General features: G+C 43.4%; 3 protein-coding genes across 3 annotated transcripts in view; all 3 read left to right on the top strand.

Annotated features, from left to right (window-relative positions):
- rbpjl (recombination signal binding protein for immunoglobulin kappa J region-like) overlaps nucleotides 1–7,317 on the top strand; it is a 27,788-nt gene extending 20,471 nt beyond the window's left edge. Inside the window, exons 9-12 of the mRNA XM_069677428.1 lie at nucleotides 851–991; nucleotides 1,074–1,229; nucleotides 1,440–1,543; nucleotides 7,017–7,317. Coding sequence (XP_069533529.1) covers nucleotides 851–991; nucleotides 1,074–1,229; nucleotides 1,440–1,543; nucleotides 7,017–7,317 — 702 coding nt within the window. The remainder of the gene's footprint in view (nucleotides 1–850; nucleotides 992–1,073; nucleotides 1,230–1,439; nucleotides 1,544–7,016) is intronic.
- Nucleotides 7,318–45,211: 37,894 nt separating this feature from the next.
- Nucleotides 45,212–99,847, top strand: LOC138605318 (CD276 antigen-like). The gene is made up of 8 exons (XM_069677479.1): nucleotides 45,212–45,284; nucleotides 49,162–49,470; nucleotides 51,314–51,592; nucleotides 70,346–70,624; nucleotides 78,467–78,745; nucleotides 95,110–95,376; nucleotides 96,862–96,972; nucleotides 97,162–99,847. The coding sequence occupies exons 1-8, from the start codon at nucleotides 45,215–45,217 to the stop codon at nucleotides 97,191–97,193; spliced, it is 1,626 nt and encodes a 541-aa protein (XP_069533580.1). The 5' UTR covers nucleotides 45,212–45,214; the 3' UTR covers nucleotides 97,194–99,847.
- A 410-nt stretch (nucleotides 99,848–100,257) lies between these two features.
- LOC138605281 (CD276 antigen homolog) lies at nucleotides 100,258–118,650 on the top strand. Its single transcript, XM_069677427.1, has 5 exons — nucleotides 100,258–100,384; nucleotides 101,025–101,348; nucleotides 102,495–102,773; nucleotides 117,235–117,513; nucleotides 118,643–118,650. The coding sequence occupies exons 1-5, from the start codon at nucleotides 100,285–100,287 to the stop codon at nucleotides 118,648–118,650; spliced, it is 990 nt and encodes a 329-aa protein (XP_069533528.1). The 5' UTR covers nucleotides 100,258–100,284.
- The last annotated feature ends 2,500 nt before the right edge of the window (nucleotides 118,651–121,150 follow it).

Raw genomic sequence — 121,150 nt, 5'->3', positions numbered from 1 at the left:
CTCACAGATGTGTGTCTGTGCAGGTGTTACATAACCTGCTCTTGTTGTTGAGCCGATCCTTCACTTTAAGTTGTATTTAGAGAAACCTCTCAGCAGAGTCCTTCACTATTCGCTGAGCAGACTCTTTCTCCGTCCCTCCTAAACTGCTGTCATAACAAGCTCAGCTGCAGGAGCGGGTGGACGGCGAAGGTAAATCTGCACACTTCACGTCTATATGTTTTTGCAGCCGAGGCCTTTTCCCGCTCGGTTTGTTTAAAGACTCAGAAATTCTTCCTGCTAAAGCGTTTGCGTGTCGAGTAGCTCGGCTCGGTCGTTGGGTTGCGGTCGCCGTTCAGGGACTGAAGCAGAGGTTCAGCTGGATCAGCAGCCGTGGAAAGATCTTTAAATATTCTGTGTGGAGCAGTGAGGGGTCTGTCTCACTGTGTTCATATGTAGGATTAGAGCTCAAGGCCTGAAGGTACCGGGCGGCGTTCAGAGGCAGACCTCCAGCGATGCACAGGGAACCTTTCGCTGCCTCTGTCAGCTGCTTGTCTAAAGTGTGGAGCTGCCTCACGTCTGATTCACACAGTGTTAGATGTGAAGACTGGGTATCCTGCAGGGTCACTACTGACAAGACTACAACCAGATTCCTGTTGAGATTATTTCCCATCAGAAGAAAGAAAGAAGAAAAACTGCCTGATGGACCGGAACCAACGCTTTGGCCACTCCGGTCCGGACTGAACGTTTTGTGCCTTTACACGATTCTATAGAAATCAAAACAATAATTTCATGATAGAAAATATCATCTTGATTATTCAGAAGAAATTATTTTTGGAGATCTGAAAGTCTAGGATTTAACTTTCCCCTCCAGGTGATCCGCAAAGTCAACAAGCAGCACGCCATCTTGGACGTGGACGAGCCGGTGTCTCAGCTTCACAAGTGCGCCTTCCAGTTCAGAGACAATCCACACGCTTACCTGTGTTTGTCCAACGACGCCATCATACAGTACCAGGTGAGAGTCCCTCCCCCTCTCCATCCCCCCCCTCCTCTCCTCTTTCTTTTACATATCTCCTCCATCCTTCCCGTCCCTCCAGGCTCCGTCCAGCCTCAGAGACCCAAGCAGAGTGGTTCTGAACGATGGATCCTGTTGGACCATCATTGGAGTGGAAGCAGTGGAATACACCTTTAATCAGGGCCTGGCCTGCATCCAGACGCCAGTGACTCCTTTTCCTGTTATCACTGGGTTAGAGGTGAGTTACACCTACAGACAGATACTGACACACACACACACACACACACACACACACACACACACACACACACACTCTCTCACAGAGACTCTCTCAGTTTGCTTCTTGTATGTTTTCTGATTAGTTATAAATCAGAAAACAAAAACATCCCTGCAAAGAGGCCCGAGCCGTGAAAAGCCACCGTACTGTTCCTGCTGTGTGTTCCTGCAGGTGAATGGTGGAGGACACGTTGCCATGCTGGAGATCCATGGAGAGAACTTCAGCCCTCATCTCAAAGTCTGGTTCGGCAACAGCGAGGCTGAGACCATGTTCAAGTGAGTTCAGAGGAGACGGAAAGAAAGCTTGAGAGAGGAGAGAACAGAGATTTATTAAAGGCATTATTTAAGTTTATAGTGCGAGAAATGTCCGCACAATTTCAGGACAACTTCAGGACATTCAGATCCAACCATTTCCCGGACTTTCCTCTCACATGTCCCACACAGCCGGAGATCGTCAGTGTCAGACACGTTCTAGAAACTCAGGTGAGGGGGGCGTCGGTGTAGAGCGCGCAGGAGGAGAAGGAGACTTTAATAATGGCGACTGTGCGATTATTCCCTCTAAAAAAACACAGAGGTTTGAACTATTCCTATATCTATTTTTGCGCAATATTTCCACAAGAGGACAAACCAAGACGAGAGACAAACTTATGTGCAAAGATACATTTATTTAACAGAAACGTGCCTTTTAAAACGTAATTTTCCTACACCTGCAAAATAAACAAATAAAAGGTAACAGCAGAACGGACATGCAGCGCTCCGAGCGAGCTGTGCTGTGCAGGTACATTTATTAAAACATAAACATACCTGCACCTGTCTGTTGTGCTGGAGGTGAGAATCTCTCTCTCTCCGGCCGGGCCGAGATTTCAACGTATAAAGTGACGTGTGCATTCAAAGATGCTCCGTAATCAAGAGAGTGCCCGCGAGAGACAGCCGCGGTCGTGCATCGAGTATTCATTTGAATAATCGGATATATATATTCAGACAGCCCTGTCTGTGAGTATAGCATGCACTGAGGGGCTTTAACTGACTACATTTACCATCAAAACTGATTGGACATGCACATAAAAGGTTGCAGAATTCCCTTTAAGCTGAACCAACAATTAAAAGTGACCGACAGACAAAAGATGGATGAGCAGAGAGGAGATTCAGAGGGATGTGAAGAAGAGACTGTAGAGGAGACGAGTGGGAGACAAAGGGACTCAGGAGCTAAAAGAGCTTTAAGGTAACGTACAACAATAAACCTGTAGCTGCCAGCGAGAGTTATAAAGCTAATCAAAAATCTAATCGACCCGCGCCTGATTGTTTTCGGAGCACATGTATCCGTGTTTCTAGTTTTCATGCAATCATCTGTCACGACTTTTTTCCTGCAAATATTTGACCCAGAAACCAAAAAGGAGGGAAGAAACATAAACACAGGTCTATTCAGGAGCGTACAGTCGAATATTACCTGCAGACACTCACACAACAGTTGTATTTATACTTTTACTGGCTGCTGCTCTGCTGTCTGGAGGCCTGTAATAGCTGCTGCAGAGCCGGGGGGCGACGTGGGAAAAATACTCAGTCACACTTTTTAACGTGTTGTTCACGTCTCGATAAACATCTGAGGAGAGGGAGCACATATTCTAGATTTAGTACTAATGAACGAAAACGTTTCTTTATTATCTGTCGTCGGTTTACAGAGTCAGAGCTGTCATCGTTCTGTACGTTTGCCTGGATCCTGTTTTAAGGTCTATTTCAAAGATCAGTTCAGGAGGCCTTATTCTTTTATTCATGTCTGTTTCGTGTCGGCCGCTCTCTCGCTGTTCCTCCTCAGAGGCACCAGGTGCAGAGCCGAGCAGCACAGGGGCCAAATTAAAGTTCTAGTCTTGTTAAGGTGAGACTGTTTCAGGTCTGTGAAGCCGGCTGCTCATAAAAGTTGGCCTAAATATGAACGTTTTTATGGCACATGAAGTGGCACTTCCACACTGAGTGTTATGCAACAAAGCAGGTTTAAAGTTATATTTCAGTTGACCCAGAATGTTAAAAGCCGTTATTTTGCTGTTTGTGGAGGAATTTTAATAAAAGACAACAGACGTGCGGACGCGTCCGTCCAGCTGAAGTGTGTTTTAGGAAAGATGTCGGATCTTCTGTGGGGACGGATCCAACTTGAAATGAAATGCAGCTCATGTCAAAGAACGTTACGAGGCAGTGTGTCGTTCCTGAGGGAAGCTTAGCTGGGACTGTGAGCCTGGCGCTGTCTGAAGGCAACACAATCTGTGTCCCAGAACCGGAAGGAAAACCCGTCCAACACTCAGAACAAGCCCCGACAGAACCAACAGGTCCAACAGCATCTCTGTCCAAACTGTTGCAAACATTAAAGTTCAGCAGATTCCTCTCTAACAGTTCTGTGATAACGTTTCTGACACGCTTGTAAACCGCTCACCCTCTGATGTTCTGAAACAGAGTTTTGATCTCTACTGACGGGCAGGTCGGCGCTGTGTCGGCGAGGTTGTTGACTGGTTAGCATGAATTGTTTGGTTTGTGTGTCGGGTTAGCTGGCTCCATCACCGCAGATGTCATCACTAAGGGTCTGTGTCCTCGAACGCCCCTGACCTCAGTTTCAGAGCACTTCTCAGCGGTGATCACTGTTGCTAAGTTACGAAAGTTGTCTGCCGGCCCTTCCGTTTCCCTAGTGATCGTTAGGTCTGTTTTAAATCGCTCTGTATGCTTCATATGAGCTTTTATTCAAGGAGATTTTACAACAAAACAAACAATGTAAAGAGTCGTGTCCTGGCGTTAGCAGCAGCTCTACACCTGGAAATTGTGCCCTCAAAAAAACAAAAGGATTAGCTCTCCTCCGCCATTGTTGTTGTTGACAAAGTTGATATCGGGAGTCCCACCCCCACTTGATTTTGATTGGTCGGTGAGGGAGAGGTGACATTGACGAGCGTGGCGGTGTTCAAAAGTTTAACTATTTTCAACTGAGAGCGCAGCGACAAAAAAAAGCTGACGCTGAGTTTTACGCTGAAAACGCTGAACTGCATTGATTTGTATAAAACTAGCTGCCAGCGCAAAAAGCACCGTTAGTGGACACAGGCCCGAAGTCAATCAATTCTTATCTATACAGCAAATCATAGCAAAAAGACACCAACATGGTGAGACTCAACATGAATCCACCACGAGCAACAAAAACTTCCTCTAACAGGCGGAAACCTCGAGCAGAACCAGACTCATGGTGAGCACACATCTGCTGCCATTTGACAGATATTATTTGTGTAATTTACAGGCAAACTAGTTCTTCCAGGGGCTGCACGGCGGTGTAGTGGTTGACACTGTACCCTCACAGCTACAAGGTTCCTGGTTTGAATCCCGGTTCAGACGTAGTGTGGAGTCTGCATGTTCTCCCCATGCATGAGTGGGTTCTCTCCGGGTACTCCGGCTTCCTCCCACAATCCAAAGACATGCTCGTTACGTTCATTCGTGATTCAGGTGTGAATGTGAGTGTGAAAGGTTGTCTGTCAGCCCTGTGATTGAGGTGATCAGTCCAGGGTGTAACCCCGCCTCTCGCCCAGTGACAGCTGGGATAGGCAACAGGATACGCGGTAATGCAAACCGCAAACCTGGTGACGAGAATCTTTCGAGATCACTAATTCATGTTGTATCTTGTTTTTTTATTTTCTTGAGCAATAGATAAATCACTTGGTCTATTCAGGATAAGCATTTCAATCAGGACGTCTTTATGTATTTAAGAGGGGCAGTGAGGCAGAGAGCAGGATAGGATACCCCCCACTGGTGGTGGCGGTGAAGGATGGAGCAGGATGTGATGAGGACGTCTGAAGAGCTGAACATGGACACTGAAGAGATGGACTGGAGGGTAATGGGCTGGAGGAGGGTCGCAAAGATCCAGGGAGGAGCTCAGCTTTACTCACAGCGAACAGCCCTCTCTCTAACTCTCGTGTGGGAGTCTTCATGTTACAGAGAGACTTCAGGCGTCTCCTCTCAGAATCTCCTCTGACGCACCCCGAAGCCTCTCTGACGTCAGAGCCCACCTCAGAGCCCACACCTGAAGTGCCGAGGCATCGTACGTTGGGCTCTCTGGCTCCGGCACATTTTCCTCCCATCACCAGCAGCTCAGCGAGGAGGAAAGACGTATTTATGTAACACAGTGGTCCACAATGTGCTGTTTGTGCGAGGAGCTGCTGGAGTTAGACACATGATCGCACACCGCCATGAGAGCCGGAGGTGTGGAGCCGGCTCGGGTGAAATGAAGAGCTCTGACAGTCTCTGCTGCTGTGAGGGTTTCATATCAGCCACAGATTCATGTTTAGTCTGGCACTTAACCATCTAATTATCTACTTCCACTGTGTATTTTCTCTCGCTTCACTGTTGTTGCTTTTGTTGCTGCTCACATTTCCGTTCTGTGAAGTCTTAAAACAAAACCAACAAACGGCAGATTCTTCTAAATAATCTGCTAACTCTTTTCTTTGGCTGTTTCTGTGTTTCTCTTTGCACGTTTCATGTCCGTGTTGACTCGGCCTCGCCTGCCTGATTTACTTTGGAGCATTTTGTAGACTTTAAAAGTTTAATGAGGGATTCTTCACTTAATTCAGGGCATTCTGAATCTTTTAGATTTGTTTTCTCTTGAGCAGCTTCGTTTGAACTGGTTTGTCATTTTAATTCAAGGTGGAAGTTAGGCTGGAGATAAACTTGCTTTACAACCTTGTGTTCACGTACACAACCGCCTGCATCATGAACGTAACTGTTCACGTACTTGTCTCTGCACTGCGCGTGTTACTAGAGGATACCTCTAGAGGGCGCAGCAGAGAGCTCAGGCTGTATGCAACTACCGTATGTGCGGGATGTAAACAACAGATATGGCGACTCTCAAGGAGGTCACTGTGATGTTCATTCTGAGATCACAGCAGAAACAGCTTCTGTGTGTTCGGTGGACAGAACTCACTGTCTGCACCTTCTCTGCTCCGTCTCTCCAACATGTTCCTCCGTGCACGGACTTAACACTCCCGGACTTGTTCCCATTTAGTTTTACAGGTTTCCACGTCGACTTCTCAAACAGAACTTATCTGTCTGCAGCTGTTTGACAGGCATGTTTGTCTCTGTGCAGCGGCAATGACACATCGTACAGATGTGGATCATTGAGGACTTGGTCTATCAGCTTGTCTTCAGGACTTGTCCCTGCTGCTGTGTTGACCCTGTTACACCCCCTCTACCTCTACACTGCCCCCTACTGTTCATGTGCAGACTGCATCTCACGCAAAAGTAGTTAATTGTTGAGGACGTGCACAGCCGACGCTCCAAACAGACACAGGGAATGTGGGGCAGCCATCATGCGTACGCGAAGTAAATCTCCGGCTTAAGTCACACAAGTTTCAAGTCTTAACCTTCAGGTCACAAGCGAGCTACTGTGGTTAAAATCAAGCAAGTCAAGTTGTGTCCCTGCTATAAATTGGGCAAATCACAAGTCAAGTCATACAAGAAAGTGGTCTGTAAGAGTTGAGTCATTTCTTTTTACATTAATGTAAACTGTAGCTGTCTAGCTAGCCCGCGTACACGTTGTATAACTTGAGCCTTGGACCACAGGACTTCAGGGGCATTTAAACCTCAGTTTAATGGTTTCAGTGTCGAGGTTAAACTCAGATGATCGGGTTATGGGAGGAGGTTATAGATGCAGTATTGATGTGTAGTATTGTTCACTGAGAAGATAAAAGATGTTTTCCAGGTGTAACTTTCTCCTCCTCGTTTCTCCTCTCAGGTCTCCTAAATCTCTGCTCTGCGTCGTTCCTGACGTCTCCGTGTTCTCCGAGGGCTGGCGCTGCCTGCGGCGCGTCATCACCGTCCCGCTGTCCCTCATCCGATTGGACGGCCTGATTTACCGCACGCACTTCAGTTTCACCTACACCCCCGAGCTGCAGCCGCCGGCGTCCGTCCGAGGAGCAGCGGGAGGAGGGAAGAGAGAGGGAGGGATGGAGGGAGAGCAGGGGGACGACGTCCTGTTGGAGACCATCCACCAGGAGTTCACCAGAGCCAACTTCCACCTGTTCATGCAGACTTAGCTCACATGCTGACAGAGTGACGTTATCACTGATCACTGCGAGAAACTGATTGATTCTAGATCAATGCTTGTCCCATGTCAATGTGTAAAATATGATCCATTCTAGGCCGCAATATTTAAAATGTGATCATGTTTAATGCACAAGAACAGTCCTTCAATATGCTGAAAAGTTTGACCAAACAGAAAAGCTGTTACAAAAATAAAAGTGTGTTTTTAGCACAATCTACCGAACACAGAGAGAATTCTGGATGATTCTTTGATGCCTTTTATCAGGTGAAGTTCAGAGCTGACGGAAAGTGAAGGTACGAGATGCAGCAAAGGTCCACAGCTGCAGCAGTCCATCTTAAGCCTGTTAAACTACACTGTAACTGCCGACCCCACAGAGGACACTGTGCTTGATGCTAGCACGTAGCTAACAGCTGCAGCATGTTGGCTTTGACGTTAATCAGAATCAGAAATACTTAGTTTATCCCCGGGGGGACGACTGCCACTACACTATTTCACACACAGCACAGTGCTGGCTCTGCTCGCCTTAATTCGTTTGGAAATGGTACAAGAACTTTCTCAGCGCGACACAAACACAGAGCTTCACGTAGCGTAGTGTACTCACTGAACTTTACACACGTACTTTAAGCTAAGTGTTAAAATGTTTATGGGTTTCACTGGAGGCTCAACGGGGCGAGCGTACGCCTTATTTAACCCTAACCCAGGCCTTTGTTGCATATCCTGTTTGTTCCTGTCACCTTCACGTATCAGCTCAGTGTGCTTTAAATCGTCATGTTGGTGATACCAATAAAAAACAGATCCTATGTTCGGTATTTGTTCCACGTGAGGCGAGTCGAGACCTTAGAGAGTCAATGAAATAACAGGCTGAGTTACACTGCCCTGATCTCTGAGGCTGCCAGAGAGACTTCTATACGACGTGTTCAGTGTCACTGAGAGGTAATAAAACAGCAAAGAGTGGAAATTAACTGTGAAGGCCTTATAGAAAAAACACAGGAGCTATAGAGTGAGCGGAGGATGTTGTTCCTGGAGGATGGACACGCGAGCCGAGGGCAGAGTGTTGTGAGAGAAAGCAGCAGGGGAACACGCTCTGCTTCCCGTTTGATCCTCCGAGAGGCAACTTACAACTCAGTGCTCGGAGAACAGCCCGACGCCGGGCGTAATCTGAGTGTTATTCCTCTGTGGGTGTGCTGTGTGTGTGTGAATGGCACTTTGTTGCTCGACTGTAACTGTAATAACTCACGAGGGTTTAGCAGTGAAACAGAAGCACGGGGTACTCCCCGGGGACGTTTTCAATCACTTCAAACCTGAGTGAGACGTCGGAGCTTCAGCTGGGGTCAGGTAAGGTAAGCTGATAAAAACGTTCACCACATGAAAACCTGACTTTATCATTATTGTTGTTCATCATAGTGGTGACTTTGAAATGCACATAAGCAGTTAAGAGTTGATTCCCTCTTTTATTCCATTTTTGCTGTGATGATAATAATTATAACAATAATAAGAAGAAGAACTATTTATAAGTTCTTTGACCAACAAAGCACAAACAGGCAACAGAACACAAACAACATGGCCGACACAGCAACAAGAAGGTGCAGTCAATATGAAGTTAAACAACAAACAGATGTGAAAACGCAGCAGAGAGACAACAGAGTAAAAAAAGCAACAAAGCAAAATCAAAGTAAATAAATGAAGTATGGAAGCCCGTAGCGGACATGCTTCCATACATTTGATTTACTCCGTTCTTGGACTCGAGTCACTGTTTTGATGACTTGTGACTTGACAAAAAAGAAATGACTTGAGACACTGGAAAATGGAAACGTAGAGAAGTTAAAACAAACTTTTACGCCGACTGACATTAAAAAAAGATGAGATAAAGCTTTATTAACGCCAAAGCAAACTATAGTGCCAGATACAGTGGCTCCAAAAATACAGTACAAATCAGAGAAATGCAAAAACAAGAGAAAATATAAAATACAAAGTGTAGGGTCACGTTGGTTTGTAAATGAACCGATTCTTGGCGGCCATTTTTTTTGTTGCTATTACTTCTCTTTTGTTGAAGCACAGATCCTCTACAGTTTGAACCCAGCCCATGGTGCTGATTGGCCAACCGTTAGTCTCCAATCATTGCTTATTGGATTGGTTGTTCATCGATGCCAGATGGAAAGGTCATCTCTGCGGTCGAGTTGGACATGTTTCCAAAAGTCCCTGTAAAAAACCTCCTGTCTGCCTTCTGTGTTCAGGCATAAGCGGGTTGACTGTAGACTGCTCTGCGTTGTGGCTTGGCTGAGCTCATTTGAGGAAGCAGTAGACTCCAGACGTCATTACAGAAATCCTTTGGTTCTCGTCCTCGCCTGCCTCACAGTTTGTCCCTTTGTCCCTGGAAGCTCTCATCCCTTTAATGTTAATCCAATTAATTAAAGCGTCTGGTAGCAGCGGGCCTGAACAAACCAACAAAGCCCGTATCAGCCAACTCTGTTCCTCCCTCCGCACTGTGTGTTTGATCTCTGTAAGTGAAGTTATGAGTTATTAGCTTTGTGGTGGAAAGCACAACCAAAAGGCTCTTTTTGTTCCGACTAAGTGAAGCGGGAGATAATCACACGAGCGTGACGGGACCTCCCACACGGCCGTATCGCTCTGTAAACCAGAATGTCTCACTTTCATCCCCAGCATGCTTCTCATTCTTAACATGGCTGCTCCTCATCAGACGGGAGGAGGGGAGGGTCTCCTCTTTTACACAGCAGCTACTTTCATTTATTCTTTGAGTGCGTGAGACAAAAGATCTTTGATTTTGTGATGTTGCATCATTTGAAGTCACAGGTTTCTTTCTGCAGACCTGACTGTGTTTTTAATCAGAGATGAAAACTGTCTTCACCTGCACAGAGGAGCAGCAGGCACATGCTCATTTAATGACCTGACATGAACTCAGTCTGAGCCTATAGCAGCGCTGCTGCCGGGGGACCTGACACACCGAGCTCCTGCCTCCGCCTCTCTCTCTTTCTGTATGCATTCATGTTATCTTTATGCTGGTGTGTCTCATTAATGCATGGTACTAACTTCATATCTTCCTGAGACTTTTGACAGCCCAAACGGTTTCGATTAAACAGGCTGCAAATTTGTGCCGCGAATATAAAAACCTGCAGCAAAAAGCCAAACAAATGAATTAACATCAAACGTGTTGCAAAAATGGAAACGATGCAAAAGAAAAAAACACACAAACACAGAAAACAAAAGAAAAACACTGCAAAGCCTGTAGAGGGCGCTCAGTGTAACAGGTGTGTTATTAACAAGAGGGAGAGAAAGAGCGAGAGAGAGAGAGAGAGAGAGAGAGAGAGGGAGAGAGAGAGAGAGAGGGAGACAACACAGTGAATTCACTATCAGACTTTGTAACGTTAGACGCGGCTGGAGCAGAGCGTCTCTGTAACACTCACTGCTGTGCTAAAACAACTTTATAACATGAGCAAAGCAGCTTTTGCTCCTGATCGACAGATTTACAAAAGTAACCACTGCTGAGTGTAGCTTCTGTTAGCTCCCTGGCACCTGTACAGTCTCTCAGTTAGCCACTCAGCTAGCGCTAGGCTACAGCACAGAGGCTCTGGGAGTTTGTGGTTATCTGGCCTGCAGGGGAAGACAAGGCCGGGCCGCTACCATACAGTCAGAGATCAACAGAGCCCAGTCTGAGGACAGGGAGGAGCTTGGTGGTTTTCTTGGCCGGTTTGGCTCCTGGCATCCCCAGGCTTCCCCAAGCAAACCCCCGCTCAGGCCTCAGGAGAAGCCCAACATTCCTCTCACTCATCTCCCCCCCGTGTGTTAATCGCTCCTGGTGTCAAGAGTCCAGTTCAGCCACACTGTAAGTATCCTGGCGACTATAACGCTAAGTTACACCCTGTTAAACTCCACCATCATTCCCCAGTGAGTGTTGTGCCAACCCCCCCCCGCACTTCTGTTGTGTTGACTGGATCTGCAGCGTTTTTCTTTTGCATGTCTTTCTGTATCTGCAGTGCGTCTGATGTTAGCGCATTTGTTTCGTCCTTTTGCAACATGTTTATTTCATTTGCAGCACGTTTCCATCGTTTGTTTTGGACTTCTGCTTGTGTTTCTGAATTTGCAGCCTGATTCTTCCGATGGAAACCGTCTGGGACGTTGCAGCACGATTGGCCTTGTCGGCCACCGTATGTTTCGGCCTATTAAAGAAAGTTTCTCTTGCTCAAGGTGGATTCATGTCGGGCCTCTGTAAATAATATGACAAAGAGTTCGGTCTAGACCTGCTGTATTTAGAGTCCTGAGATAACTTTTCTCAGTATTTGGCTGTATATAAATAATGATTGATTGATTGATTGATTGATTGGGAATATTTCTCTATGTTCTTCACATTTACTGGACAGAAGATGTGACATCAAAAAATCTCCAGCTCGGCTCAGAAAAGAAACGGAGACGACGGCGTTGGTGAGACCACAGTTGCTCACGTTAAAAGCGGCATCATTGTTGTCTGCAGTGTCCTCACTGAAGCTCCACCTGTACCTGCTCCTGCTGGTCAGTCTGCGACAGAGTGGTCCTATCAATGAACCTGCCGGGCTAAAGGAAGCTGATCGCAGGCATCTGCAGCCTCTTACACCAGCTGTGTGTATCTGCAAACGTACCCTGATTATAACGTGAATTATTCACAGGTTGTGATGTATGCATCATTCAAATGAAAGCAGGTGTACCATCGAGATGAGGTACAAGTACAGGTATAGTTTTTACAAGTATAAAACTGTAAGTAAATACGTGTCTCTAAGGTTGGTGTAAATCAGGAGGTTTGACAGAAGCTTTTCTGCCACACAGCATCACTTTACATTACTCACAGGTCATTCTGCATCACAGTAATCTGATTCAACCAAATTAATCAGTTGGATTGATCCGCCACGATGCCAACACAACATCCACACAGCAACATTTCCTCTGTCGTCACGCTCAGGGTGGGAAGTTCTGGTGCTTTAAATTTCCTGCTGCTGTGTATAACTTTGTCAGTCCTGTAGAGGTAGACTATCTGACAATCAGTTACCCTTATCTATGAGCTCACCTGCTCCCAGTAATTTCCCTCTCACCACAGCTCTGCTCGACTCTGCTGCCGGCCAATCCCACCTGTGTGCTCTGCTGCTTTCCGTCTCCGATCCAGCCAGGAGAAACCCTTCTCATGGAAGACTCTCCAGCACTCCTCTTTGAACTGATTCCCTGTTGCCGACCCTGCCTGAACCTTTTGTCCTAGACCTTTGAGTTCTTCCTCAGCGTTCCCGATGCCTGTCTGCCTCTTCCCCTCAGCTGCTTGGTATTCCCCTGTGACGACACTACAGAGTGAGCTTCTACCTGTAGAGTCTCCTCCTGGCCCTGACTCACCTTCCTGCCTGCTCCCTACTGGTTAGTCAGTTTGCTAACCTGGTTCTGGACTCGCTGCTTCCTCGACCATGCCTCCTGGCTGCTCCTTCACGGTACCGTTACCCTCCCATGAGCTGTTGTATGAGTGTGTGTGAGTCACCTCACCACACTCACCAGACTCACCTGTCTCCTGTTTCGGCTCACTCAGCCTGAGCCTCTGGTCCGTAGACTCTGACGGCTATCAGCCTTCTCATACTGAGCTGTTTTTTCCTGATATAAGTAAAGTTTATTACCTACGATCCCTGCTCTCAAGTGTGCGGCATGTGGGTCAGAACCCGACCTGTTACACTCTGTAGTCTCCGCAGAAACCTTTAAGCGTTGTTGCCTTTCTGTGCAACATTCACAGCTTCTTCCTCGTCCAGCCGACTCACCACCCGGACAGCAGGCGGCCACGGAGGAGGCCTCCACCTTCCCTCCGTACCTCACGTGTCCGATCCTCTGAGGGGAACTGAGCGGCATGTGTCTCTCTTCCTGCATTCTCTCTCCCTTCCTCTCCTCCTCCTCCTCCTCTTCCTCATCATTAGCAAGACAAACATGTGTGAGAGAAGAGGAAGGAGACGGGAAGAAACACAAGACCGTGCGCCTCCGAGCTCCTAATCTCTATCATGTGGGAGAAACTTCAAACTGAGAGATTCACGTGCCCCGAACACCGACGCCTGCCACGTTTTCCCTCCATCCCTCCATCCTGCTGATGAATGAGGAGCCGTATGAAAGGGCCCATTCTTAGGCTCCCATCTATAGGAACACACCTTCATTCTTCATTCAAACCTCGACCTCCTCTGCTCTGTCACACGATGAGTTCACTGACTGTAAGGCTTCTGTGGTATAAGGTCATATCTGTTGTTCAGCTTCACACAGAGGCACATGGACACAGCCTTCTTTCTTCCACATGATACTTGATTACAGAACTGATTTCTTACGGGTCTCTTAAACATAATTAATGCCATGAAAAGTCCCTTTAATTGTCCACACATGAGCATGCTCTACCTCACACAGAGTCCACACTGCAGCAGCACATGTGCTTCAGGGAGCGTCGTGTTGGTGTGCATCTTTATTCACCTTATTCCTCACCCCCATGATCCTTTGCATGAATTATGGGAGCAACTTCCGCCTCTGCGCCCGTCTCTGAACTGGAACCGGCGTTTTCCATGGTAACGGCTAACGCTAATGCTCTTTTCTGAAGCGATCAGAAGATAAAACATACAGGAACACGATCTTTTACACCTCAAACGGGATAATATTATCATACCGCTGCCTTCTACTATCGAGGGACGGGAGGACGACCTTAAGAAGTGGCCTCAGATAATGTACACTAGCATATTTAGCTACTTTATTGAGTCCATTGCTAAGGATGGTGAAGCTATGAACAATCTGGAAAGCTCTGAGGCGTACCTGTACTTCCACAGCAACAAGGTGGGTCGCGTTTTGTTAAAGGAGGTGGGACACGACGTCATGTATCTAAAAGCAGACATAGAGCCTCAAAGTCCCACATCACCGGGCCTGGGTTTTAGTTTCATCGTCAGGTGAAATACAAACATCTGGATACTCATGTGTTGCAGGACCAGGCCAATCCTGCAGCCAAACAGCTGCAATACTGTGGAAGGTAAAAACGTTGTTTCCTGATTTATTACTGTAATGCCTTTTGTAATGACTTGCTTTTGTAGCCCAGCCAAAATGTAGGATGCTGGTTACACATAAAACATTTTCGGTGGTCTCTTTAAGTTCAGGTTTTTCAGCCACATTCTTTTGGCACCCTCATCTGTAGGTAGGCGATGGAAACAGTACCACTGGTCACAGGAACAATCCCTTTTTTGTGCTGGATGCATGCTCAAAACACTGTTGAACACGCCACAAATTTAGCTTCGTCTGGTTGTTAGTACAGCCATGAACCGTGCAACAGGTGCCAGGGCGCTGCAAGGACATTTGACCAAAGCCAGTTCATTTGTTGAAAGAAAAACAAAGATTTGTAATCTCTTATTTTGAAAGAACCGCCTTTGTCGATGAGCTGGCAGTAACTAGCTTACTACTACTTCCGCTATTGCACAGGAAGTTGTACACATCATTTTATCTACAGCAGCGCCCCTAAGAATAAGGTGGATAGGTAAAATCAGCTTAGTGAAATACATCTAAAGCATACCACTGCAGCGTCACTCATGTAGAGAGGAGTCGTCTCTTTCTGTTGCACCGCTCTCTGCACAAACTGACAGGGGAAATGATCTCTGTGATTCTTGTGCAACTTTTATAACGGCAACAAAGAAGAAGAAGCAGAACTGGACCTTCTGACAGGAGCTGTGGATCAGAGTGATTGAGCAGAAACCTGTTCAGGGTCGTGGGGGGCTGGAGCCTATCTGTTGCTGGACACAGAGACAGACAACCTTTCACGCTCACATTCACACCTACGGGCAATTCAGAGTCACCAGTGAATCTAACGAGCATGTCTTTGGACTGTGGGAGGAAGCCGGAGTACCCGGAGGGAACCCACGCATGCACGAGGAGAACATGCAGACTCCACACAGAAAGGCTCACTGTGTCTGAACCGGGATTCAAACCAGGAACCTTCTAGCTGTGAGGTGGCAGCGCTAACCACTGCACCACCGTGCAGCCAGCTGAGTCATGTCAGCTCCTCCTTCTCCCTCACTGATCTGCACAGGCCTCGCCCACTATGCACATTTCCAACCGCCCCCTCCGTCGCGAAAACAAAATACGTCTCTGCCATCGTTTAGTGGCGACTTGTTGAAACGTAGCAGCTTGAAATGTAGTGATCAGCAGTAGTAACGTTAACGTTAGCAGTCAGCAGTGAGTTTGCAAACAGTACGATGGCGGTTACAGCTGGCACATCGCTGAAGTGGTTGCCATAGGTTACACATAATGATATGCATAGCGTCACCCCGTCCATTAACGGGATTGGCTCCTTAGGTTTGGGACGCCTCAAACCTGCCAATCTGAACACGTGTTGTTCAGCCTGTCCTTGGTACACTGCAGGTTAGAAGCAGACAGGCCCAGCCATGGAGATGACTGCTGATGTTGTCCCTGATGTGTCTCGTAGCACATGAAGAACACCACATGGAGAACTCTGGATTTTACCTGGAGGGGGGCTTTAATATTTGCTCAGCCTGAGATTTAGTGAAAGCATTCCCACATATCCCATGGAACACATCAACTCAACACTCTGAAGCACGGGAAGGGAAATGACTTAATATACGCATGAAGAGATGTTTCAACACTAACATGCTGATGTGCAAAATGTGCAATTAGATCTGCAGAGTTTTGGTAATAAACGAATGTGAAAAGTGCCTTTTAACCTCACGCTGGCTACTGAATGTAGTTGTAATTTCACTACAGTGGTGGACCAACCAAAAATCTGCACAATGTTCAACCTCATTTTGTGTGGGCCACAGCTTAGCTGCAGTCTGGATAGTTTTCCGTTGCTGTAGTTGGGACTCTCCAAACCTCCAAAGCCCTTTTCACGCATGCACTCCTGACAATTTCCAGATCATCTTTCCAGAGTTGCCCTTTCGCACACGTCCCTGAAGGCTGCGGGCTCTCATGAGGCAGGACATGACGTAAAAGTACGCTCCGTTCCTCGCAACTTGCAAACAGTTTCAGCGTCGGCCCTCACAGCCAGAAGCTCCTGAATCTCTTCCTCTCTCCAGTCTGCAGACATCTTTGCCGTCGCCTTGGAAACGATCCTTCTTCTTCAACCTCGGATGTTTTAACCATCCTGTCATGTGTCGCTCTTCACACCGGTCTCATGATATTAAAGTCATCACTACGCCCACTCGCTCGCCATGAATGCTCCTGACTGTTACCTGCTGCGTTCACACATCGGCTCACCTCCACTTCTTGCGGACATTTTACCAGGAGGCTGCAGGGAAAGGTCTGCGTAAAGTCGGGGGTTTGCATTTACACATGCAGCCCACCTGAACGATGTGGGGACATTTACAGGATGGCAGTGCACGTGTGAAAGGAGCCTAAAATGCTGAGATTTAGAGTAGAGGTGAAGGGTTAAAGTCAGAATTAGGTTTACTACGAAGGGTTAAGTTTAGAAAGGTTAAACTCTCTATCAATTTAAGGGTTAATGGTCAGGGAAACTGGATTAAAATAAAGGTTTGAATCCTCAGAGGGGAAACACACGTGTACCTCTCAGTGTGTGTAAAGGAGCAGTGTTACAGCGGGGCCTCGACCTTCTCCTGCAGCACCACATTCAGCCCCTCACAGTGGGGTCGAGGGGCCCCGGTCCCTCCGGGTCCTCTTTGTGTACTACAGTGGGATAAAGGAGCCCACTGTCCAACTCTGCTCTGCTTTACCGCAATCCTCCTCCTGTACATCATCACCTCAACATCACTGTGATGGACAGGCAGCGGGGAGCGAGGAGAGAAAACAGGAGAAAATGCAGAGTGGCTGAAAAAGGAGAGGACGGACAGAGGAGAAGGAAAGGGCAGAAAAGATGAGGGGAAAAGGAAAAGAAGATATTTAACGGAGCGGAAAAGGTTAGGCAAGATGAAGAAGATATGAAATGAAAGGGTAAGGTCAAAGAAAAGACTTAAAGAAAGGAGAAGCTCACCCAGGACAGAAGTTAAAAGACAAGCGGAGAGGTAGCTCTCGTCGTCCATCCAAAGTTATCTCTGAATTGGAGAAGACGCGAGGGTTCATCGTCTTCATCCTCTTCCAGCTGTCGAGCGGCCGGCGGCGACAGCAGCCGTCGGCGTGGACTCCACCTGTAAGAGCAATTGTAGAAATATGAGCAGAATGCTAATTGTCATGAGCTAGAGGAGCATGGGAAGTATGGGAGGAATGCTAATGATGCTTAATGGAGATTATACCCAGGTGGAAGAGGGGCCGTGTCCTGGAACAAACCAGGGTCTGGGGAAGATGACTGAGGGGGGCTGTGTGGACACTGAGCGGAGACGCTCATCAAACGACCTGATGCTATCATGATGAAGTCTCTGTGACTGACAGGGTCTGTAAATCCAGGTGAAAGCTGTTTCCACTTTTGAGATAAGGTCTGATTCTGTGTTTCAATCATCCTGAACCTCTCAGCCTGTCGGACCATTACTGGTTTTCTGGGGTCACTTGAAGGCAGCAGAACGAGCTCATATATCATCAAGGGACGTCCTGATCTGATCTCAAAGACCGGTATCAGGCCTATCAAGGTATCCTTTACCTGTACCCTATTGGCTGTGAAAGCACAGTTAAGTCCCTTGTGTAAAATACGGCTCACACACACACACACACACACACACACACACCGTGGTTTGTAAGCAGTGGTGTAGTGCAGGGTATACGCGGGTATACGGCGTATACCCACTTCTCAATCCCCTCTGATGCGCAACATTCATGTATGCAAGCCAAATTGCCCAATTATCTTTCATAGGATGGTGGCATGCATGACCCATCCTACGCTGCCTCTCATTGGCCAGTGATCATTATGCAGGACTGATGAGCCAATCAGAGGCAGAGTAGGGCGGGTGATACCTGCGAGAAGAATTATTGCCTAACGGTAATTTTGTCATTTTGTCAGTTCACTTTTAAACTATTCGCCATTAGAACACGCTGTGTAACGTTTATGAGCAGTCAGGTAAGATGAAGCGAGCTATTCAAACTAAAATCTTTCTCAATTGCAAATGTCCTCGTGAATCGACACCAGCCAGCAGCTCAGCTGATCTTAGCGATGCACTGTTTGTAAAACAGGGCGTCTTTGCTGAATGGGCTGCTCAAAAACAGGGCATGAATCAAGAGTATACCCACTGCTCCAGGGACCACTACACCACTGTTTGTAAGTGACACTTGTCTCTCCACCACGCTGTGCTCTATTTACAGATTCTGCATGAAAAAGTTTCCCCGTGTCCGAAGGAAACTCCAATGAAACTGTGGCCCTGAACACACCTGGTATCAACACGGGGTTTTAGTGATCGGATCACAAGAGGACAGCCTTCACTACAGGTGTGAACGCTCCCAGGACGGATCGAAGACGCATTCAGATCCGATCGTTCATCACTGGGACGCATTCATCCACATACGTCTGGCAGTGTTTCCTGGGCCACATTAAGCACCACCCACTCTCTTCGTATCCACGGCAACGATCACGTCTGATTTAGCATTTCTCTCCTGTGTCTCCTTAAAATCTTATTTGTATTTATGTCTCATGTCACTCCAGCTGTGTAAACGTAGTTTATGCATTAGAGCGGAGTGTGCACGGAAACACAGACAGATCGCGTCTGTGTTGATTCAGTGAGGAGGCTGCGTCTGAGGTTTTAATACGGGACGATCCAGAAATCGACGAGGTGGAGAGACGGCGCGGGTCGGAGACATGATCCACATGCAGTTATCAGATCACCGATCTGTGTGTTTCTCATGCTCTGTACCTGACTCAGTAAGGTCGCGACCTGTCCGTATATCCACGCACAGTTAAGTAGTCGGTCTGCATGCTGTCATATGTCCATATGCTGTGTAGTTCATATATTTCACTGAGCTGTTAGAGGAGCATCAGGCTTCATGATCAAACACAGTTTCACATCACTTCAGTCCGTACTCGCTCCCTCCCTCTGAGCGCCTGCACAGCAGCTCTCTGTGCTGTGAGTCTGCATCACAGTGATATGATGTTTTTAAAGTCTTATTAAGGTGAATGAGGCTCCGTGTTTGTTTACATACAGAGCGGGAAAGTGAGATCCGATCACAAGTGGCAGGAGAGCAGCAGCAGCTTCGTGCTGTAATTATCAAAGTAAAATTAATTTCTTTTTTAAACATCTGCCTTCACCATAAAATTAAATTCATTAGATTAGATTATTGTCCAGCTCGAGCAAATGGAAACCAAACATACAAAATAAATCTATCAACTTCTGCACACATAAAGTCTGTCCCTCACTGAAAGATGAGAGAGCCACACATGACGACAGATAATCACAGATTGAACAGTTTTGTTCCTGTAGTGTGTGGGGGGCAACTATACGACCCAAACAGCACACCACACACTAACAGAGTCCGACTCTCACAGCTGGAGATCTCACTAAATCTCTGGCGCTCAAACGAGACTTCAGAGTAAACAAACATGGCGGACGACGGGCAGGAAGAATTGGCGATGATGAGGACAAACTGTGGATGAAGTGTTGGAGACGGCGTGAACACGGGCTGTACGTGTTACTTTATGCTGCATGTTTGCTCTTGTCATCATGGCTACGGTTGTTGTGCTTCCTGCTTCAGTCAGCTCGCTTCCTGATTGGCTATCGTTTGGCTCCACGTGACGATCCATAGAGAGCGTGCTGGGCTGTCCTCGAGGTTCCCCAAACACAACAGGATATCGGATCGTATCAGATCGAAATTCTTCCAAGCAGATCGGAGGAAGTAAAATCAGTCTAACATCCCTCACACCACAGGAGCATCTGGAGAGATCATCTTTAGAACCATCAGAACATCACGACTTTGATTACTCAAAATCAGCCTGATTATCTCGTAGTGTGAACTCATCTTACAAGTCTATTTAAAGAGAGTCACAGTGGATTCTCAGGATGAAGGATGTTATATTTCTTCGGGGACCCAGGCAGAGTAACACCCCCTGGTTACTTGTCTCCTCCTCCTTCTATTGAATCTTTCTTCCAGACTGTTTGCGTCCTTCCAGTCCTGACAGGAACAAATACAGATGTACATTCCTCCTGTTCTCTGCCACACGGGGAAGTGTGTGTGTGTGTGTGTGTGTGTGTGTGTGTTGTCCTGGTTATATAATGACAGGGTTTATTTGATTTTCAAAGACGCTCTCACCCTTCAGCTGTGGTATGTGTGTGTGTTTGTCTAACGGCTGCATCAGAGGATGATATCTTATGCATCTGTGTGTGTGAGCGGATGTTACCCCGACTATCCAGGACATCATCCTGTGTGTGTGCGTACAGTATATGTGTGTGTCTGTTTTATGAGTTTGAGTGACTGTGCACCTCACAGGAAGTTACCCCAGATACCCGGAGAGTGCGGGGTCAGACGTGGAGCAGGCCTGTGAGCAGGAAGAATTTACGAGCCTCCACAGACACCACAACGCCTCGAATCGTGGTGTGAAGAGTGTTTTACGGGCTAACAGCGAATATCATCCATCATCATCAAATAGTCAAACAAGTCTGAAGCGGCCTGATTCGGAAAATCACCTGGATGTGGAAATCCCGCCGAGGTGTGTTAGCAAAGCGTACAACTGAGTCGACAGGTTGGTGGACGACGAGATGTGCTGCTGGCAGCGTTGTGTAAGGTTTCTTTTAGGTCAGCGGGGGAGGAAGAGAAGTTAGAGGAGCTGCAGCTCATAAAGAAGAATTTTAACAGCTTCTTTTAGGTCTGAAAATGTTTCAGTCAAACGCTTTTATGTTCGGCAGTCAACTTTACTTTAATAGATCAGAGTGTAAATTCACAGCTGAGTCTCATGTTTCGTGTTCCAGTCCTGCAGAGTTTGACAGATGTTGTCCTGCAAACAGATGTTTCAGAGCAACAGGTGTTTCTGACATTTACATTACCCAGAGTGCAACATGTTGATGGTTGCGTAACATAAACTTTACTTTCCATATTTGTAGATGATTTAAGGTTGAAAGAGTAAAAGAGTTCGTCTCATCCTGCTGAACAAAGCTGTCTGCTCTAATCTGCACGTGGGTTCAAACTACTAGATGGCCGACATGACAGCTCCCTAAAAGTGAAGCCAAACCCTCTCTATCGCCCCCTGCTGACTGGCTGCAGTATAGGTCATAAAGCCGGCCTCCTCCATGTTAACAGATGGGACATGGGTCAAACTATAAAATCAAAATACACGTCAGTCATTGAACTTTCCGTAAGCGTGAATATCTGCTTCAGACCGACACAAGAAGCTGTTCTGCTGCAGACTGAGCCCACCTGAGGGCTCCAACACGCCAAGGACACCTGAGGCTCCAACACGCCAAGGACACCTGAGGGCTCCAACACGCCAAAGACACCTGAGGGCTCCAACACGCCAAGGACACCTGAGGGCTCCAACACGCCAAGGACACCTGAGGGCTCCAACACGCCAAGGACACAAGGTAAAGGTGTGTGTTGGGGAGAGGAAGGGGCGGGATCTCTACTGCACACTCTCAAGACAAAAGCAAGAGGACTTTTTCTCTTTGGTTCTCTACATGAGCAGAATCACTGACAGTTAATTTAACCCTGAACACACACACAGGATATTAAGTGTGCTCATGATGTGAGAAACGTTTCTAATATACCGACCACTGCGAGAGGAAACTGGAAACGTACCTCTGTGTGTGTCTGTGTGTGTGTGTGTGTGTGTGTGTGTGTCTGTGTGTGTGTGTGTCTGTGTGTGTGTATGTGTGTGTGTCTGTGTGTGTGTGTGCCTGTGTGTGTGTTGTAACATGTGTGCTTTAATGACTGTTGACCTGCAGAGGAGCTTACTGACCTTCACATCCTCCTGCCAACCTGTGAACTGAATGCCACTGGACCCCTGGGAGGACACACACACACACAGGCACACAGGCACGCACACACACACACACACACACACACACACACACACACGCCCGCACACACACACACACACACTGAAAAACAAAAGAAAAACACACAGGCGCAGGCACCCGCAAGTGGACAAACAGCTTAAACACAAAACAGATTTGTTTATTGTACACACAGATGCAGAAATGGTGGAAAGCTGCACAATAACACACACACACACACACACACACACACGCACACACACAGAAGAGCTGGACAGGTCAGAATACACTGAGTTAACCACTTCATTATGTGCACATGTAGCTAAAGTGAACCAGTTGACAGATATACCTTGACCAGCTAGCGTTAGCTTATAACTAACCCTGGTTCCTGTCCAGCTCCTCACTTTTACCCAAATATGGTCACTTCCTACGGTGGCCAACAAGGGCAATCATGCTGCAACGGCCTAAACGTTTTCCTAATGAAGAAACAGGCTGCAAATTCAAAGACACATGCTACGACAGACACACGCTTCAAATGAAATAAACGTGCTGCAAAAGGACCAAACAAATGCGTTGACATCAAACGTGCAGCAAATACAGAAACGAGCAAAACGACACAAACCCAGAAAAACACATGCAAAAGAAAAACACTGCGAATACAGTCACAGCAGATGTGCTCCGGCCTGCAGGGGGCGCTCTGTGTAACAGGTTTATTATTGACAGCAGAGAGAGAGACAGTGAGCCTTAAAGTCACCAGTTAACATGGTCACTCGTTGAACCAAAACACCATCTCGTCCGCAAGCTAGGCGCTCATCACATGACACGTCAGCTCCCCCAGAAGTGAAGCCCAAACCTCTCCATCGCCCCCTGGGGGGAGGGGCTGTTACTTCAGAGAGCTTGATTTGGTGTGCAGCATTTTAAACATCAATATCACCATCACTCATGTTTATTAAATCAAGGGAAGACTAAATCGTGATGGGTATTAATATTCCATCAATTATGCAGCTCTACTTTCATGTACCAGAATGCACTGGGGCGAGCAGCAGAAGCTTCAGCAGGAGAGAGGAGTCGAGGTTACAGACATTTAACATGAGACGTCGTTTGAAACCACAGAACTGCTACATGACGTGTGGCACAGCTAACATCTGTCCATTGTGTTGTTTAAACCTATTTTATAATCTCTGTCATGAGTTCTTTACCATTTATAATCTTGAATATGTACGGAGTAGATATTTTAGCTGTGTTACACATCTTCAGGAGCCGTAAAGATTTATGCTGTGGAAACACCTGTGCATCCTCAATCATCGAGACATCCTTCAAGACGGCGTGCTGCAACACACCAGGAACAATCCACATTAGGAGCAGGCAGCAGAAAGTTTAACAAAGACGAACAAGAACAGAAGGAAAGGAGCACAGAGGCTAACTACACATCAGACACAGGTGAGACTAACAAGACACAGGTGAGAGCGGGGTGCATTATCAGACAGGAAGTGAAGCAACACGAGGGAAGAGTGACAAAATAAAAGAGGAAATGACAAAAAACAACTGAATATAAATAAAATACATAACAGAGAGCAGTATCAGAGGGCTGATGGTGGTGAAACACTGGTGACCTGAGTGGTGGGTTGGAGGAGGAGGAGAAGGCTGGCTGGTGTTAGACAGGAGGAGGGGAGGAGTTAGAGGCAGGGTGGGCTTGGCCGAGGAGGACGGACGGAGGGAGGGTGGGCGTTAGGGAGGGGGTGAGGGTGGGAGGTTTGAGGCCAGCAGAGGGCTCAGAGGAGTCCGAGAGGCCTGCCAGGAGGTGCCTGTGTGGAGGGTACGACCTCTCTCCAGTTTGTGGAGCCGGCTGAGCCTGTGAGCTCCCTCTCTGACACAAACCCACCGCCGCTGGAGACTCTTCTTCCTTCTTTGAGTTGTTAATAAATGTGTTAATGGAGGAGAAGAAACACTCACTGCATGCCATAAAGACTTTTAATTATTACACTTTGACACCACTTAAAAAAAAAAACATAAAACAACATCCATGCAGGCTGACAAGCTCTTTGACTGCAGCTGTGGTTAACTGTCTACAACATTCAGATAAACAATCAATCATTTTATTAAAAAAACAAAATAATAGTGTTATACAATTGTGTCACAGAAATCCATCCAGAAACACGAACAGCATCCACTTCCACTACGTGCAGGAAATAAAAAGATTAGAGGGAAAATAAACAAAAAACTTTCTGAACAGTTTAAATACACAAAGAATATTGAGAGCAAATCAGATGTGTGATATTTTCAAAATAAGACTTATTAATATATTTTGATGCATTGATGTATTTTATGTATATTATATATGTTAATGCTGTTTTCTGTTTCTCCTTCAACACAGTCGTGCAGAACTGCCGCAGGTCGCCCCCCTCTTTGCCTTCCTCAATTCACACCAACTTCACACATCTGACTTTAGTCGTTCCACCAGCACCGAGTGCACCAGCTGGGCATTAAAAGAAAAAAGGTCTTTTCTGACGCCCGACTTAGCTACGATTGACTTCTTGATTCTGAGTCACACCGCGTGCACAAAGCCTGACTGACACCTGCGCTCCGGTCTCATGAAGCGCGTCCACGTGAACACTCGAAATGCTGTGAATGTTGCCGAGCAACACACGTCTCCACTCTCAAACTTCTCCCATCAAATTCTCTTCAGAAGATGGAAATCACAAAACAAAGGAAGAGAAAATATATTTTACGGACAGTGAAAGAAAGAAACTCAAAGAGCTGTTTGCAGAACATGAACATCACAGCAAAACTGAACACACACACAAACACGAAGGCCATCGACTTGGACATTGATCAGCGCTGCAGTCAATAAGGGATTGCGGCATGCGTTTTTCTGATGTACATTTATCATAACTCCCACGGTGATTTGAAAGCTCCCACTGACATCAAATCTGAGCCAATCAGCACCTGCAGGGCGGGGACAGTGCCGCGTTCCTGTCTGACACATGCTGCAGCTGAGGGGCTCTTTCATTAATTCAACAGGACTTGTCAGCAAAAGTGAAACCTTTCCATCTCTGTCTCTTGTCTTACAGCCCTTTCCTTATTTATCCTGCAAACAAGACACGCTGCTGTTGTTTTTCTTTTAAGTTTAGTGACCGTTACTTTTGTTTGTTTTACCGTGGATTTCAGTCTGATTTTATAAACTTACGCCTGCCCCATCGTGGGCGTAAAAGATACTCCCGTGTGCAACACAAACAGGACTTAAGTCTACCTGGTGCACAGGGCGTAACTTAAAGTCTGTCCTGACTTTCAGCTCGAGGTCAGACGTAACATTACACCCAGGTGCACGCCCAGCTGGTGCACTCGGCTCCTGGGCCATGACAGATGAGCTCAGTTCTGTAGCAGAGCGTTCAGGATGGTCAATACGCTCTGCGAGCTAGCAGACTTTAGCGAGCTAACGGTAGTGTGTCGCTCTTGGTGGATGGAGGCTTTTTCCTGACGCAGAGCAGCTGTTTGAGTATCCATCTTCATGCTCAACGTTTCAATCGCAGTCATAATCTCCTCCACCGAACTCGGGGACAGTGTAACAACTTCATCCCCTCTTCGCTTGTAGTAACGTTAGCTGTTGCGCTAGCTTGGCTTTCCCTCGGGCTTTTGTTTTTTTTCATAGTAAGCCATTATTAAAAGACGAATACTGTGCATTAATGTTCTCTATTACTATATAATTAGTTCACCAGGGTTTACAAAAGGTTATACTAAGAGTATGTGAAGATGTTTGAGTATTACATGCTGGAATAACAGGATTTAGATTAGCAGTATGTTTACTCACAACTTAAGGTACGAACTTGTTAGCAAACAGTTTTTATTTACACATTAAAGCAGTTATGGAGCAACAAGTTTATTCTTCTGGAGTCACGTCTCTTCTGTCTGCTGTCCAATAAAGCTGCACTCGTGCAGCATTGTGCTGTGCATCATGTGTGTAACACGTCACATGTGTTGTATAAGATGTGTTGAACATATAGTAAAGGCCTCTCTGGTGCAGATCACTCTGACCATTGAATGTGTGAAGTGGTTGAAGTGTTGGGTAAATAAGACTGAGAGTGTAAGTCATTAAACTCCACCCTCAGAAGGAGCTCTTTTACATCTGGTCCTGGCAGTGACGGAGGCTTTGAGGTGGTCTGTGTCGTAGTTCAGTCCAAAAGACCAGACCGTGTTTGGCCTCAAATATTTAAACAAGTCGAGGTGGGTTTGATTTATTAAAGAGCATTAAATACTTTAAAACAGTTCTGTGTGAGGTGATTAAAATAAAACACTGATAGCTGATTAATTTGTGCAAAAAAACAATTATTTTAAAAGATTTATTGATTGTAAATAACAAGCTTAAAACAACGCAGGAGTACCAGAAGCTGCAGTTCCTCTGGTGTCCACTTGAGGCTGTCTCCAGCAGTGAGTCAGTCCCCATAGAGCCCCATGTTAAACTTTACAGCAGAAATAAACATGTTTACTGCCAGACAAAAAGCAATTTGGTTCTCCGTAGCTCATTTCTCTCTTCATGACAACTGTACGGGGAGAATCTTTATACAGCTCACCTGTTTACATTATATTAAGGCTTACAGTGATGCAGCATTAGGGGCGTGGCCTCTTTGAGTGACAGCTGGGAGCTGCTAGCTGTCTTGCTGTGCGCTTTGTTGGACTTACAGACGGTCCAACAAGTCTGACACAGTTTTTACACTCAGTCACATTATACTATTATTTTATTTATATGTTAGCACTAATTAGCAGCTATCTGTGTCTGTGCTCGTCATGGCTCGTTAGCTCGTTCAGTGTTTCTCATGCATCGATTTATTTCTGCCTGTGTACGGGAGTCAGGATTGTTGGCGGCTTCTCCCTGTCGGCAGGAGATTTAGCTCACATGACCACCCTGATGCGGCTCTTTCTGACCGGACTAAAGGGCCAAATAAATTTATTTGACCGAGCTAAAGGGCCAACGGATCAGTAGTCTCGCCCCCGGGGTGTGTGTGAGTGTGTGTGCATGTGTGGGTGCATGTGTGTGAGGGGATCACCTGCTGCTCCTCTTCACAGATCGTCTCCTCTTTTAACACTTTGAGCAGCTCGTGGTGTTTCCACAACTCAAGAGTTTATTGTTCTGCAGGAAACAGAAACCTGTGACGTGTGTTTGTTTTTTTGAGCACTGAAACATCAAACTCATTTTTTAATCATTTTAGATTTTGAGCCCAAAAAGCAAAAAGGATTCAAGTGTTTGGTGCATTTATATCAGTGAAACTCTGAAAACTGATTTAATCAACATTCAGCAACTTCATGACTTCTTTTTTTCCACCTCAAATTTATAATCAGGCATATCAATACGACCACTGACAGGTGAAGTGAAACACTTTGATTATCTCGTTACAGTGGCCCCTGTCAGTGTGTGGGACATGTTCGGCAGCAAGTGAACATTTTGTCCTCAAAGGTGACGTGTTGGAAGCAGGAGAAATGTGTGTGTCAACTGTAAGGATGTGAGAGCATCTCCGAACCTGCAGCTCTTGTGGGGCGTTCCCGGTCTGCAGCGGTCAGTTGGTCCAACAGATCCAACAGAAGAGCTGCTGAAGCTCAAACTGCTGAAAGAGTTAAAGCTGGTTCTGATAGAAAGGTGTCAGAACACACAGAGCATCACAGTTTGTTGTGTATGAGGCTGTGTAGCTGCAGACCGCTCAGGGTGCCCATGCTGACCCCTGTCCACCACTGAAAGCTCCTACAATGGACACGTGAGCATCAGAACTGGACCACAGAGCGATGGAAGAAGGCGGCCTGGTCTGATGAATCACGTTTTCTTTGGGAAGAAGAAGGCGAGCCGGCGGAGGCAGTGTGATGCTTTCAGCAATGTTCTGCTGGGAAACCTTGGGTCCTGATTCATGTGGATGTTACTTTGACACGTACCACCTACCGAAACATTGCTGCAGACCTTCATGGAAACAGTATTCCCTAATGGCAGTGGCCTCTCTCAGCAGGATAATGCGCCCTGCCACACTGCAGACATGGTTCAGGAATGATTTGAGGAGCACGACGAGTTCAAGGTGTTGACTTGGCCTCCAGATTCTCCAGATCTCAATCCAATGGAGCGTCTGTGGGATGTGCTGGACAAACAAGTCCGATCCATGGAGGCCCCACCTCGCAGGTTACAGGACTTAAAGGATCTGCTGCTCATGTCTTGGTGCCAGATACCTCAGCACACCTTCAGAGGTCTGGTGGAGTCCATGCCTCGACGGCTCAGGGCTGTTTTGGTGGCTAAAGGGGAGCTACACAATATTAGGCAGGTGGTCATAATGTTATGGCTGATGGGTGTGTATTAAGGTGTCAAGTTTGAAAGATGTTTGACAGTTTTCTTTCCGATTGTTCGGCATTGTATTGAAAACTGTCGTCAATGCGATCTGTGCATGAACCCAGTAAAGCAGGACGTCGTCTCTGAAAGTTTTATTGCTGTTAAATATTTTAAAGCCATTGTTTAATTCTCAGAGCAGCACAAACAAATTCCCATGCTAATCTGAGGTCTCAAAACCTCAGCAGATGAAACCCACATGGCTCCTGACCACAGGAGCTATGTGTGTGTCGTTTCAGTGAACTTTCACAGTTGGGTTTGTTCCTGCACAATAAAATAAGAGAGACCGCAACCGATCATTCAGGTGAGCAGCAGAACTTTCTGATCCAGTCTCCCCGCTGAGCTGTTATTTCTATATCACATAATCTCATTAACAATAACGTATGGTCCACTTGTGCTTGTTCCCGTAACGATCTAACCGCCTCCACCGCAGCGTCCCGCTGTGATCCCGGCAGCGTGGCCTTTCCACAGCTGCAGTCAAAGGGTTAGGAAATATTTCAGTGAACTCTCCAACAGCGAAGGCCTCAATTAACCACCGAGTTCAAAGACAGTGTGAGCAGGTTAGTTTAGGAAAGCAGAACGGGCATGAAAACACAATCCGGAGGAAAACGCAGGGTAAAAGTTCACGTCCCAGATCTTTGGTCTCACAAGAGTCTTTACGCTGCGGTGAGTCACATTTACATTCCTGTTTCTCTTTTGTCTTACTTCAAGGCTGATGTTGAACTACTTCTACTTATGCAGAGAGAGATGTCAACATTTATTTCCATGTGTGTTTGTAAGAGAAATTAAAGGTCTTAAATGCAACTGCTGACAAAAACCTGACATGCATTTGTTGCAGATTAGTAGAAATAAAAGTCTGTTAAAGTTTGTTACCAAATATTTTATCACTTTATTAACGTGCAACAATCATTAACGTGTGGTCAATGTTGCCAAAAGGTCACACTGGTTTACACACTCAGATCACCTGCTTAGGTTTATGGGAAACTTCATGGCTTGGGTTTAAATAAGAACCAACTTATGCTTGCTAGTTACGTAACTTATCTTTATTATATACCCGACACACCGTGTAGGGAGTAACTTGCATACGTACGCTGTGTAATCACCATATGTTAAGCCTGAGATTTATTTGCTTGTCAACACAGCAGCAGGGACAACAACGGCAGAAAGTTCTGAAGACAAGCTGATAGACCGAGTCCACAATGATCCACATCTGTGCGATGTGTCGTAGCCTCCGCACAGAGACAAACATGCCTGTCAAACAGCTGCAGACAGATAAGTTCTGTCTGAGAAGTCGACGTGGAAACCTGCAAAACTAAAGGGGAACAAGTCCGGGACCGTTACATCCGTGCACGGAGGAACATGTTGGAAAGACGGAGCGGGGACGGAGCAGACGGTGAGTTCTGTCCACTGAACACACAGAAGCTGTGTCCCAATCCACCGGCTGCAGCCTTCGAAGGAGGCGGTCCACGGAGAATGCGTCATTCATAGCCTGCGTAGACGTTAAAGCTGAACTGAAATGAGACCGAGGATTTCTTGTTTGCGTCACCAGTTGTTCCCGCCAAAAGCCACTCCTGTCACCTGGCAACAGGGAGCTAGCCGGCTAACTAGCTAGCATAACGAACGTCGAGTAAGTTGACCTATTCATTTAAAGATAATTGGTTTCTAGGCCCCTTCCATTTTTTTTTGTCCATTGAGATGAAACCAAAAACATTTAAATTACATTTAAAGTGTATTTCTCGGCATCTTCTCGGGATGCGTTATGCCTGGGAAGACGCATTTGTCAGCCGCATCTGAAAAAGTCTTCGAATTGAGACAGCCTTCGCAATCAGACGCAATCAGCCTTCAAATATGGCCTTCGAAGGCTGCAGTCCTCAAGTGTCGCCATGTCTGTTGTTCACATCCCGCACATACAGCAGTTGCATACAGCCTGAGCTCTCTGCTGCGCCCTCTAGAGGTATCCTCCAGTAACACGCGTAGTGCAGAGACAAGTATGTGAACAGTTACATTCATGATGCAGACGGTTGTGTACGCGGACACAAGGTTATAAAGTGAGTTTATGTCCAGACTTTTTTAAGAAGTCAACAATTGTTTCAAACAGGAATCAAACTGTTGTCGTCTCTGGATGAAAGTCCTACGTTTGTTCGATCCATGACCATCACTAAAAGTGGACTTTATCGCTCCTCATACTACATCAACTGATTACGACGCCACATCTTAACACTAAACCAGAGGACAGACCAGAGATGGTGATAGAGGGGGACCGACAGCATCATACTTTGACACCATCACTGACCAGGCTGCTGGAGTTGACGAGTTGGGAGTGAGAACAGCTTGTAGATGTTACACAGTGAAAACTAAAAGGGTCATATTTAGGAAACCTGTAATAAACATGTCAAATAAGCATTTAATTTATTATTAAGGAACATTTTTAGAAGCATGAAGGTTTTTCCACGTCCGGCTCTAAAGAGAGTTCATGCATGAAAACAGTTTCGGTGTTTTTCCACTTCATCAACACCGACTCTGTCCGAGGTTGAGGACTTCACATGTGTGTTTTTCAGTCCATAACGTTCTCCGTCACTAATCAAAAGCATAATAAGGGCGTCAGGAGATACACCTTAGTCTGTGCAGACTCTGAGATTATAAAGGAAATGAAAGCCAAACGCTGGAGGGCTGGAGTCAGATGACATTTCAGCTAATGAGAGTGCAGTGACAGACAGTTCAGAGACCTTTTATATGACCTTAACTGACTTTAAACTGAAGTTATGAGAGAATGACTCGAATATTTTTACGTAAAATGTTTTTTGTGGTTTTAACCTTTGAGTAACGTCCTGACAGAACAGGGAGAACAAAAACACCTGTATCTCGTATGCTGCATATGTTTAACTGCCTCCACAGGATCTTTTGCAGAGCTGTTGTATTAGACAGCATTATGTATTAAATACAAAGCAATTTACTATTTATTAACATGGTTTCTGTCATTATAGTTAGTTCTTATCATGCTGATTTATGCCTCATGATTGACAGCTCTGTGGACAAATGGGGCTCCTGCAGCGTTCTGTTCCCGAGTAGCAGAGTAGAGGAGGAACGGCGAGAGGAGACATAACTAACACTAACACTACAGTCATTGAACTTTACATCAGCGTGAATATCTGCTTCAGACCGACACAAGAAGCTGTTCTGCTGCAGACTGAGCCCACCTGAGGGCTCCAACACGCCAAGGACACCTGAGGGCTCCGACACGCCAAGGACACCTGAGGGCTCCGACACGCCAAGGACACCTGAGGGCTCCGACACGTCAAGGACACCTGAGGGCTCCAACACATCAAGGACACCTGAGGGCTCCAACACGTCAAGGACACCTGAGGGCTCCAACACGTCAAGGACACCTGAGGGCTCCAACACATCAAGGACACCTGAGGGCTCCAACACATCAAGGACACCTGAGGGCTCCAACACGTCAAGGACACCTGAGGGCTCCAACACGTCAAGGACACCTGAGGGCTCCGACACGCCAAGGACACCTGAGGGCTCCGACACGCCAAGGACACCTGAGGGCTCCGACACATCAAGGACACAAGGTAAAGGTGTGTTTTGGAGAGAGGAAGGGGCGGGACGTCGATACTGCAGCTCCACCAGCCAATCTCTACTGTACACACTCTGGATACAGATGAGCAGGATGGCAGCGCCCGCTCCAGGAGGGTTTGAGCTTCACTTTTGTAGAACAAGAGGACGAGGAGACGCGTCGTCCATCTTTATGTACGGTGAATGTAGTGAACAAAGCTACTCATTTATCTCTCTTTCTCGAGATAACGGAGCTGGTTTTCTTGTGATAACAGGATCACTTCCTGTCGATCACACAGAACAACAGGCTGCTCACTGTGATGTTACAGAGCTGGACATGCCATGCTGCCGTCGTCCACACTAATGAGGTCAGTTAAGCCTGTTTCTATGTTTGTGGGGATACGAGTTATGATCATCTGAGGTTACGGTGGTGCAGCGCTGTTATAGGTCGAGATCTGAAGAAAACAACTGGAAATGAGTCGTTATCACAGGGAAACGGAGCAAACACAATGTATGGACGCATGTCCCAAAAAGGCTTCCGTATTTTCCTATGATGGTTGTGGCATAAAGATTTAGTGGAAGAAAAGGCCGTGCTGCTTTCACTCTTCATTCTGTGCTCTTGTTTTAGATCGTGTCTGTCACAGAGTGTTATTCCTGACATCACCACCAGGTGGCACCAAAGTCTGACAAAAGGAGTTCAGAGTACGTAATCGCTTCACCACACTTATTTTAAACTTTCGCTCCATTTACAGGTGTGATTACTAACTGATGATACGTCTGTGCTGACTGATGGCTCTGAAGAAGAAAAAAACAAACATTGAGCATGAAATGATGTTGAATATTTTTTGGATTTACACCCTGAAAAAAACAAATGTATCTTTGTCCGACTCTGGTGCGGCTGCTAATTCAGATAAGCTCTTCACGGCTTGTGATTATTATCTGCACAGTGCACGGCCTCTCTCCGCACAGTATGTTCCTTTCTACAATAACAAGTGATGTGAGTCCCTGGTAGAGGAAAGAGTTTATTATATTAGAATCAGGCGTAAATCTCTTATATAAAAATGTCAGGTTGAAATGAGTAGCAGTATATCACTTGGTTATTCGCCATGGAGCTGCAACAAATCATTTTCTCACCAGGAGCTCCCCCCCCACACAGCATCATTTATAGTTCTCAGGACAAATGAGATATATTAGAGTCTTTTCTTCACTCAAGTCGGAGCCTTAAAGATCCAGTAAACACCTTTAAGTGTGGTCAGAAGGGTGCAGCAGTAGTTGAGAAAGAGTCAGAGTGTTAGCAGTCACGTACACGTCTCTGCAGCTCTTGTTTGTTGTCTTTGGCTCTGCAGCTTCTCTCCCTGCAGATACGAGCAGAGGCTCTGGGAGAGCGAGCTGCTGACAATGCAGTAAGTGTCCCGACCGACGTATGGGGGCAGAGGATGTTATGTAAGACACTCACAATCACACATATGAAGAACATATAGCGGCTGTAAGCTTTAGCCTTTAATTCAATCTGCCTGCTGGCTCGTTAGCGTGCTAGCAGAGCCAAAACCAACTGTTCATGTTTAAGGCCCATTGAGTCGTTTCTGACTATATTATATACACAGTATTTATACCCTCAAATATAGAGGAGTAACTTGACTCTTATTAAAGACAAGTACAATGCCTTATGAAAGATATTATATATATTGTTTTATATCGCGTTAGATGCTCTCTAACGAGACGTTTTAGATGCACTATCTCTCCATTTACTCTTCATACTTGTTTTTTTCCAGCTAATATAGTAAATATATGAATTCTATGGTAGCCCTAAGTGGACATGCGTGATATGTGTGTTTTGATGCTCTGTAGCCTACCTGTCTCAATACAGCCGCGATCTGTCCGTATTTCTGCGTACAGTTAGAATGTAAACTTCTTCTCCACAGGCTGTCATGTGTCCGTATGCTGTGTACTTCTTATATTTCACTGATAACGCAGAGCTGTAGAGGAGCATCAGGCTTCATGATCAAACAAAGTTTCATATTACGTGATGGGAGACGAAGCCAGGGTTGCCAGGTCTGTGCTTTTCTGGATGAATTGGGCGACTTTTGAAGTGTTGCCTATTGGGTTTCGCGGGCCGGTACTAAACAACCCAAGCCCCTTACAGGTCTGCGGCCCGGGGGTTGGGAACCCCTGCATTGGCAAACATAAGGTCAATGTATCTGTTCACGTTCCCTGTTGACCTTCCCTCTGTTTGAGAAACCTTACCTCGGTCTAAATGCACTCTGTAAGTTCAGTCTGGCTGTGAGTAGTGAGTAGAAATGAATGTGACGGCTGAGTAAAACATGTTTAGTGCTGACCTTAACTTATTCTATAGTTCCACCTGAAGGACATGATGTTATAAATTAGTAACTTGAATCAGAGATGGATTTGTTTGTTACGTTCTCATTGGTTAAAGTATGTGCTATGTGTTCTATAAGAAGCAAAGTGTAACCTACTCTCAGGCAGAGAGACGGGACATCATTTGTATTCAGGTGTTCTGTCTCATCATATATTTTATACAATATATTGATTTTGAAATCCATCTAATGCTTTGTGTGTTTATTTGTGCGTTTTGAGTGTTATGTGCAGAATTCCCCAACAATCCACACTTCTTCCACATCTGTGTTAAATACTTGATTCTGATTGGTTAATTACAGCATTCCGTTATTTCTTGATAACAGACCGTTGCTATGAAGAGCAGATGTGGGCCTAATCACACAATCCAGAGGACAAACTGTAATCATATCTATCCGCAAATTTGACGCCGGTCTATTTACAGAGGGAAAAAAGATGTGACAAAACAGCGGAGGACAGCAATAAAGGTTAAACAATGCAAAAACAGAACGACAGAGAGATCTACAAAACTGAAGACGGCACATGACGTAAACATTAAACAGAACACAGCACGGGATACGCCGGTGTTTAAAGACGGTGAATGGAAAAGAAAATGTCAACAGACTCTGACAGAGAAGAGACCAAAAACTTCCATCAGGTGCTGCGCTGATTCCTGCGGTCCTGTTCACTGTGTCTTACTCCACCATCAGAGGGAATGTTTCCATTTAATGTGAGTAATTACAGCTAGCTTAGCACATTTTAATGTGAGTAATAACAGCTAGCTTAGCTCTTTATAATGTAAGTAATAACAGCTAGCTTAGCTAGGTCCGAGTCAGTTGCAGCCCATCAGACGATCATTCCTTCTGTTATTACCCTTCCAAAGCAAAAGCACCATATCTACTAAATCCTCGCACAAGCCGCGCTCGCGCAGAGATGCAAGTGAAACACGCATCGCTGAACTGTTATCGTTGTTTTCTTTGAAAGGGCAAAATGATCGTACATTCTGCCTTTTTTTGGCATCATTTATCGTATATCGTACAGAGGGCAAAAATATCGTACAATAGTTATCGTACATCTGGCAACACTGCCAGTCAGACAGGCCTGCTTGGTTCACAGTTTAGACCGATCACAAATGCAAATCTTTGTGAAAACTTGACATTTTCAGCGTGTTGTTTGTCAATTCAGAGGTTGTAGTTTTACGTATCAACAAGGACTTTTAAAACTTTCACTCGCAGATCGAAGGGGAGGACGACTCCAGTCAAAAGATTCCAATGTCACGCTTATATGCAAAGTCCATATTCTGTAAATCAGACAAGGTGAACTGTTGTTATCACCTGTCAATACTGCCAGATCAAGTAATGTAGAAATAACTCCTGAAGTTCAGTGAGACCGATTCATTTTCACTTTCTCCACATCTTAAAAAGTGAAACAAACGTTCTGTCTTTGTTTGTTTGTTTGTGTTTATAATGTTTGTTCTTAAGAAGGACCCTCGGGTGTTCCTGGACCCGAGTTAGAAAACTAAAGCGTCATACCACACTGCTGCTGCACACCTGTGTGACTTCTGGGGTCCGTTTCACAAAGCAGGTTCAACAAACTCTGAGTCTAACAATGAACTCTGAGTCGATCTACTCTGAGGTAGGAAACTCTGAGTTTTCGGTTCCAGAACAGCTGATCAGAGTTAGTTCAATCAACTCTGAGTAGGTTCACCCGGAGTTAAGTGCGTGCACGCTGACTGTAAAAAGCCAGCATTAATGGAGCCCCGACACCACGATTCACCATGGCAACGGTACACAAAAAGAGGTCCTCCTACGTCACACCAGTGGAGCTCGAAATCCTCACGCGGACGTTCAGCGAATACGAGCATGTTTTTAGAAACATAAAGTAACACGGCTGCAGCTGCAAAAGAGAGAGAAGCGGCGTGGGAAGAAACTGCTGCTCGAGTTAATGCGCAAGTTTGAACTGGTCTATTTATTTAATACTTAATCACGACCGGAAGCTAAAATGTATCTTAATTTAGGAGCAATGCAGCGGGAGAAAAAACATACATGGAAGCATTTCAATCATATTTTAAATATCAAACAGATTAAATATCATTCAGTGGCTGTTTTAATGTGCATCAGCTTTATCCCTAACATGATGCTGACTTCACATACATTATAATTCATGTTGATTAAACTGAATGTGTTAGTTTAAATAAATAAAAAAAATCCAATAACTTACGGTGTCTTATTTGAGTGCTCTCGGCAGTGGTGGTGGAAAATCTAAAAATGATGACTTTGACACAGATTTGTCTTTTGATTTTTTTTATCATAATTATAAAAGACTTTTGCAAAGCGGTCAGAGCAGCACAGAGACGCAACGTTTCTTCTTTTAATCCGGTAACCGCTTAAACACACGCGTGAGACGGGCTGAATGAATGAGGAAGTCGAATTGATAGAATATAACAGAATATAAGAGAATATAAAACCGAATCGGTTTTATATTCTAGAGGGAGGAGACAGAGCGAAACTCTGAGTTTCCTGAAGAAAACCTGCTCGCGACCAGGTTAGGTTCATAGAGTCTGTTACTACGGTAACTGACCGAGAGCTTAAGTTACCTCCCTTTGTGAAACGGAAAACTCAGAGTTTCCCTCATTTCAGGGTTAACAGACTCAGAGTTTTCAATAAACCTGCTTTGTGAAACGGACCCCTGGAGGGGAGAGGTTTGTCTCAGCCCCTTTAGTATGTGGCGCCCACTGCTGTCCTAAAACTAACATTGCACTTTATTTTGTAAAACCTTTTCACAGGACTTACTGTCATTGGAAAATACAGCATTGCACCATATTATTGATCTTAAATTGGTAAATAACTGAAACCATAAAAAGGAAATCATATAAAAGAAAATTTGAGATAATAATGATAATAATAATAATATCTTAAATGTGCTTTCAACAAAACAAATGCAATGATAAATAATAAAGGGTAGGCTGTGTGAACGTTGTCAGCTCACTTGCGCACCTGAGGGCAAGAGCAGGTAATTACTTGACCTAGATATGGGAGTCACAGGTGATCAGCTGGGGGGAATAGGTGAGAGGAAGCCACACAGTTATTCAACCGTGTGTGTGTGTGTGTGTAGGTGTGTGTGTTTGAATCGTGTCATTTAAATTTAAATTAGTGCACCTGACCTTTTGTAGGTGTTTTTGATCTTTATGAAAATAAATAAAATGTTAAACATTACGTCATGGCAGACCTGGTTTTTGGTTACACCACGCATCGGAAATGACTTCTGATTCCCACCAATGGTTTTTCTGTGGTTCGAGTGCCATTACACTCTGTATAAAAAGATGGCCGACATGACAGCTCCCCAAAAGTGAAGCCAAACCCTCTCTATCGCCCCCTGCTGACTGGCTGCAGTGTAGCTCATAAAGCCCGCCTCCTCCATGTTAACAGATGGGACATGAGTCAAACTATAAAATCAAATACACGTCAAATACATTTTTCTCAAACATGGTTTCTGTCATTATAGTTAGTTCTTATCCTGCTGATTTATGTCCAAGTGTTTATTTTTCTGACAAGTTTACTTTTAATGAGTTATTTGATGCTATAAAAAGGGGGCGTGGCCTCATGATTGACAGCTCTGTGGACAAATGGGGCTCCTGCAGCGTTCTGTTCCCGAGTAGCAGAGTAGAGGAGGAACAGCGAGAGGAGGCATAACTAACACTAACACTACAGTCAGTGAACTTTCCAGAAGCGTGAATATCTGCTTCCAAGGGCGTCTAACTGGGTTGGGAGGGTAGGAACACATCCCCAACAATATACAGAACTGTTCCTCCCATTAATTTTGTCCAAAAATGTATATATGATTCGTGCATATGAGACTCTGTGTGTCACTGTAAACAAGGACTCCAGTCTACAGTTCAGTTCACACACTTCACTAAACTGATGAAATGTATACAGCGGCACGTCTCATTAAATGACCACTTTCTGCGCCGCGCCCGTGCTGTCCATATGCATGCGCACTCTCTCTCTCTCCCTGAGCGAGTGCAGTTTCTGTAAATATTATGCTAATATTAATTCATATCGCTCCCCAGATGTCTTTGATAACAGTGGGACATTTGAAAAGAAAACGCCTCATCAAAGCGTGTGGTATCAAACTTAAGTTTATCCATTATAATTAATGCATAAAATAAAGGATAAAAGTTACTGCTACAAATACCAGTTACTGAGGGGGAGATAAAGACACAGAGATTGGAGTTGACATACTAAAGTTATTTCTTCTTTTCAGTTTCAAGAGATGAAACAATAATAATAATAATAAGTTTGTGAATTCATAATTCCTTCACAAGGCAGGGAGAGTGTCCTCACTGTCAACTAAACTACTCTGAGACTACGAGGGGACAAAATGACTGAGACGAAATGAATTATATTTTAAATAATGCTAGACATGGCAATGGCTACGGTGGCTACGGTGGCTCCACCCCCGATCTCTACTGTGCAGCTGTGGCTCCAAATGACGTTCTCGCGGCGAAAAAGGTCCTGACCTAAAAGGCCAGAATGAGGCCTGGACCCCTCGCCAACATTTCAATCAAAACATTCTTAATGATAGTTGAAGTCTTTGAAGGCAGGCAATGGGGACTGGCAGAATCTGATGCAAAGACAGTTTATTCCTGCACAGACATTCAACAATACGCTCTGACTTACTCCAGAATGTAACTGTAGCAATGGAGGAGAAACCAGACTGGCACACAGGGTTTGTTTAACAAAAAAAGTCACAGGTGTTTATTAATCCAAGGGAAAGGGCAGGGGAGCAAACACACTTAGGTTCTTCCCTAATCGGGGTAGTCACTTCCTGTCTTTGTCGGGCGGTGGTCCTTCTGTAGAGAAGGGGAGGTCACAAGAGAAGGGTCAACAGCATTTCACCTTCAGGGTTTCTTCTCCTTACTTTCTTGCAGTCCTTTCAGCTCACCTGCTTCTGTCTGCTCCTCCTCTCCTCTTCTCCCAGCAGCCTCTAATCACTGATTGTCTTCAGCTGGGCCACCTCCAGGTTTGGGTGAGCTGGCAGTGTAGGTAGGTCTGATTACAAACCGTGCCCAGCTGGTGCCGGCTCCGCCCTGCTCTCTGGTGGCCTCTGCTGGTGGTGAAGCAACAGTGGTGGGGAGAGACACCACAGTAACTAACTACGCAGTTTAAACTTTTTATTCTCTGTGAAGCTCAGCCTATCTTGACTCGGTCCTCTGCCCCTTTTAGAAATCTTACCAATCTGAAACCTGGAATCATTGGTGTCACACAAACATGGGATTGTATTTGTCTCAAGTTTCAGTACTTTTCCGCTATTTCAGTTTTGATTCTGCAGAAGACAGGAAGCAGCTTGCTTATGTGCTTGCACAAGCAGGATGTAAGAAAAGCATCCATTTATTAACATGTTGCAATTGTAACCCCCCCGCACTCAACACAGCCATCTCCGAATGTGAGTCAGGGTGGATTTTATTTCTGAAGATATCAGAGAAAGCCTCGGAAACTATAAAGTATGAAAGTATATGTTCTTAAAAACACACCGATCCCAGAATATAGAGATTAGATACTTTTCACACAGATCGCATAGAGAATAGTTTCACTCAGATTACAGTTTTCTTCACACATCAAATTAATACGTTTGTTTTTTTCACAAAATTACTTCAACAATGTCACCAGCACAAGATGGCAGTGACCGTCTCAGGGGGTATTTTGTCTTTAATTGCGTACAATGAGAGTAGACTCGTCACCAGTCTATACACATGCCTGCTGGAGGATCTTAAACTGTGAGCTGGCTCATTAAAAGCTAAAAGGTCAGAAATATAGCCAGGGGCCAGGCCTTTCTGTGCCTTAATCAGGAACATCTTTAAATCCATTCTCAAACCTGCTGGTAGCCAGTGCAGGTGTGCCGAAACAGGTGTGAGATGGTCGCTATGTTTTGTGCCAGTTAAAGTCTTGCTGCTGCTCTTTGGACGAGCTGAAGGCCTTTGATGTATTTTGGCTGAGGCAGGTGTAAAGAGAGTTGCAGTAGTCTAAAGAAGATGAAAGAAAAGCTTGAATAACATCCTCTCAATCAGCGTGACATAAAAAGGACTTCATGTTTTATGCCATTGTCTGCCATCAGCCAGACTGACCTGCTGTCCCCTTGGACTGGGACTGGTGGCTCCTGTGGAGGCACCACCAAAAGACGCAGCCAACAGTAGAGTTCCTACAGGGTGGCTGTGGCTCAGTGGTAGAGTTGGTCATCACTCAATCAGAAGGTTGGAGGTTCAATCCCCAGCTCCCTCAGTCTACATGTCGAAGTGTCCTTGACACTGAACCCCAAATTATTCCCGGGGGCATGGCCTATGATTATTATGATATTTAACGTGAAAAGGCCATTAAGAAAAAGTAACAACCCCCCCAAACAATGTACTGATAACAAAGTTGGTTAAAATGGCTTATCCAGTTTAACAAGTTTATCTCTCTGGAGTTTGTCATCCTGTGGTGTTCTTTGGCTCTTTTGTTCTTTATCTCTTCGTGTCATGTAAGCTAGCCCTGCTCAAAGCATCAGCTACTATTATTTGTTTGCCTGTTCAACTCAAATGTCAGGTCGTACTTTTGTAGTCACAACATTAGTCGTTGTATGCGTGGTGGTGCATCTCCTAGTGGTTTTTGTGAGATTGCAATAAGCAGCTTGTGATCCGTCTCGAGTATTGCTGACCCGCCACAGACATACTCATGGAACTGTTCCCAGCCAAACACTGCTCCTAATGTCTCCTTCTCGATTTGTGCAGTTTCTTTCTGCAGCTGTCACGGTGCGCGGAGCGCATGCTACTGGATACCAATCTTTGTCATGTTTTTGGAGTAAAACTGCTCCTAGAATCTGTGGACACTTTTAGTGGCTTATCTTGTTCATAAAACTTCAGAACTGGCTCTTTAATTGAGCTGTTCTTTTACCATTCCCACTCTTTTGCATGCTCTGGCTGCCACTGCCACATTGTGTCTGTTTCCAACAGGTACTGCATTTTCTTTTAGCTTCACCTTATGTTCTCCTAGTAAGCGACCTATTCCTTTGAATACCTCTTTGTCTTCTTTAACCCAGTCACTGTGTTTAGTCTCCAGTGCTTTCTGTGTTTTACATGTCACTTCCTCTTCATCTATGACATTAACTCTTTCGATTAGACCTAGCTGTAAACAGGCTTTCAACCCCCAAATGGCTGCTCTGTCCCCTTCAACAAGTACAAAAAGAGCATTCACCTTTTTATTACCTGTTAAAACAACCCTACAGTTTCCTTTATGAGGTATAGGTGTGTTATCATAAGCTGTCAGGTTTAACTTCTTGTATTTACCTTGGGCTTTTGTCTGTTAAAGTCTTTCAAAGGCAGGATGTTGCCTGCGCCCCACACTGTTAGACTGCTCCCTGCTTTTTTACAGTAACACACTGGAAACACTGTTACCAGCTAATGTTACTGTAACTTGAGCTTCACAGTATTACTGTAACTAACCCATACAGTATCCTTACTGCAACACTGTTGCCAGCATATTACTGTAGCTCAGCCTTTACAGTGTCCTTGCTGTAACTGTTTTTACGATGCTTTCACAGTTTTTAACAGTATTTTGTTGCCAGTGTGTCACTGTAATTCATCCTTTACAATATCTTTGTTGTAATTCTGCTTTACAGTATTGCCTTTATATAACAGGCAACATAAAAGCTAATCTTATAGCTGAGCTGGTGTATTGGATTACATTCGATTTTTCAGCTGTACCTAATGAAGTGGCCGGTAAGTGTATATGTATTATGCAAGTGGATTGATGAAGCATAATGACAGTCTTGACTGTTTATCTTTTACAGTCACTTCAACGGTTAGAGTAACATTAAGATTTGAGCTCATGCTGGTTATTGGCTGTAATTCAGTCCAGATTCAACATTTGAACCAGGGTTATTTTCAATCGTTGGATCAGAAGTGCTGAAGAAGATTTGCTTTTCTGCAACGTACTGCTTCTTCAAATGGTGTTTTTTCTCAAACTAGTATAAAGAGTTTGCTTGATGACATGTTGATAGTGCAGTAATGCCATATTGCAGAATCTGTGGGTGTATTAGTTGAACTATTGAGTGTTTTGAGAATCATTTCAATCAGACTTATTTCAGTTGATTTTGACATGTTTACTACTTTTCTGCTGCTCTGCTGATCATAGTCAAGTACTGGCCTGTTCGTTCATTTTTCAGACCTCTCAATTAATGAAATAGGCAACTGTCAGGTGAACTGGTGAAAGAAGCTATTGTCTTCTTTTTTGCTTCACAGTCTTACAGCTGCAGTTCACCGCAATCGTCAAGTCTGTACTTGAGAATAGGAGGAATAATAAGGAATAAACCCTGAGAGGGGCACCGAGGCTGGAGAGGGGAAAGTCTAATCAAGGAAAACTGGAAAAGTTAACAAAAAGACAACAACAGTCTGTCTCGGTTTTTGTCAGCACTAGTTTAACATGCAATTTTTCTGCATGTGCAGTTTCTAATTTTTTATCAAAATAAAAAGTAAAGTGCGATAAGAAGCTGTGGATATTTACATAGCACATGATTGAGTTATGGTTTACGTTGTGTGCTTGTAGCCAGATTGTTCGACTGACACCCAGTGAGGTCTATTGTAGCCTTGAATTGTATGTAGTGTGACTATTCCTTTGTGTATACCCTAGGTTTATTTTAAAAGGTTTATAATGTATAAAAACACAAACTAAATTGTGCATTAAAACAAATCAGTCAACTGTAAGGTACTGTAAAAGAAAAAAACAGCTGTATGATGTATTTTTAAACATGTCAGTTCACTGTAAAATACTGCGAAACAAAAAATTAGTTCATACTCAACACTGTATTTTTCATTAACAGCATAAAACTGTAAATTCTACAGTACAATAATGGCAACCCTGCAGCCAGCTTCTGTCATGCGCAGCATCAGAACGATCTACTTCCCTCACCACCTAGTCTGGTGGTGCCACTTGCTGTTCACATGAAGAGGTTTTTGGGGTAAAATAAACACAAAGAAATACAACCTTTCCCCTTTTAATAAGGCACACAAATTTTCAACATAAGTCGGTAATTTTTCAACCCTCTATATGTCATCTGAAACTTTTTATGATCCCTCAAAGGGGGAGCAAATAAAGGGAGAATAGCAAGGGTCCCAGGACGGAGCCCTGTGGGACTCCATAAGATTGTGGAGAGGAATCAGAAACATATCCACACACGCCGCCATTTTCCTCTTAAGTTTAGCATATGCAACAAATCATTATTTCACAGCTTCTTTTTTGACCAGCAACTGCAAATACAGGTTACAGTGAAAATACAGAGAGAAATCAGGTTATATTACATGTTACATTTTTGACAACCACTTAGGAACAGTTAGACGACAGCTAATGTTAGCATTCACCCACTTATTACTTAATTTTACTGTTAGCTAGGAGCTACTATTACGTTTGGTAGCGTCACATGATACAATAGGAAAGGCATTCCCAGCCAACATAAAGTTTGTTTTCTATAATCTGCTAGCAAGGAAGTGTTTGCATGCTAGCATTAGCTGTTGGCTAATGGTAGCTCATTGGTTATTAAATGTGTTGTTTTATATGTTTCCAGGTTTCCAATATCACTTCTTTTCAGTTGTTCATTAACCCATCAGAAGTCAAATGTTAAAAAAGATGTCATACACTACATTTAGTAAGTAGTCGTACATGGTACATCTTTCTGTGTGGAGTTTGCACGTTCTCCCCTTGCATGCTTGCTCCCTCTAATCTCTAATCACTCTAACCTCCGCCCCCTTTCGAAACGAATGGGCCCTTGAAACAAATTTTCTTTAAAATAAGAGATTAAGTTACGCAACGTTAGTTAGCCTGATAGCTACCTGTTGCTAGGCGACAGTAGCGGCGTTTGGTGACGCAAGGGTAGACCAGACCATCTCATTTCAGTTCAGCTTTAATGTCTACGCAGGCTATGAATGGAGCATCCTCCGTGGACCGCCTCCTTCGAAGCCCGTGGATTGGGACACATCTCTTGTCATCTCAGCTACAAATTCCGCCCGTCTCTGTCTGAGCAGCTCTCGAACATCGTTCCAAATTTGTCTGCGTCGAGTTTGATAAACAGACTGAATGAGTAATAGATACAATAAAGACCTAACCACCGTAACATCTTCACTGGCCTCCACTGAAATTAAAGGAAACATTAAACAGACAGGCCAAAAAACTGTTCATGTCTAGCAGGGCCTTTTTTTAAACGTCTTTTACCTCGGCCTTTTGTGCTCTTATGTCTCTTCACCTGAGAATTTACTGTTTGATTTTACTTTGTTCTTTAAAAAACAATTCAGATTTTACAACTAGCACCCTGTTAACACCATTGCCTCTTTTTGTATTTGAATATGTAATATCATCACTCCACCATTGCTGTCTGAATTATTTTACCCTTTATCTCTGTGTAGCTTCTCCTGTCTTGTTTTGTAAAATTCCTTGTTTTAAATAAAGACAAAAAAGAAAACCCCTGGGACCTTTTTTGTGAACTCATTTTCTGTTATTTATTTTATTCCCCCACTTTTCCTTTTCAATGCATGTGTGTTGATTTGAAAAAAAGAAAATGCAAACGTGGTACCATGCCGTTCATGTTTGTTATGTAAAGTTTAAATAAGATCAAAAAAAAAAAGTCTATTCCCAAAATGTGCAGGTTTCAATTCGAAACCGAAAGTGCTGTGAGGGGCCAATCACGCCGCTGGGAGTGTCTGCAGAGTCTTTAAATTCAGACGTTAACGTGCTGTGACGTCTGATCTGAGGATGGAAACCATGGAGCTGCTTCCTCTCGTCTCTCTCTGTCTGCTGTTCGGGGCGAAGATAACGGCTGGAGATGTAAACGGTAAGAAGTCTCGGTAATAAGACTTTAAGTTTTATTTAATTTAGATGAAGAACTTGAAAAACGATCAGCTGCCAGGAAACAGGACGGTAAATGCTGCTGCGCTTTTAATCATCAATAATCTTAATTAAACAGTGAGATGTGATCAGCATCGTAATTAGCACAGATCAGCTCTGAAACGTGAAGGCATCAGCTGTCACACCCTGGATGCGGCGTCTTTACTGCTACGTGTGTGTGTGTGTGTGTGTGTGTGTGTGTGTGTGCAGTCTGTGTTGTGTTGCAGACGCACCTCCGCTTCCAGAGAAACTCTTGTGCAACCGGATCAATAGTTGCCATTTAAGGCAGTGGGCCGGATTTGTTCCGATGAGACCTCAAAGGGGCCGGACTCTTTTTTTCCAACATCATGATATCTTAACACATAGAGCACACACATAGCTACTACAGTCACAGTACCAATCAGTGAGCATTCCATGTTGTTGCATAAACAAATGTAATAAAGCAACATGCGATCCTTGCAACATATTAACAAAGCTTCATTTCAAATGTGAATGTCTTTGTCATTCACCGATGATACATTTAAAAGAACAGGTTAATAATGATAGTACATAATAATACTGTACAACAGGGAAGTGTAACAATAAGTGGCATAGTAAACTTTTTTTTATTTATTTATTTCGATGTTTAAAATGACAACATTAAGAAAGAAAAATAACATTCAGGCAAATAAGGCAAATCGCAATAACCACATTCTTTCTAAAGAGTTTCAATTCGACCGGCATGGCCTGAAGCTTCAGGTGCCCTGGGCTTTAACCCGGGTAGCATCCCTCGGAGCGGCGCCGCACGGCCGGTTCGGTCTCTCTAGATGACGATGTGCCGGTCAGTCCCGCGTTGCGGCCTGGGTGGATGGAGGCTGAATGCCTCTTCTGGGCTCGGGACTGAGATTTTGTCCGAGCACCGGGGCTTGAGCACCGGGAGAACTGGAGTCTGTATTTTGAGCAGTTCGGATCTAATACTGGAGCAATGTCTACTCGCGAGTTCTTCAGCGCGGCAGGGCGCGCGCGCAGGCTCTGGGCCTACTCGCGGGCAAAACTTAAAAGATAAGGGAAGAAGTTCCGGAGGAAAAGGGGACGGTGGCGCGCGTCAGCGGCCGGGACGAAGGGTGGAAAGAGAGAAAGGTAAGAGAGGGTAAGAGAGAGATCTTGGGGTGTCGTCTCTTATTTAAAGGGTCTCTTCTCCCGAGGGCAGTGTCCAATCAAAACGGCGCAAAGTTGACCACTCCTGTGTCCGGAACTTTCTTATCAAATAAACTATTTCTTCCTAAACTTAAAGTAGTTAATCTCATCGATATAACTTTTTTTGACTTTTACCAACCTGTCGACATCAGGAACTAGTTTCTGAGCGGTGGCGATTTTCATTATGTCCCTCAGATGTCCGTGCGTCAGCCGACTGCGCAGTTTGGACTTCACCCCTCACGTTAATACCTGCTCGCATAAATATGCTGTCCCAAACATACAGACTGTCTTTGATGCAAATGCTGTCTTTGATAACGTAATGTCAAACGATCAGATGTAGATTCGTACTTTAACGGTGCGCTACACCGCAGTTTGATCAGCTCCATTAGGAGTTCCTCTCTCACGTGCGTAATCCCTCTCCAGCTGAGTGAAGACAGATAATCGACTTTTAAACTCGGCTATGAGCCCCAACAGTGTGTTCCTGTACGTGTCCATACTTTCGTCATCCACAGGTACAGATTTTAGACAGGAGAAGTGGGCTGGGTTGTGCTGGGACAGCTGCGCCTGCCACAGAGCCAATTTCATTTGGAAAGCACGAACAGCCCTGCATGTTAACATTCATCACATACAAATGTTCTGTAATGTCCACTGAAAAAGCAAGACCTGTACCCCTGTCTGGCTTATCTTACTCTGCCACTTGTTTTCCTCTCTGTGCCATGAATCGGGCGATCTCCGTGCGTAATTGAAAGCGTCTGAGCACCGCTCCTCGGCTCAACCAGCGGACCTCAGTGTGAGGGCAGCTCACGCCTAATATCGTGATCAGATAAACGATCATCAAATTGGCTGTCCCTATATATACAACTATAAAAAATCTCATATAAATAGGCCTGTGTATATATATATATATATATTTTTCGGATTTATGTCCAAGTGTTCATTTTTCTGACAAGTTTACTTTTAATTAGTTATTTGATGCTATAAAAAGGGGGCGTGGCCTCATGATTGACAGCTCTGCTGAAAAATAGGGCTCCTGCAGGGTTCTGTTCCCGAGTAGCAGAGTAGAGGAGGAACGGCGAGAGGAGACGTAACTAACACTAACACTACAGTCATTGAACTTTCCATCAGTGTGAATATCTGCTTCAGACCGACACAAGAAGCTGTTCTGCTGCAGACTGAGCCCACCTGAGGGCTCCAACACGCCAAGGACACAAGGTAAAGGTGTGTGTCGGGTAGAGGAAGGGGCGGGACGAGAGGAGGTGGAGACGCATTGTCCATCTTTATGTACAGTCATTGTTGACAGCATGCAGCCCTAGAAGAATTCAACATTAAATTAAACAAATCATCAGAATTATTAAACACATTTGTGTTCTTTGATGTTGTAACCTCATTTACGCAGATCGAAAAGAGGTCAAAGACGTTCAGACGTTCAACTCGAGGGGTCATGACGTAAACAGTACGCCATGGTCCTCGCAACTGGCAACAAGTTCAGCGTCGGCCCTCACAGCCAGAAGCTCCTGAATCTCTTCCTCTCTCCAGTCTGCAGACATCTTTGCTGTCGCCTTGGAAACGATCCTTCTTCTTAAACCTAGGATGTTTTAATCATCCCGTTATGTGTCGCTCTTCTGGTTTCACACCGGTCACATGATGTAAACGTCATCACCCCGCCCACTCCCTCATGGTGAATGTTCCTGACTGTTACCTGCTGCGTTCACACGTCGGCTCGCCCCGACTTCTTGCAGACATTTTACCAGGAGGCTGCAGGGAAAAGTCTGCATATAGTCAGGGTCTATAATTCAACTGTTTGCGTTCACACATGCAGCCCACCCAGACGATGAGGGGACATTTTCAGGAGTGCAGTGCATGTGTGAAAGGGGATTAATTCTCTTAAAGTAAAGACATTGTTTTGTGGAAAACGTCACATTAAAGGTGTCAGAATCAGATGTTTGAATAATTCAGAGCACACTTGTTACAAACTCTCAGCTGTGATAATCTGTGCAGGATCATTATTTCTGTTTACAATATGTCCTCCCAAAGTAAAGCAAGCTGTCCGCTCTGTCTCTGCTCCTGTTTCCTCTTGTCAGGTCGTTTGAGGTGAGGAGGGAGGTGACAGGTCTTCATGACAGAGACATCGTGAAGTAGTTCAGGCTTGTCCTTTCTTCTTTTGTATCTGAAACATCAGCACATGAAGATTTTCCCACCATTATGTTGTCTCTGTTAGCGTGCCAGCTTGTTGTCATGAGGCGGGCAGGTGTTACAGTTGTTAAGGTGAATTTAGTCTGAAGGGACAAAGACGAGAACATCGGCTGCAAACCAACTCGTAATCATCTGGATGCTTTTATTCTCAGGCTTTTGAACAAGCCCAGGTGATGTTTTGAGTTTAATGTGTTAGACCTAGTGACCATATCTGAGTGAATCCAGAGAAAGGTATGTTTCTCTCTTTCATTTCACTTCCCTCTCTCTCTCTCTCTCTCTCTCTCTCTCTCTCCCTCTCTCTCTCTCTCTCTCTCTCCCACGCGTGCTTATTTTTTCAACCAACCAGAAATACCTGTTTGTGTGGTTTTACTTGTCTTATTCATCTTATCTTATTCTTTCTTACATGATGACTCTGCATGTTAACACAATAATAACCAGATGTTTTTGTCTTTCAGGGCCGGCTGCATTCAAAGTTTTCGTGGAAGAAGACAGTGATGCCATTTTACCCTGTTCCTTCGGCTCTACGAACATTAAGGGAGCTTTCTTTGTCTGGAAGAAAGTCGGTGAGGTGAGGGAGGTGTACCTGTACGAAGCAGGTCGGATTGATCGGTCCGAAGGACGGGTATCTCATTTTGAGAACGATCTACAGAATGGTAATGCCTCCATCGTTATCAAAGGAACAAAGCTGGCTGACACAGGAAACTACACCTGCACCTTTCACCGTGATCAGTCAGACATAAAATCCCGCGTTGAGCTTATTGTTGGTGAGTATTTCTTTAGCACAGTTTAATATTTTTCTAGTTTGTTTAATTCAAACAACAAAAACAACTAAAGAGGAGAATTCACTTTACTACACTGTGAAAACCACAAACTCACATTTTTTGATGCTTTAGTTTTTTTGTTTTTTTTAAAGGTGCTGGTAGAATAAAGAGCCAGGCTAGCTCTTTCCCTTTGTTTCCAGTGTTTGTGCTAAGCTAAGCTAAGCTAAGCTAAGGCTGTTGGCTGTAGAATTATATTTAAGACACAGATAAGTGGGTGGAATCATTTTTATCTACAAGTAAGCATATCCCATTATGTCAAATTCTTTCAGGTCAACAAGGGAAGATGATGATCAGTTTTGTTAGACAAACTGCTCCACCAACAGTAAAAAGTCAAACATATCCTGATTATTTGATCAGAGGAGACTCTTTGACTCTTATCATCCAGGACTGACTCAGACCAGCCTCCTCCATGAAGCTCGTTTGTGCAATCAGAGACAGTGGCTTTTTAATTTAAGTTTTAGATGTCTTCTAAAAGGGATAACAGATTATTTTTACGTCAGTATTACCTCTGTGCCATGCTGATGATATGCAACAAACACTAACCTTTATTATTTTATTTTTTCCTTTTAGAGTGTATCTTAAAGGACAGAACAGAGGAAAACATCGCAGGTGAGTCCTGATTATGAAGATGTCACGCACTACCTGTCACATGTATGTGCTGAGTAAACATCCACAGACCTGATTCACAAACTGTATCAATCTTTAAGACTCTCTGTGTTGGACATCATCCTTTGATTTGATTTAACTGAAGACAACAATCTCAAACTAAAGCAGCGTTATTCAACAGCTCTGCAGAAAATCAGACATCAAGGTTACACTGATCAGTTTCTGTTACAATCATTTAGAGGGATGTTGATCAACTTTAAAGTCTTTCTGCGGACTGCAGCTTGTTTTGATGATTCATTATTTTAGTTGAGATGCAGAGAGGTGTTTCTAATATACCCTCATTGATGCTCATTTTATTTGTTGCAACAAATATAAATATATAAAAATAAAGCAAAAATGTTCAGAGTCTAGTTTGCAAATAAAAAATATCTCACTTTATAAAAACACAACACAAGATAAACTACTCTTATGCCTTCATATAGTTAGATTAATTGTCAAAATAAAATCAAAGTTAGCAGCTAGTTAAATCAAAGTTGGACATATTCTGCACAGAAACTCAGATATAGACTCAAAAGATTAAATCTAGCAGCCAAATAAAAACACCTAAAGCCCATTTGTGTCTCTGCTGTAGCAGTAGGTTTACTCATTATCAGGGTTAACAAAATAACTACATGATAGAAAACCTTATACTATAAATATATTGCCAATAGTACCACAAATTATTCAGTCTGTCAGAGAATGATGGACAGATGTAAGTTGTCAGTAAGATACAGTAAACTCGCCAACATACACAGAACACTTTATATCATTAACAGGCCTCTAACGATCTCTAACAAGCAAGAGGAAACTGTGATGTCATCCTTAACCTACATTATATGACTTTATATTAACTCTAAGTTCAAAGAAGACGAGGGATTTGACAACTCACTTTACTCACTCAATGTAAAGTCCAACAAGCCTTTTAATAAAGTTCATCCATAAGGTGAAGTCTGTGTGTCTGCTGCCCTTTAACGATGACCAAAGGACACTCCACCACACCAAGCAGCTGTGTTATGATGTAGAGGGCTGCTGATTGGTCCTTCATCACATCATGCCCTGTGAAAAACATTATTGGATGTGTTATTGAGCCGTATATTTAGCTTGTTTGTTTTTGTCTGTATTGTTTATACTTCTTACACAGGTACATGTCCAGAGCCGGATGTCAAGATACTTGATGAAACAAAGGACTGGTCTCTGCTGCAGTGTGTTGTCCGAGGAGCTTCTCCTAAACCTAAAGTGGAGTGGCAGGACAGTTCTGGAAACATCCTTCCTGCTAAAGAACCACAGGTCACAGAAAGAGGAGGCAGCTACGACATCATCCTCCAAACTACTGTGACAAAGACCGACAACTACAGCTGTGTCGTCACTCAGGAGGAGATCTGCCACCAGATTGAGGATGAGATCTTTGTGTACATCCATAGTGAGTTTCTCCTTATAGTGATTTAACTTAAAGATCATTTTAAACTTTTACTGGGTTCAGACTGAACTCAAAGTGCTTCTGCTGAAATTGGTGCAAATTGATGAGAGTATCACATCCAGGTATTTTGCCCTTTATTTGGTCCTGGCACCTTTTGGGGTGAAACAGTCTTTCTAATATGACCGGCGGTAAATAGAAATTTGACGATTTAATATCTCTAAATAAGAATACTGCACTGTTATATGGCGACTAGAGCCCAAATGTCCAGTCAGATAGAAATAAATTATGACTTTGGTGATCAACAATCGCTGTTGTAATATTAAATAAGAATCCAAGTTAAAGGTCGACATGAGAGTCTTTCAGTCTGCCTCCATGTGAGTATTTTAACCGTTACCTGAGTTGGATCGTCACTGTAAAAAGTATTTCATTCTCATAATGTGTAGTGTTCTACAGGACATTAATGCAGTGGTTAAAATAGCCATAGTTCTAAATTCTTGATAATATTGAGTATTTCCTCAGGAAGAATTAGAAAGCGTTATGTTTCTGCTCGAGTGAGATCAAACCCGACTCCACTCGAGCTTGAAAACTATTTTTTTACATGAACATTTTTACATATGTGGCTTTTGTTAGTGCTCACTTATACAATCATTGTCTGTGCAGTAAAGATGAGATGCGACTTGAAAATCACCTTAAATATGTTTGTGAATGTGTGAACAGCTGCTGCTTTGATAGAAACACATTGATCTCTGTCTCAGGGAAAGCAGTCCGTTAGAAAACCAGCAGGGACACAGTTTACCTCCTTCATCCTCTCTGCTGTCAAAGCCACCAGCTCTTCTTTTACCCTCCTTCGCCCTTTGTGGGGGTAAATTAAATTCTGAATTGGGCGTTTTTATTGTTGGAGGTATAAAATACAACGCAGAAGTGTTTGGGCTCGTTGCTACAAGTGTTTTCCAGTTTACTGTCGGCTCTTTCACATCGCTTGTTTTCAAATGGAGGTCGTTGTGGTGACGGGGAAGTGACGTTTGGCTGCTCTCACGTGTTGGGATGAAGTCTCGTTGGCACACGAGGAACATGTTTCACACTGAGTGGAAAATGTTTTTAACCAAACTGTGACAGTGTTTGATAAATTACCAGAGAGAAGAGAGAGAATGAGTTACAGAGAGAGCTAGAGAGAGAGCTAGAGAGAGTCTAGTTACAAATAACACACACACATGCCTAACTAGCCGCAGCTAACACCTGTATTGTTCTTATTTCAGGTGTTTGTGCTGAATAAACACAAAGTGTAAAAACACTCCAACAGTCAAATTCCAAAGAAGTCATGAAATGTCTTTGATCTTGTTGTCTCGCACTAACTGTCAGGTGTGACTGTGGTGCTGACTGAACCAGCTGACTGAACTAGTTTGATACAGGAAACACAAAGTCTGAGCGACTTACTGTGAGGAGAGGAGGAGATATAAGATCACTAACATGACACTTAAAGGACTGTTGGGTTATTTTTTACACAATATGTGAGTCAGAAAAAGTGCTTACTGCTGTAAATGGTTATAAGAAGTGAAACTGCTTTGAGATGTGACTGCTTGGATGTGTTATAAATATTTACATGTTCTCTCCTTTACTTTAATCTTTAACAGTCTTTAATCCGACTCTAAAACAGACAAATATACATTTATAATGCTGCAAGTGCTTTAAAAGAAACATTGTTCCTATTGTGTTCACAGAGGCAGTTACAGAGCCGCCAGCCAACGCTGAGATTCTTCCTTTGTTTTTATATTTACATCATTTAATTTGCTTTGTAACATTTAATGTGTGAACAGACTGAAAGCAAAGCCAGATGTGATGAAGACGTCTGCACAATTGTTTTCAAGCTGAGTTAAAGTTCAGTTTTACGCAGACTGAGACTGAGCTTCATGAATCTGCAGAGATCACAGGAAGAATGAGAGAGTTCAGGGAAATAAGGCGAGGCAGGTTTATTTATGTTGCACAGTTCAGCAACAAGACAAGTCAAAGTGCTTCACACAAGACAACAAAAGCAAACAAACACATCATGAAAGAAGACTTAAAAAGCAAAGTGAAGATAAAATATAAACAGTGATAACAGAAGCTGAAATATAAAAAGACCGTTATAAAATGTAAGAGTAAAAGTTACAGTGCAGATATGAAGAATTAAAATAAAGGTATTAAATGAATGTAATAAAAGCAGCTGTGAACAGGTGAGTCTTCAGCCTTGGTTTAAAAGAAGTGAGTGTTTCAGCAGACCTGCATGTTTCTGGGAGTTTGTTCCAGATATACGGAGCATAAAAAGTGAACGCTGCTCCTCCATGTTTGGTTCTGACTCTGGGACAGAAAGCACACCTGTCCCTGACGACCTGAGGGGTCGGGATGGCTCGCTCTGTGTCTGTAGATCACTGATGTATTTTGGCCCCAGACCAGAGGTTTTCAAAGTGAGCCTCTCCTGAAAGAACATGAAAGCAGCTGCGCCCCCCACCTCAAATTAATTATTCAATAATTAATCCTCCACAATTCATTAGCTGAACTGAAAAAGACGGAAAAGTTTCACAACTAAAGTCAGACAGTGTAAGAACTGTTTGAGCAATTTTATCATTTCGTGAACACATCAATGTCGGACACTAAACAAAATCATGAGTGCGCACTATCAGGGCTGCATTTCATAACACTGTCTCAACATCATGCATATATGTTCATATTTCAGCAATGAACTAATTGTCAGTATTGCTTTCTTATTATTATCACCTTTACTGAGAATCTACACCGGGGGGGCCAACCCTGCTCCTGGAGGGCTACCTTCCTGCATGTTTTAGGTTTCTCCGCACTCTAACACACCTGATTCGAATGTTTCGCTCGTTATCAACCAACTGAAGCGTCTCAGGGGATTGGTAACGAGCGAAACATTCAAATCAGGTGTGTTAGAGTGCGGAGAAACCTCAAACATGCAGGGAGGTAGCCATGGACGGATTATCATGACCACGGGCCCTGGGCACAAACTTGCCAAGGGCTCTACACAAATGCAAAAAGGCCTAGTACACTTGCACTGCGTGTACCCTCACCATGCACAAAAATGTGGTCGTACAATAGCATGGGGCAACCCACATCCTGCGCTGCATTAGCGTCCAGGCCCCCTGTCAAAATGGAGGATATTTCATGTACCAAAGCGTGTTCTTTAGCATCTCTCTGTCTGCAGTTCGCATTTTGCCGACCCACTTTATCGATTTTCAAAATGTTATTACGTCATTACATCTACGGAATTTAACGAAGAAACACTTAAACTGTGTTATTCAAACAACATTGTTAAAGAAAAACTTTACAGGATATTCATTCTTAAAGCCAAGGGCCCCCACTTTGCTCAGGGCCCTGGGCATGTGCCCACTTTGCCCATGTGGTAATCCGTCTATGAAGGTAGCCCTCCAGGAGCAGGGTTGGCCCCCCCTGATCTACACCAACACTGTAGCGTCAGAGGAATGTGCGCGACACGTAAGCCTCATGGCAGCATCTATTGTGTAATCTTCTCCGGCTGCGACTACAGCAAAGATGAGTCTCACAGTCAGCCAATGGTAGTTGTGATTCCTGGCCATAAGTGGGGTGGCTGAAATCAAAGTGGCCAAAATGAAGAGATCACATTGTTTAACATGGACTCCTTGGTTGTGGGCATGTATTTACATAGCAGTCGATGGCTTTCTACGCTTCACTGACGCGCAGCAGCGGGGAGAAATAGACTCGACACGTAAAACGAACAGAGCAGCAGAAAATCGCCTCCCGCGCAGCATACGCGGCTGCTGGAGACTGCAGCATTGAATAACATTAGAGCGGCTCTGTCCCGCGCGTGTCAAATATAAGCTTCAAATGCGTTACCTGTAGATTCCCCGTCAGTCTCCACAGACTGCTTGTTCTCAACAAGGTCTCATACTGTCATTCTGCTCGCTCCATTTCACGTTATTTTTTCTCACGCTGCGAATCCCCTGAAGTCCTCTGGCGCCCCCCAGGGGAGGCACGCCTCACACTTCGCAAACAGCTGCTCTAGACCATTCAGCGCTTTGTAAACATGAGCTGAAATCTGGCTTTAATCTTTAATCTTATGCTGCAATGCTGCAAGTGCTTTAAACAACATTGTTCCTATTGTGTTCACAGAAGCAGTTCCAGAGCCGTCAGCCAACGCTGAGATTCTTCCTTTTGTCTTTATATTTACATCATTTAATTTGCTTTGTAACATTTAATGTGTGAACAGACTGAAAGCAAAGCCAGATGTGATGAAGACGTCTGCACAATTGTTTTCAAGCTGAGTTAAAGTTCAGTTTTACGCAGAAGTTTGAGAATCTGCAGAGATCAGAGGAAGCGTCTAGAGGAGAACAACAGAGAGATCAGTCTGATCAGTTTCACAACGTGCTCATTCCACACACAAGGTTTTAGTTAACGTCACACAAACACTAAATATTATATTCATACGTTCCTGAGGTCACATGGAAAACCCTCACAGGGACGATTTAGAGACTTAAATCCTGAGAATTAGAAACTTTTTTGAGCCACAAGTGAAGAAAACGGTTTATTGATTGAATAATTATTATTCCACATGTGCAACAGAAATAAATACAAGCTCTCTGAGGGTTTAGTTCGCTCTGATTAGACAGTCAGATTAGAGAGAGAGTATTTTATTAATCCAGAATTACAGCAGCTGAGTTATACATTCCTCTGTTTCAGTGTTTGTCCACTAGAGGGCGCTGTCAGTTTGAGTTCACTCTGTTTAATGTCACTCTCTGCATGTGCTCACAGTTCTTTAATGATCACAAAGTCACATTATCAAAAGGTGATTTTATTTAATAATCTCCAGACTTTAATCGTCCTACTCAGTCTCAGTCAGGCTCTCAGGACAGAGGGGTCTAAATACTGAAGACCTTTATGTGATAACGAATGTTTGTTTTTCATTATTGCTGAAAAGATTGTAGAGATCTCTTCTGTCCCCAAACCCTCTTTAAGCAACTATCAAGGTGTTACTTTGTGACTAGTATGCACAGGGGGTATTTTACAGCAAGCTTTTTAATGTATATACGACATGTGAGAAGAGAATGTAAAGATAAATGTGTGGTGTTCATTTGTTTAGACATAAACAGCGTCACAGAGAAACAGAGTTAATAATCCAGGAATGTTCCTGACCACTAAATGTGACACTTTTGAACACATGTTTTATTGTTGTACACAGAAATGAACACAAGATGTAATGATGAGCTCCACAGACTCACATCCTCTCTTGTAGACCCTCTGTGGTCTGACCCTGCACCATTTAAGAGCCGTGTAAACTTCAGCATCATGTCCACTCTGCAGATATGTGGGCTCTCACAGTGTTAAAAGCTGAACTCTAACAACATGACTGTAACAGGCTTTACTGCAGCTGCTCTTTATTCATATCACACACAGGAAGGACAGCAGCCTCTTCTTCTGCTGCTGCTTTCACAAGCAAACTGTGGAGGGTTGAGTTTGTGGGCACAAGAGGCAGGTGATGCAGGTGTGACAGAGACAGGATGTAGGTGCTCTAAAGGTGGAGGTGATCTAAAACCATGAAGCACAGAAGCTGATGTGTTTGATGGGGGAGCAGAGCTGCACACAGTGATTGTGTCTGATCAATATTGGAGTCATGTGATCATAAATCCTTTGACGTGTCTGGAGAAGACCTTTAACATCCTTCCTGTCAGAGCATCAGGCCTTTCCTGCTCTGTGAGCTAAATGGAGGGATGAACTGTGAGCGTGCTGCAGACACAATCACATTCAGAGCTGTGATTTGTTTGATGTCAAATCACACATAAATACAGTCGGCTTATTTATAAATGACGGCTTATTAAGGTTTGATATTCTCACAGGAAACTAAATGTTTCACTTTCAGATTCACGTCCTCGTAAAACAAAACAAACGACTTTGTCTGAAGTTTGAATCCTACCGAGCTTTTTCTGCTCGCTCACACAGTTCAGTTTGGGAATATGTGTTTAGTGGTGTGTTGGTCAGAGAAGCCAGCAGTGTGTCAAATAGATCTATAATACACTTTTATTATACAGCACTTTTCTGAGCGCGCTCAAACACACAGACTGTTTTCAACAGTTCAGACGGATATTTAAGGAGATTATTGGTGCCGATGTGGACGATGACGTTTGAAACACGAGGCTCATTAGCTGGATCTAAAGGGCTTTATCAGTCGGACAGCAGCGCCCGAGAGACCACAAGTTATCGTGTGACGTTCCCGATGATTGAGTCAAACAGAAACAAGGATTTGAGCTGAAGTAGGAGCTGATGAGTGAACATGGTGAAAGTTAGCGTGTAGGAGTGTCGGTACAGTTCACGAGCTGCAGGACGAGAGACTCCACGAGTTCTTGAGAGATAAAACAGCAAAGACTTGTGAGCTGCATTTAGTCATTGACTTCAAAGTGTATAAAATTCAGTTTCTTCTCCAGGTGAAAGAAACTTGTCAGGTTTTGCTCAGGATTCATGAGAACAGACGAACACTTCCTCTGTAGAAGCAAACAGAAGAACATGAGCTGTATGTTCATGTCTCTGTACTCAGGGGGATTTACACCTGGAAACACTCTCAGGTGTTTGTAGTTGTCGTACATTGAATGAGTGTGGTGGAGATTTGTCCTCATGTCAGATAATAAAACAGCCTGAGAATCAAACAGACGCTGAGGCTCAGGCAGTGGATCTCACGCAGGGATCAAAACATTGAATTTTCCAGCCAAGAATAAATTTCTTTGAGGTTTATTTAAACTTTGTGCCGTCAAACAAAGATCGTCGGCGTCTTCTGTGTTCCTCTCACAGGTAAACAAACAAACACCTTCACAGGTGCCTGCCCAGCCTATCCGTACCTAAAGCAGCCAGCTCTTTCAAAATAAAAGCATCAATAAACACTAAATAATCCTGTGACCAAACATGATCACAGCATCCCTTCATGTTGGAGCTCTTCATATGGTCCAGTAATATTTGACAGTCATTTAAAGCTGACTTTCAGGTGGTAGCTCCGAGTTTAAAACATGAATGATCTTTTTATAACTGTAGTAACTCTGAATATTAAAGCAGCACAATCTGATGAGAGATCCTCTCAATGGATTTGATCAGAAAGGATGTTTTCAAACTCACCAATCAGGACGCTTCGTGTTTTTTCACAGGAAAATAAATGATTGTAATGTTGAACATTTTCCAGTCATATAATAAATATTACACTGTGAGCTTTTGTGAGCTCAGAAATACGAGCTGAAGAAGGCTGAAATATTTCCCTGTGTGTGTAGAGATGTGAAACTGTGTCTCAGTCTGTACAAGAGACGCTCAGAACGACCTCTGAATCATCTCTGCAGCCTTTTATTAAAGAGTTCAAAGTGTGTTTGTCTTTAAGAGTTGGAGCTTCATGCTGCATAAATCCAGACTGTGTGTCGCTCTGCTCACATTGAGCTCCAATAACTGGAGAGCCGACCCTCCACCAAGAAGCACGTCATGGTTTTAATGTGGACATCGCTGGGCAGCCGTCAGTGCTGCAAGAAGAGCTCACATTTAATGTGTGACATCATTCACTCGTTCACTCGTTCACTACTTCCTGCTCACTATTAAAGAGTTCTCTGCAGACGAATATATAATGAGCTCATCTGAACATGAAACCTTTACTCGCCTCATTTTCTCTGCTCCGTTAATGATGTCACTGCTGTTTTTATTCTTTCAGCACAATGCATGATGGGATATAGTGTTTGCTTAGGTGTGCGCTGCTTCTCCCGATGCATTGTGGGATACCTTGAGTCCACTATAATGGCTGCATCCCAGTTGTCCCACTGAGCCCGACCTCTGAAGTCTCCCCCTGAATGTATCTGGACTCCTGCAGAGAGCAGTGTGTCCTGTTTCTCTCTCAGTCCAGGTGTAGTGGTCGTCTAACCCTCCAAACGCCTCTCAATGGAGCGTTTTCACATGCAGACTCCAAACTAGAAGAAAGTTCCCAGAATGCTTTGCAAACTGAGGCAGTGTAACTTAGAATATGGCTACCTGAGCAGGAAGAGAGCTCATATCTTTGCAAAGAATCATCCAGAAACTTTCCAATCAGTGTGATTATCTTTGTTTTCTTTAAGAGCAGAGGATCTTTAATTAGACCGTTGTGTCAAACATTGAATTAAAATCTATATTTATGAAGTCAATAGAAACAGGACGAAGCTCCAACATCCCCCTCCTCACTACTGAGACCAAAACCAAAAGCAACCTGTGAGCTGTGCAGCCGAGCAGGAGGAGACTGAGCATCAGATCAGAGCTAACATCACTGTTCCTGCTGAGATTCATCCCAGTGCTGCTTTTATCTGCACACAGTTTGACAGCTTAGATTTCAGGAGGATGCTCACCTTTAGTTGTTCTCTTTGTGTCGGCTGTGACGTCCAGTCTGCTGTGTGTGATCTGCAGTTACACTCTGAGAGTCACAACAACTCTGTGTTCTCTGTTTCAGACGAGTCCTCTTCGTCCTCCACTGGATGGATCGTTGCTACTGCAGTTTTTGCCTGTCTTTTTTTTGTTGTTCTACTTGTGCTCATTTTTAAGCTCCGCAAGTCAAGAAATTCTAGAAAAGGTAAGTTTACATCATCAATTGTGCCATAATATTCAAAACTCTTCCCATATGTCTCCAGGTCAGAGTCCTGACAGTAGTTTGACCTCCTCAGTCGTGCAGTATTCAGTTGGTATTTACACTCCGAGTCGATGGAGTCAGTTGTGATTGTCTTGAACATAATCTTGTTTCTCTTCCTGCAGACGAGGAGAAGGGAGAGACCCTCAAAGACCCCAGTGATTCAGGGCTGCTACCTGAACAAAGTGGACCCAGTGAAGCAGCTTTACATGTGCTGTGAAGTCGGCTGCTCCAGTTTGTGTGTGTTGTTGTTAAACTGTGTGAGAACCAGTCTGAGGTTCAGACCGTGCTGTGTGATGGTGAGGACATTTTGGCTGCTCCTCACTTACTTCAGGCAGTTTGAGAGTTCAGACCTGTTTTTAAGGTCAAAGGTTAAATGAGTTTCAGGTGAAGGTGAGGATCAGGGCTGTAGATGAACATGAAGGATGTTGGGATGGTGAATGTGCATGTGGCTCTGCTTTCATATACAAGTGTTTCTCCTGTAAATTCTCCAATAACAGCCGGCTCTCTGTAAGTAGTCGGGGGCGTGGTCGGCACCAACAGATAAAGGCCGAAAAAAGAAAAAGTCAAATAATTAAAAAATGTATTTTTGAATTATTCATAAGTGATGAATGTTATCATCCTTTTTATTTACAATTATGAGCCAATAATCAAACAATCATGGGACTTATAACAAATCAACACCTGTCGTGGATTACTCATCTGAAGTGTTTCAGTCACTGCAGGTGAAATCTAACCGGAGCGGTGAGCGACAAACGACTTCAGGTCGAGACTTCCTGTTCCGCGTGCTGCAACGTTTACAGAAAAATAATCTGTTTCTCTTGTGATTGACTTTAATGAACGGGTCTCACCTTCGCCCGATTTCAACATCAGGATGCAGATTTTTTAATAAGGTCTGGCAACATTTCTGTCCTACTTCAAGACTTTGAGTTTCCTGTGATTAATACAACGTCCAAATTTATTCATTTATCTAATTTTCTTTTATATATTTTAAATTATTTTTGTGGCCTTTTATGACTTTATTGAGAGACAGAGACAGAGACAGTGGATAGTGTCAGAAACAGGGACGAGAGAATGGGGGATGACACGCTGCAGAGGGCGGGAGTTGTAAATGGTCGCAGATTTAACTGCTGTATTTACTTTTTATTTATTTTGATTTAATGATTTTTTAAATGTTCATGTCATTGATGCTTCACCTTATTTACTAATTCTGATGCTTAGCAATAATAGCTTTTAGTATTTCTATGTTGCATTTTTATGTTGACCTTATTTGGGCGTACTGAGCTCTATTGTGATTGTATACTTTGTGAAACATCAATAAACATGTTTGAATAATAATCATGATGCAGATTAGGAACAAGTCAACATGAAGCTTTGTCAGGTCTGTCCTCAAGAGGAGGAGAAAACTTTTAACATGACAAGTTTGTTGAGCGGAGGTCGGATCGATCTGATGCATTTGAGGAAGTCGGGAAATCTGAACGGCTTTCATGACACAGGCTGCTTCCCAAGTCTCTTATTTGATAGCTCCTCGCTCCTCGCCCGAACCGGAAGTAGTTCCGGAGCCGCCATATTGAGGACCGTCTCAAAGCTCTTATCGCGGATCGGAGGAGCGAGGAGAGAGGAGGGAGTTCCGAGGAGCGATAAGCGAGGATACACGAGAGCAGCCTCCACGGAAGTCTTTTACTGGCCGACGCGCCCCCTTATTACAGATCAGTTAGTGATTGGACGCTGCAGCAGATCGGACTGATGTGAAACTTCACAACATCACCGGAGTTTCATATCGCAGAGAGGAAGAAGCGGACCTTAAAACAGACTTTACAGGGCGCCTTGAAACCGACGATAAACAACGTCGGTATAATGAGTCGGTATCTGACAAGCTGAGATCGTTTAGAGCGAAATATTGATCATAACTTGTCGTAAAATATATAAAATGCAGTGAATAACTGCAGATTTGATTTGTTTTCTGAGTCAACATCTGAGTAAAAATAAGTTGTCTTAAAGTCAAAAGTGGCAAAAACAGATTAATTTCTATTAAATGTAATCTAAAGAAATACCTCTCGTCATGATCAGTTATTTCCCTGCTAACTTTTATTACAGATGAATGAATGAATTCAGAGGGAGCAGGAGAGTCTCTCTGTCAGCAGGTAACACTACGTGTGAGAGTGAGCGTCAGTGAGGTCGGGTTTGATCAGCGTGACGTGATTTCTATTTATCCTGAAACTTTGAGCCTAATCAATAATGTTCATAGTTCATGAACAGACAGTATTTGGGCTTATTAAATAATTAATTCAGATCAGATGATCAGTGATCGAAAATGTAAATAATGAACAAATAATATAAAGACACAGTGCTGTAGGAAATGTCCGTCTGGCTCTGCAGCAGGAACACAGACTGCAGCCTGTTCTTCATGTGCAGGTGTTTGTTACACAGGTAACAGGACACAGAGAGGAAACACTGTTACTGTGTGTTTATTAGAATGAATACAGAGCACATGTGTGCAGACACAAACAGCTGTTAAAGCAGACTGACAGCTGATCCAGCGGTGATCAGATGACGCGATCATCACAAACGGACGTCGCAGCACGTGACGCTTCATCGGAAAGGACGTCTCATGTCTCTTAAAAAACATTCCCTCGTTTCCTCGCTCCTCTCTTGGTTTCCTCGCGTCTCTCCATGCATCTCTGGTGGGAGGGACTAAGACGCAAGTGAAGGAAACATGGATGCAATTTAAGAGACTTGGGAAGCAGCCACAGTGTCAGGGAATTTATCTCAAGTTGAATTTCAGATCTAGCTTAGAGCTTTCACACTATTAAGGAACAATAATCAGGTACTGGAATAAACAGAGCAGATCATATAAAAATGAGGCTTCATACTAAAATATGACCACATGCACAGAGGGAATTAGAACTAACAGCCTGTCTCGAACATAAGCCTGCTTCATATACAGCCTGGTGCCCTCTGCAGCTCAGGTAAATAAAGGCCCCGCCCACTCTGTGAGAATTTACGGTGTGTCCCATCACCACGCCCACAATCCTTCCCTGACCTGAACCAAGTTTATTATAAAGTGTCATCGTAACGAGTTCTTCATTAAAGTAATCTCAAAGATTTCCATGTAAATAAATGTCTGTTAAGTCTCTATCTATCGCCGCATGAGGAAACACAAAGGTGATTGGCTACTTACGATGTGCTGCCATCACCCCAGAACCTGAAATGTTGGGTAGAGGGGGACCCATCGTGCCCATTGTGTTCAGAGACCGCCACCTTGAGGCATGTTCTGTCAGGTTGTAAGATGAGTCTGTCACTACACATGGTGACATAACCAGGTTTGAAACGTTTAGCAGCAGGGATTCAAAGTAGAAGACGACAGGTGAACTCAGGATGCAATCAGGAACAGAGTGCAGCCATTCAGTTTGTCCGTGAGGGGGAGAAATGTAAAGGAGGAAGGCTCTCGCTGCCCGTCCAACTACAAGTTTGAAACAGGTCTGACGTATTTAGGGTGATAAGTTTTACAATACAAAAATGTCCAATGGCATCAAAGAGTTCAAATGGTAGTGAGCATGTCCTTCATCTGTGTTACGATTAAGTCGCCTCCCAGTCGCCGCTCGCATCAAATTCAAACCCTGTTGCTCGCTTACAAAACAGCAACAAAAACGTCTCCTGCCTGTCTCCTGTCTGCTGAATGAAATTGTAACATTGTAATTGTAACAATTATGAGACGGTCCTTGGAAAATGTTCTCCCCTTTAAGGGATCACTGGCCCCAAAACGCTTGAGAACCACGGCCTTATATTACCTGGCCTGATTAGGGGTTGGTGGAGGAGGAGTCAGGTAAGGGGCTGCGTTCAAAAGCTGCACTCAACATAAACAATGTTCCTTACCACACTATCTTGTTTTGTACATGTCCTTGTTTTAAATAAAGACAAAACAGAACCCCTGGAACTCCTTTTGTCTTTTCTTTTTTACTGTTATTTATTTTGTTCCCCCAGTTTTCTTTTTTAACTTTAAATGTCATTTGATGCTTTTGTGTCGTCTTGGACAAAGAAGCCATTCATGTTCGTTATGTAAAGTTTAAATGAAAAAAAAGAGTCTATTCCCGGAATGCGTCGGCTGCAAACCGAAAGTGCTGCGTGAGGGGCCAATCACGCCGCTGGGAGTGTCTGCAGAGTCTTTAAATTCAGACGTTAACGTGCTGTGACGTCTGATGTGAGGATGGAAACCATGGAGCTGCTTCCTCTCGTCTCTCTCTGTCTGCTGTTCGGGGCGAAGATAACGGCTGGAGATGTAAACGGTAAGAAGTCTCGGTAATAAGACTTAAGCTAATTTAATTTAAATTAGATGAACAACCAGAAAACAGATCAGCTGCCTGGAAACAGGACGGTAAAGGCTGCTGCGTATTTTAATATTAATCAGTGAGATCATCCTTCTGATTTAATTACAGACTTATAATAATCAGCTGTCACACAGAGCTGGTATAGATGCAGCGTCATTACTGCTGCAAGTGTGTGTATATTTATGTGTGTGTGTGTGTAGGCTACTGTGTGTGTGCAGTCTAGTGCTTCCCTGGAAACGTGTTTAATGCACAAGGAAGGAGTCCAGCAAGGTGTGGCTCTTAGAAGGAGAATGTTTAGAGGATACACAGACATACAGCTAAAACACGGACAATAAAGCTGAACATTAGCAACAATAAATATATAACGAGTAGTTTAATACAGGAGGAAAACAACAAACAAAATAACAGGCCAGGCATTAAGGAAGGAATAAGAAACTTTTAATGGAGGAAAACTAAAGTCAGCATGTTTCCACCTTCAGGTCTCCTTCAAGCCTTTAAGACAACTAACATGTTTGAACTGTAAACAGGGATGCAAAGAGTGCTGCAGTGTAGTATTTATACTCTTATATAGTATTTTCTAGTATTGTAAGTAGAGCCGAGGTACCCGGAAGAGAGGTTTTAAAAAACTAGTTGAGGGTGAAGACATTCCATGTTGGTTCAAAAGTTCTTTCACAGACAATTTAAAGACTTAAAGTTTACATATTTCACTGATTGCAATCATTACATTTTGTATCCTCTACAATGCAAATAAATGCCTACAGCCGTTCTGCAGCTTAAATCAGAAACACATTTATTTCTTTTATTTTTATTTCTACTTGAAATCCAACTGAAAAATGGTCTGAATGTAAACGTTAAATAAACGTCTTCATAAAGCTCATAACTAATTTTTAGTTTAGTTGGCCTTCAAGTTTCATTGCTGCCACCCTCACGGGTCAAACATGTCTGTGAAGGTCCTCAGTCATCCAGCTCATGGTCACTCTAAGCTGAATCCAAAAGGCAACTGGACTTGGTTGAAGTTCTTGAAGACGTTTCACTTCTCATCTGATAATAATAATAATAATACATTTTATTTATAAGCGCCTTTCAGGACACTCAAGGTCGCTGTACAAAAAACACAAACAAGAGTAAAAACACCAACAAGGGTAAAACAGACCAGATAAAATACATTAGGAGTGGGTGAGGGACAGTGCTTAGAGTTGGGGAGAGTAGGTGAGGCGGAATAGATGGGTTTTGAGATTTGATTTAAAGATCGGGAGGGTGGTACAGTTTCGGAGGTCGGGTGGGAGGGAATTCCAGAGCTGGGGAGCAGAGCGGCTGAAAGCTCTGGCCCCCATGGTGCTGAGGCGGGCAGGGGGTACGGTGAGGTGGATGGAGGAGGAAGACCGGAGGGTGCGGGATGGAGTGGCAATGTGCAGGAGGTCGGAGAGGTAAGGAGGGGCGAGGTTGTGAATGGATTTGAAAGTATACAGAAGGATTTTGTAGGTGATCCGTTGGTTTATTGGGAGCCAGTGGAGTTGCTGTAGGATGGGGGTGATGTGGTTGGAAGAAGGTGTTCTGGTGATGATCCGGGCGGCAGAGTTCTGGACAAGCTGAAGTTTATGGAGGGCTTTCTGGGGGAGGCCGAAGAGAAGGGAGTTGCAGTAGTCAAGGCGGGAGGTGACGAGGCAAAAAATCTGAAAGGCTTCTTCAGTTCTAACTGACTGGTGGACAGAGCTAGAAATATAAGCTTGTGTAGGTCATTAGTATGTTAATAGATGTTAGCATTATTAGCTAGAAATATAGGCTTCTGTAGGTCATTAGTATGCTAATAGATGTGTAATCAGGGGTGAGTCGTTAGCCTGAGCTGTTGACCCAGTATCACTGAGAGTCGTTAGTCCCCTCTGGTGTTGATGGGTCGTTAAGCTCACATGATCCTGAGTGTGAGTGTGATCTCAGCTGTTTGGGCAGAGAAGTCAGCACTGCATTGTAAGTGGGTGATAGATGGTGTCTTAGACCACCACCTCTGTTAATGGAGGGTTTTTCCAGCTTAACACAGATGACTTCCTGGACACCTCTCTCAAACCAGCTTTCTTCTCTGGCCAGGATGTGAACCTTGCTGTCTTCAAAGGAGTGTCCTTTGTCCTTTAGGTGGACAGCTGAGTCCTGACCTGAGGAGCTGGCTCTGCTCTGCTGGGCCATGCGTTTGTGGAGGGGTTGTTTTGTTTCCCTGATGTACACTACATTGTACACTACATTGCTCTGTTTATGTGTGGGTGTTATATCCTCAGGGTGGAGCGTTCAGCAAAACCTCTGAAAAACACAACTCCAACAGAAGAGAGAACAACAAATGCCACAGCCTTGTTATTCTCTACCTGTCTGGAGTATCTGAGAAACTCAGGAGGCTTTTTAACACACACAATATCCCAGTGCACTTCAAACCATCGGGTTGTACTCCACTTTTGTATAAAGAGAGAAGGTGGAGACCATTGACTGTATATATAGATGGACGCCTTCTGCTCTCCTTGTACAAAATTAAAAAATAGGCCCTGTGGCCGGAGCTGCCATCTTGCGATTGTGACGTCATTTGGAGCCAGAGGCTGCGCAGTAGAGGTCAGCAGGTGGAGCCGCCATAGCCACTTCCGCTAACCAAAACACACACTTAACTTACCGAAAAAACAGCAAAGATCCCGCAGGTCGGCGTGTTTAACAGCAGAACAGCTTCTTTGTGTTGGTCTGAAGCAGACGTTCACAGATATGGAAACTTCAATCACTGTAGTGATTGTTTTAGTAACGTCCCCTCTCACCGGTCGATTAGGACCTATACTGCAGCCAGTCAGCAGGGGGCGATAGAGAGGCTTTGGCTTCACTTTTAGGCAGCTGTCATGTCGTCCATTTTTTTTTACAATCATTGTTGACAGCACACATCCCTAATAGCTTCATATTTATGATATTTTGTATGAAACAACCACCGCATAATGACGCAGAAATGACATCACAATAATGAATTATGTCCCTCATTCAACGTTAAATATGTCCTCCCAAAGTAAAGCAAGCTGTCCGCTCTGTCTCTGCTCCTGTTTCCTCTTGTCAGGTCGTTTGAGGTGAGGAGGGAGGTGACAGGGCTTCCTGTTTGTGGACAAGATTTTTTATGGTACTCAGGAAACTACTGCAACAAAACCAACATACATCTGAGTTTGATCTGTATGTTGTTAAACATGATTAAGTTCCACACAACTCCTCATGTCAAGACGGAGACATCGTGAAGTAGTTCAGGCTTGTCCTTTCTTCTTTTGTATCTGAAACATCAGCACATGAAGATTTTCCCACCATTATGTTATCTCTGTTAGCGTGCCAGCTTGTTGTCATGAGGCGGGCAGGTGTTACAGTTGTTAAGGTGAATTCAGCCTGAAGGGACAAAGACGAGAACATCGGCTGCAAACCAACTCGTAATCATCTGGATGCTTTTATTCTCAGGCTTTTGAACAAGCCCAGGTGATGTTTTGAGTTTAATGTGTTAGGCTTAGTGACCATATCTGAGTGAATCCAGAGAAAGGTATGTTTCTCTCTTTCACTTCACTTCCCTTTCTCTCTCTCTCTCTCTCTCTCCCTCTCTCTCTCTCTCTCCCTCTCTCTCTCTCTCTCCCATGCGCGCTGAATTTCTCAACCAACCAGAAATACCTGTTTGTGTGGTTTTACTTGTCTTATTCATCTTATCTTATTCTTTCTTACATGATGACTCTGCATGTTAACACAATAATAACCAGATGTTTTTGTCTTTCAGGGCCGGCTGCATTCAAAGTTACCGTGAAAGAAGACAGTGATGCCATTTTACCCTGTTCCTTCGGCTCTAAGAACATTAAGGGAGATTTCTTTGTCTGGAAGAAAGTCGGTGAGGTGAGGGAGGTGTACATGTACAAAGCAGGTGGGATCGAGCGGTCCGAAGGACGGGTATCTCATTTTGAGAACGATCTACAGAATGGTAATGCCTCCATCGTTATCAAAGGAACAAAGCTGGCTGACACAGGAAACTACACCTGCACCTTTCACCGTGATCAGTCAGACATAAAATCCCGCGTTGAGCTTATTGTTGGTGAGTATTTCTTTAGCACAGTTTAATATTTTTCTAGTTTGTTTAATTCAAACAGAAAAGCTAAGCTAAGCTAAGCTAAGCTAAGGCTGTCGGCTGTAGAATTATATTTGAGACACAGATAAGTGGGTGGAATTATTTTTCTTATCTGCCTCAACGCTACAAGTAAGCATATCCCATTATGTCTAATTCTTTAAGGTCAACAAGGGAAGATGATGATCAGTTTTGTTAGACAAACTGCTCCACCAACAGTAAAAAGTCAAACATATCCTGATTATTTGATCAGAGGAGACTCTTTGACTCTTATCATCCAGGACTGACTCAGACCAGCCTCCTCCAGGAAGCTCGTTTGTGCAATCAGAGACAGTGGCTTTTTAATTTAAGTTTTAGATGTCTTCTAAAAGGGATAACAGATTATTTTTATGCCAGTATTACCTCTGTGCCATGCTGATGATATGCAACAAACACTAACCTTTATTATTTTATGTTTTCCTTTTAGAGTGTTTCTTAAAGGACAGAACAGAGGAAAACGTCGCAGGTGAGTCCTGATTTTGAAGATGTCACGCACTACCTGTCACGTGTATGTGCTGAGTAAACATCCACAGACCTGATTCACAAACTGTATCAATCTTTAAGACTCTCTGTGTTGGACATCATCCTTTGATTTGATTTAACTGAAGACAACAATCTCAAACTAAAGCAGCGTTATTCAACAGCTCTGCAGAAAATCAGACATCAAGGTTACACTGATCAGTTTCTGTTACAATCATTTAGAGGGATGTTGATCAACTTTAAAGTCTTTCTGCAGACTGCAGCTTGTTTTGATGATTCATTATTTTAGTTGAGATGCAGAGAGGTCTTTCTAATATACCCTCATTGATGCTCATTTTATTTGCTGCAACAAATATAAATATATAAAAATAAAGCAAAAAAGTTCAGAGTCTAGTTTGCAAATACAAAATATCTGTCTTTATAAAAACACAACACAAGATACACTAATCGTATGCCTTCATATAGTTAGATTAATTGTCAAAATAAAATCAAAGTTAGCAGTTAGATAAATCAAAGTTGGACATATTCTGCACAGAAACTCAGATATAGACTCAAAAGATTAAATCTAGCAGCCAAATAAAAACACCTAAAGCCCATTTGTGTCTCTGCTGTAGCAGTAGGTTTACTCATTATCAGGGTTAACAAAATAACTACATGATAGAAAACTAAAGTCTAGCCAATAAAACCACAAATTATTCAGTCTGTCAGAGAATGATGGACAGATGTAAGTTGTCAGTAAGATACAGTAAACTCACCAACATACACAGAACACTTTATATCATTAACAGGCCTCTAACGATCTCTAACAAGCAAGAGGAAACTGTGATGTCATCCTTAACCTACATTATATGACTTTATATTAACTCTAAGTTCAAAGAAGACGAGGGATTTGACAACTCACTTTACTCACTCAATGTAAAGTCCAACAAGCCTTTTAATAAAGTTCCTCCATAAGGTGAAGTCTGTGTGTCTGCTGCCCTTTAACGATGACCAAAGGACACTCCACCACACCAAGCAGCTGTGTTATGATGTAGAGGGCTGCTGATTGGTCCTTCATCACATCATGCCCTGTGAAAAAGATTATTGGACATGTTATTGAGCCGTATATTTACATCTTCTGTTTTTGTCTGTTCCTGTCTTTTCTCTCTCTATGATTTATACTTTACACAAAGGTACATGTCCAAAGCCGTATGTCACGTCACACAAGGAGACAAAGGACTGGTCTCTGCTGCAGTGTGTTGTCAGAGGAGCTTCTCCTAAACCTAAAGTGGAGTGGCAGGACAGTTCTGGAAACATCCTTCAGGCTAACGAACCACAGGTCACAGAAAGAGGAGGCAGCTACGACATCATCCTCCAAACTACTGTGACAAAGACCGACAACTACAGCTGTGTCGTCACTCAGGAGGAGATCTGCCATCAGATTTTTTCTAACATCTCTATATACATCGATGGTGAGTTTCTCCTTACAGTGATTTAAAGATACTTGTTCTTACTTTCTGTCTCTACTTTGTTCAGACTGAACTCAAAGTGACTTTGATCAAAATTGTGCAAATAGATGAGAGCAACCCATCGAGGTACTTAAGTTGCTCTTCCACACCTTTTTGGGTGAATCCGTTCCTCTGATATGACCGGTGGTAGACTGAAACTCCAGGATGTTGGATGACTTAATGGCTTAAAAAGTTTTATGGCTATTAGGAGCCAAATGTCCAGTCAGACAGAGAGATAAATGATGACTTTGCTGATCAACAAACGGCGTCCTTATATTAAAAAAAGTTAAAGGTCTACATCAGAGTCCTTCAGTCTGCCATCAAACTGGACGAAGGACCTGTCTTGTGAGCTGACATGTCAAACCCTGACATCACATACTCTGTGTGTATGTTAACCGTGTTACCTGAGTTTGATGGTCATTTTCATAATGTGTAGTGTTGTGCAGAACAGTAATGTAGTGGTTATTGTAGCCGTATTGTTTCGAGAAATAACTTGTCCTGACATGAGCTCAGGGTTACCTGTGCTTTCAGATCAGCACAAAACAAATGTTACCTGGATGCTGACGTAGTTTATTAATACATGACAGGAGATGATGGCACATGAGAGCTCTGAGGGGAGGATGAGAAGGCGTTATGTTTCTGCTCGAGTGAGATCAAACCCGACTCCACTCGAGCTTGAAAACTATTTTTTTACATGAACATTTTTACATATGTGGCTTTTGTGAGTGCTCACTTATACAATCATTGTCTGCGCAGTAAAGATGAGATGCGACTTGAAAATCACCTTAAATATGTTTGTGAATGTGTGAACAGCTGCTGCTTTGATAGAAACACATTGATCTCTGTCTCAGGGAAAGCAGTCCGTTAGAAAACCAGCAGGGACACAGTTTACCTCCTTCATCCTCTCTGCTGTCAAAGCCACCAGCTCTTCTTTTACCCTCCTTCGCCCTTTGTGGGGGTAAATTAAATTCTGAATTGGGCGTTTTTATTGTTGGAGGTATAAAATATAATGCAGAAGTGTTTGGGCTCGTTGCTACAAGTGTTTTCCAGTTTACTGTCGGCTCTTTCACATCGCTTGTTTTCAAATGGAGGTCGTTGTGGTGACGGGGAAGTGACGTTTGGCTGCTCTCACGTGTTGGGATGAAGTCTCGTTGGCACACGAGGAACATGTTTCACACTGAGTGGAAAATGTTTTTAACCAAACTGTGGCAGTGTTTGATAAATTACCAGAGAGAAGAGAGAGAATGAGTTACAGAGAGAGCTAGAGAGAGAGCTAGTTACAAATAACACACACACATTCCTAACTAGCCGCAGCTAACACCTGTATTGTTCTTATTTCAGGTGTTTGTGCTGAATAAACACAAAGTGTAAAAACACTCCAACAGTCAAATTCCAAAGAAGTCATGAAATGTCTTTGATCTTGTTGTCTCGCACTAACTGTCAGGTGTGACTGTGGTGCTGACTGAACCAACTGACTGAACTAGTTTGATACAGGAAACACAAAGTATGAGCGACTTACTGTGAGGAGAGGAGGAGATATAACATCACTAACATGACACTTAAAGGACTGTTGGGTTATTTTTTACACAATATGTGAGTCAGAAAAAGTGCTTACTGCTGTAAATGGTTATAAGAAGTGAAACTGCTTTGAGATGTGACTGCTTGGATGTGTTATAAATATTTACATGTTCTCTCCTTTACTTTAATCTTTAACAGTCTTTAATCCGACTCTAAAACAGACAAATATACATTTATAATGCTGCAAGTGCTTTAAAAGAAACATTGTTCCTATTGTGTTCACAGAGGCAGTTACAGAGCCGCCAGCCAACGCTGAGATTCTTCCTTTGTTTTTATATTTACATCATTTAATTTGCTTTGTAACATTTAATGTGTGAACAGACTGAAAGCAAAGCCAGATGTGATGAAGACGTCTGCACAATTGTTTTCAAGCTGAGTTAAAGTTCAGTTTTACGCAGACTGAGACTGAGCTTCATGAATCTGCAGAGATCACAGGAAGAATGAGAGAGTTCAGGGAAATAAGGCGAGGCAGGTTTATTTATGTTGCACAGTTCAGCAACAAGACAAGTCAAAGTGCTTCACACAAGACAACAAAAGCAAACAAACACATCATGAAAGAAGACTTCAAAAGCAAAGTGAAGATAAAATATAAACAGTGATAACAGAAGCTGAAATATAAAAAGACCGTTATAAAATGTAAGAGTAAAAGTTACAGTGCAGATATAAAGAATTAAAATAAATGTATTAAATGAATGTAATAAAAGCAGCTGTGAACAGGTGAGTCTTCAGCCTTGGTTTAAAAGAAGTGAGTGTTTCAGCAGACCTGCATGTTTCTGGGAGTTTGTTCCAGATATACGGAGCATAAAAAGTGAACGCTGCTCCTCCATGTTTGGTTCTGACTCTGGGACAGAAAGCACACCTGTCCCTGACGACCTGAGGGGTCGGGATGGCTCGCTCTGTGTCTGTAGATCACTGATGTATTTTGGCCCCAGACCAGAGGTTTTCAAAGTGAGCCTCTCCTGAAAGAACATGAAAGCAGCTGCGCCCCCCACCTCAAATTAATTATTCAATAATTAATCCTCCACAATTCATTAGCTGAACTGAAAAAGACGGAAAAGTTTCACAACTAAAGTCAGACAGTGTAAGAACTGTTTGAGCAATTTTATCATTTCGTGAACACATCAATGTCGGACACTAAACAAAATCATGAGTGCGCTCTATCAGGGCTGCATTTCATAACACTGTCTCAACATCATGCATATATATTCATATTTCAGCAATGAACTAATTGTCAATATTGCTTTCTTATTATTATCACCTTTACTGGGAATCTACACCAGGGGGGGCCAACCCTGCTCCTGGAGGGCTACCTTCCTGCATGTTTGAGGTTTCTCCGCACTCTAACACGCCTGATTCGAATGTTTCGCTCGTTATCAACCAACTGAAGCGTCTCAGGGGATTGGTAACGAGTGAAACATTCAAATCAGGTGTGTTAGAGTGCGGAGAAACCTAAAACATGCAGGAAGGTAGCCCTCCAGGAGCAGGGTTGGCCCCCCCTGATCTACGCCAACACTGTAGCGTCAGAGGAATGTGCGCGACACGTAAGCATCATGGCAGCATCTATTTTGTAATCTTCTCCGGCTGCGACTACAGCAAAGATGAGTCTCACAGTCAGCCAATGGTAGTTGTGATTCCTGGCCATAAGTGGGGTGGCTGAAATCAAAGTGGCCAAAATGAAGAGATCACATTGTTTAACATGGACTCCTTGGTTGTGGGCATGTATTTACATAGCAGTCGATGGCTTTCTACGCTTCACTGACGCGCAGCAGCGGGGAGAAATAGACTCGACACGTAAAACGAACAGAGCAGCAGAAAATTACTCGCGTATAGCGCTCGCCTCCCGCGCAGCATACGCGGCTGCTGGAGACTGCAGCATTGAATAACATTAGAGCGGCTCTGTCTCGCGCGTGTCAAACATAAGCTTCAAATACGTTTGTTACGGCCTCTCGAACGAAGTCTAAGACAAAACAAAGGCTCACAATGAGGACCGCAACATATTTAAAAAGGACGCCACACAACAGAAGGATGTTTGAAAACACACAGGGTTTTAATTTGTTTATTGAATAAAGAATCAGAAAATCATCACTACGAAAATAAGTGATAAGGAAAAAAAGGAGCTGGAGACCCTGGCCAAAATGAACAAAAGTGGGCAAGTACTGGGCCAGCCACGCAATGGAGCGTCGCTCCCAGCACCTCCCCCTAAACTACCTAAACTGGGAAAATCATCATAAAACAAAAGACGAAATAACTAGACTACCGGAAATCTCCAGCCCAAACTAAAACAACAAACTAAAACAACAAAACCCCAACAATATAAATACATGTTGAGGGGAAAGGACCTGTGGAAAAGAATACAACCAAAGTTAGGAGGAACAAAAGAAAAACCCTCCTCCCCACGAGGTTGCTGTCTGCGTGTGTCTGCCCTCCTCACTCTGCTCTCCCTGCACCTCTATATCTCCTCCCCCTCCCTGAGCGCTCATTGCACTCAGGTGCGCAGCAGGCAGAAGGAGGATGGAGAATCAGAGACACAGGGAGAGAGAGAGAAAGGAGCAAAACAAAATTAACTGGCCACACGTAACAGTGAGCTAAAGGAAGCCGAAAACACCTGAGCAGACCATCTCCTCCTCACTCTGATCACTCTGCAGTTACATGAGTCTCCTGAAGGAAGGCTGAATAAACTTCAAGTGGCTGCTGCTGATGTAGAAAGTAACATGAGAAGAGAAAAACCAAACATAAAAAGATGCAAAAGTAACAAAGAGGAACTTGGGAACATTACTGAGTGTACTTCCCCAACTGAAATACACCCACCCCCCCCAAAGAAAACACATCCTACAGAGCTCACACAGGAGCCCAACTGTGGAGCTACGCTGGTCCACACATGCTGTTGTCATGGTGAGGAACAGCCTACTTGACAGCCAGAGTGACCCCCCCCCCCCCCCCCCCCCCCCGCCCCAACCTCCGTTAAACAGTAATGATGTCATAACCACAGTATATCGGGATTCAGTTTGTGATTAATGCCACACAGATGAACATCAATTAAACATAGACTCAGTGATTAAATAATTACTGTGCGATGAAAATAATGCCAATATTGTCGTATATCCACCGTATATTTATAACATACCTATTTATTTAGGCAAAGTGAAAGTCCCAAGGTATAACTCTGTTATGTTGTCCCTCAGTTGTCCACGGGTTCAGGATTATCATCCCTTAGTTTCCGTACGAATTTCTCCGCCGCCGCTGCTGTGTCAAAAGTGTGGCGTCTTCTCTCGTGCGTGATGAGAAGTGTCGCCGGGTGAACAATCCCGTAGCGTAGATCCGGAATGGAGAGAGACGCCAACTCTTCCTTCGCTTGATCGAACACTTTTCTTCGCTTCTGGAGGTCAGCAGAGATGTCTGGAAAGAGCATGATCCTTTGGTTGTCCAAAAGTAAGTGCCCCTTCACCCTGGCAGCCCTCATAATCCGTGTTTAGTCCGCGTAGTTGAGGAGTTTCATTATCACCACTCTGGGTCGCGCCGCCGGCCTCGCTTCAGCTTCACTGGGTTTTCCAATTCTACGTGCTCTCTCTATCAGTAGTTGTCTAGGGAAGTTACCTGCACCAAGCACCTCAGGCAGCCGCTTCTCCAAAAATGAGCACAAGTCAGTCCCTTCCCTCCCTTCCGGGAGACCCACGAGACGGAGATTCGAGCGGCGGCTGCGGTTTTCCAAATCGTCCACCTTATTTGTTAACTCCTCAGTGGCCGCTTTCATGGTCGTGTTCTGAGCTAGCAGAGATGTAATATTGTCCTCGTTAGCACTAACTCTGTCTTCAGCTTCGGAGATACGAACCGTCACCGCTTTCAAATCAGACTGTAACCCTTGAATTGCTTCGAAAAGTCCGTCGAATCTCTGCATGAAGTCGTCCTTCATCCCTTGAATAGCGGACAGGATACTGTCTGGGCTGGTAGCCATGCTAGCGTCTTTAGCTTCTTCATTAGCTTCCCCGCTAACTTGCAGCTAGGAGTCTAATTTTGCAGATTTCTGTGACTGCTTTGGCGGTTTCGGTGGCATTTGGAACCCACTTTGTCCTCGACAATATAATATATGGTGGTCAGAAATAGTTTTGGTTGTTAAGTTGCAAAATTCTTTGAACTTGACGGAGGGGTCCTAACACCTGTCTGCTCAGCACCGCGCCATAACAGGAAGTGGACTGTTGAGAGTTGGTTAGGATTGAGGCAGTAGGGCAAAGATACAGTCATTTATCCACTTGATAAAGCTTGGTCTGAGGCCGAATTTTCCCACAACAGAAAATAAGTACTTCCACTCCACGCCAACAAACGGTTTTTCCGCATCGAGAGAGATGACACACTCGGGGACCGGGTCGGAGGGAGAGTACAGGATGTCAAATAGGCGGCGTGTATTAAAACAGGAGTGGCGGTTTTTGACAAAGCCGGTCTGATCCTCGGATACGATTGATGGTAAAATGTCCTCCAGCCTACGGGCCAGAACTTTAGCCAAAATGTTGGCATCATCGTTTAATAAGGAGATTGGCCTATAGGAGGAGCACTCTGTTGGATCTTTGCCTTTCTCTGCAATGAGAGTAAAACATGCTTCATTAAATGATGCTGGAAGTTTACCGAGCAGCAGCTGTCTCCTCTTTTGATATTGGCTCATCTCATCTCATTTAGTTGTCAGAGGAAATCGTGGGGATGTTTAAGCGATTTAAAAAGTCGGGAGTAGAAATTCCTGAATGTATCTTTAATCTTGGAGTGATCTTGGGTCATGTTGCCATCATCCATTTGAGTTTTTGTGATGTGCCGCTTTGCTCTGAATCCTCTCACCTGATTGGCTAAAATCTCACCAGATTTGTCACCATGGATACAAAACAAACTCTTACTCATCAGAAGTTGGCGTTCAGTTGGATGTGTCGAGAGGAGTTCACTGGCTTCTTGTATAAGTCTGGGTTCTTAGAGCGTATTGCTGATCTATTTCTGTAATTTTAGTGGCTCATTCTAGTCGTTCTTTGTGGGCACTCTTTTTCATATTCACGGTGTAGGAAATAATTTGTCCCCTAAGGTAGGCTTTCAGAGCATCCCAAACAGTCAGGCTGGAGGTTTCAGGTGAAGTATTTGTATGGAAGAAGAAGGTGATCTGCTCCTCCATAAATTTCACCAAGTCATTATCTGATCATAAGGTCGAGTTAAAACGGCAACGTCTTTTTATGTGAGGAAGGCCAGGAAGGGTCAGAGATCGTAGAACTGGGGCGTGGTCTGATATCACTATGCTCTGATAGTCACAGGAGCGGACCGATGGGATCGATTGGTTATCAATAAGAAAATAGTCGATCCTTGAGAAGGTATGATGGACGTGTGAAAAGAAGGAATATTCTCTCTTGTTTGAATGGAGACGGCGCCACGCGTCAGAAACACCATCATTGGATAGGAAGGAGTGAATAAGTGAGGCAGACTGACTCATTATGCCAGGGTTGGGAGAGGATCGATCCAGCACAGGATCCAACCAACACTTTAAATCCCCACCAAGTATGAGAGAGTATGAGCTCAGGTCAGGCGAGGAGGAGACAAAACGTTTGGAGCATACACGTTGGCGAACACTACCTTTGCATTCTATCATTTCCCTGAGACGATGACGTAACGACCGTTTTTATCTGACACTACATGATGATGCTCAAAGGGAATGTTTTGGTTCATAAGAATTGAAGCCCCCCTGGCTTTGGCCTGGATAGTAGAGTGGAAGTGCTGCCCCGCCCACCGCGACATGAGGCGAGTATCATCAGAACTACGATGTGAGTTTCTTGTAAAAAAGCAGTTTTAAATAGTTTGATGTGGGAGAACACTTCCTTTGTTTTTACAGGGTGGTTTAAACCCTTCACATTCCAGCTCAAGAAATTTAAGTGACTATCCATTCTCCTTCGATCAGACGACAAATTAATGTGATTTTATTCAAACATCATTTTGGTCACAACAAATGTAGCTCAAAGATTCAAGTGTTGTCCAAACGTCTTCACTGTTTCTGTGCTTCTTCAGGATGTGAGGCAGAAAAAGTGTTTGAGGTTGAAAAAGTTCACAAATCTGAGTTAAACAAGAAGGTAGAAATTAAATGTGTTTAAGATATAATGACTCAGACTTTTCAACTTTTTTATAACTTCTTTAAATCATGTTTAAAACACGTTTAATCTTTCTAATGCTGCTAATGTCTTTACATTTTTTGTCTTTCCATTGTGTTCTCAGGTGCAGCTCTAGAGCCATCTGTCACGATACTTGATCAATCAAGTGACTGGTCTCTGCTAAAGTGTGTTGTCAGAGGAGCTTCTCCTAAACCTAAAGTGGAGTGGCAGGACAGTTCTGGAAACATCCTTCCTGCTAAAGAACCACAGGTCATAGAAAGAGGAGGCAGCTACGACATCATCCTCCAAACTACTGTGACCCAGACCGACCACTACCGCTGTGTCGTCACTCAGGAGGAGATCGACCACCAGACTGAGGCTGAGATATATGTGCATTTCAATGGTGAGATTCTTTCCAGTTATATGTTTATATTAATGTTTAATTGCAAAAAACAAATTGTGTCTAAAAACATGTTCAAACTCGCCGTATGAGCGCATAAAGATGTCCAATTCTAGTGGGGTGAAAAACGCAGCCCTCCTTCCCCGTTGCCATGGTGACTCGTCAAATCGAGGCTCCATTGATGCTGTCTTTTTATAGTTGTGGTGCACGCGCTTAACTCCAGGTGAAACTACTCTGAGTTGATCAAACTAACTCTGATCAGCTGTTGGAACTGAAAACTCAGAGTTTCCTATCTCAGAGTAGATCGACTCAGAGTTCAGGGTTAGACTCAGAGTTTGTTGAACCTGCTTTGTGAAACGGAGCCCTGATCCTGAGCATGAAAACACCTCACGTGGGCGATTTAGAGACTGAAGTTACGCTCTGTTTTATATCAAGGACATTTTATTTGTCGAGGTTTTAAAAAACGTTGACTTTGATTTTAAAAATGGTGCAAGAGGAAGAAAGAGAGAGTTCAGGGAAAGAACAGGAAGAACTGCAGGTTGAGGTTAATTGTGAGATCAGTTTGGTCCAACAAAAACACACAGACTCACTTTAAACCAAAGAGTTCAGTGAACTTCACACACCAACCCACTAATAGATGATGATTTAGAGACTCAAGTTTTTACAAGAAGTCCTATTTTTGAGCCTGAAGTGAAAATAAAACTAGTTGTAAAGTGAAATCTGTATTCTCCCTCATGTGGCTCCGACACACACAGAGGCTCTCTGAGGGTTTGTTAGCTGTAATCAGACAGTCACATTAGAGAGAGAGTATTTTATGAATCAGTGTGAAAGTGCAGAATTACAGCAGCTGAGTGATTCATGAATCACAAACATCAACAAGGACACTCTGAAGATGTTCAAAGACTTGAATCCTATTTTTAGGACTTTATTTATGAACTAGAAACTAAAAACTAGGAGCAAACTTTAACTCTGAATATATACAATGATAGTTAATGGGAATCCTTTGGTAGCATAGAGACACATACAGGCTTTAACCTGCAGTTTTTACTGGACAATATAAACATGTGATTCATCCCCATGAAATGACAGTGAGGGTCTCAGGTTACAAACATGTTGGGAGGAATGTAGCTTCTTTCCTGTCTTCATTCACTGCAGCAGAGTGTTGGTGGACTACAAGCAGAGCTCACTTTAAAGCAGCTTTAGGTTTGAACTCAAAGTGAAAACAGAGATTAAAACAACAGCGACACGTTGTTCTTTCTAAATGTGTGCAGAAATCGTCCTCATCTGTCTGAGCCTGAAACCAGGAGATCACAAACGTCACCTCCTCCACATTTACTCCCATTTAGTTTGGAGTTTAGAAACAGTGTCTCTGTCTCAGTGTTTGTCCACTAGAGGGCGCTGTCAGGTTGAGTTCACTCTTTAATGTCTCACTCTCTGCACGTGCTCACAGTTCTTTAACGATCACATTCAAAGTCACATTATCAAAAGGTTTTTAGTGTTTATTTGAGACTTTAATGGGCCTAAAAATCCAGCGACATGAGGGGAGTAAAAACTGAGGAAGACTTTTCTTGGACTCATTTTTTGTCTTTCTTTCAAAGATTGTAGAGATCTCTGATTGTGTCCTCTCTTTAAGCAACACTTTAAGATCTTTTTCAGCTCCATCAGAACACAAGAATCATCAGAAGGAACTCAGACTGCAGAACATTATCTTCAGCTGAACGTGAGGAAGCATTTTTGGACGTAACACGGGTTGTGGATATTTGTCCTCCTCTTTTACTGTGTAGTGGCTCCATCAAGGTGTTACTTCATCAGCAGTGTGGACAGGAGTCATTATTACAGGGACTAATACGTGTGTTTCATGTATATATGGCACGTGAGCAGATCAGTAAGACTTGAGAAACACAAAACCTTCCTTTGAAGAGCAAATAAATGTGTGGTGTTCATTTGTTTAGACATAAACAGCGTCACAGAGAAACAGAGTTAATAATCCAGGAATGTTCCTGACCACTAAATGTGACACTTTTGAACACATGTTTTATTGTTGTACACAGAAATGAACACAAGATGTAATGATGAGCTCCACAGACTCACATCCTCTCTTGTAGACCCTCTGTGGTCTGACCCTGCACCATTTAAGAGCCGTGTAAACTTCAGCATCATGTCCACTCTGCAGATATGTGGGCTCTCACAGTGTTAAAAGCTGAACTCTAACAACATGACTGTAACAGGCTTTACTGCAGCTGCTCTTTATTCATATCACACACAGGAAGGACAGCAGCCTCTTCTTCTGCTGCTGCTTTCACAAGCAAACTGTGGAGGGTTGAGTTTGTGGGCACAAGAGGCAGGTGATGCAGGTGTGACAGAGACAGGATGTAGGTGCTCTAAAGGTGGAGGTGATCTAAAACCATGAAGCACAGAAGCTGATGTGTTTGATGGGGGAGCAGAGCTGCACACAGTGATTGTGTCTGATCAATATTGGAGTCATGTGATCATAAATCCTTTGACGTGTCTGGAGAAGACCTTTAACATCCTTCCTGTCAGAGCATCAGGCCTTTCCTGCTCTGTGAGCTAAATGGAGGGATGAACTGTGAGCGTGCTGCAGACACAATCACATTCAGAGCTGTGATTTGTTTGATGTCAAATCACACATAAATACAGTCGGCTTATTTATAAATGACGGCTTATTAAGGTTTGATATTCTCACAGGAAACTAAATGTTTCACTTTCAGATTCACGTCCTCGTAAAACAAAACAAACGACTTTGTCTGAAGTTTGAATCCTACCGAGCTTTTTCTGCTCGCTCACACAGTTCAGTTTGGGAATATGTGTTTAGTGGTGTGTTGGTCAGAGAAGCCAGCAGTGTGTCAAATAGATCTATAATACACTTTTATTATACAGCACTTTTCTGAGCGCGCTCAAACACACAGACTGTTTTCAACAGTTCAGACGGATATTTAAGGAGATTATTGGTGCCGATGTGGACGATGACGTTTGAAACACGAGGCTCATTAGCTGGATCTAAAGGGCTTTATCAGTCGGACAGCAGCGCCCGAGAGACCACAAGTTATCGTCTGACGTTCCCGATGATTGAGTCAAACAGAAACAAGGATTTGAGCTGAAGTAGGAGCTGATGAGTGAACATGGTGAAAGTTAGCGTGTAGGAGTGTCGGTACAGTTCACGAGCTGCAGGACGAGAGACTCCACGAGTTCTCGAGAGATAAAACAGCAAAGACTTGTGAGCTGCATTTAGTCATTGACTTCAAACTGTATAAAATTCAGTTTCTTCTCCAGATGAAAGAAACTTGTCAGGTTTTGCTCAGGATTCATGAGAACAGACGAACACTTCCTCTGTAGAAGCAAACAGAAGAACATGAGCTGTATGTTCATGTCTCTGTACTCAGGGGGATTTACACCTGGAAACACTCTCAGGTGTTTGTAGTTGTCGTACATTGAATGAGTGTGGTGGAGATTTGTCCTCATGTCAGATAATAAAACAGCCTGAGAATCAAACAGACGCTGAGGCTCAGGCAGTGGATCTCACGCAGGGATCAAAACATTGAATTTTCCAGCCAAGAATAAATTTCTTTGAGGTTTATTTAAACTTTGTGCCGTCAAACAAAGATCGTCGGCGTCTTCTGTGTTCCTCTCACAGGTAAACAAACAAACACCTTCACAGGTGCCTGCCCAGCCTATCGTACCTAAAGCAGCCAGCTCTTTCAAAATAAAAGCATCAATAAACACTAAATAATCCTGTGACCAAACATGATCACAGCATCCCTTCATGTTGGAGCTCTTCATATGGTCCAGTAATATTTGACAGTCATTTAAAGTTGACTTTCAGGTGGTAGCTCCGAGTTTAAAACATGAATGATCTTTTTATAACTGTAGTAACTCTGAATATTAAAGCAGCACAATCTGATGAGAGATCCTCTCAATGGATTTGATCAGAAAGGATGTTTTCAAACTCACCAATCAGGACGCTTCGTGTTTTTTCACAGGAAAATAAATGATTGTAATGTTGAACATTTTCCAGTCATATAATAAATATTACACTGTGAGCTTTTGTGAGCTCAGAAATACGAGCTGAAGAAGGCTGAAATATTTCCCTGTGTGTGTAGAGATGTGAAACTGTGTCTCAGTCTGTACAAGAGACGCTCAGAACGACCTCTGAATCATCTCTGCAGCCTTTTATTAAAGAGTTCAAAGTGTGTTTGTCTTTAAGAGTTGGAGCTTCATGCTGCATAAATCCAGACTGTGTGTCGCTCTGCTCACATTGAGCTCCAATAACTGGAGAGCCGACCCTCCACCAAGAAGCACGTCATGGTTTTAATGTGGACATCGCTGGGCAGCCGTCAGTGCTGCAAGAAGAGCTCACATTTAATGTGTGACATCATTCACTCGTTCACTCGTTCACTACTTCCTGCTCGCTATTAAAGAGTTCTCTGCAGACGAATATATAATGAGCTCATCTGAACATGAAACCTTTACTCGCCTCATTTTCTCTGCTCCGTTAATGATGTCACCGCTGTTTTTATTCTTTCAGCACAATGCATGATGGGATATAGTGTTTGCTTAGGTGTGCACTGCTTCTCCCGATGCATTGTGGGATACTTTGAGTCCACTATAATGGCTGCATCCCAGTTCTCCCACTGAGCCCGACCTCTGAACTCTGCCCCTGAATGTATCTGGACTCCTGCAGAGAGCAGTGTGTCCTGTTTCTCTCTCAGTCCAGGTGTAGTGGTCGTCTAACCCTCCAAACGCCTCTCAATGGAGCGTTTTCACATGCAGACTCCAAACTAGAAGAAAATTCCCAGAATGCTTTGCAAAGTGAGGCAGTGTAACTTAGAATATGGCTACCTGAGCAGGAAGAGAGCTCATATCTTTGCAAAGAATCATCCAGAAACTTTCCAATCAGTGTGATTATCTTTGTTTTCTTTAAGAGCAGAGGATATTTAATTAGACCGTTGTGTCAAACATTGAATTAAAATCTATATTTATGAAGTCAATAGAAACAGGACGAAGCTCCAACATCCCCCTCCTCACTACTGAGACCAAAACCAAAAGCAACCTGTGAGCTGTGCAGCCGAGCAGGAGGAGACTGAGCATCAGATCAGAGCTAACATCACTGTTCCTGCTGAGATTCATCCCAGTGCTGCTTTTATCTGCACACAGTTTGACAGCTTAGATTTCAGGAGGATGCTCACCTTTAGTTGTTCTCTTTGTGTCGGCTGTGACGGCCAGTCTGCTGTGTGTGATCTGCAGTTACACTCTGAGAGTCACAACAACTCTGTGTTCTCTGTTTCAGACTCTTCAGGATGGATCGTTGCCACTGCTGTTGTAGGCGCTCTTCTGGTTAGTGGTGTTGTGGTCCTAGTTTTGCTTCTAGCCACAGGTCGCCTGAAACCCAGCTGTAAAAAAGGTAAGTTAAGATAATTTATTGTATCAAAATATTCACGTTTAATAATCAACACAACAGAGTCTTTCTGTGTGTCTCCAGCTCAGAGTCCTGACAGTAGTTTGACCTCCTCAGTCGTGCAGTATTCAGTTGGTATTTACACTCCGAGTCGATCGAGTCGGTTATGATTGTCTTGAACATAATCTTGTTTCTCTTCCTGCAGACGAGGAGAAGGGAGAGACCCTCAAAGACCCCAGTGATTCAGGGCTGCTACCTGGACAAAGTGGACCCAGTGAAGCAGCTTTACATGTGCTGTGAAGTCGGCTGCTCCAGTTTGTGTGTGTTGTTGTTAAACTGTGTGAGAACCAGTCTGAGGTTCAGACCGTGCTGTGTGATGGTGAGGACATTTTGTCTGCTCCTCACTTACTTCAGGCAGTTTGAGAGTTCAGACCTGTTTTTAAGGTCAAAGGTTAAATGAGTTTCAGGTGAAGGTGAGGATCAGGGCTGTAGATGAACATGAAGGATGTTGGGATGGTGAATGTGCATGTGGCTCTGCTTTCATATACAAGTGTTTCTCCTGTAAATTCTCCAATAACAGCCGGCTCTCTGTAAGTAGTCGGGGGCGTGGTCGGCACCAACAGATAAAGGCCGAAAGAAGAAAAAGTCAAATAATTAAAAAATGTATTTTTGAATTATTCATAAGTGATGAATGTTATCATCCTTTTTATTTACAAATATGAGCCAATAATCAAACAATCATCACACGCGGCAAAGGGCAGAGAGTTGAACCCAGGGCCGCTGCATCGGATCGCTGATTTAACCGCTGAGCTAAACCGACGGACCATTTATTTATTTTTGAGTTGACTTTTGAATTTTACATTATAATATTTCTTTTATTTTTATTAAATGTTTATGTCATTGATGCTGCACCTTATTTACTAATTCTAATGCTTAGCAATAATAGCTTTTAGTATTTCTATGTTGCATTTTCATGTTGACCTTATTTGGGCGTACTGAGCTCTATTGTGATTGTATACTTTGTGAAACATCAATAAACATGTTTGAATAATAATCATGATGCAGATTAGGAACAAGTCAACATGAAGCTTTGTCAGGTCTGTCCTCAAGAGGAGGAGAAAACTTTTAACATGACAAGTTTGTTGAGCGGAGGTCAGATCGATCTGATGCATTTGAGGAAGTCGGGAATTCTGAACGGCTTTCGTGACACAGCGTCAGGGAATTTATCTCAAGTTGAATTTCAGATCTAGCTTAGAGCTTTCACACTATTAAGGAACAATAATCAGGTACTGGAATAAACAGAGCAGATCATATAAAAATGAGGCTTCATACTAAAATATGACCACATGCACAGAGGGAATTAGAACTAACAGCCTGTCTCTAACATGAGCCTGCTTCATATACAGCCTGGTGCCCTCTGCAGCTCAGGTAAATAAAGGCCCCGCCCACTCTGTGAGAATTTACGGTGTGTCCCATCACCACGCCCACAATCCTTCGCTGACCTGAACCAAGTTTATTATAAAGTGTCATCGTAACGAGTTCTTCATTAAAGTAATCTCAAAGATTTTCATGTAAATAAATGTCTGTTAAGTCTCTATCTATCGCCGCATGAGGAAACACAAAGGTGATTGGCTACTTACGATGTGCTGCCATCACCCCAGAGCCTGAAATGTTGGGTAGAGGGGGACCCATCGTGCCCATTGTGTTCAGAGACCGCCACCTTGAGGCATGTTCTGTCAGGTTGTAGGATTAGTCTGTCACTACACATGGTGACATAACCAGGTTTGAAACGTTTAGCAGCAGGGATTCAAAGTAGAAGACGACAGGTGAACTCAGGATGCAATCTGGAAAAGAGTGCAGCCATTCAGTTTGTCCGTGAGGAGGAGAAATGTAAAGGAGGAAGGCTCTCGCTGCCCGTCCAACTACAAGTTTGAGTTGCTCTCTCTTTCCTCATGAAAATGGGGGAGCAGGGGGAGGTACATTGTACAGCCAAACCCGGCGGGGGTGAGTGCTCGCCCCAAACAGGGCACCTCACCCTGGCTCTGCCTTCCCTGACTTCTTTTTAAGGCCACTTTCCCCCTGAAAAAAGAATGCTAAACCCCGCTAACGCACTTCTTTTTTGCTCAGTGGGAAATGTTACAATCGGCATTCAGGCCCGGGTCAAATGACTCTGCAGTAGACCCGGGTAATTATCGCCTCGGCTCCGATCGGCATTGATGGGAACACAAAACCTGTGACGACACGTAAATCTCCGCCCCCTTTCCGGCGCGATGCTGTGCTACGTCGGTAACTTCTGCGACTCCTACTCATCTCAGTTAATAATTCTGCTCGTCTCCGTCCGAGCAGCGCTCGAACATCGTTCCAAATTTGTCGGAGCCGAGTTTGATACACCGACTGAATGAGTAATAGATACAATAAAGACCTAACCACCGTAACATCTTCACTGTTTACTAATCCTGTCTCTCAGACGGTGACGCAGCAGAAAAGAGACCGAAAGGAGGAAACTTCACTGGCAATGGGAAACGAGACAATCGCCATCTATTAGCGGGTCTTCCCAGTTTCTGAAAAACTCGCGTCAACGTGCTAATTCCGTCACAAAGGGTATAACACTCTCTACAAACTCTTCTCTCTACATCGTTCTCTCAGGTTGCTGTGAGCTGTTCCTGCGTCTGTCTTGCTGCGGTTCATTTTCCAAAAGCTTTTAAGATCAATTAAAGTATAAAAGCCGTCAAGTTGAGTCCACAAGCAGTTTGAATAAAATGAGCCTCTGATTTAAAGTATGTCAGTGGTAATAACATGATTCAAAGTGAAATGTTTTTCTGTTTATCTCTATGAAACAGGTCTGAAGTATTTAGGTTGATAAGTTTTACAATACAAAAAGTTCCAGCGGCATCAAAGAGTTCAAATGGTAGTGAGCATTATGCTGAATCAGTGTTACGATTATGAGACGGTCCTTGGAAAATGTTCTCCCCTTTAAGGGATCACTGGCCCCAAAACGCTTGAGAACCCCGGCCTTATATTACCTGGCCTGATTAGGGGTTGGTGGAGGAGGAGTCAGGTAAGGGGCTGCTTCAAAAGCTGCACTCAACATAAACAATGTTCCTTACCACACTATCTTGTTTTGTACATGTCCTTGTTTTAAATAAAGACAAAACAGAACCCCTGGAACTCCTTTTGTCTTTTCTTTTTTACTGTTATTTATTTTGTTCCCCCAGTTTTCTTTTTTAACTTTAAATGTAATTTGATGCTTTTGTGTTGTCTTGGACAAAGAAGCCATTCATGTTCGTTGTGTAAAGTTTAAGTAAAAAAAAAAAAAAAGAGTCTATTCCCGGAATGTGTCGGCTGCAAACCGAAAGTGCTGCGTGAGGGGCCAATCACGCCGCTGGGAGTGTCCGCAGAGTCTTTAAATTGAGACGTTAACGTGCTGTGACGTCTGATGTGAGGATGGAAACCATGGAGCTGCTTCCTCTCGTCTCTCTCTGTCTGCTGTTCGGGGCGAAGATAACGGCTGGAGATGTCAACGGTAAGAAGTCTCGGTAATAAGACTTAAGCTAATTGAATTTAAATTAGATGAACAACCAGAAAACAGATCAGCTGCCTGGAAACAGGACGGTAAAGGCTGCTGCGTATTTTAATATTAAACTTAATTAAACTTACAGACTTATAATAATCAGCTGTCACACCCAGAGCTGGTTTAGATGCCATTACTGCTGCAAGTGTGTGTATATTTATGTGTGTGTATGTAGGCTACTGTGTGTGTGCAGTCTAGTGCTTCCCTGGAAACGTGTTAAATGCACAAGGAAGGAGTCCAGCAAGGTGTGGCTCTTAGAAGGAGAATGTTTAGAGGATACACAGACATACAGCTAAAACGAGGGCAATAAAGCTGAACATTAGCAACAATAAATATATAACGAGTAGTTTAATACAGGAGGAAAACAACAAACAAAATAACAGGCCAGGCATTAAGGAAGGAATAAGAAGCTTTTAATGGAGGAAAACTAAAGTCAGCATGTTTCCACCTTCAGGTCTCCTTCAAGCCTTTAAGACAACTAACATGTTTGAACTGTAAACAGGGATGCAAAGAGTGCTGCAGTGTAGTATTTATACTATCATATAGTATTTTCTAGTATTGTAAGTAGAGCCGAGGTACCCAGAAAAGAGGTTTTAAAAAACTAGTTGAGGGTGAAGATATTTAATGTTAGTTTAAAAGTTTTTTCACAGACAATTTAAAGACTTAAAGTTTACATATTTCACTGATTTACAATCATTACATTTTTTATCCTCTTCAATGCAAATAAATTAGTTAGTCCCCTCTTGTTGATGGGTCGATAAGCTCACATGATCCTGAGTGTGAGTGTGATCTCAGAGAAGTCAGCACTGCATTGTAAGTGGGTGATAGATGGTTAGCTTAACTGGTATATAAATATTGGTATTGTAATAAATATACCTTTGGGGATCAATAAAGTTATTGTGTCAGAAACATGCTTAAAGGAACACACATAATCACTGATACTAAACAGAAATAATGCGCACTACACGCGACATTATCCCACCTGAACAATCAAGAAATCTATTTATAACTTACTTTGTCATGTACGCATTCACCGGAAGGACCGCTTATTTTTTCAACCAACCAGAAATACCTGTTTGTGTGGTTTTAGGTATCTTATTCATCTTATCTTATTCTTTCTTACATGACGACTCTGCATGTTAACACAATGATGACTAGATGTTTGTGTCTTCAGGGTTAGGGTTAATCCGAGCTGTTAAACTAGGTATAAAAATGTGTGTATTGACGTCTTTAGTCAACAAGAAAATACACAGTACATATATTTATTAATCTTTGCACATACATTTCAGGTCACGTACAACCTCCGCACCTTGAAAGATTAAAGGACAGAACAGAGGAAAACATCGCAGGTGAGTCCTGATTTTGAAGATGTCACGCACTACCTGTCACATGTATGTGCTGAGTAAACATCCACAGGCCTGATTCACAAACTGTATCAATCTTTATGACTCTCTGTGTTGGACATCATCCTTTGATTTGATTTAACTGAAGACAACAATCTCAAACTAAAGCAGCGTTATTCAACAGCTCTGCAGAAAATCAGACATCAAGGTTACACTGATCAGTTTCCGTTACAATCATTTAGAGGGATGTTGATCAACTTTAAAGTCTTTCTGCAGACTGCAGCTTGTTTTGATGATTCATTATTTTAGTTGAGATGCAGAGAGGTGTTTCTAATATATCCTCATTGATGCTCACTTTATTTGTTGCAACAAATATAAATATATAAAAATAGGGGCGCTGGTTTGGCTCAGTCGGTAGAGCAGGCGCCCCGTATACAGAGGCTACAGTCCTCGTCGCACTGATTGCAGGCTCGACTCCCGGTCTGCCGATCATTTGTGCATGTCAGCCCCCACGCTCTACTCCCCACATTTCCTGTCTCTCTTCAGCTTTCCTATCGAATAAAGGCAAAAAGCAAAAAAAATAATCTTTAAAAAAAAAAGTATATATATATAAAAATAAAAAAAATGTAGTTTAGTTTGCAAGTTAAAAATATCTGATATTATAAAAACATAACACAAGATAAACTACTCTTATGCCTTCAGAGAGTCAGATTAATTGTCAAAATAAAATCAAAGTTAGCAGCTAGTTAAATCAAAGTTGGACATATTCTGCACAGAAACTCAGATATAGACTCAAAAGATTAAATCTAGCAGCCAAATAAAAACACCTAAAGCCCATTTGTGTCTCTGCTGTAGCAGTAGGTTTACTCATTATCAGGGTTAACAAAATAACTACATGATAGAAAACAAAAGAATTCCTCCGAGACGCCGTGCCATTCCATCGTCTCCACATGGTGGGAGACGGGTAACATCTCCTCATCTGAACAGGAGATGGGAGGCAGATGACGTGAACACTCCTCATCTGAGGATGACTCCTCCAAGGTTCCAGCCCCATGGTGCTCAGAGCTGGGATCTTCCTCATCCGAAGCCGAGTCTTCCTCCTCTGGAGACTCTGGAGTAGTGATCGGCGAAGTAGTCCGAGATGTCCTTCTGGAAGCTGGAGTGGATCTTGCCGGTTGATCAGGGTGTTGATGGTGAAAGGCCCTGATCACACGAGGGTCAAGGACGAATCGGGCCAGGATCCAGGATCACTTCTCCGGACCGTACCCTTTCCAGTCGACGAGGTACTGAAGACCCCTTCTCCGGCGGCGGGACTGAAGCAAGCGGCGAATCGTGTAGGCAGGACCCCATCGATGAGATGTGGGGGAGGTGGCGGCAGAGCCGCCGGCACCAGGGGACTCTCTCTGAACGGTTTTACTCTGGAGACGTGGAAGGTAGGGTGAACTCTCACGGACCAGGGAAGCTTGAGTCTTACTGCCGCAGGATTGATGATCCTTTCTATTTCGAAAGGACCGATGAACCTGGGTGCCAGTTTCTTTCTCCACCTGTAGAGGGAGGTCTTGGGTGGAAAGCCAAACCTTTTGGCCAATCTGGTAGGTGGGAGCTGGAGTGCGGCGCCTGTTGGCCGACGCAGAATAGCTGTCAGCAGAGCCCAGCAAGGATGCTTGCGCCCAAGCCCAAGTTCGACGGCATTGGCGGATGAATACCTGGACTGAAGGGCAAGATACCTCCTCCTCCTGGAACGGGAGGAGCGGAGGCTGGAAGCCATAAGCACACTGGAGGGGAGAGAGCCCAGTGGCTGAGCTAGTTAATGTGTTGTGGGCGTATTCCACCCACAGGAGTTGCTGGGACCAGGAGGAAGGATTTTGTGAGACCATGCACCGCAAGGTCATCTCCATCTCCTGATTCTTTCTCTCGGTCTGACTGGGGATGGAAGCTGGAGGATAAGCTGACTGTGGCCCCCAGCAACTTGCAAAATTCTTTCCAGAAGACGGAGGTAAACTGGGGGCCATGGTCGGAGACCACATCCACGGGCAGCCCATGGAGCCGGAACACATGTTGCAGGACCGCCATGGCCGTCTCTTTGGCAGAGGGCAACTTAGTCAGGGGGACAAAATGTGCCATTTTGCTTAACCGATCTACCACCGTCAAGATGGTGGTGTTTTTGTCAGACGGTGGCAGACCGGTGACAAAGTCCAGTGAGATGTGAGACCACGGGCGATGAGGCACCGGCAGAGGCTGCAGGAGACCGGCAGGAGCCTGATGAGAAGAGTTGTGCTGGTTACAGACTGGACAGGCCTTTACGTTCCCCCGAGTGTCCTCATCTAGCGTAGCCCACCAAAATCGCTGTTGAACCACCTTCTTAGTCCTCTGGATCCCAGGATGACCGAAAAGACAGGAGTCGTGAGCCCATTTGAGAACCTCCCCTCTCAGTGTCTGGGGAACATACAGACGACCCGGGGGACCACTGGGACTGGGCTGGTCCTCTAAAGCAGTCTCACCCTCTCCTCTATCTCCCAGGAGACCGCAGCCACCAGACAAGGAGCAGGAAGGATGGAGTCGGGCTTGTGAGAGGACTCATCGCCGTCGTGAAAGCGGCGGGACAGGGCGTCTGGCTTGACGTTGCGAGATCCGGGACGATAGGAGAGGGTGAAGTGGAACCTTGTGAAGAAGAGGGACCATCTGGCTTGTCTGGAGTTGAGGCGTTTAGCTGTGCGGATATATTCCAGGTTCTTGTGATCAGTCCAAACCAAAAAAGGTAGTTGAGTTCCCTCGAGCCAATGACGCCACTCCTCCAATGCCAATTTCACTGCCAGCAGTTCCCGATTACCAATGTCATAGTTTCTCTCTGCTGGAGTGAGCCGACGAGAGAAGAAGGCACAGGGACGAAGCTTCTGGTCGGCTGCAGCATGCTGAGACAGTACTGCCCCAACCCCCGACGTCCGATGCGTCGACCTCCACAACAAACTGCCGATCAGGATCAGGAACTTGGAGGATGGGAGCAGAGGTGAACCGGGATTTCAAGTTCTGGAAGGTCGCCTCTGCTGCTGGAGAGCACCGGAATGGGACCTTGGATGACGTAAGAGCCGTGAGAGGAGCAGCAACAGTGCTGTAGCTCCGGACAAACCTCCGGTAGAAGTTAGCGAAGCCAAGGAACCTCTGGAGCTGCTTACGGTTCTCCAGAACAGGCCAGGTGGTGACTGCAGAAACCTTTTCTGGATCCATCTGCATGTTATCCTGGCCGATAATGTATCCAAGAAATGTGACAGATGAAGCATGAAATTCACATTTCTCTGCCTTGACAAACAAAGAGTTCTCGAGGAGGCGCTGAAGAACAGTCTGTACATGATGGATGTGTTCCTCTCGGGAACGAGAGAAAATGAGGATATCATCCAAGTAGACAAAGATATATTTATTCAACATATCTCTCAGAACGTCATTCACCATGGCTTGGAAAACCGCTGGACCGTTGGTCAGACCGAAAGGCATGACCAGGTTCTCATAGTGTCCAGTGGCGGTATTGAAGGCGGTTTTCCACTCGTCCCCCTCTCGGATCCGTACCAAATGGTAGGCGTTACACAGGTTGAGTTTGGTGAAGATAGAGGCTCCTTTTAATAGTTCAAAAGCTGAGGAAATGAGAGGAAGAGGGTATCGGTTCTTTACCGTAATGTCGTTAAGACCCCGGTAATCAATGCAAGGTCTTAGTGACTTCTCCTTGTAAGGAAGTGTCCTTCTTCCTTACAAAGAAGAAACCAGCCCCAGCTGGAGACGACGACAGCCGAATGATGCCCGCCGCCAGAGAGTCGTTGATATACTTCTCCATGGCCTCTCTCTCAGGTGCTGACAGGGAGTAGAGACGCCCCCTGGGAGGAGAAGTGCCTGGTTGCAGGTCGATGGCATAGTCATAGGGTCTATGAGGAGGTAGAGAGGTGGCTTTGGTTTTGCTGAATACCTCCTGGAAATCATGGTATTCAGCTGGCACAGAAGACAAATCAGGAGCAGGACTGGTGACTGGCGATACGTGAGGCACCAAGGCTTCTTTGAGGCAGATCTCGTGGCACGATGGACTCCACCCCAGAATGTCCCCCGTGGACCAATCAATGTGAGGTTTATGGCGGTGAAGCCAAGCGTGCTGAAGAGGTGAAGGCAGGATGTGGAACTGCAGAGTTTCGTGGTGGTTGCCGGAAATCATCAGATGGACAGGGGTGGTCTGATGAGTGACCGTCCCTAGGAGATGTCCGTCCAGAGCCCTGGCCGGCAATGGCTTGGGAAGGAGAACTCGGCCAAACTCCAGCTGAGTGATGAATTCATCATCCATGATGCTAACATCAGCCCCAGAGTCAATGAAACAGGCGAGCGTGTGGGACCCGCCTGGCAACAGGACACAAGCGTGGATCAGAGGTCTCTGGGTGGGAAGGAGTTTAGTCGGAGTGCGGCTCATCAGAACTCCCCCACATACTGATGAGCCCTGTCTTTTACAGGGGAGTTGGCGAGGAAATGACCACACAGGCCGCAGTAGAGACAGAGGTCTGGCGCCAGCATTGACTGTCCTCCGGAGAGAGGCGGGAACGGCCCAACTGCATCGGCTCGACCCCATTAGATGGTAGCTCTGCTGGTCTGGCTGGGCTGTCTGCTGCGGATGCTCTTTGGCCCCGACCCACAGGAAAACGTCCGGTGCCCCCCTGCCGTCTCTCCCGTCTCCGAGCCTGGACAGGGAGATCGATTCGGATGGCGAGCTCAATGACCTCATCGAGCGTAGATGGAAGATCATGTGAGACGAGTTCATCCTTGACGTAGTCTGCTAATCCATGCAGGAAAGTGTCACATAAGGCAGCCGTATTCCAATTGCTCTGACGAGCTTGAGTACAAAAGTCTATGGAAAAATCAGCCACAGTCCGAGTCCCCTGACTCAGCAGAAAAAGTCCCTGTCCAGCATCTGATCTTTCGGCCCCCGGGCTGAAAACTTTGCGTAATTCCTCTGAGAAAAGTCTGCAACGTTAGCACGGAGGCTAACTGCTGTACTTGGGCGACTAGTGAAGACATAGCGTGCTCCAGAGAGGAAACATTCCGATGAGTCTCAGCGAATGAAGCCGCCATATGTTCCTGCTGCTGCTGAAGCAACACACAGACAACCAGGTACAGTTCACAGTGTCTTTTACTGATAGCTTCAGGCAGAGATACAAGCTGACAGGAAACACAGTAAACAGCAGGCACAGGTGTAATCCCTGTATTCTCTCCGCGGAGATAATGCGTTGCGGAGAAAATCCACCACTGATGTGGTAAAACAACACACACTTCAAACTGGCAGAGAAACAGGAGGACTGAACAAAGTCTCGTAGTCTGGTACAGAAGGCAGGGTATTTTACCGGGTAGCAGGCGAAAGAGAAGAGTCGGGGACAGACAGAGTCGGCAACAGGTAATCCAATCGGGAAACGCTGGAGAGTCTTGCATCAGGATGTCGAAGAACAATCTGGCAATGAGTGTGAGTAAAACCGGAGTCTTTATAGTGGCAGAGTGATTGCAGCCAGGTGTATGTACAGGTGTGTGTGATTGTCCTGATTTAAGCAGAGCAGAGGGAAGCGGATGCGTGGCCGAGGCAGAGAGTGAATGAATGGATGAATGAGACCAGGAAATGGAAACTGTGACATACACAGAACACTTTATATCATTAACAGGCCTCTAACGATCTCTAACAAGCAAGAGGAAACTGTGATGTCATCCTTAACCTACATTATATGACTTTATATTAACTCTAAGTTCAAAGAAGACGAGGGATTTGACAACTCACTTTACTCACTCAATGTAAAGTCCAACAAGCCTTTTAATAAAGTTCATCCATAAGGTGAAGTCTGTGTGTCTGCTACCCTTTAACGATGACCAAAGGACACTCCACCACACCAAGCAGCTGTGTTATGATGTAGAGGGCTGCTGATTGGTCCTTCATCACATCATGCCCTGTGAAAAACATTATTGGATGTGTTATTGAGCCGTATATTTAGCTTGTTTGTTTTTGTCTGTATTGTTTATACTTCTTACACAGGTACATGTCCAAAGCCGGATGTCAAGATACTTGATCAAACAAAGGACTGGTCCCTGCTGCAGTGTGTAGTTCGAGGAGCTTCTCCTAAACCTAAAGTGGAGTGGCAGGACAGTTCTGGAAACATCCTTCATGCTAAAGGACCACAGGTCACAGAAAGAGGAGGCAGCTACGACATCACCCTCCAAACTACTGTGACCACAACTGACCGCTACAACTGTGTGGTCATTTGCCACCAGATTGAGGATGACATCTTTGTGTACATCCATCGTGAGTTTCTCCTTATAGTGATTTGATTTAAAGATCATTTTAAACGATCAGACTGAACTCGTTGGGCTCGTTGCTACAAGTGTTTTCCAGTTTACTGTCGGCTCTTTCACATCACTTGTTTTCAAATGGAGGTCGTTGTGGTGACAGGGAAGTGGCGTTTGGCTGCTCTCACGTGTTGGGATGAAGTCTCGTTGGCAGACGAGGAACATGTTTCACACTGAGTGGAAAAAGTTTTTAACCAAAACACCTGTATTGTTCTTATTTCAGGTGTTTGTGCTGAATAAACACAAAGTGTAAAAACACTCCAACAGTCAAATTCCAAAGAAGTCATGAAATGTCTTTGATCTTGTTGTCTCGCACTAACTGTCAGGTGTGACTGTGGTGCTGACTGAACCAGCTGACTGAACTAGTTTGATACAGGAAACACAAAGTATGACCTACCCCTTGTTTTTATATTTACATCATTTAATTTGTGTGTTTAATTTGCTTTGTAACATTTAATGTGTGAACAGACTGAAAGCAAAGCCAGATGTGATGAAGACGTCTGCACAATTGTTTTCAAGCTGAGTTAAAGTTCAGTTTTACGCAGACTGAGACTGAGCTTCATGAATCTGCAGAGATCACAGGAAGCGTCAGAGTGTCTGGAGAACAACAGAGAGAATGTGAGATCATTCTGATCAGCCACACAACGAGCTCATTCCACACACAAGAACTTAGTAAACTTCACACAGTACTATATAATACTATTCTATACTATACTATATTATTACTATATTATACCATATTATATTAAAGCTCTGGTGAGGAGTTTTTAGCTGGTTATTGAACAGACTGAAATAAATAATGCTGCCTCTGTATGAGCTACAAAAGCAAACCAGACCATCAGTGACAAGACTGATTATATCTTTAGAGTTATTTTTAATGCCTGTAACCACTGCGGGTTACATATTTCTCATGGATTCACAGCGAGTGACTTGTATGAACGTTAAAAAAAACTCTTCTTACAGATGTTCAGGACGAGATCAGCAAAGAGATAAGAGGGACAACTTTGTCCACAGGGGGCGCCAAAATCAACACAAACCAAAAGTTCCTCAGAGAAGCTTTAAAAAACAGCTGCTGCGACCTGATCCTGAGGTCACATGGAAAACCCTCACAGGGACGATTTAGAGACTAAAGTCCTGAGAATTAGTCACTTTTTTGAGCCCCTGTGAAGAAAACAGGATTATTGATTGAATAATTATTATTCTTATGTGCAACCAAAAAAAAAATGTTTGTGGCATCAGCATCAGATCAGAGCTAACATCACTGTTCCTGCTGAGATTCATCCCAGTGCTGCTTTTATCTGCACACAGTTTGACAGCTTAGATTTCAGGAGGATGCTCACCTTTAGTTGTTCTCTTTGTGTCGGCTGTGACGTCCAGTCTGCTGTGTGTGATCTGCAGTTACACTCTGAGAGTCACAACAACTCTATGTTCTCTGTTTCAGACGAGGGCTCCACTGGATCGGTGGTTACTGCTGCAGTTTTTGGCATTCTTTTTTTTGTTGTTGTTGGTGTTGTGGTTGTGCTCGTTCATAAGCTCTGCAAGTCTAAAAAAGGTAAGTTCAGATCATCAATTGTATCAAAATATCCATAAATGATTTCCATGTGTCTCCAGCTCACAGTCCTGACAGTAGTTTGACCTCCTCAGTCGTGCAGTATTCAGCTTGTGTTTACACTCAGAGTCGATGGAGTCAGTTGTGATTGTCTTGAATAGAACTTTGACTCTAATTCCTTTGATCCTACAGGAAGGACAGCAGTCCCTCAAACAGACGCCTGATAATACATAGAAACCAACTGATCAAGACGACCAGCTTTACATGTGCTGTGAAGTCGGCTGCTCCAGTTTGTGTGTGTTGTTGTTAAACTGTGTGAGAACCAGTCTGAGGTTCAGACCGTGCTGTGTGATGGTGAGGACATTTTGGCTGCTCCTCACTTACTTCAGGCAGGATGCCAATTTATGGAAATTGTGTTGAAATTTGCACCACATGTTTATGTAACTGGACTTTTACCTTCAGATGTGTTCAGACAAAAACTGAAGGAAGTCGTTTTTTTAAGCGTAGCTGTTTTTTAAAATCCACCAAAAGAGTGGAAAATAGTTTTATACTGTCAGAACATTTATCTAAGATCTAAACTTATCTCTTCATTACAGCATACTGTCGCTCTTTGAGATTTATATGTAACAACAACACAGAACATTTTTATACACCACCTTGCACCTTAACATGCAACACTGTCAGTCCTTCACAATAAAAGCTGGAGCACCTGTACTGTGATCGGGATGAGACAGAGGTCAGAGACAGATTGGAGTTAACGAGGTGACAACAGAAGAGAGAAAGTGGCCTTAAATGCTGACAGAAGTGATATTAATGAATCATTCTGTTCAGTGAGAATAAATGAACTCTGAGTTTAACTCTTGTGAAGCTTTCAAAGCAAAATGATTGTCTGAATGTTGTTGAGGAAGAATAATGATTTCTTGCACTCTGTTCTGTGTTTCTTTTGTTCTTTTTAAATCTTTCTGATGATATTTGCGTCTCTTTTATACTTATGCACTGATTTTGGACCTGATTAAAGTAAACTTCCAATAAAAGCCAGTTTTATAAACGTGTTCAAAGCTGAGGAGCTCGGACCAGAACAGCCTGATGGTCTCAGAAAAAGTTCAAATGTCTGTGATGTATTTCTGAGCTTTGTTCTGAAATGTGAAACTGTAAATCTCACAGGCAGCGAGTGAAGAATGGAAGTTTCTGTTTGTGTTTTCTTCTCCTATAATGAGGTCAAATCTGAGCAGCAGCATGTTTGATGAGCTGGAGGCCGACGAGAGACTTCTGTGAGGTGACTTTAGTGTTTTTATTTTACAATCTAACTGAATAGTTTGAGAGCAAACATTTTGACACTGCCAGTGAAAAAAATATTGTTTTAATGAAAATGTCCTGATGGAAAAAATACTTTTTGTTTGACAATTAAAACTTTAGTTTGCAAATCACAAAGTTTTGCTCTTGAATCCCGTTTTCTTTTAAGTTCAGCTGAAACATTCTCCAGCCTGACAGTGTATCTATGACTAAGACAGAAGTTGTGTATAAATAAACCTGCTCATTGATTTTACGTCTTGTCCTCTTCCACTTCGTCTCCTCCATGTTCTTCAGACTTTCTCTCTGGTAAACTAACGGTGGATGTTGCAGAGTGTCTCTCTGATCGAGACTGGCCAATTGAGACGCGTCTTTCAGTGTTGGTCCCGCCCACAAATTCAGCTCAACTGCAAACAAAACTGGCAAACAAAGAGTTTATTTTCACGAATACATTTTAAATCACACATTTATTTACTTGCATATAAATTGAGTGCAGTTTTGACTTTTTGGCTCAAATCTATTTTTTGCTTTCAGTGTGAAAGTTTTGCTCTCAAATCTTTTCTGTTTTTAAACCAGAATAAAAACACAAAAGTTCTTATAGACTTCTGTCTGAGGCCTGAATAAAGAGAACTGTAACAGTCCAGACAACATAACAGAAAATCAGCTCATACTGAGCAAAGACCGTCCATCAATCAGAGGGTCGGTGGTTCAATCCCGACTCCTCCTGTCCAACACGTTGAAGTGTCCTTGAGCAACACACTGAACCCCAAACTTGTTTTAAGTGTGTGTGTGACACTTACTAACTGCAGTCTATAAACCAAACGTTATCAGGCTGCTTTTAGTTCTTAAAGGTCCAAACTGAGCTCGACATGGACGTTAAGAAAATAAAAGCCCTTCTTTTACGCTGTAAATACATGTGAATATTTAGCAGCTAAAGTCAAATATAATGTGACTTATTTTTTTATTGACATATTTGTGTTGTTGACATTATTTGGGACGAGCATGTGTTGCTTCTTTTTATTTCTTCAGGTGCTCAGCCAGAGTGTGTCAGGTACAGTTACACACTGAACTACACACTCAGAGTCCGGTTTATTAGGTACACCGAGCTGATGCTAATGCTAAAGCTAACGCAGGCTAATACAGCAGTGCTGTAATAACTTCTCCTTCATGGAGGTGATCATGTTCAGTTTCTGGAGGATGTAGTTTGATGTTGAACTGTGCTGCCTCATACTGACGCTGTTTTTATTATTTAGTCGTCCACATTTATATCAATGAGGGCGGCTCAATAACAGAAACACTGTTTAATGCAGTACAGTTAGACTGAGCTCAACACTGAACATTATAACCTTCATCATTTATTACAGCACTGTTGTATTAGCCTGCATTAGTGTTAGCCAGGTGTACCTAATCAACTGGACTCTGAGTGTTTACTGTTGTTGACTGTGATGTTTGCATTGTGCTCTATATCTGACAGTTCATGTCTGTTTATGCTGCTGACTGATGAAGCTCTTGTAGGGTTTCATGTCATTTCAGGCAGAGCTTCATCATTTCTATACAAACGTTTGAATAAAACATGAAACATGTCAAACTGTGTGTTCTGACTGTGTTTGATGGAAATAAATATTTAAAGCCGTAAAATGCAACAAACACATCAATGCAGCAGAAATATTAAAACATCACATATAACAGTTAAACACTGAGAGTTACCATTTTACTGCACAAAGTTTACTTTAATATGTTTTACTTTTGGTTTATTTAGCTGACTTTAATACTTGTTGTAGAGTACTTACAGTGTGGTTTTAGTACTTTAACTGAAGTAAATGATCTGACTACTTATTCCACCACTTTAACATACAGTATCCTTGACAGTTTTTGTCCAGTCATGATTTAGTTAACTTGAATGACGCTTTTATTGTGAAGGATGTTTCCCGGAAGTGATGTTGAGTACTAAATGTGTTTGATTTTAGCTCGCGCAGGCCGAGGCGTTTAAATGTCCGTTATTGACGTTACAGTGATGTTAAAGTGATGTTTCATCTTCAGGAGACATCGACAACCATGAAGCTTCTTCCTCTCGTGTGTCTCTGTCTCGTGACTCGGTCTGGAAAAACGTTTGCTGATGGAAACGGTAAGAAAACTAACGGCTGATATTTACACGGAATTGTTTTATATTTAAATGGATGAAAAGATATTGTACCACTTAATGTAAACATGAAACATGAAACAGAAAACTACGAAGTTTATCAGTGGTGGGTAGATAACGTTAGCACCTGCGCCTGTTAGCATCAGCATTTAGTTTCATTTAGAAAAAAGAAAAAAGATCACATTAACACAGTTTGAAATTTGTGTTTGTGCTAAAAATTTGCACAGATAAATATTTAGACATCATCCCCTAAAATACTGATTCTGTAATTAAATTACAGCCTGTTTCTGGTAAATTACAGCCGTTTAATAGACATGCGCAGTGTGATGATGTTGAGCATCTCTCGGAGTGGATGTGCGGGGCGTCACCTCCATCCTGCAGAGAGAAAACTGCAGCATCACTCTACTATGGACGCTGATATTTATAAACCTTTATATTTACATAATATAAAATGTATTTAATTGAGAAGGAAATAAGAATTATAATAAAATAAGAACCAGAGAAAGAAGTTTATTGTTGTATCATAAGCTGACATTTTGTTGTAACACAAACTTCCATAAATCTGTTTGGGCTTATTTCTTCCTGCATGTAAACAAACTGATGAATCCATGTGTTTATCTTCCAGGGCCAGTGGTGGTGAAAGAAGACAGTGATGTTGTTTTAAAGTGTTCCCTCAGCACCAAGGAGAACATCGAGTCAAAGCTGTTTGACTGGAAGAAAGACGGTCACAAGGAGGTGTTCATGTATGATGCTGGTGTTATTTACAGTAAGGGCCGTGCAGGTCAAGATGAACAGTTTGAAGGTCGAGTCTCACATTTTCCAGAAGAACTGAAGAACGGCAACGCCTCCATAATGATCAGAAAGACGAAGGCGGCTGACAGTGGAAACTACACCTGTATTTTTCCACGTCTTCAGCCGAGCCAAGAATTCCACATTCAGCTTGTTGTTGGTGAGTTCTTTCATTAAACAGTTAGAGACGGTTGAAGAGTCCCAGATGGTCCTCATCCCCACAGAGCTGCAGCCACATCTGGAGAGATCACCTCTCTATCACACATGCAGCACATTACAGATAGTGTTCTTCTGCACATCAAATTTCAGTGTTTGGTTAATGAAGTGAGAACACTTATATTTGTCCACAAAATGAAGTTGATAAAACTTTACTCTAACATACGTTTGTTTTTCCTTTCAGGTGTTATCTTAAAGGACAGGTCAGAGGAAAACATCCCAGGTGAGTCCTGATGATGATGACATCACTGATCTCTACATCACCTCTCATGTTCTGTAACTCATCACATACAATGAATACCAGAATATTTTCAGTTCATACAAGTTTTTATGACATATGAAAACTTTTATAAGAAATTCCTTGTTTCATAATATCTAGAAATATTGAATTGGCCACTTCCGGTTGATACCTAATGCTTATAAAGGTCACCTGTGCCAAAATGAATCCAGTATTTAGGGGTGCGTATCTGAAATAAAGAGCTTGTTAATTTTACAACTATTGTCTCTTTATCCTCAGTGATTTATTAGGGTGGACAAATTAATATACGGCTGTTAGTGTAACTATACAGTTTTACAGCATCAATAACTGCAGACTCCTAAATGAACATAAATGCAAATCAACCTCCTTCTATGATAGTTTGAACAAAGCAGAACATTATAACCTTCATGAAGGGAGGAGTTACTGCAGGGCTGCATCATTATAAGCAGTATAGACTAAAATACAGCATAAGTTTATACCTTACATTGTTATGGCAATGATATCCCTAAAATCAAGACTCAAGTGTAGTCCAAATACCTGTACCGTATCTTTGCATCTGTCCTGTCCTCAGAAATAGTTAGTGAAACTTTAGTTAACTTTTGGTAGAGGTTAAATGTGTCTGAGACTGTGTCCTATGTTACAGTTCTGGGATGTGAAACGAAAGCTTGAGTTCTTTTAATTTCTGCTTCTTCTTTCTGATGTTTTTCACTGTAATCCTCATTTACTAGCAGGGAAGAGATGAACAAAAATCATCACAGTGTTACATTTGTATGTTTGTCCTTTATCAGTAATTGGTCATTAATTGTTAATTAATTTACACTGTTTTCACAGGTGCGACTCCCAAGCCGTCTGTTACTACACTTGATCAAACAAAGGACTGGTCTCTGCTGCAGTGTGAGGTTCATGCAGCTTCTCCTAAACCTAAAGTGGAGTGGCAGGACAGTTCTGGAAACATCCTTCATGCTAAAGAACCACAGGTCACAGAAAGAGGAGGCAGCTACGACATCATCCTCCAAACTACTGTGACCCAGACCGACCACTACCGCTGTGTCGTCACTCAGGAGGAGATCAACCACCAGACTGAGGCGAAGATTTACGTTCACGTCAGCGGTAAGATTTCTCTACAGTAGTATTTTTACATTCAAATAATCTAAATGTTTCTGTGTTATCAGTTAAAAAAAATAAATATCTGTGTTCAGACTGATTGCAAAGTTACACAAGTTGAAAATATGAGTGAAAAAGTTTTACAGAGTGTACAAGTACAGAGATAAGATGAAGCATGAGAGAGTCTGGAGAGAAATGACAGGAATCACTGGAGTGTGGTGGTAAATTTTGGGATCAGAGACATTAAACTGCTGTGTGCTTTTTATAGCTAGCTGTTGTGTCTTCTGTATTGTCAGTCTTACAGGCATTTGTGTTGAATAAACACGAACCAACTAATACACTAACTAAGATAAAACAATAGAAATGCCAATAGTCAAATTCACCTGATCAAATACAGGCACAAATCAACCTTATGTTTAATCTGAATTCACATATAAGGAGCATTTACAACATTGTTTTTTTTCTCTGTGACAATGTGACAACATGATTATACACGACTAAATGTGCTGTACATGACGTACAGTTACATTCACAGTGTTTCATTTGCTCTTTAAAAAAGTTTTAGATCAATATTTTTTTACAGAAATGTAGTTAACCTTATAAACTGTCCCTCACACTAACTACCAGGTGTAACTGTGCAGCTGATTGAACCAACTGACTAAACTAGTTTGATCCAGAAACACAAAATATGAGCAGCTGACAGTGAGGAGAAGAGGAGATATAACATGATTTAACATGACACTTAAAGGACTGTTGGATGATAGTTCACACAATAATATAATAATAAGTTATGACAATAATAATGTAACATTGAAAGGCCCAGTTGTGTGTGTTGTGCAGCATATTTCCCTCTCAGTGTAAACTGCATGAACACATATTATTGTCAAACTAACACATTCCTGCAAACATGCATCTAAAGACAGAAACAAACAGCTGCTGCTCCTTTACACAGTGTTAGTATCTGACTTTAATGTTTCACTCGGACACTTTAAACTTAGTTCTTCTAAGTTTAGCTGCAGCTCGTCAGGCTGAAATGATCTCCATGGTTACGTTGTTGAGGGCTTTCTGATTGGACGCTGCTGCAGATGTTGGCTGGATGTTGTATTCCTACGCCTGCAGCGCTCTGTATCAGATCAGCTTCATGGAAGAGACAACAAATACAATCTAATGCAATAAAATCCAACAGTTGTGTCATCAGTTGGACCTTTACCAAGTTTCTAATGTTCAGTTTGTGTTGACTTTGTTGTAAATGTGTAAATGTGTTGATATATTTGTGACTGAGGTCACAGGTAAAGGTGATGTTGCTCTTGACTCCATCATACTGAGAGCTGTTTCTCATGTTTGGCTCCTCTGGTTACAAACATGAGACAGTCCGAATATTAGAAACACATGTGAATATAATGCAGTCCAGAACAACAGCAGCACTAACATGAGCTCAGGGATTAAACTACAGGTGTGTTGGATTGCAGGAGATGATGCAGGTGTACCTGACAAAGTGACCACTGAGTGTTTGTGTCATAGTTAAGCTCTGATAACACGAGATGTGAACATGCTGTTAAAGACCCCATGACTCATATTTTAACACACAGTTTATTATAACTTTGGTTTCATAGAAAATATTGTCGACACATCAGACGACTTTTTATTGAGTTTTAAACAATTAAGCAAATTACACACAGTGAGTTTTCTGAAGTGCACAACAGATGTGATCAAACAAAGCGCATCCATAGCAAGAGAGCACGACTTATAAACTCGAAGCGATCATCCCTCACCCCCACTAGCCCCAACTACCAGCCGGAGTCCCGTGTGTCAAAGGGAAGCCTATTTCGTCTCAGGAGGAAATTAGGAAAGTGCTGAAAGTCGGGTTGTATATTTAGAAAAGAGAAGGAAAACAGGGTAAATATAAGGTTAAATAAAAGAACATAAAAGAAGGAGGGTTCAGCACGTGATAAACTGTAGCTGGCCCTTGGTCCCAATGAATGAGGCGGAGAGTTTCATACTGGTGCTTAAATTTAGTTGCTTATGGTGCACCGTGAAAACTATAGATAAGAAATACAGGAAAAAGAGGAAAAAGGGTTAGTGTTAATATACATGCAACTATTTCATTTACAGCTTCATAATTAATATTGGACAAACAAAACTTTACTGAGCATGAATTCCACATTCAGATTTTAGGTACTCTGAAATCCATAGATGCAATGAACCACAATTTAATAGACAGAAAAATAATAATAATAAAAATACATGAATTAGACAAAACAATAATGGTTGTTTAAATTCAACCAATAACTCATTATCAACTTGTGTAAGCTGCATCACTCAGAAATAAAGAGAAAAACATCCCAAGGATTTATAAACACACAGACATTGAGGACGACACACCTCGTTCCACTACCAAGGGGGCTAATTATTAGGAAAGGTCAAAGGTGATGCCTTCTGGAGACCGTCTGCTTCCTAACAAACCCAACAACAATGGCACATGAGCCCGATATTACAAACCGCAGCGACACAATCGACATGACAGAGATCGTGTATAATTACAAACAGCATTAAAAAGGGGGAAAACTTACTCGGTATAACCCGTGAAAGGTTGCCAACCGCAGGAGAAACTGAGCAGCACCAACGCCACGCCAAACCAGAGGAGACAATAGGTGAGAGCACAGGCGGTGAAGAGGTACACAGGTGAAGATTACACCACCTAATTGCCTCCCCCTTTATCTACCATCGCGCCGCTCAGCTGACGCTACACCACCAATGACTGACCACCAGGTGGCAGTCTAGGACAACCCACCGTCATTCACAGAAACAATATACAGAATGTTACTGCCAGAAATCAACAGAATGACAGCAGACAAAAAGAGAGTCAGGATATACACCTTTAGTTTGACTGGAGGTTCTGAAAGTATTTCAGGAAAGGTCCCCACACCCTTTGGAACTTAATATTTGAGTTACAAACTGAGTAGTGGATCTTTTCAAGGTTTAGACAGGACATAACGTCCCTCAGCCAGTGAGCGTGGATGGGCGGGGCAGCATCCTTCCATCTTAGTAATACTGCACGCCTGGCCAAAAGGGAGGCGAACGACAGCATGCGGCGCCCGACTGGCGTTAGGCGCACGTCTTCCTCTCCAGTTGTGCCAAAAAGGGCGACCAGAGGGTCAGGTGCTCGGTCAAAATTCAGGATTGTGGATAAGGTTTGAAAAACGTCTCTCCAGTATTTTTCCAGACTAGGACACGTCCAGAACATGTGGATGAGGGAGGCCTCACCTCCCTTACATTTGTCACAGCAGGGATTCACATCCGGGTACATACGAGATAGTTTGACTGTGGACACATGGGCCCTATGCACGACCTTAAACTGTAAGAGACAGTGACGGGCACAAAGGGATGTTGAATTAACCAGCTTGAAGATTGAATCTCAAACGTCGTCCGTCAGTGAGAGGTTCAAATCCAGCTCCCAGGCAGTTTTAATGTTGTGGAGAGGGGCATGTCTTACACCTGCCAGCTTGTCATATATGATAGATATTAAACCTTTACGTGACGGATGTAGACCAAGAAAAGTGTCAACGGTATCAGATGCCTCAGGGAAACTTGGTATCAGAGAATGGAGAAAGTGTCTGGTTTGCAGGTACCTAAAAAAGTGGGTGTTAGGTAGGTTAAACTTTTCAGAGAGTTGTTCAAATGTTGCAAAGCTGTTATTGATAAAAAGATCTTTAAAACGCTCGATACCCTTTCTGTGCCATTCCTGAAACGCAGAATCAAGTGAGGAAGGCTGAAAAAGATGGTTGGATAAAACAGGACTTGAGAGAGAAAAGCCATGTGTTTTCTGAACTGAACCCATACTCTATAATCCATAATCAATTGATTTAATTGGGGGAAAAGGGAGTGAGAATCTAAGCAGTGCTGGGATGGAGAGGTTTTGGGCAGAACTCACCTCCATTGCCACCCATGCTGGACAGAGAGCTCGGTTATGAAAGTGTGACCAAAACGTGAGAGAGCGTATATTAGCCGCCCAGTAATAGAAGCTGAAATTAGGCAGCGCCATGCGGCCGTCACGTTTAGATTTTTGAAGATGGGCTTTGTTTAGTCGAGGGCGCTTGCCCTTCCATAAGTAGGACGATATAACTGAGTCTAGAGAGTCAAAGAGAAATGTAGGAATGAAGGTTGGATTGAAAAAGATAGAAGAATTTAGGGAGAATATTCATTTTGACAGAGTTAATTCAGCCCACCAGAGATGCAGATAGGGGTGAGCACTGCGTTAGGCACTGTTTCACAGGACTTAACAGAGTGAGGACATTTTCTTTAAACAGACACTTATGTTTTCTTGTGACTGTAACACCAAGGTAAGGGCCCGATCAGACAGGACGCGTTTTAGCAGCTGGGGGCTTTTTTGTCATTGTTTTCAATGAGAGGCTTTTCGCGCGCTGCTTTTGCTTTGCAGAGCGCCGCGCTTTTTTCTGCTCTGTGCGCCTCGCGTTTTTGAGGAAACGCTCCGAGCGCCTCGAGTCCAAAAAACTTCAACTCAAAGCAGAAAAGCGCCCGACGTCATGGGCGTTTTTTCTGACTGTCCAATCAGATGAAAGGAGAGGCGGGCCTTCTGTCAGTTTACAATGTAACAGGTTAATGACAGCTAATGATTCGGTGGTTGCCTTAACAACAGTAGGGAAAAAAAGCAGCTGCTAAAACGCTCTCTGTCTGATCGGGTGTTTACTTTCACAAAAAGGCAGTGCGGTGCGCCTCGCGTTTTACGCCTGGCCGAATTGGTTGAGCAGTGACAGCATGGGGGGGTGGGGAGGTCTCCGGGCTTGATAGTAACAAAGTAGTGGGCTTAAGGGGCACCCTTGGCGAGTACCCCTTTGGAGGTTGAAGGGTTGTGACTGTTTTTTTTAAACCATCACTTTATTATCTTTTATAATGAAGCATAAACAGTGTACAGCTAAACAGTACACACACCATGAAAACCAAAAGAGGAAACAAAGGTAAAGAAAATAATAAATAAATAAATAAAAACATAGCAGCCTTACTGACAGTCAGATCTGTTCATTAGTCCAAACCTCATTTTGTTTATCATTACCCTCCAGGAACTTGTAGAAAATCGTCCATACTTTCCAAAACTTGTCAAGTTAGTTTGTGGAGAAATAGCTTATCCTTTCAAGAGCAAGAAAGAGAGTCACTCCTTTCAACCACTGAGAGACTCCACAGGTTGTTTGTTTCTTCCACGAGCGAGCGATACATCGTTTGGCTTCCAGGAAACAAACATTGAGCAGATATTTGACATCATTTGAAAGTACAAAATCATCAGGATAAATATTAAGAATACACAATTTAGTCAAGAGGCACCTTTTTACTGATCATTTGACTGCAGGAGTCATTGTTTTCAATGAGAGGCTTTTCGCGCGCTGCTTTTGCTTTGCAGAGCGCCGCGCTTTTTTCCGCTCTGTGCGCCTCGCGTTTTTGAGGAAACGCTCTGAGCGCCTCGAGTTGAAAAAACTTCAACTCAAAGCAGAAAAGCGGCCGACGTCATGGGCGTTTTTTCTCATTGTCCAATCGGATGAAAGGAGAGGCGAGCCTTCTGTCAGTTTACAATGTAACGGTTAGGTTAATGACAGCTAATGATTCGGTGGTTGCCTTAACAACAGTAGGGAAAAAAAGCAGCTGCTAAAACGCGCTCTGTCTGATCGGGTGTTTACTTTCACATAAAGGCAGTGCAGTGCGCCTCTTCTGTCTGATCGGGCCCTAAGTAAATAGATTTTTCACATTCTTAAAGGGGAGGTTATATTCTGATCAAGCGGCAACCTCCGGTGTTGAAAAATGAAGCCAATGCGGAAGTGCAGAAAACTGCAGTTCCTCGAGTGGCCACTTGAGGCTCCAGAACACAAGAAATAACATTACAGCAGGTGGGAAAATGCCCATTTTTACAGCAGAAATAAACATGTTTACAGCCTGGTACAAAAAACGGTTTTGTTATAAATAGCTAATTTTATTGTTCAAAATATCTGTACGGGGGGTGAATTTTTTTATAACATACTCGTTTTAATTATATTAAGCCTTAAATCATAGGGGCCGGATCACTTGATTGACAGGTGGATCCTGCTGGCTGTCTGCCAGACGTCAACACAGACACAGACACTGAGCTTAACTTCACCTGTTTGTGTTGTTGAAGACTTTTGGGGATTTTTTCATTCAAAGTTTGGACAAATAATCTCTCTGTGGGATTTATGGAACTTTATGGCCTTGCAAGAAGTCTGAGCTCCAGCTTTTCGGTGAGTTAAATGCTAGTGTTATTGTATTGAAATATTTTTAGCACTAAGTAGAAGGTATACTGTGCTCCCTTTAGCTGCTTGTTAGCCTGTGCAGTGTTTATTTATTTAATCGTCGGTCAGTAAATAGGAGTCAGGAGTTGTTGGCGTTTCCCCGGAGAGATTACAGCGGACCGTAGTGATGAAGAGACCGGTTCTTTTACGTTTCCCGTTACGTGTCGGCTCGCCGCTCTCTCACCGGGCGAGCGAGCAGCGAGTCCGCTACTTCTTTAGTCTGATAACTAAACACCTGCAGTCAGTCACCGACAGAATCTCCTCCTGGGAAAGTCAAACCAGCTCATTCATGATTTATACAGTCTATGGATAATAACCGTTAGCTACGCTGAGGAGCATATAGCCTAGCTTCATAGCCGTAGCTGGCTGATTCATGCGGCCCGCCCATCAAGCTCAGCCATAGGCTTTAGCTCGGTCGCGCTCCGCCTCTTTGCCCGTCTCTAGATTAGACGTCTCTGGCATTTCCAATATGGCGACCCCCAGCGGCGGCGCAATTCGGGCTTCCAAATGCTTCTTCAGAAACCAATGGGGGACGTCACTGAGACTACGTCCATTATTTATACAGTCTATGATTCTGATAAGTGCCGTGTCTGATACTGGCCGAATTGGTTGAGTAGTGACAGCATGGGGGGGTGGGGAGGTCTCCGGGATTGATATTAACAAAGTAGTGGGCTTAAGGGGCATCCTTGGCGAGTACCCCTTTGGAGGTTGAAGGGTTGTGACTGTTGAGAGTTTTTTTTTTTAAACCATCACTTTATTATCTTTTATAATGAAGCATAAACAGTGTACAGCTAAACAGTACACACACCATGAAACCAAAAGAGGAAACAAAGGTAAAGAAAACTAAATATATAAAAATAAAAACATAGCAGCCTTACTGACAGTCAGATCTGTTCATTAGTCCAAACCTCATTTTGTTTATCATTACCCTCCAGGAACTTGTAGAAAATCGTCCATACTTTCCAAAACTTGTCAAGTTAGTTTGTGGAGAAATAGCTTATCCTTTCAAGAGCAAGAAAGAGAGTCACTCCTTTCAACCACTGAGAGACTCCACAGGTTGTTTGTTTCTTCCACGAGCGAGCGATACATCGTTTGGCTTCCAGGAAACAAACATTGAGCAGATATTTGACATCATTTGAAAGTACAAAATCATCAGGATAAATATTAAGAATACACAATTTAGGGTCAAGAGGCACCTTTTTACTGATCATTTGACTGCAGGAGTCTCACACCTTTTCCCAGAAGCAGATTATCAGTGGGCATTCCCACAAACAGTGAAGAAGAGACCCCTTGTGGACACCACATTTATTACACGTGTCAGGAATATTTGGGTTAAAGTGATGCACCTTCACTGGAGTAATGTACCGTCTGGTAAGCCATTTGTACTGTAGTAGTTTGGAGTGTGTATTAACTGTTTGAGTTTGAACTAAGGAGCATGCCACTGACCATTCCTCAACTGTTATATTGATCTGTAAATCCCCTCTCCAAGCCTGAAGAAGATTTCTTGAAGATTCTTTACATGTTTTAACAAACAAGTTATACAGTAAAGACACCTGTCCCTTGGACTCCAGATTATCTCAAATAATGCCCTCTAGGGAAGAAAGATGAGGACGCTCTAAGCTGTTGTTTTGCCTGGACATTATAAAACTTCTGAGCTGAAGATATTTAAAAAAGTGCTTATTGGGAATGTTGTATGTAGCTTGAAGTTCCTGAAATGACATCAATTTATTATCCTTGTAAAGGTCGGACACCTTTGCTGCACCCTTACTAGCCCAGAACTTAAATCCAGGGTCCGCCCTGCCTGGTCGAAAATCATCATCACCAAAAAGTGGCGTAAAATGAGATAGCTGTTTACCCTCCCCCAGATGCAGAACAGCACTATACCATACCATTATAGTGTTCCTCACAAAAGGATTCTTTGTTTGTTTGATTAACTTTTTCCTGTCTGCAGAGTAAATATACAAGTTTAAAGGGATTGCAACTGACTGGGGTTCCATAATAACCCATGATGGGGGGTTATTCTTAACAAAATAAAACATAGCTGCTCTAATTTGAGCTGCCCAGAAACACCACATCAGATTTGGTAACTGCAGTCCACCCCTATCATAAGGCAAATATAACAAAGAAAGTCTAAGTCTTGGACGTTTGTTGTTCCAGATGAAATTGGAAAATGCTTTTTTTAGTACTTGGAAAAAGGAGGGTTGTGGAGAACGAGGTATTGCTTGGAAGAGATACAGAAACTTTGGCAAAATTGTCATTTTTAATACATTAATGCGCCCAATCAAGGATATGGGTAGTTTGTTCCACCTGTTAAGAGCTGCAAGACCGAATCTGTGAGGGGATTATAATTTGCATGTATAATTTGGCTGATAGTAGGGGTGATGTGAACACCTAGCTAAGTAAATTGTTTTGATACCACAAATGGGGTTGAAACCGGAGGGTTGAGTCTTTCATTTTCCGCCAAAAACATTATTACAGATTTATTATTTTTTATTTTGTATCCTGAAAATGTACTGAAGGTTTGCATCAAGTCAAGTAAGGCGGGTAAAGTTTGCTGCAGGTTTGAGCAAAACAACATGACATCGTCTGCATACAGGGAAATTCCATGTTCGATATCTCCTCGTTTTATTCCTGATATATTTGTATGTTTACGAACAAACATGGCTAGTGGCTCAATAGCCAGAGTGAATAGAAGAGGAGACAGAGGACAGCCCTGCCTTGTTCCTCTGTTGAGCTTGAATAGAGTTGATGTAAACCCGTTAGTTAAAATCTCAGCTTGTGGGTTAGAGTAAAGAAGCTGCACCCATCTGAGAAACCTACCCCCAATACCAAACCTCTCCATAACTTCAAAAAGATGTTGCCATTCTATTCTGTCAAAGGCCTTTTCCGCGTCCAATGACAGCGTAGCTTTATCTGAGGTATTAGTTTTCTCAAAAAGTACGTTCAGCACTCTTCTTATGTTGTGAAACCCTTGCCTCCCCTGCACAAATCCTTTCTGGTCAGGATGAACTATTGTTGGTAGAATTGGCTCCAATCTCTTAGCTAGTACTTTACATAACATTTTAAGATCATTATTGAGGAGAGATATTGGCCTTTATGATCCACACTGAGTTGAAGGTTTCCCAGGTTTAAGTAATAGTGTAATAACAGCAATGTTCAGCGAGGGAGGAAGGGATCCTTTATCAAATGATTCTCGAGACATATCTAGCAGGGGTGGTATTAGTTCTGACTTAAAGATTTGATATATTTCAATTGGAATCCCATCGGGTCCTTTTTCCTCCTTTCAAGCTATTAATAGCCTCAGACAGTTCCTGTGTCCCAAGGTCAAGCTCTAAAGAGCCCAGAATTTCTTCACTCAGAGGAGTAAATTCTAGTTTATCCAACAATTCTTTTTGTAGGTTTGGAGCTGAATCTGAATACTCAGAGCTATACAAGGAAGTGTACAATTCTAGAAAAGAATGATTGATTTCCTTTGGATCAGAAGTTGTCTCTCCATTATTTGTTTGAATTGAGTTGATTGCTTTTTCTGTTTGTATCTGTCTAATGCGCCAAGCTAATAGCTTCCCAGCTTCCTCACCATGTTCATAATAGGATTGTTTTAGTCTCATCAGGCTTTTTGTTGCCTCATTTGCAGATAAAACATTATATCTAGCTCTCTGTTTATGTAGTTCCACAATCAGCTGTTGGCATGGATTTTGGCAAATTGGAGTTTCAGGTTCTTTGATAGATTTTTCCAGTTTTTCCAAAAACCATCCTGTAAGATTTGTGTTTGAAGCTAGTATAGCTGATCATCTGGCCTCTTATAAAAGCTGTAAAGGCTTCCCACCTCACAGCTGCAGATGTTTGATCCGTGTTATCTTCAGAACAGACATCTATTTGTGCTCCAAGACATTTTATAAATTCAGGGTCTCTGAGCCAAGTTGTCTGAAGCCGCCATCTAGAAGGATGATAGACAATGTTGAGGCATGGCCTGAGATTATTCTGCTATCATACCAACAGTTAGTAATAAGTGATTCTAGGTCTGCAGAAACTAGGTAATAATCGATCCTTGAAAAGGTTTGGTAGGTACTGGAGTAACAGGAGAACGTGAACTGATTTGGGTGTCTACTTCTCCACACATCAATTACATTAAAATCTTTTATGCACTGAAGCAGCTCTTTTCTAGTCTGTGGGTGTGAGGTGTCTAACCCAGTGGATCTGTCCAGCTCTGGCTGTAGTACACAATTAAAATCACCCCCAATGATAAGATGACCAGGCAGGGCAGCTCATGATAGGACAAGGTGTCTGTAAAATGTTGCGTTATCACTGTTTGTCCCATATACATTCACTAAGTTTAGCATTGGACAATAAGATATCTGCCAAAAGAACCTTCAGTCACGCTGATTAGCTCAAAAGGAAGTGATTTATGTATGAGAGTGATTACTCCTCGTGCATGTGAGCTAAAGGAAGCCGAAAACACCTGAGCAGACCATCTCCTCCTCACTCTGATCACGTCCTCTGCAGTTACATGAGTCTCTTGAAGGAAAACTATTTTGGAATTGAACTGTCGAATCCTGCTCATAACTTGCTTTAACTTGACAATTTTGTTGAATCCTCTTACATTCCAGGAGGTAAACTGAAGTTCAGAGGTCATGAGTAAAAAATCAGAATCATGTCAGGCTGAATAAACTTCAAGTGGCTGCTGCTGATGTAGAAAGTAACATGAGAAGAGAAAAACCAAACATAAAAAGATGCAAAAGTAACAAAGAGGAACTTGGGAACATTACTGAGTGTACTTCCCCAACTGAAATACACCCACCCCCCCCAAAGAAAACACATCCTACAGAGCTCACACAGGAGCCCAACTGTGGAGCTACGCTGGTCCACACATGCTGTTGTCATAGTGAGGAACAGCCTACTTGACAGCCAGAGTGAACCCCCCCCCCCCCGCCCCAACCTCCGTTAAACAGTAATGATGTCATAACCACAGTATATCGGGATTCAGTTTGTGATTAATGCCACACAGATGAACATCAATTAAACATAGACTCAGTGATTAAATAATTACTGTGCGATGAAAATAATGCCAATATTGTCGTATATCCACCGTATATTTATAACATACCTATTTATTTAGGCAACGTGAAAGTCCCAAGGTATAACTCTGTTATGTTGTCCCTCAGTTGTCCACGGGTTCAGGATTATCATCCCTTAGTTTCCGTACGAATTTCTCCGCCGCCGCTGCTGTGTCAAAAGTGTGGCGTCTTCTCTCGTGCGTGATGAGAAGTGTCGCCGGGTGAACAATCCCGTAGCGTAGATCCGGAATGGAGAGAGACGCCAACTCTTTCTTCACTTGATCGAACACTTTTCTTCGCTTCTGGAGGTCAGCAGAGATGTCTGGAAAGAGCATGATCCTTTGGTTGTCCAAAAGTAAGTGCCCCTTCACCCTGGCAGCCCTCATAATCCGCGTTTAGTCCACGTAGTTGAGGAGTTTCATTATCACCACTCTGGGTTGCGCCGCCGGCCGCGCTTCAGCTTCACTGGGTTTTCCAATTCTACGTGCTCTCTCTATCAGTAGTTGTCTAGGGAAGTTACCTGCACCAAGCACCTCAGGCAGCCGCTTCTCCAAAAATGAGCACACGTCAGTCCCTTCCCTCCCTTCCGGGAGACCCACGAGAAGGAGATTCGAGCGGCGGCTGCGGTTTTCCAAATCGTCCACCTTATTTGTTAACTCCTCAATGGCCGCTTTCATGGTCGTGTTCTGAGCTAGCAGGGATGTAATATTGTCCTCGTTAGCACTAACTCTGTCTTCAGCTTCGGAGATACGAACCGTCACCGCTTTCAAATCAGACTGTAACCCTTGAAATGCTTTGAAAAGATACTGTCTGGGCTGGTAGCCATGCTAGCGTCTTTAGCTTCTTCATTAGCTTCCCCGCTAACTTGCAGCTAGGAGTCTAATTTTGCAGATTTCTGTGACTGCTTTGGCGGTTTCGGTGGCATTTGGAACCCACTTTGTCCTCGACAATATAATTTATGGTGGTCAGAAATAGTTTTGGTTGTTAAGTTGCAAAATTCTTTGAACTTGACGGAGGGGTCCTAACACCTGTCTGCTCAGCACCGCGCCATAACCGGAAGTGGACTGTTGAGAGTTGGTTAGGATTGAGGCAGTAGGGCAAAGATACAGTCATTGATCCACTTGATAAAGCTTGGTCTGAGGCCGAATTTTCCCACAACAGAAAATAAGTACTTCCACTCCACGCCATCAAACGGTTTTTCCGCATCGAGAGAGATGACACACTCGGGGACCGGGTCGGAGGGACAGTACAGAAGGTCAAATAGGCGGCGGGTATTAAAACAGGAGTGGCGGTTTTTGACAAAGCCGGTCTGATCCTCGGATACGATTGATGGTAAAATGTCCTCCAGCCTACGGGCCAGAACTTTAGCCAAAATGTTGGCATCAACGTTTAAGAAGGAGATTGGCCTATAGGAGGAGCACTCTGTTGGATCTTTGCCTTTCTCTGCAATGAGAGTAAAACATGCTTCATTAAATGATGCTGGAAGTTTACCGAGCAGCAGCTGTCTCCTCTTTTGATATTGGCTCATCTAATCTCATTTAGTTGTCAGAGGAAATCGTGGGGATGTTTAAGCGATTTAAAAAGTCGGGAGTAGAAATTCCTGAATGTATCTTTAATCTTGGAGTGATCTTGGGTCATGTTGCCATCATCCATTTGAGTTTTTGTGATGTGCCGCTTTGCTCTGAATCCTCTCACCTGATTGGCTTAAATCTTACCAGATTTGTCACCATGGATACAAAACAAACTCTTACTCATCAGAAGTTGGCGTTCAGTTGGATGTGTCGAGAGGAGTTCACTGGCTTCTTGTATAAGTCTGGGTTCTTAGAGCGTATTGCTGATCTATTTCTGTAATTTTAGTGGCTCATTCTAGTCGTTCTTTGTGGGCACTCTTTTTCATATTCACGGTGTAGGAAATAATTTGTCCCCTAAGGTAGGCTTTCAGAGCATCCCAAACAGTCAGGCTGGAGGTTTCAGGTGAAGTATTTGTATGGAAGAAGAAGGTGATCTGCTCCTCCATAAATTTCACCAAGTCATTATCTGATCATAAGGTCGAGTTAAAACGCCGATGTCTTTTTATGTGAGGAAGGCCAGGAAGGGTCAGAGATCGTAGAAGTGGGGCGTGGTCTGATATCACTATGCTCTGATAGTCACAGGAGCGGACCGATGGGATCGATTGGTTATCAATAAGAAAATAGTCGATCCTTGAGAAGGTATGATGGACGTGTGAAAAGAAGGAATATTCTCTCTTGTTTGAATGGAGACGGCGCCACGCGTCAGAAACACCATAATTGGATAGGAAGGAGTGAATAAGTGAGGCAGACTGACTCATTATGCCAGGGTTGGGAGAGGATCGATCCAGCACAGGATCCAACCAACACTTTAAATCCCCACCAAGTATGAGAGAGTATGAGCTCAGGTCAGGCGAGGAGGAGACAAAACGTTTGGAGCATACACGTTGGCGAACACTACCTTTGCATTCTATCATTTCCCTGAGACGATGACGTAACGACCGTTTTTATCTGACACTACATGATGATGCTCAAAGGGAATGTTTTGGTTCATAAGAATTGAAGCCCCCCTGGCTTTGGCCTGGATAGTAGAGTGGAAGTGCTGCCCCGCCCACCGCGACATGAGGCGAGTATCATCAGAACTACGATGTGAGTTTCTTGTAAAAAAGCAGTTTTAAATAGTTTGATGTGGGAGAACACTTCCTTTGTTTTTACAGGGTGGTTTAAACCCTTCACATTCCAGCTCAAGAAATTTAAGTGACGATCCATTCTCCTTCGATCAGACGACAAATTAATGTGATTTTATTCAAACATCATTTTGGTCACAACAAATGTAGCTCAAAGATTCAAGTGTTGTCCAAACGTCTTCACTGTTTCTGTGCTTCTTCAGGATGTGAGGCAGAAAAAGTGTTGGAGGTTTAAAAAGTTCACAAATCTGAGTTAAACAAGAAGGTAGAAATTAAATGTGTTTAAGATATAATGACTCAGACTTTTCAACTTTTTTATAACTTCTTTAAATCATGTTTAAAACACGTTTAATCTTTCTAATGCTGCTAATGTCTTTACATTTTTTGTCTTTCCATTGTGTTCTCAGGTGCAGCTTCAAAGCCATATGTCACTATACTTGATGAAGCAAAGAACCAGGCATTACTTCAGTGTGAGATTCATGGAGCTTCTCCTAAACCTAAAGTGGAGTGGCAGGACAGTTCTAGAAACATCCTTCCTGCTAAAGAACCACAGGTCACAGAAAGAGGAGGCAGCTACGACATCACCCTCCAAACTACTGTGACCCAGACCGACCACTACCGCTGTGTCGTCACTCAGGAGGAGATCAACCACCAGACTGAGGCGAAGATTCATGTGTTCATCAGTGGTGAGAATTTTCCTTTGTCATATTTCTATCTTGAAATTGAGTTTTTTGTTTCTCAAGATGTTTACGTGTCTTCAGCTCGTCTGCAGGAGCTGAAAATGTTTCAAACTGAGAGAACAGTTGAAAGTTTTCCTGAAACTCTGAGACTGAACTTGATGAATCTGCAGAGAAAAGAGGAAGAAAGAGAGAGTTCAGGGAAAGAACAGGAAGAACTGCAGGTTGAGGTTAATTGTGAGATCAGTTTGGTCCAACAAAAACACACAGACTCACTTTAAACCAAAGAGTTCAGTAAACTTCACACACAAACCCACTAATAGATGATGATTTAGAGACTCAAGTTTTTACAAGAAGTCCTATTTTTGAGCCTGAAGTGAAAATAAAACTAGTTGTAAAGTGAAATCTGTATTCTCCCTCATGTGGCTCCGACACACACAGAGGCTCTCTGAGGGTTTGTTAGCTGTAATCAGACAGTCACATTAGAGAGAGAGTATTTTATGAATCAGTGTGAAAGTGCAGAATTACAGCAGCTGAGTGATTCATGAATCACAAACATCAACAAGGACACTCTGAAGATGTTCAAAGACTTGAATCCTATTTTTAGGACTTTATTTATGAACTAGAAACTAAAAACTAGGAGCAAACTTTAACTCTGAATATATACAATGATAGTTAATGGGAATCCTTTGGTAGCATAGAGACACATACAGGCTTTAACCTGCAGTTTTTACTGGACAATATAAACATGTGATTCATCCCCATGAAATGACAGTGAGGGTCTCAGGTTACAAACATGTTGGGAGGAATGTAGCTTCTTTCCTGTCTTCATTCACTGCAGCAGAGTGTTGGTGGACTACAAGCAGAGCTCACTTTAAAGCAGCTTTAGGTTTGAACTCAAAGTGAAAACAGAGATTAAAACAACAGCGACACGTTGTTCTTTCTAAATGTGTGCAGAAATCGTCCTCATCTGTCTGAGCCTGAAACCAGGAGATCACAAACGTCACCTCCTCCACATTTACTCCCATTTAGTTTGGAGTTTAGAAACAGTGTCTCTGTTTCAGTGTTTGTCCACTAGAGGGCGCTGTCAGGTTGAGTTCACTCTGTTTAATGTCTCACTCTCTGCACGTGCTCACAGTTCTTTAACGATCACATTCAAAGTCACATTATCAAAAGGTTTTTAGTGTTTATTTGAGACTTTAATGGGCCTAAAAATCCAGCGACATGAGGGGAGTAAAAACTGAGGAAGACTTTTCTTGGACTCATTTTTTGTCTTTCTTTCAAAGATTGTAGAGATCTCTGATTGTGTCCTCTCTTTAAGCAACACTTTAAGATCTTTCTCAGCTCGATCAGAACACAAGAATCATCAGGAGGAACTCAGACTGCAGAACATTATCTTCAGCTGAACGTGAGGAAGCATTTTTGGACGTAACACGGGTTGTGGATATTTGTCCTCCTCTTTTACTGTGTAGTGGCTCCATCAAGGTGTTACTTCATCAGCAGTGTGGACAGGAGTCATTATTACAGGGACTAATACGTGTGTTTCATGTATATATGGCACGTGAGCAGATCAGTAAGACTTGAGAAACACAAAACCTTCCTTTGAAGAGCAAATAAATGTGTGGTGTTCATTTGTTTAGACATAAACAGCGTCACAGAGAAACAGAGTTAATAATCCAGGAATGTTCCTGACCACTAAATGTGACACTTTTGAACACATGTTTTATTGTTGTACACAGAAATGAACACAAGATGTAATGATGAGCTCCACAGACTCACATCCTCTCTTGTAGACCCTCTGTGGTCTGACCCTGCACCATTTAAGAGCCGTGTAAACTTCAGCATCATGTCCACTCTGCAGATATGTGGGCTCTCACAGTGTTAAAAGCTGAACTCTAACAACATGACTGTAACAGGCTTTACTGCAGCTGCTCTTTATTCATATCACACACAGGAAGGACAGCAGCCTCTTCTTCTGCTGCTGCTTTCACAAGCAAACTGTGGAGGGTTGAGTTTGTGGGCACAAGAGGCAGGTGATGCAGGTGTGACAGAGACAGGATGTAGGTGCTCTAAAGGTGGAGGTGATCTAAAACCATGAAGCACAGAAGCTGATGTGTTTGATGGGGGAGCAGAGCTGCACACAGTGATTGTGTCTGATCAATATTGGAGTCATGTGATCATAAATCCTTTGACGTGTCTGGAGAAGACCTTTAACATCCTTCCTGTCAGAGCATCAGGCCTTTCCTGCTCTGTGAGCTAAATGGAGGGATGAACTGTGAGCGTGCTGCAGACACAGTCACATTCAGAGCTGTGATTTGTTTGATGTCAAATCACACATAAATACAGTCGGCTTATTTATAAATGACGGCTTATTAAGGTTTGATATTCTCACAGGAAACTAAATGTTTCACTTTCAGATTCACGTCCTCGTAAAACAAAACAAACGACTTTGTCTGAAGTTTGAATCCTACCGAGCTTTTTCTGCTCGCTCACACAGTTCAGTTTGGGAATATGTGTTTAGTGGTGTGTTGGTCAGAGAAGCCAGCAGTGTGTCAAATAGATCTATAATACACTTTTATTATACAGCACTTTTCTGAGCGCGCTCAAACACACAGACTGTTTTCAACAGTTCAGACGGATATTTAAGGAGATTATTGGTGCCGATGTGGACGATGACGTTTGAAACACGAGGCTCATTAGCTGGATCTAAAGGGCTTTATCAGTCGGACAGCAGCGCCCGAGAGACCACAAGTTATCGTGTGACGTTCCCGATGATTGAGTCAAACAGAAACAAGGATTTGAGCTGAAGTAGGAGCTGATGAGTGAACATGGTGAAAGTTAGCGTGTAGGAGTGTCGGTACAGTTCACGAGCTGCAGGACGAGAGACTCCACGAGTTCTCGAGAGATAAAACAGCAAAGACTTGTGAGCTGCATTTAGTCATTGACTTCAAAGTGTATAAAATTCCGTTTCTTCTCCAGGTGAAAGAAACTTGTCAGGTTTTGCTCAGGATTCATGAGAACAGACGAACACTTCCTCTGTAGAAGCAAACAGAAGAACATGAGCTGTATGTTCATGTCTCTGTACTCAGGGGGATTTACACCTGGAAACACTCTCAGGTGTTTGTAGTTGTCGTACATTGAATGAGTGTGGTGGAGATTTGTCCTCATGTCAGATAATAAAACAGCCTGAGAATCAAACAGACGCTGAGGCTCAGGCAGTGGATCTCACGCAGGGATCAAAACATTGAATTTTCCAGCCAAGAATAAATTTCTTTGAGGTTTATTTAAACTTTGTGCCGTCAAACAAAGATCGTCGGCGTCTTCTGTGTTCCTCTCACATGTAAACAAACAAACACCTTCACAGGTGCCTGCCCAGCCTATCCGTACCTAAAGCAGCCAGCTCTTTCAAAATAAAAGCATCAATAAACACTAAATAATCCTGTGACCAAACATGATCACAGCATCCCTTCATGTTGGAGCTCTTCATACGGTCCAGTAATATTTGACAGTCATTTAAAGTTGACTTTCAGGTGGTAGCTCCGAGTTTAAAACATGAATGATCTTTTTATAACTGTAGTAACTCTGAATATTAAAGCAGCACAATCTGATGAGAGATCCTCTCAATGGATTTGATCAGAAAGGATGT

This window comes from Semicossyphus pulcher, unplaced genomic scaffold, assembly GCF_022749685.1.
Source record: "Semicossyphus pulcher isolate SPU_LCO1_2020_fin unplaced genomic scaffold, fSemPul1.0.p SCAF_3, whole genome shotgun sequence".
NCBI lineage: Eukaryota > Metazoa > Chordata > Actinopteri > Labriformes > Labridae > Semicossyphus > Semicossyphus pulcher.
Note: the sequence above shows the minus strand (reverse complement) of the source record. Positions and strands in the feature narration are given on the sequence as shown.

Coding starts and splice junctions, on each gene's coding strand:
- LOC138605318 (XM_069677479.1), top strand. CDS start 45,215: ATGGAGCTGCTTCCTCTCGTCTCTCTCTGTCTGCTGTTCGGGGCGAAG. Junction 70,625..78,466: donor CATCTCTATATACATCGATG/GTGAGTTTCTCC, acceptor TTGTGTTCTCAG/GTGCAGCTCTAGAGCCATCT. Junction 96,973..97,161: donor GCTCTGCAAGTCTAAAAAAG/GTAAGTTCAGAT, acceptor TTGATCCTACAG/GAAGGACAGCAGTCCCTCAA.
- LOC138605281 (XM_069677427.1), top strand. CDS start 100,285: ATGTTTCATCTTCAGGAGACATCGACAACCATGAAGCTTCTTCCTCTC. Junction 101,349..102,494: donor CCACATTCAGCTTGTTGTTG/GTGAGTTCTTTC, acceptor CTGTTTTCACAG/GTGCGACTCCCAAGCCGTCT. Junction 102,774..117,234: donor GATTTACGTTCACGTCAGCG/GTAAGATTTCTC, acceptor TTGTGTTCTCAG/GTGCAGCTTCAAAGCCATAT.